The sequence below is a fragment of the Fistularia commersonii genome, chromosome 4, assembly GCF_037954325.1.
Source record: "Fistularia commersonii isolate RoL2024-O1a breed Wild chromosome 4, RoL_Fcom_v1.0, whole genome shotgun sequence".
NCBI classification, from domain to species: domain Eukaryota; kingdom Metazoa; phylum Chordata; class Actinopteri; order Syngnathiformes; family Fistulariidae; genus Fistularia; species Fistularia commersonii.
In genome coordinates, this window is record NC_141287.1 from 13102086 (window position 1) to 13222688 (window position 120603).

The 120603-nt window shown below is 48.8% G+C and overlaps 4 protein-coding genes and 1 long non-coding RNA gene across 6 annotated transcripts; 3 read left to right on the top strand and 2 right to left on the bottom strand.

The window, feature by feature from the left end:
* Positions 1-13764: 13764 nt before the first annotated feature.
* igfbp5b (insulin-like growth factor binding protein 5b) lies at positions 13765-25877 on the top strand. The gene is made up of 4 exons (XM_086145397.1): positions 13765-14353; positions 22457-22671; positions 22756-22875; positions 23660-25877. Exons 1-4 carry the CDS (start codon positions 14017-14019, stop codon positions 23792-23794), a joined length of 807 nt encoding a protein of 268 aa, XP_086001523.1. The 5' UTR covers positions 13765-14016; the 3' UTR covers positions 23795-25877.
* A 4878-nt stretch (positions 25878-30755) lies between these two features.
* LOC147234749 (insulin-like growth factor-binding protein 2-B) lies at positions 30756-51230 on the bottom strand. Its single transcript, XM_086145400.1, has 4 exons — positions 50753-51230; positions 39959-40110; positions 35118-35258; positions 30756-32639 (listed from the first exon to the last, which is right to left on the bottom strand). Exons 1-4 carry the CDS (start codon positions 51111-51113, stop codon positions 32478-32480), a joined length of 816 nt encoding a protein of 271 aa, XP_086001526.1. The 5' UTR covers positions 51114-51230; the 3' UTR covers positions 30756-32477.
* Positions 51231-51260: 30 nt separating this feature from the next.
* On the top strand, positions 51261-58815 carry LOC147234750 (receptor activity-modifying protein 1). Of its 2 annotated transcripts, none has more exons than XM_086145403.1 (4): positions 51261-51356; positions 55583-55628; positions 56203-56338; positions 58322-58815. In XM_086145403.1, exons 2-4 carry the CDS (start codon positions 55583-55585, stop codon positions 58578-58580), a joined length of 441 nt encoding a protein of 146 aa, XP_086001529.1. In that variant the 5' UTR covers positions 51261-51356; the 3' UTR covers positions 58581-58815. The 2 variants fall into 2 exon arrangements, with proteins under 2 accessions (XP_086001529.1, XP_086001527.1); XM_086145401.1 differs by lacking the exon at positions 51261-51356 and adding an exon at positions 54255-54721.
* Positions 58816-60242: 1427 nt separating this feature from the next.
* Positions 60243-98023, bottom strand: slc4a3 (solute carrier family 4 member 3). The gene is made up of 23 exons (XM_086145399.1): positions 97935-98023; positions 95869-96120; positions 93254-93449; positions 90998-91248; positions 90735-90916; positions 88990-89219; positions 84059-84204; positions 82568-82748; positions 82308-82443; positions 74306-74489; positions 73134-73239; positions 72697-72881; positions 71429-71648; positions 70944-71159; positions 69992-70140; positions 69714-69908; positions 69431-69610; positions 69266-69355; positions 69018-69184; positions 68662-68915; positions 68415-68584; positions 67355-67528; positions 60243-63412 (listed from the first exon to the last, which is right to left on the bottom strand). Exons 2-23 carry the CDS (start codon positions 95920-95922, stop codon positions 63335-63337), a joined length of 3744 nt encoding a protein of 1247 aa, XP_086001525.1. The 5' UTR covers positions 95923-96120; positions 97935-98023; the 3' UTR covers positions 60243-63334.
* LOC147234752 (uncharacterized) lies at positions 77084-80996 on the top strand. The gene is made up of 4 exons (XR_015106044.1): positions 77084-77218; positions 77721-77757; positions 80812-80835; positions 80925-80996. It is a non-coding gene; the product is annotated as an uncharacterized LOC147234752 (long non-coding RNA).
* Positions 98024-120603: the final 22580 nt, after the last annotated feature.

Sequence of the window (120603 nt, forward strand, 5' to 3'; positions counted from 1 at the left end):
ACAGCTCCCCTGTCGTCGAATGCTATGAGGAAAAAGGGATTAAAAAAACAAGTTTCGAGGAGCTGGAGACGGGAGAGCGTTCTCCCGTGGGAACTGGAGTTTATGGGGTTTGGGGTGCTGTTTTCGCAGCTGCCGAGCCGCCTGGAGTGTCACCCAAAGTGTCATGGGTCAAGCCTTCAGGACCACAAACAGCAGCTTCAGGAACTGGGTTTTGCTCGGAATCTGCACCGAAACCCTATTCTTCAAAGAAATTGTCCTGGAAATGTGGACCGAATCGGGGCAACTGGGTCAAAGATGGCGCTAATGATCCACGTAGCTGATGACGCGACCCTGAAACTGTTGTTTCATGGGGATCTGTAGCAACCTGCTAGCCCTGGATTAGCATTCACCCAGTCACCCTGTTGCTTCGTCGGCCACTGGGTGTCTTTAAGTTAAACCTCGACAGAGGTTGTTTTTGCCTCCTCTGGAGGTCAGCGGCAACACAAGCACCAGCCTGAATAATAAATGACTGTGGTGACCCACAGTCGGCCTTAGCTGTTAATAATTACGGGATTACAGTGGATTAAAGTTACACAGACGTGGACTTTGACGGTCCGCGGTGTAGAAAGCAAACGGTTGGATGTCCAGTTGCCCCTGACGACCCCGGGGTTATGGCAAACCCCAAACACTCATCAACCTAGCTTGAGTCCTCGTTCTCCCCGACAGCTGGAGAATATCATGCCGTATTCCGATCGCTGGAAGCGTGCAAGATTTTCAGATCTGGTCCCGAATATAGACGATTCACCCCAAGGTTAAGCTAATGTCCCTCCGGTTTCATTCACATATCCCCCCTTCCAGTTTTCTGTCCTGTTCCCATTGCCAGACAGGTCCGTAAGTCGTTGTCACTCCCCTCGCCACCCGCTACCGATATCACATAGCAACTTATCTTGTCAAATTAAAAAAAAACTGCGAAACAGTCGTGCTTGCGCTGCCACCATGTCATAGTGTCAGAGACACTGACGGTGTGTGTCTGTGTGTGTGTGTGTGTGCGCGTGAGTGTGTTTGCATGTGTCGATTTTTTTTTCATTCACCCCACCAGCTCCCTTCTCTTGCCCTGGACTGCAGAAACAGATGTTCCACAGGTTTTGCGTGGCACTGAATGGGCCCCATTGTTGGGGATTAAGAAGGAGCAAGTGTCCACAGCGGGTCAAAGGTCACGTCAGACCCAGAGTGTGCCTGGCCCCGCCAGGCCTGACCTTTTTGATTGAGAGCGTAGCGATACGTCGTGCTGGTCCTGGGCTTAAACCGGACCCACATGTTGACCGGGAAGCCTCTTAACCCCTGTGACCACTGACCCCCCACCCCCTACCCTTCTGCCCTGACTCGTGGCAACCAAGACCCTCCTCCCTCCTACTGGGTAAACAACCTTCACCACCCTTTCTGAGGGGTTCTGGGTAATTCTGAGGCGAAAGAATCAATTCGCCCGCTAAATTTAACAAAGGACTGTGGATCTTGAAAAGAGGTACGTTGTCGGAGAGGCCATAGTACTTCAAGTTCTTCAGAGTACACTACTTACTTGTTGCAGAGCAAAGGAGAATACAACAAAGTACTCTGGAGGCTTGAAAAGAGGTACCCTTTAGGAGAGGCTACAGTACTTCAAGTTCTTCCAAGTATACCATTTACTTGTTGCAAAGTGAAAAAGAGTACGACAAAGTACTCTGGAGTCTTGAAAAGATGCCCCGTTGGAGAGGTTACAGTACTTTAAGTTCTCCAAAGAACACAACTTACTTGTTGTGTAATCTGTGGCCTGTTTGTAGTGAGATTAGAGGGAGTACCGCACAGTACACTCAGTTTGTAGCACATTGACGTCCCATTAGCATTAGCTTGTATGTTAGCTTTATTTCTTGTAGGACGTCTGATTCCAAGAGAAAAACTGAATGAAACCGTGTTCTTCCTCCTGCTTCCTCCGGGGGGCGGAGGTTCCTCTAACTCCATTCACCTGGTGTGAGCCAGAGGTGTCAGCACTCTCCCCTGGACAACGTTACAACGGAATTTGCCAAATAGTACACGACAGTACGACGTCTTTGTCCGTTGCGAGACGACTCGTGACATCCAAAGACCATGAGTGGTTTTTGGGTCGTGAGAAAGTAGTCCCGCATTACATAGCCGTTCTACTCCTTTAAGTATAATTTCTTCTTACAAAAGCTGGGGTGCAGTCCGTCCTCCGACTCCGCTCCTTCCTGCCCGCGGGACCCGAATTCTTGGCGTGGTCTCGGGAGCCTCGTACTTCCTGTAATCTCGTCCCCGAGATATTTTCCATGCCATTCCTCTTCGTCCGAGAGACAAACACACTCGAAAGGGAGGACGAATCTTAACTCGATTTGCCTTTTGTTTTGGAATCTTCTTCTTCTTCTCATCTCGTCATTTGCCGTCCGATCGCCAATTAATTCAATTTCCCCCAGATTTCGCTAATTTCATTCTCTCGACTTCCCGGTTTCCGGTCAATAAGCCGAAACCGGCGGAATCTTCGAAATATGTAAATAAAACAAATGCCGTGACGACCACCTCGCTGACCGCCAGCTTCCAAATCGGGATTTTCCAAATCGAACCGCCATCTTGGCTCATTCTCCGTCCTGACTTGAGAGCTACGAGCTCTTCTAATTGGAGAAGGACACATCGAGGCCTCCTTTCCATCGGCGTGGACGAGGAGATCCGGGAGATGCTCTGGTCATTTTCTAGAGGGGGTCACGTGAGACGCTAAGTCGCCGCTAAGGTAAAATATTGCAAATTAGCTTATTTAGATAGGCAAAATGATGGAGCCGGAAAGTGGCAACCCTGTACAATTCTTGTGTTTCCACACCGGTTATAGAACATGTGAGGGCCCCTCTGTCTTGGTTCCTCGGTCCCCCCGACCTTAATAATGTCAACGGTGGAACCATCACGAAAACCATACGGAGCCGCTTTAGTTGTTGGACCGATCGCACCTCCATCAAATTTATCTCTGTCCAAAACAGGGGGGCTGGTTGGGGGCGGTATCTTGGCCCGTCAGCCCTCTGAGTTACGACGTGCTCCCAGAACCGCAGCTTGCCAGATTCCCTGCATCGCGACACGTGAACGGTAACGGCATGTCGGAGGCCGGTTCTCCTCCAGGAAGGGCAGTTGCGTGGAAGGGCGACCCCCGGGAGGGGAGTAGCGTATTCCAGGGTGTTCCGGCCGTTCCACTGCATCCCACCGGAGAACTGTGGGAGCATCCAAGATGAATGGACGAAGAGCAAAGTCTGGTTCGGGTGCCAATCAGAAGACGGCGCTCGGGTCGGACGATACCCCAAGGATACGCCCTTTCTGTTTTGTTGTGATTGACAGCTGGGAAGGGGTCTGTCTGTATGGTGTCTTTGCGGGATGTTTATTTTTGACATTAAAATCCCCAGAGGTGCTGAGGATGAATGATTGTATGTCTCAACACAAGGTACGAACGGTCGTCTCCATATGTTGACTCCTGCATTGAGTGAAGATTGAAGGTTAACTCCCCGTCCTCAGGATAGACTCCAGCCCTGTGCGACCATGAACAGAGAATTAATCAGCCTCTAGGAACTTCTTGGGTGCAAGAGACAGAAGCACCGGCTCTCCGCTTGGAAGAACCCGACCTCTGCGTTGGAGCCGTCGAACGTACGAACGAGTCGGCCGGGTTTAATGAGGACAAAACCCGGGTCCGTCAAGACCGGGGTTGACGAGTGAGTGATCGGCGGAGAATGTTCCGCTTGGATCCGAAGGCCGGAGTTGTTGCCGAAGACAATTTGCCTTTGTTTGAAGGGCCGGATCCGCTTACGCGGATCAAACCGAAGGGCCAAAACTCGGCCGGCGCTCGTGCGATCGCAACCCAACCTTCACCGCCTTGTTGACATCCTCCAACCGTAACATAAACGCAGGCGAGGCCTCCCGGAGGCCGCGTTCAGAGGAGATATTAAACCAGGGCTAAAATAGAAATGCTAAAGAATAATAAACCACTTCCAGGTAGAAGGTTCCAGCGTGTGTCCACGGACTCCCCCCCTCCATTTTATTTTTCTAATAGCGGCTAGGGCGCTGCCAGAGGCTTCCTTGTAAGCCGGTTTTGAAAATGAATGCCTTTATGTTTTGGTTTGGCTCCATCGGATAATTCGCCGTGTAATTACATACCCTGCAAAAGCCTTCCGCGTCCTCTCAGGCCCGCTTGGGTTCCTCCGCCGCTCTGCACTCGCGACCAGAGCCTTGAAGAGAATCAAAAACTCCAATCAGAAAACCTGGAGGCGAAGTTTTCATGTCGGCAGTTTTTTTTTTTTTTTCCGCTAAATCCCCTTTGTAACCGGCAACCCGCGGGTAATTTCAGGTTGGCGGGTCAGCCAAGCTTCCCCAACGCCGCTGCAAGCCGACACCCAGCCGGGGCGCTGCTGTCGCCACCGCGCTCTTGCAGAAAACGAGTCCCATCATTATGGCTGGCGGCGGCGGTCGGGGAAGACGTAAGAATCTCCCTGTCAGCCCCGTCATTTGGACACCAGTGCGGCGCACAGGTTCGGTTGCAGTTGGCCGTGTGTCAGTGGGTCAGGTGACCCGGCGGCCTGCAGAATTTTCATCCCCGCGAGTGCCAAGATGTGGATGCTCGAAGCTCCCGCGCTCGGTGCCAGTTGGAATCCCAAAAGGGGGACGCGGGCTGCACTCGGGGAACATTTGACACGCTGACGGCATTCGCACCCCTTCGGCTGCCGGGATCCACGACACCGTAATTTTGGAGAACGCGAATTGCTTCGCCTGGCGAGGACGGCGATTGGCTGCCAGGCGAGCGCGGCGCTGACAAGGCCTGTCTCGGTAGTCTACCGTCTGCTCGGACGTTGTGTTTTATGTCGCGGGGTTTGCCAGAGCTCGAGGGGGGGGGGGCTTGGACTCAGAACCCCCAAAATCTTTGTGGAGGAAATGCCTCTGATCACACAGGGCCAGAGTCCACTATTCTATTCTACCAATTCTCTATTAGCTACTAGCCGGACCACAGCTATTCGGCAACCAATGATTGCGTTTCCACCAGTTGACATGTTGGTTTCCCTATTCGTCCCCTATTTCAAATGTGATTTCGCGGCAGAACTCGGAGGTCGATGTGACAAACTCGGGTGCCACTAGCCTGGCTAATTCTCAGCGAATATGGTTGTGCACGAACCAGACCCCAGGGGATTTAGCTTGGCTCCGGAAAGTGAGCAACAGGTCTCACCTCCCTGGCGTTCGCTGACGTGCCGAGATTGCCTCGGTCACGAAAATATCCGCAAAGCTTACAAGCTGAGAAGAGGCAACTCCGTCTGATGAACGACCATCCAAGTAGGGAACCAAGCGCGTCGTCACAGGTCAAGCTAGGTTTTGCCTTCATGGTTCTTTCACGATGGGACTTTGAACCAAGCCTAATCGCACCATGGCGCTTCCTATCCTGTCGGTATGCTTCGTCCCTTCCCTCCCAAACGGCCACGGCGGCCGTTGCTGTGCGTAAAGTCATACGTTCCCTTTTCAGACCGGCGGCGGCGGCGAGCATAACCTCCCAGAGGACGGTTATATTGCATTCATAAACTTGACGTGCGCCGCGTTTCCACCTCGTCGCTTCACGGCAAGGTTTCTGAGAGGAAGAGTCACCTCGGGTCGCTTTACCTTCCTTTAATCACGTTGATTTAGGAGGAATTCGAAGCGGCCTGTTTATGCGTCCCTCCTCCTGCAGGCGCGCTGCTGTTCCCAGAATTTTTAAAGGACTTCAAAAGGAGGGCGACACTGGCGTGGAAGACGGCGCCAGGAGAGCGCGTTGCCCAACAATACTTCAACAATCCAAATATTTGTAAGCATGATTAGTCACGTTTGACCCGCGCCGTCGCTTTACAAACACGCACACGTCCTTCGCCGTCGAGGGAACGCCGCCTGAAATAAATCATCTTCAGAGGCGGCGAGGGGCATCAACCTCCGCCCCCGCCCTCCGTCCCCCTGGCGCGGAGGACAGACCGCAAATATATCACCTTTTAACAGAGCGCGCCGTTAGCCATTGCGAGCTGAAAAGGCTTGGCCCGGCACCAGGCCGCAGAGCTAAACCATCCCGTGACGCCGGCCCGCCTCCTCCCCTCACAGCTTCGTGCACATGCCCGGCCGGGGCTTTGTTTTGGAAAAACTTTAGGCCGACCATACATTAATAGACTATAAAAAGACTGACACTTGTGTACCTTTTTCTTGCCCCCCCCCCGCCACCCGCCGCCCGCCCCGACCCCCACCCTCAACGCCCGACAGCAGGCTTATCTGCAGAGTTTCCATCGCGGCACTCAGATGCTTCTCGGGTTTCAGACCCATGCAGGTCTCCTCACGGTCACATCCCGGCGGTTTGATGTTAATGGAAACCCGCAGCCTGCTCATCACCTGAGCGGCTCTCTGTTGACTGCGTCGCCGTGGCAACAACAAGGGGAGGGGTCAGGGGTTCTCGCTATTTTGCGGGGAGCGCTCCGATGCTTCGGAGACCCGGGTCTGAAATCGCCCGCAGCCAGCCGGCGCGCGCGTACAGCTAAAATTACCGGTTCCCTTTCCCAGTCATTCGTGCGATGAGCTCCCAAATGCCTCCGGTAGGTTCGCGGATTTCAAACGGTTCAAGGCCGATACTGATATCGGCCCCTCGTTTTATTAGCGCTCGTGTGCTTCGCTCGGGTTTCAACCCCCCCCTCCCCGGTCACGCTCCGAGGGGTCGAGGAGGGGCCCGCCGCCGGCCTCCCTGCGCCGCAATGGGATGTTAAGTGCCTCCAGAAAAATAAATAATTTTCGGCTTTAATGGCTCCGCGCTCGGGAGATTTGCTTTCATGGAAAATGAGGCGGCCGTTGTTGTTGCCCGTTCGGAAACCTCATCCCGGGTAATAGCAGCGTTTGGACCGACTGTTAGGGGATTCCAGTCCAGAACACTAGTGTTACCTGGATCTGTAGTTCTAATAATTGCGGTGGATATGCGTGGGGTCCCACGCATATCCACCGCGGCCATCATTTCCTCGTAAATCCCCGGTGAACATTCGGCGATTAGGACGATCCCGATGCCGACTTCGCTCAAACACATTCCAACCGGGCGTGACCGGGAAACTGAGCCCAAATCCGACGTTCTTCTTCACGGGTACACGTCATCGACGGTGCTACGTCCCCTGGAGCACATGTCAAACTCCAGGCCCGCGGGCCAAAGGTGGCCCGCCACGTCATTTTATGTGACCTGTAAAAACATCTTAAAATAAAAGTCAAACCCATACATTGACTATAAAGGACATTTCCCACAATTCATGCTGATCATGGAAACCCGGCATCCCGCTATTAGATTGCTGTGTATCCTCATCAATGTGCTTTTCAACAAACGGAATTGAGAAATACAAATGATCCCTAAATGTCCAGGAAGAGAAACATTGATGCAGATGGAAGGCTGTTTCAAGAAAGATGGGAAGGACAATACATGTTTGTGCTTCAAGGAGAAAAATCGGTATGTCTTTTGTGTTATGAGGCAGCGTCGGTCGTCAAAGAGTTCAAAGAGCTGAGTTTTGCCAAAGTTAGCCGTCAAGAAAAACAACAAATTGTCCGAGAATTAAAAGCCAAACTACGATGGCAGCAGAATGTGTTCACAAAAGCTGCATCCAACAGTGTAAGCTAGCTTTATTGAAGCTGATTCCACAGGCCCTTTGAGGGCAACCACTATGCTGATGTGGCCCTCGGTGAAAATAATAACTAACACCCCTGCCCTATAGCATAAGCAACTAGCTTCCTTTACTGCTAGCACTAGCTCTGATCACATATATGATTAAAAACATATAATGTATTATTGCTATTATCTCATTGAGTAAACGCCCCAGTGGCTGCTTGGTTTATTTTTGGGATTTTGTCACTTGTGGACCTCAAACAGGAAGTGAATGCATCCCAGCTGTCGATTACAGACAACATGTATAAAGACATACAACTCTACAGACCATCATGTAGACACCCTTTGAGAATCCATCCAGGGATCTTCTTGCTGCAGTTACCACCGCTAACCACCGCTAACTGCATCTAACCACCGCTAACTGCATCTAACCACCGCTAACCACCACTAACCGCTTGTCCCCCCTGCCAGTCCCAGACTCAGCAACACGTCAACACACAATTTGACGGTGATGTAACCTGTATCTAAGAACATCTTTATTTTTCTGACGGCGCTACGCGAGGGCAGGGTCTTCATAAATCGCCGATGTTAGCTTGTTGATATGTTGGACATATACGAGGTCCCGATGGGGGTTCGAGCGGAGGATCCAAACCATGGCGCTGCTCGCTGAGGAGGCGGGGCCTCCCCGGGGCGGGAGACCGCAACCTTATTAGCACTGCATTACACGATGGCTGCGTATAACATGCTAAATGTATGCGCAGGCGCCGCAGAGACGATGTCAATTTAAATAGAATTAGGATCCGTTTTCACGAAGTAGAACCCGCACCCCCCCCCCCCCCCCCCAGCTCCTCAACAGCCGCCGCCACCGGGTTCCTCGAACGTCACACGGGCGGGAGGCGGCGGGGAGATCACGTGCTCTGCCGGGGTTTAATTTCGCCCACAATTATGAGCCAGCTAATGGGAACATAATGAAGTCCGGCGTTCCCAGGGTTCTCATTTTCCCCAGCTAGTTTAATATTCCGGTACCGCATGTTAGCTTCAGCCGGAGGGGGGGGTTCTAGGAGGGGAGGGGGCTTCCCTCGCCGGGGGAACATTAGAATCCTCAACCATGAAGCCACAGCTGTTACTCTGACAAAATCACAATGTCAGCACCAGGAAGCTGTTACCAAGAACCATCACACTTTCCAGAAGCAAAGTCCGGCTAGAGTCCAGATCTGATTTTTTTTTTTCACCCCTCCCCCCGAGTTTGTTTCTCTTACCCCGTTGCCGACGTTAGCGATGTTAGCGACGACCGGATCGGTCGGACCAGACACTGAAAAGAAAGCCCACGTTAGCAACAAGGTAGTGGAGACAACATCTGACTGGGGTGAAAGACGGTGGTTGCAAGTCTACATGACACGTGAACGCTTGAATGGCGAGGCTGTACCGGGTGATCCTCTGCACGTTTTTGCAGGAATTGTTTCCTTGAGATTCTTTTTTTTTTTTCAAACATTCTCCAGGATTTGTTTCCAGGAGGATTCCACTGCCGCCCAGCTGCTGTGACGGAAGAGGATCCTGTTGTTAATGGAGTTAGTTTCTGTATTATTACATGCTTATTACCCCAGCGATTCCCGCAGTCAGTTCGTTTTTTTTCACATGACAGAGGATAACTCAACTTGCTATTGTTTAAATCCCCCCTTTTTTTTTTTTTTTTAAATCGAAAAGCTATGTCGTCAACATGCTAACGGGTTCCAGAATGTTCCTCGGCTCATTTCTTGGCTCGTCCCGACGGTGATGATATCTGTTTTGGGTTGAAAAGAAAAAACAGCTGGAAGGAAAATATGATAATATTTGTTTATCCGGTTATTTATTTAAAGCCCAGGCGCCACGGTGACGCAGCGGCTAGCGCTTCCGCCTCACGGCGCGAAGGTCCCTGGTTAGATTCCCATTGGGGGCCCATTCTGTCTGGCGGCTCCATGTTCTCCCCGTGTCTGTGTGGGGTTCCCCAGGGTTCTCCATGTTCCTCCCGTGGTCCAAACACATGCAGGACATTCACTAGAGACCTTGTATTGCCTGGATGTGTGAATGAGAGGCTGAACAGTTCCCAGTGGAACCAGGAAAACTATCTCGGGCGCCGCTCGCCATTCCCCATCTACGGGAACCGCCAAGTAGCATACTAGGTGCAAACTCAAACACGGTTGCAACGTTAGCGGCTAATCATCAACTAGCATGCCGTAGCGGCTAACATCGGGGCGCCGACCCGCCACCGGTGACCCCTACCCCAACCCTCCGTGTTATCGATCGGGTTCTGCAGTAAAAAAAAAAAAGATAAAATAAAGATAAACAAAAGCCGGGCTGGGGACGTGACAACCAGAGACATCTGCGTCCACTTAGGAGCGAGCGCCCAGACCGCAAGCCACGAAAACAAAAAGCGCCGATCGCACGCTTTTGGAAAAAGATGAGGGCCTTTTAATCAGCGTGTTTGCATCAGCCAATGAATAATGCCCTTATGGGAGGAGGTGGCGCCATTTTGATTTCATTAGCATGGGGCAGAGGAGCCTCTCGACGGTATCAGTCAATGGCACATAAATCAGCCGGGGCGCCGCAAGCAGAGCGGCGACACTAGCGGTGTTGTTAATTAGATGGGAAGTTCAAACGCATCACTGAGGGAATGACAGGCGCCGGAAGACGTGTCCCTGCGGCCATGTTTAAACCCGGCCCGGTTAATGTTTCTCCAAGGCCGCACTTGCGGTTTATGATGTGTCAGATGCTGCTAGCATGCTCGCTAGCTAGTCCACTAATAACACGGACTGGCTGTTTTTGTGTGAGTAAATACTTCTTCCTGTTACAAATACAAGGGGGGAGGGGTGCGGGGGGTGAGGAGGTGTTTTTTTTTGTTTTTTTTTTCCATGGCAACGTTAGCGTTAGCGTAGCACGCTTCGGCCTCCATTGTTTACATCATGGTTTACGCAGGGGGTGGGCGGGTTGAGTACTGCTCCTTCAACCACTGTTTACATATTTGGATTGTACCCCCCCCAGCCCCCGCTGCCTACCCCGCCGTCCAACTGCAAACATCTGGTGAGGAGCGCCGGGTTCTCGCCACGCTTAAAAAACAACAAATTGATGAAGAAGGAGGACTAATTACGCTCTCAGCCCCACCCTGGCCTGGAACACCACGACCACGGCGGCGCAAGACATTCCAGGATTTGTCCACCTGCCACAAATCGGCGTCAGGGCGCTTTGTCCCCTGCCAGTTTGACGAATTGTTTCCCAGGCAACGCTACACTGTTAACACTGTTATTACACCGTAATTACACTGATATTAAATACTTTTTATTGCAAAGACGCCATGTTTCTTGCCAATCATACAAGGCATGCCCTTTCTGCACGAGCTTTGCTTCCTGTATGTTGCAACCTCTTGCAGTGTGTGTGTGTGTGAGTGTGTGTGTGTGAGTGTAGATGCTAGCCACTTAGCAAGCTAGCGGTGAGGATTCCAAACTAGCAGCGGGGGCGGGGTGGGGCAGGGGTGGGGGGGGAGCCTGCAGGCGGTGTCATGGAAACCGAGTGACCTCAGACCCGACACCGGGTGTAACTGTACCTGCTCCCTGCATCCCGTCAGGTATTAGCTCGTCAAGCGAGTTAATTACAATGACGTGCTGAGTCAATCACCCGTTTGACATTTACAACGCTGTTATGACACATTTATAGGGCTTAAGCGTCGAGCATCTCTTGTTTTCTTTGTTCAAATTTTTTCCCTCTTATTCTATTGACTGACAGAGATGTTTAATGAATCGTTATTACAGGTTATTGTTATTCTTCTTATTATCAATAATATTAGGAATAGTAGCCCACTAGTCATATAATTATTATTATTATAAGTATTAGTTGTATGTATAGTATTGTTATGATGATTTGTAGTGGAACTTCATAGTAAACGACTTCACAACACAACACACACACACGAGCGCCAACAAATCTTCATCAACAACATCAGTAAAAATAGTAATAATAATAGTGGGATGCAGATGATAATAAAAACAATTGTAATGATAAAAATGATCATTATAATTAAAGAAACGAATACCATAAAATAATAATAATAATAATGATAATAGTAATCATGATGATGTGATAAATCCCTGAAAGTAGATTTTTATTCTTTTATTATATATTATACATATGAATTCAATCAAATCAGAAGAATTGGAGTGATTCTGGAATGATTCTCTCAAACCAAAAACAGGAAAGAAAATGAAATTAAAACATCAAAAGTGGGTTGTATAAAATAACAATTCTAATTAATCATACAAGGGCGTTTATGGATTTGTTTGAAACGAGAGAGAGAAAAAGAGAGAGAGAGAGCGAGAGATGGGTGGCAACCTATTGCAATCCAGGGATTAGACGCATCCTCTGCTGTGCAACCCATTCGCTCCTTCGCCTCCCGCTGCGAATGGCGCCCCCTAGCGGCGAAGGGCAGTACTGCAGAGGCGTGAGTGGAAGGGAGGAAGAAGAGGGGGAGTAAAAAATAGGGGTGAAGAAGAAGAAGAAGAAGAAGAATGGGAACGAGGAGAGGAAGAAGAAACATGCAGAGATCTTCGGTCGAGATCTTCACATGCGCGTGCACACACGTGCGTGCGTATTCGCAAAATCTCTCCTTCTGGCCACTTGGAAGCAACAGGTGCAGGTGTGTGTGTGTGTGTGTGTGTGTGTGTGTGTGTGTGTGTGTGTGCTCACCAGAGTGCACATGTAGCCCGGAGTGAATTAATCATTAATTATTATTTGTCATTTTACTTTTGCAGAAATGATCCATCTATCTATCGATCCATCTATCTATCTATCTATCCATCTATCTATCTATCTATCTATCTATCTATCTATCTATCCATCTCATTTAATTTGATTGATGATTATTGGTGCATAGACATCCACCGCTCCAAATGTTTAAGATGTTGATTTTCTTTATTTGCAAGATGTGGATGTGGATAAGATGTGGGCAAGATGCAAGATGTGTATAAAATTTAAAAACAAAACCTATCGATTTGAATAAGAACTAGCAAAAATAGCAAATGATAGAATAAATGAGTATGAAAAGTAATATCAAAAATGTAAATCCAACACATTTGACTTCATATTAATAAAAAAAATGAAAAAAAAACGCTTTGAACACAACAATAAATGGAAAAAATATTGAATCATTCAAGCATCAGATTATTTCATACAAAAATTAATAAAAATGCATAAATGAATAAGTAGAACAATTGCTAGAAAAAGCAATGAATAAATGAAAGACACGTTTCATTGAATAAATAAAGAGTAAAACCAAAATTATAGAAAACCTTGAAAATTATAAAACAAGTAGAACAGTAATAGAGAAAATACTAGATAAAATGAGCCGCAAATAAGTGTTTAAGACAATTATAAACCCCTAGATTAATAAGTCGTCCCATACATAGAGCAAATATTAAACAAAATTAGCATAAAATACATAGATCCAAACAAATGCTTAGTTAAATAAGCAAATTAAAAACAAAATAAATTGAGAATAAAATATGTAGACGTAAAAAAGTAGAAGAATAGAAATAGAAAAAAAAAAGGTGGAACACATTTATGCCTAAAATACTGATTAATCATGATTTGTTTATTTCTTTTATTAGTCCCCCCCCCCCTCCGAGAGCGAAAACTTTACCCGGGTCCGAGCGATGATTCCTCCTCCTCATCGCCTCAGCTGGGAGGAAGAGGAGGAGGAAGAAGAAGAGGAGGAGGAAGAAGAAGAGGAGGAGGAGGAGGAGGAGGAAGGGGAGTCTGGTGGCGGCGCGCCAAGCCGTGGAACAAGTGCGCCTCCCTTCCCCTGCCGCTGAGCGCATAGACTGTGCGGGCTTTGGGCTCGGCTCCGGTTAAAAGGGCCCCCGCAGCCCCCGGGGCCGAGCAGTCTGCGCGCCAGCCTCCGGTGGAGAACGTCGTCCGCACTCGACCGAGCAGCAGCAGCAGCAGCAGCAGCAGAAGAAGAAGAAAAAGAAGAAGAAGAAGGAGAAGAAGAGAGGGACCGCAGCGGGACGAGCCCATCCCTCCGGCCCGGGGAGGGGGGTCCCCACCTTTCGCGTCCGTCCGTCCGCCCGTCTATCCGCTCCACGCTCCGCACACACACGGAGAGGGGGGGTGGCTTTTTTTCCTTTTTTTTTTTTTTTTTTTTTTTTTGTGTTGCACCCCCCTTTTTTTCCCTCCTCCTTCTTCCACTTCAATAATTTTAATTTTTAATTTTTTCGATTTTTTTTTTTTTTTTTTTTTTGAACTCCCGGATCGAGACGCTGGAAGCAAACGGATTATCGGGGTGTTCATCTTGAGAGAGTGACCCACCACCACCGCCACCGCCGCCCCCTTCCCTCCCTCCCACGCACGTCACCCCACGCCACGCCATGCTGCTCCTGCCGGTGCTCCTGCTGCTGCTCGTGGCCCCGGGCCCGCACGGTTGCCGGTGCTCGTACGTGCCGTGCGAACCGTGCGACGACAAGGCGCTGTCCATGTGCCCGCCGATCCCCGGCGGCTGCCAGCTGGTCAAGGAGCCCGGATGCGGCTGCTGCTTGACGTGCGCGCTCGCGGAGGGCCACGCGTGCGGCGTGTACACCGGCACGTGCGCGCAGGGCCTGCGGTGCCGGCCGCGCAGCGGCGAGGAGAAGCCGCTGCACGCGCTCCTGCACGGGCGCGGCGTGTGCACCAACGAGAAGGGCTACAAGCCCGCGCACGCGCCGGCAGGTAAGACGCACGGAACCGATTGATTTTTCGAGACGATCGCGCGCATGCACGTTCACCCTCCTCCTCCCCTACATCCGCCGTGCCCGTGCGCCTCGCGCGTTTTGACAGATGGCCGCCGATTAACCTCGGCCACCAGCTTCTCAACAATGCGCGTGTGTGCACGTGCGTGTGTTGGCAAACACACATGGCGCGCGGGTTTGAAAAAGTGCGAGGGAAAGGAGAGAGACTTTCGCGCGCGGGCGGAGAAGGGAGGCCTGGGTCCGCACGTGCGCGCGCGCGCCCTCCTGTCAAAACCCGCACCTCCAAATATTTGGTTTCCCCGCACTTCCGGTTTGCGGTGAAGGGGATGCTGCTCGGCTCGAGATGGGACCGGAAGTGGGTTCCGGTACTGGTTCCGGTTCGGGTCCGGGTGCGGGCGGCGGTAACGGCGTATCGTTACGGTATTAACGGGAACGTGCGAGGCGCTGACGGCTCCGGTTTCGGATACTGGAACGGTAGCTCCGGTTCTCTTTCGGTTCTGCCACCGGAAGTCCCCACCGGTGGACCGGAAGCTCTGGCAGCCTCCTCACTCCCGCGGTAAGGTGTGTCGTTACCCGCTCCTCGTTACTTTAATAACCACGACTGCTGCTAGTGTGTGTGTGTGTGTGTGTGTGTGTGTGTGTGTGTGTGTGTGTGGAGAGGGAGTGCATTTTTGTGCGTGTGCGCGCGCCCCTGTTGATTCGGGTGGGGCCGTGTACGTGCAAATCGTTTTTAATTGTTATTGTGTGTGTGTGTGTGTGTTGACACCTCAGGCGATCTTTTTTTAGTCTACCTGTGCACGCGCACATGCACAGCTGCCGTGCAGAGGCGTCTTGAAGTGGGCGGGGCTAAACTCCATTGTTTTGTTTAGTTTCGGGGGTGTGGGGTATCACAGTGTCCTGATAAAGGGGCGGGTTTTGGGGTTCAGGGCGCCCTGAGCCCCCCCTCACCACCCACCCCCGGCCCCGCCCTGACACCCGGGTTTTGGATTACAGCCAACGCCACGCACCCGATCCAATGGCGCCGTTTAATAAATAAGCACCCCCCGCCGCCGCCGCCGCCATGGATCAATTTCAATCCAACGGTGAGTTGGACTTCACTCGGACCTGACACCACGCTCCGGCGCGCCGACGGCAACGCAGCCCCGGGACATTCATTAAACATTAGGAATCAATCATTCCCGATGTTTAGCGCAAAAGTTGTCGGGATAAGAGTTTTTTGAGAGAAAGGTGTGTGCGAGCGATGGCCGCCGCCACCGCCGCCCTAATCTCGGGGCCATATCACTTTCCTTCTTTATAATCCCACAATGTTATTCACTGGATTTGAACATCTGGGGCTAGCTAACTACTAGCTGGGTTTCTGGATTAAGTCATGTGACTTGTGGTGGTGGGGGGTTTAATCCCAGTTTTGCCTCATCAATTTAAAACGTCTCTATCGAACCGTCCCGTTGACGTGCCGTAATCCCACTTTAGCCTGAGTTTAATCTCAAGTTAAACCTGAACCCGAAGTTAAAAAACAAAGGTAATTACCCAGCCCGTCCAAGTGCCTAACTTTAATCCTGAGACTAATCCTGACCTCAGTTAATCTCTGCTTTCAATCCCACACTGGGCTGAAGCACCGAAGTGCCCAGCCTGAGCCCTTACTTTAATCCCGTCCTGAGCCCATCATCCAATCCCAGCCCCAACCCTCTGTTAACTTGACCCGACTGTCCGTCCCGAATGTGCGAACGCTGACATTTAATCTAATCCGGACGCAAACTGGGAACCCGGAGCAATCGAATCCAAGCGCGCCACCCCAGATCTCGATTTAATCCCGGTTCGAGCCCAGCCACCGACTCTAAAACTGATACTTAACAGTCGTCTGCTCGCCCCTCGGTTTAATCCTCGCCTGAGCATGGGATTAAATCCGGAGTCATGACCGAATTCTCAAGCCTTATCTGACCGCTGAGTCTTTAATTATGGGCTGGATTGAACCTCACCTGTGATCGAACCTGACTCAAATCCCAGTGTCAGCTCTTTTTTTGGGGCCGTAGTCCAGAGATCGCTTGTGTACTTGTATGCTCGTGCTCGCAGGGGCACGACTGCCCCTTTTTTGACCGGAGCATCTCTGCTCGGCTCTGACTTTCGGGGGGGCGAACAAACTGAAAGGGGGGGTTCTCTGACTCTGTTGGCCCCCAAGGAGCTGCTCAGACCCCGGGAACGCCGGCCAAAAGATATGACCTAACGGCGGCAGGCGCGGCGCTCAAAGGGCCCTATGTTCTACAAGGCCGGCCTCTGCCAAGAGACAAAAGGGGCCGGTTCCAGAGCCCCCGGGCGCTCGGCTGGCACGCAAGCGTAACCGCTGTGTGCCGCTTGTTAGCTTAGGAGCGTGAAACCGAATGCCTTTTGAACTCGCTTGGCTCCCGAGTCGTCGCCGCCACATTCGTCGGCGGTGTTACGCAGCTCAGGGAGCGTGCCGGGATCCGCTCCCCATCGAGCCCCTCTGCAGTACCCTCTTGATTTTTTTTCTTTCCTTTTGTTTTCGTGTCCGCCGTGAGCTGCGCGCGGGCGGCCCTCCGTGCCTGCCCCTCTAATGACAACCAGCCGCCATGTCTGCTCGCACGCTCACGCCGACGTGCCGTGGTCAGATGTGGCCCCGGCTCACGTGCGGGCCCCTCGGGGCGCGGCTTCCCCTCCGCCTCACCTTGAACATCCAAGACAGCTTAGCATGCGGCGGCTGATCTGTTGCAGGTGCCGCTGGCGGGGACGGCCGTCTGTTTTCCCGCCGGTGTATTTAGCACGAGGACCCGATGGAAATGAAGTCGTGCAAAACAAAACGCCGCGCCGGGAAACCGGCACATAATCCGCCATCTCTGCTGCGACATGGATACCGTTGATGGTTTGGATCCGCTAATGCCGTGTTTTGAAGCCTGGCCCGATGGCGGGGACCCGAGCCGCCGTTGGCAGGCGTGCGGCCGCTCTGGCGCCCTCCCCTGATTTCTCCCGGCGGTATTTGCACCGCTCGCAACGCCGCCGTCACACGCCCAGCCCTGCCGGTGGAAACAGCTGCGAAAGAAATGAGCGCAAATGGATTTTAAAGCCACTCTCCTCAAGCGCGGCAATGTTTCTTTTTCAGTCGATCGATTCTTTTGGTTTTTTTTTTTTTTGAAAATGGACCCGGAGGCGATCGGGGGCCACGGCGAGACGGGCCGAATTAGCAAATGGCGCGCGAGTAACACGGCAAGGATGAATGTCACTTTATGCGTTTCTTCTTTTCACGACTTCCTTTCTCTCCGCGCTTCTTCATCCAGGAGGAACGCTTTTAGCCCTCATCCACTGTAGTTTCAGTAGCACTGGAGTGTCGCCGCAGAAATACCCGACGAGACTTGGTGTAAACGTAAGAACTCGAGCGATGGAACGAAACACAAAAAGAAGAGACGCTGTGGCTAAAGAAGGGGCGGGGCTATAGCATTAGAATTCATCTGTGATTGGACAGCCCGCTTAGACACAGGTATCCTCAGCCATCGTACTTTTCGATGAGACTCGCTTTGGTCGTCGCAACCCGTCACATGTTTGCTAGCATGTGAACGTCGGCCGGGAAACGAGGGTCGACTCTACCTCTTGCCGCTCCTCCTTCAGATTCAACGCCGGCTGATCCAATCGCTCATCCGACCTCGAGTCCCGGACGGATGGAATTTCTGGAAGTGACGAGTTGGAATCCCCGGCATGAGTTTTAAAACAAGCGCGCATTCCTGGCCGTCACGTGGATCCGCCACTCGGGGACAATAAGCGCCACCTATTAGCTGCGAGCTAACGCCGGGGAAATGCTTTACGAGCGCCGTCAAAAGGCAGGTGTCAGCTGTTGGTCGTGGCGCTAAGGGGTCGTAAAGGATCTCATTCAAGTATAAGTAGCGCCCCCTTACGCTTCCCGCATGACCAGCTAGCCGTTCTCGACCAGAGCGGCGGAGCCTCGGCGCGCCACTTTTCGCCGCGCAGAATCCCCAGCGCCCTCCGGCGGGTCCTGTTTTTCACGTCGCTGCGATCCTCGAATTGTTCTGCCGCCTATTTTTACCCCCCCCCCCCCGGCCCTCCTCCTGCGCACGTTCAGAAAAGCAGGAAACTTTTTGATTGCTGTAAACAGTTTTTGGCGGCGCGCACAATACCGCGCCAAGGGTGACTTCCTGAAAAGCGATGGACTGAGACCTTGTGACGGGGTCCGGGGCAGCAAACAGGATACGAGGGTCGAGAAGTGATTACTGTACGCTGGCGGTCAGATCGGACCTGTCGTCCGAGCCTCTTTTTTCGTGCGGAGGCCGCAGCTTATTGGCTGCCGGGACGGAAACCGGCGCGGAGCGACATGCAAAACCCTTCCTGCCACAGGAGCTTCAGGGGTCACCGGGGCTGGCCTTCAAATATTAAGCAGCCGAGGCGGAGGGATGGTTTACTAGCGTGGCTCTCCAGACCAGGCAGGCCCCCGCCGGCTCATTTACCCCTGTAATTATCTTGTCTCACCCCCCCCCCCCCCCCCCAACACCCCCCCCCCCTCCCCTGCCGAGATTAAACAGCACCTCCCTCCGCTCCCTTCTTACATCTCCCCAAGATGTAATTTCAGACGCCTCGGCCGGCTTTTTTTTTTTTCCTCTTAGACGCCGGCGGTTGCGAACCCCCCGACGATGAGGGGGAACCTTTTTAGCGTCCGCGCTGAGTCGAAGTCGCAGTTTGTTTATTTATTTATTTATTTATTTTCATCTTAAATTTTCACCGATCCGGCTCGTCTTTTCACGCTTCCGCCGTAAGGGACACCGCGGTGTGATTGCCCCCGCGCCGGCGTTAAAATTTTAAAATCGGAGGCGTATCAGGTGCGCCTCCGGCGGCGACATGGCCTCGTCTTCCTCTTCCTCCTCTAATGACATCTTCAGGGAGAGAGGGAGCGAGAGAGAGAGAGATAGCGCCAGAGCTCGGCTGAATGGAAGGGAGTTGCATGACTCGGCCGGCTTGGCCGACGTCCAGCGCCTTGGCCGGGTTTCAGGAGTTAAACACAGACCCTCTAAACCTCCTTTTACAAGCGGGATACCTTGAACATGGAAAATCTGGTTTTCTGCGGCGGCCTCAAAGCGCCCACTTCAGTGCGGGTGAACCCGGGGGAGAGGAGTCAGACGCCGGCGGCCTCGCCAAAGATACACTCCGCATTAGCGCTGTCAGAACTCCTCAGGAGCGATGTCGGGCCGTAAACGCCGTCGTATTCGTCCGCGCGCGTTAGCGCCTCCGCTACATCTTAGCCCCTCAGCCCTCCGATGACGGCGTCTCTGAAAGGAAAGCCACCGGTGGCCCCCCTTCAGCGAACCCCGGGTCCGGCAAGCTCTCGGGCGTTATTGTCAGAATGCTAAGCTAGCTCCCAGCTGATGCAACTAGCGCTCGGCTGCGTCCGGAGGCGCCTCGATTTTTCCGACCAAAAACACAAAACAAAAAAGGAAAATTCCTGAGTCATTCCCTGCGGGGTTTATTAAACTCGGAATAGTTGATAGGCAGTACTTACAACGTTACACCGGTGACTCGGTATCCAATGGCTCCAGAGGAGTTGATACGACCCGTTTCAATTGTCTTTTTTCATATCGTTCAGCCGCCGGCTTGAAGTCCAAGGCGCCGAGCGTCTCTCCAGAAGCTCCGTCGCGCACCCCCCCGGAGCGTCTCCCCGCCAAATCTCGGAGAACTTATCGGGTTCCTGAGAAATTCCGCTCGGCGGGAATTATTCTGACCAGACATTGCGACTGGGGAGACTTAGATTTGTCAGATTCGCTCTCCGCCGATCGCCAGATGGTGGAAACCCGGTTGACGATGCCGTCCTTCGCGGTAATCTGTTTATGTACCTTCATCTGCGCTCAAGGAAAACGGAGACGTTCCCGTTGGGGCCTTGGCCGGGGCATTTTTCCGAAGTTGTGCACGCCAGTGTCTTTTGCGCTTCGTTAGCAAACCGTTTGAACGAATTTCCCCCCGAAAACCCGCAGGCTATTAATATATATTCACGTACGTTCGACGGTCTCCACGTGCACAACATTACAGGAGCGCTTGTTTGGAGTACTTTTATTTAAATTCAAGCGCCCGTTCGGCCAGGGGGGGGCGTATCCTGGTCACGAGTCGTGAGATTCATTTCGGCGGAGACGGCGCCCCAAAACACGCCGGCGTCGGCGGACACACGCTCACGGCGGTTCCTCCTCGCCCTACGACCTGCACGCTAAGCTAACCCTAACCCTAACCCAGCTGGGGGAACGAACAGGTCGCTAACATTCTTCTCTCGCTTCAGGGCGCCGAGGGCGGCTTCCCTCGGCGGGTAAATATAGCCGGGGTCGTCCGCTGGCACCGCCGCCCCGACCTGGCAGGGTCCCCACAATAACTCCACACTTATGGTACAGCTAAGCCTAACTGGAGCGGGAGCGGGGGGGCTAAAGGGGGCGCAGGGGGGCTTTTTGTGGCCTCAAAGCACCTCTGGTTGGGGGTCCTGGCTTAAGAGGCTGAGCTTTAAAGATAGAAGGGGGAGGGGAAGGATAAAGAACCTCAACCTGCAAAGGGGTACCTTCAGAGCTCGGGGGGGGGGTTATGCCCCACCACCCCTCAGAGTGTGTGTGTGTGTGTGTGTGTGTGTGTGCGGTGATTTAAAGTCGGCGTACCGACAGGATTTTTCCCCCGTTTGACATTTGAATCAATTTAATACCCCGAAGGTTTAGCCATCCAGATAATGTGTTTGCAGATTTTCCAGGCACGGAGTCGAGCACGAGGCCCTGCCAAAAGCGCGGAGGCCTCACATGCTGCCTGGCGTCCGTAAACACTCGCCACTTAGCGACGCCTGGCAACGCTAACGCTAACGGGCCATATGGGTTTTTAAACATCCCCTGTTCTTCTTCACGGGCGGCGATCGGCTGGATGTGGGTAAATTCTGGAGCATCTCTGACTGTGTGTGTGTGTGTGTGTGTGTGTGTGTGTGTGTGTGAGAACTGATGATGACTGAGGCCGTTCATCAGCTGTCGACCTGGCTTCGACCTCCTTACCTCCTCCTCCTCCTCCTCAAGGGAGATGCCGTTTGCCGGCCTCAGAAAAGTACCTGGCGCCTCGTCGGTGTTGGAACAGCGAGCGCAAACGCCCCTGGACGTCATTCCAGAGATTAGAAAATACGAACCCGCAACGTGCGAGACCGTCTGCACACCTCGCAAGCTGATGAGGACATTTGATCAAAAAAAAAAAAAAAAAAAAAAAAAACACAATGTGTTGTAGATATAAGAATACCGCACAGGTAATGTGTTGAATTGAATGTAAGCAGTTGCTCAATATTAGCATTTAAGCTAGTCATACTTTAGCAAACCAGTTTTCGTTGTGACTCTTTTGAGCCCTTCCCCGAAAATGTTGCGTATTTGCATACTTAGTGACCCCTCTAAGCCCGCCATGCATGACTGGCCCGCCCGCTCACGCCGCACAGGGCGATGTTAGCTAAGCGGCGCTTGGTAGCATGTTTCTCCGGAGCTGTAGGAAGGAGCCGCCCTGTTGTTCGTCAAACAACATGCAAAGTGGACCGCTCGCCTAAAGAGACGTGACGCGGAGATAAAGCGTAAACCTCGTGCGCGCTCCTCTTCACCGTCTCGTAATTAGCATCACGCGTCCGTATATTTCCTTTGAGGTTTTTTTCCACTTCCCGAAAACTTTGACGGGCAAATTGTTTTTTCCACGGAGCGGCGAAGCGTCAAGAGAAATAATCCGACGTCGGCCGCCCCTCACGTCCACGTAAAGCGATGCCTCGCTCAAAAGTCTGGATTGTTAGCGAAGCAGCGGGACTTTCCCCCGTTTGACATTTGAGTCAATTTCATGTCCCGAAGTTTAGAAAGACAGATAATCTGTTCGCAATGTTTCCAGGCCCGGGGAAACGTGATGCGGTTTCCCCATGGGTTGCCGAGGCCTCCGAAGCAGGGGCGCACCGGGTGCCCGACTCCCATTTATAGCATTCTACGGCGCTAACGCTAACAGACGGGCGTCGGAATATCATCCGTCTGCTCTTCCGCCCGTCGGTCCAGATAAACGACGACCTCCCGACCGACCCGATTTGCGCTTGTTTCCCCCCCAGATCGTGAGTCCAGGGAGCACGAGGACGCCCTGACCCCGGAGATCACGGAGGAGCTGCAGCCGGCGAAGGTCCCGCTCCTCACCAAAGACATTGTGAACAGCAAGAAAGTCCACGCCGTGCACAAGGAGCTGAAGAGGAAGCTGGGGAAGCAGCGCTCCATGAGCTCCACCATGGACTACTCCCCGCTGCCCATCGACAAGCACGAGCCGGAATTTGTGAGTATCCGGCGGGAAGACCGCCACGCCATCCGAAGAGAACGATTGGTTGCTAAGGCCGTGCTGGGGTTTGTTTTCCTGTAGGGTCCCTGCCGGAGGAAACTGGACGGAATAATCCAGGGCATGAAGGACACCTCTCGAGTCATGGCCCTGTCCTTGTACCTTCCCAACTGCGACAGGAAGGGCTTCTTCAAACGCAAGCAGGTGCGTGCGCTTCGTCCGGCAGCTTTGTGCAGGGAAGCCGGACGACAGCTGGAAAAAGCTGCCGCTTGAATTCTGCTTGACTTCCGCTGCACCGCATCGCCTACCGCTGATGTACAACATCGTAGCGCAGTTAGCACTCGGAAGATTTGAAAGTTAGCATAGTCCTCTTGCTCGGCTCACGTTACCTAGCTAAGGCCAAGTGGTCGCTTTGGCCACTGATCAACCTTTTTTCTTTAATAAGATTCGAGAATCAAAATGGGTAGTGGTTAGCATAGATTAGCCGTGGCTACCAGCAAGACGGTTGTTGGATTTCAGGACGCCCTTTCGTGTGGAGTCTCCATGTTCTCCACGTGTCTGCGTGGGGTTCTTCAGGGTTCTCCAGGTTCCTCCCGCAGTCCAAACACATGCAGAAGGTTCACTGGAGACCCCGAAGTGTCCAAACGCATGAATGAAGGGGTAAATAGCTGCATGTCTCCATATGTAGCCCGTATGGGTAAACCATGGCTCTCGGCCTATAACATCTTGGCTCCAGCATGGATGCCATCCCGAGTGCAGGATAAGCGGTATAGATAATGAATGAATGAATGAATGAATGAATGAAAGAAAATCGGCTAAAACAGCAAATTAGCGGTGCATTCATGCTAGGGACAGGGCGTGTGGCACACTATGGACTCTGTCTTTTGTAAGTCACTTTGGATAAAAGCGTCTGCCGAATGACTGCACCGTATTGTCTGTCCCACGACAACTCTGACCGAAAACCCGTTTCCTGTTTCCCGTCCCGCAGTGCAAGCCGTCCCGCGGCCGCAAGCGGGGCATCTGCTGGTGCGTGGACAAATACGGCGTCCAGCTGCCGGGGACGGACTACAGCGGCGGGGACATTCAGTGCAAAGACCTGGAGAGCAGCAACAACAACGAGTAACCGACGGAGCAGGAGGGAGGACCGCCGTCGAACCCCGACCCAAACCCCCCCGACACCACCACCACCACCACCCCCGACGACCACCTGACCCCCCCGGCCCCCCGACACTTCCCTCTCCAAACCCGCGCCTGTACGCTCGGCTCTCACGTCAAAGATCCTCGAATAGGAAATCGAGAAACGGATGGAAAAGAAGACGCCCGTGTCATTATTTGAATTATTGCGATTCTTATTATTCCTACGATCAGTTAGTATCACGTTTATTTTTCTCTTGTTGACCAAGCACTCATCTACGACTGAGGGGGAAGGAAAGACTCCACTCCACCCCTTGACTCTTTGCTCGCCAAACCTTACGACCCTTGACCGACTTATATACATCTATACATATATATATATATATATATGTATATATATATATATATAGACATATATTTTTATATAACTGGGGATTTTAGGTGCAACATTTTGTTTGGTATCGTCGACGTAACATGGAATCAGCAGGACCGAGAACGGGAACGCGGTCGGCATGTGTAACCAAGCGAGCCCTAGTACTAGTACTACTACTACTACTACTACCACAAAGAGTACTCCCAATGAGCTTTTCCCTTTGCGCGGGCCGACCCTCTTTGTTTTTCCGCCGACAGCGAGAGCGAGCGGACGGTCCGGGGTGACATAGCAAGCCGGATTGCGCCGACTGTGCCTGTTTAGAAACCGACGCCGCCACCGTTGCGCGCAGGGCGCCGCAGAGCTAAGATGGCACGGGACTCATGGCCGCGGCTAGCCGTTATTTGTTTTTTTTCCCTTCGGGTAGCGGGGGAGGCGATGGTGGGACTTTTGATTTTTTTTTTTTTTGATTTCGCGGGGGGGAATCGGACCGGCCGAGTCGCCTGGGATTCGGCTGCGTGACGTGTCGTTTTTTTTCGTTTTGTTTGTTTTTAAATTTGCCTTCAGTGAAGTACAGACCGCCCACTTTTGAGCCATGTTCCTTTACCGAGTGGTTTCCCCTCAGTACTGCTACTTCAAGTGTAACCGCGGTGTATTACTTTGAAATATAGTCGTTGAATGTTTTTGTTTTATTGCGGAGACAAAGATTGACAAGTTGAGGGTGCCGGGAGGGGGCGGAGTCGCACCTCGGCTCCGGTTTCATCCGGTCAACGAGTCGTTGGTTTAAGTTTTCCCGTTTTCGGAACCGTGCGCTAATCTTGAGACGTTCGGGGTGAACCCCTTCCCGATATCACTGCCGGTCGCCATCTTCGTAGTCCCTTCTGGGGGGGTGTCACTCGGGAATGGGCCGACGTGGCGGCCGTTCCTTAGGCGAAAGAAGCGAAGCGCTACTTTCCTCAAAGGGCCGGCGCAAAGATTTCTCCGAACCGGCAACCCCTGGATGGGGACGTGACCCCTATCCGCGGGGTCTTGGCAGAAACCGCCCTTCCGGCTGATGGTCTCTCTCGCTGATTTGAGGTGTTAGCCGTTAGCCTGCGGGCTAAAGGCACCGCGACGCCCTCCGCAGTCCTAACGGAGGTTGAAGACTCACACCTGGTTCCACTCACGTTGACGGGGGCGCCAGATGAAAACTCGCACCCCAGATCTCCAACACGCTCCGGGCAAGTTCTCGCCGAGATCGTTTATGCAAAGCTCTTCTTCGTCTTCTTCTCTGTGCGAGTCACAGTGCCTTCATACGCAAAACACTCGCCACGGTGACATGGACACCGAGGGGGGGGGAGGGGCGTGCCGGAAACCGTCGCCTGAAGACCTCCCTCCTCTCGCTCCCTTGACGACTAATAAGCTACAACCGTTCCCTTTTTGTTTTGAGTCTTTGTGATGCCAATGTTTGCCGGAGAGGGGGAGTCCAAAGGATGACAGGAGGTTGGAACGGAAAGAAAAGACTAGAAAAGAAGCGCACAACCCCCCCACCCCCACCCCCACCCCCTGCCCCCCGCCCCCGACACCACCACCCTCCGCCCCCCAGGGCTTCCTGTCGGGGAATCCATCTTCAAGGCTCCTCGGCCCGACCACGACCACTTCCAAATGGGGGAAAAAAAAAAGAAAAAAAAAAAAAAAAAAAGCAGCTTGCACTTATTTCCAATACTCACCTATCGATTACGGATCAGCCACGGCTTCCCTGGACGTGGTGTCGATGGAGTCTGGGACGTAAACAAACAAACAAACGGACGGATTTCGAAAGAAAAAAAAAACGATCGGAAGCTAAACGTCGGCTTCTCTCTCGCTGGCCTTTTTTCCGGAAAGGGCGGCGCTTCGAGGTCCCGCGTGGATGGGGGGGGGGGGGTTCACCGATTGCATGATGTTATTTACATGTAGACAGTTTTCGGGGGGCTCGGGCGGGGGCGAGGAGCACGGCGGGGAGGAGGCGCAGAACTCTGTATCTGGGCGAAGTTGGGCGGGGCTGGCGAAAAAGAAAAAAAAAATCCAAATTTGTCAAGAAATTCAGCATTTGCATTTTTTTTTTGTGAATTTTTAAACCTATTTTTTTGGCATTTGAACCCCCTCCAAAAAAAATGTAATATACTGTTTAACAACTCAAAAATAATTTTTTTTAACTAGATTTGTTACTACAAATTCTTGCATAAAAATTTGATTAATTTTTAGTTTATTTTTTTGTTCATTTTTCTGTTTGGGGCTGAGCTACGCCCCTCCAGGCTTCGCCCTTCAGACATCGGTTCTAACTGATCAATAAGCCAATAAATAACGGCAGCGCGGATGGGATGTTTTTCTGCATTGCCATGGTTTCTCCTGCTCCGTCTCCCCCCTCGGACTCCTTTTGTATTTTGGTTTAATGTCAGATTCGCACCTTGGTAGTCCAGCCGGTAGCAGCAGCTCCTCCTTCTCCTCCTCCACCTCACACCAGACTGTCCTGGAGAGGTTGGGGGAGATCAGAATACACAATAAATAAAAAGGGTCAGTATTTGGGATGACGTTAAGACAGCAAAAATTAAAAAAAAAAATTAAAAATCTCAAATTATCAAAGTGAATATCACTGTGTAATATTTATTCTACCTGTAATTTATGTACTCTTTTAACCTTTGTCCTTTTTTGTTATGACAAAGCATTTATTTAAATAAAGTTATGTATTCATTTATGCCCTCCGTCTGCCATCCATCTCTGACATCATCAAATTTAATTTAATTTTGTTTTTTTCTGTTTTAACCCTGTTTTTTTTATTCAAATTCTATTTAGAGGTATTTTATTTCATTTTGTTTTGTTGCGTTTATCTTAATTTTACTTCTATTTATTTCAACTTCAATTGAAATTTAATAGATATTTTATTTATATTATATTTTCCTTAGGTTTTTTTAATTCTAGTTATTATTTTAATTTAATTTCAATATCTTTTTTGATTTCATATAATTTCAGTTGAATTGTATTTGTTCAATTTTTTTACCCTTTATTTCAAATTATTCTAATCAAATTTAATATTTATTTTATTATTTTTTTGGTCATTTTTTGGAAATCCATTTTATTATTTATAGGTGATTCCTTTGAACATTATGACGTAATCATTTGTCACATTTTTTAAACACTCCCTCTACTTCCTCCTCGTGCCGGTTTAGAGCGGCCGAATTAGATCGTGATTAAAACTCAACTTCCCAAAACAAAATCACCCATGCAACCCCTCCCCAATGTGGGTCTTAGGAGCAGCCCCACCCTTCCCTCCACACACACACACACACACACACACACACACACACACACACACACTCGGGGTGTAAGCGCCCCACTTAATCTCCGGGGGCCCAGAGCTGATAAACCTCTTAGGCCCGAGTCTGAGACGCCGGGGCGAAGCAGCGGGCTCTCGGGCCGAGGGGAGGACGGCGGGGGGGTCGAGGTCAGGTCACAGGGGTGTGTGTGTGTGTGTGTGTGTGTGTGTGTGTGACCAATGTTCTTTTTGTGTGATGGTGGGGGGTAGGAGAGGTTGTTGCCCGGGAGACACTCATGACGTTTCAGAAAACCAACCTTTATTACCTTTTTAAATCCCCATGAATCCTCATGTAGACACACTGAATTCTAATAACGTGTATGTGCATGTGTACGTGTGTGTGTGTGTGTGTGTGTGTGTGTGTATGTGCATGCAAGATGGCAATTCATAGCTTCAAAAAAGAACCGGAAAGTAAAAGAAAATCCATAAGCCAATCTGAAAAATGATCAGTGACTGTGATCAGCTGCTGATCAATCGATTATCAGCGATCGATAAGAGAAAACCATCAGGGAATCGGAAAAAGGTGAACGAAAAATCAGGGAAAAAAATGAAGCTACATCTGTAAATGGATCCTCTGGGAATTACTGGAAATAAAAATTTAATTGGGAATAAATTGATAACATTTGCCCCAGAGTCTCTCCCACAGGGGGGTAACTGGTGAGGGAATGAATGAATGAATGAGTGAATGAATGAAGGAAGGAAGGAAGGAAGGAAGGAAAAAAAGAAGTAAATCCTTTTTTTTTTATTCATCATTTTAACTCAGGGTTCAGCTGAAAGTGAGGACGACTTGTCCAAAACATCACACCAAAGGATTAAAAACGATTTGATTAAAAAATAGAAAAATTAAGGTTGAAATAAAGTTTAGAAAAAGAGTAGATTTTTTTTTTAATATTAATGATAGGAGAAATCCCTAAACCAAAAAACAAACAAACAATAAATCTATTATTATTTTATTTATTGATGTATTTTTTCACTCCAAGGCCTTTTTCTTTTGGATCTCGTTTCATTTTTATAGTTGGACTCAAGAATGGATGGACAGATGAATAGATCGACGGATGGATGGATGGATGAATATACCAACCTCCATAGCGACTGAACGGTCTTGTTTCATCCATTCATCCGTGTCTTTCCTGGTGGGCGGGACTTACAGCCCTTATTTGGGGGCGGGGCTTACAGCCCTTATTTGGGGGCGGGGCTTACCAGCCCTTACTCAGGGCCAGGACAGAGTTTCCTTGTTTCCTTTTCCTGGAGAGCGAACAGATCCAGGTTCTTCCCACGACGCGTGTATATGTGTGTGTTTGTGCATGTGTGTGTGTGTGTGTATATGTGTGTGTAGGCGGGGGGGGGTCGGCTGGAGGAAACATGTGTAGCGGATTTGATTTGCGATTACTACTCGCCTTCAAAGACACTGACAACTGCACTCAGTGCTTCAAAGCATTTATAACCCTTTTATTACATAATTACAGCAACCACGTAGGCCGGCCCTGTCCCTCACGCTCACGCAACTCGCCACCTCAGTCGACCGCCCCGACCCGCCATCCCGGCAGACACCTTTACATTCCCCGCATTTCGATGTCTGCGGGTCAAATGATTTGGCGAACGTGCGAGCCTGACTCCGCCCCTTTTTTTTTTTTTTTTTTTTGCAAAAATGGCACGCAGATGGCGTAATTTAGGGCCATCTTTCGCAAATGGCCACCCTGTGAACGCTATTCCCCCCGGAGGCTTTTTCCTCCCTGGAGATGAAAGGCCATGCGAGGAAATCACATGACTAACTCCCTGACCTGACCCGCCTCCCGCCGCTCCTTCCCCCCACAGGGGGCGGAGCTTATCAGGCTCTTCCTGTAATTGGCCGGTGTTTAAAGGGAGGAAATATGCTTTACTGTTTGTATCATACTAGAATATGTTGTTAAAAAAGGGAAAATAAAATAATCTTTTTAAATGATGCAATTTAGAACAAGTAGGGGCACTGCCATTGTTTTACTAGCACGCTAGGTTGATGCGTATGCAGGTTGCTCGTGTTAGCTTTGGCTTTCCACAAGCGTGAACTAGCTCGGAGCGGTATATGTGCTAATAATGCCACAATTTGCTGCTTTTGGCTGCGATATCCAGTTCAAGGGAAACAAAGGAACTCGTGCTAGGCTACACAGCTTTCCATGGGACAGGAAGAGAAAGAAGAAGTTGGAAATTGCTTGTGTACACGCACAACTTCTGTAACAGTGTCCTCCGCGCTTCTCTCCAGACACATTTGACGCATTTAGCCGAGCTAAGCCAGGAATTAACAGTGCTGCTAGTTTTAAACTTGAGCATACAAAAGGTCCTCAAGAAAGAGGACATCAACATCATGAGAGGCTACTGCAGAAGTAGCATCTGGTGACCAAAGACAAGCACTGGCACCATCACGGAGGAATCTGACGGTCGGTCAGCACAGGAGGAGGTCTACGGTGAACACCCATGGGCAAAAAGTGGAGCTCCTTTCAATAGATGCTCTCTCTGTTAGCTTAGCAACACACCAGCGACTCTGGTCAACTCTAGCCTCTCGGTGTCTTCGTTGTTCTTCCTTTTGAGGCTCATCTGGACTTCTATCTTCAGCATTCCCCTCCTAGAACAAAAGGGACCGAGCCGAGGGCCAACCCTGTGACATCACGACTCAGGCAGGGTTGCAACGTAAACAAAGAGAGACCTATGAGTGAAAAGTTTTTTTCTCAATATTATACAAACAAAGGTATGTTGAGATATTTTCCTATGGCCTTTATGCAGCTGCAACAAATGTTGATCACAGAGGACCATAGCCTTTGGTAGCCAGGGATCTCTTTAAAGGACAGATAAAATATAATTTTCCTGACTATAAGCCACTACTTTTTTTCACACAGTTTGAACGCAGTGATTCAGCTAATTAATGGATTTTTGGAGCTAACGAGCTTCAAAACGTTTAGCCTCGTCACACTGGACCAATGAAATGATTGTAAAACTCTGAGGCCGTTCAATTCTGACACTGCTGGAAAAGCAGGAATTGAAAATGCATGGATGAATATGTAAAGTTAATCAAAGTTAAAAAAGTTAAAGTGAAAAAAATGGTTCTGTGTAATTATGTCATGTACAGCATGGACACCTGCAGCTTATAGACAAGAACAGCGTATATATGTACTCATATCTGTTTATTTTTAGCCGGCACGGCTCATATTCAGGTGCGCTCAATAGTCCGGAAATTACGGTATTTAAAAAAGAATACATAAACAAATCAGCAGGAAACACACTTCATAATTATCTTTATTGATCTTCATCAGGTTTCTAATAATATATATGTCAATCAAGGCAAAACATGCGCCAATATCACAAGTCGTCACAGCTGATATTTATCTATATCTACAGTACACATGTATATAAGTACTAACAATGATACAATTACCAATAAATAAGGCGGTGGTACTCTTATTAATCGATTCCAAATCGTGTCGCCACTACGGGTGATTGAGTATTCTCCTGTGTGTTCCGATGCCTTACAAGTACTTTTGCCATGTACTCTTAGTAGGATTCCTCAGGTAATAAGTACAAACGTCCACAAACATGGTATTTTTTGATTTCAAAAAGTATTGAATGTGATCAACTTTCATGTCCTCCAAAAATTATATAATGGAAAGTTATTTTGTTGTCTTTTTCACGAGCTGAAGCTAATCATTGGTTGAATTTTCCAAGGCTAACAAGTAGCTTTGCTGTTTAAATGTCATTAGGAACAAAGTAACTGTCTGTTTCTGCATCCTAAGCTACCATGTACTCTTGCGACATGAAGCTAATGAGCTATTTGGAATTACAAGGCTAATTTCGTTGTTGGAAGCTAACAGGAAGTGTTGTTTTACAAACTAGAAATGTTATGTGATGCTAGAAGCTTGTCTTGTCAGTCCTAGCAATTGATTTGTTTTGTTGTCTAAAGCAACCAGCAGTTTTTTTGCCAGAAGCGAACAAGTTTAATTGTCCAAAGCTAATGAGCTAGCTTTGTCGCTGAAAAAAATGCAGTCTTTTTGTCTTGGTCCATCAGTTTGTTGTGATGTAGTTTCATCCCGTCAAGCTAACAAGTAGCTTTATTATGCGACACCGAAATGAAGATTTTCATTCAACGCTAACCTGTAGTTTCCCTTTAGAAACTACATGTTTGCACATTAGAAGTTTTACGGATACCAACTCCCTTTGTTTTGCAAAGCTAAAAAGAGCTTTTGGGTTGTTTTGTTTGTTTTTGTCAAGTAAAGCTAACAAGAAGTTGTTTTATTGATAAGCTAACAAATAGTTGTTTGCAAAGCTTTAGCACCTCATCATCTGCAGACCAAACAGGTGGCGGTGGACCAGGAGAGAAACCAGAGATCTGTCCCAGTCACCATCCAGGCTGCTTTTTAGTCTTTTTGTCAGTTGTCCTCATGCCGTTCGCAGCTGTGGCATCCAAATTTGACCAAATGAGGGTCGATAAAGTATTACCTTATCTTAGCTCATCCCCGTGCTCTTAGCACTGAGGGTTGCAACTAGCGTAGTTTAGCTTAGCCGAGGCTTTTTTTTACATTGTGTTTGTTCACGATTAGCAGTAACTCCACTTTTACATTTGAAGAGCGGATCCAATCCTGTGTTTGCTATGTTTGCAAACAAACCCTGAATCCTTAGCGTGAAAAGATTACCAGATCTGCACGACCGCGCACTGGAATGTTTTTATTTTGCCGTTAGCTTAGACGGGAAGGGCGGTGCAACCGATGGGCCCGAAAAAAAAAAAAACCTCCACCGGGAAGGCCTCTTTTTCAGAGCCGCGCTCGAACGCACCGCCGTGAGGCCGAGAAGGACCCAAACAGAATCCGTTAGAGTTTAATCCAATTAAAAACAGACGCATGAATTAGCGAAAAACTCCAAGTGGACGGGGAGGAAGCCCCTTTTCGGCGACCCTCCCGCCCAAAACCCCGCCCCCCAAAACACTGCCCGAACCCCCCCTCCCTGGTGTTAGTAGTACGCCGCCGCCGCTGTGGGTATCGCCCGAAGCTCTTCCTGGAACTGGTTGCAGTTTGGGTCGCCGCGCACTTTGGGCGTGGCCGGGATCTGGACGCCGGTCAGCGGGTCGACACACCAGCACTCCCCCCGCTGGCCGTGGGTGGACATGTTGCACTGGACAACACACACACACACACACACACACACACACACACACACACACACACACAAAAGGGCGGCGTTAATCAAACATGCCGTACGCCGCGTTCCGTGTGTGTCCCCGCCAGAGGCAGCCGATTGGACGAGAGATGTGGGCCCTGGTTTTTGGGCGGGGCGGCTCTCGTCCAATGACGTACCATCCTCGGGTCATGCCCCCCTTACACACAGGCACGCACGTGCACGCTTTTCATGTGACACGCACACACACACACACACACACACGCCCTCCTGACGCTCCAGAAATGAGGTCGTGACTGAAGTGGACGCAGTTTACGCCGCGCGATGAGCGGAGGGGAGGGGTTTGTACGGCGGGGGGGGACTTTCCATTTTCTTCCTTCGATGAGAAAGAACAAAACAAGTGACAGTTACAGTAATTACCCCGCGACGAGGAGGGACAACAAGAAAAAGAAAGAAAAAAAGAGAGTGAGGGGAGCAGGGAGCGCTGAGGAGGTACAGTGTTCCTCCTCCTGGGAAAAGCCGCGGAGAGACAATGCTGTTGTTTGTGACCAGCGATGAAAATTTGGCCGCTTCGGGGAAAAACGGTGGCATCTGTTCAAACCCCGTCCCTCGCTCGCTCTCGTCCCACCGTCCCCCTCGCAAGGAAAACCCGGCCCTGTGGATGGTGTGACCTTGTTTGTGTTGTGATTTTCTGTGGGAGGGGGAGGCAGGAAGTGTGTTTTGTCCAACGGTGGTGGTGGTGGTGGTGGGGAGGAGAAGAAGAATTAGAAGAAGAAGAAGGGGAAGAAGGAGGAAAGACGTCTTCCCATGAAGTGCGCCAAACTCTTTTTCATTTCCTTGTAACCTTGAGCTCAGAAGCTGTTGTCTCATGCAGGATGACGTGTGTGTGTGTGTGTGTGTGTGTGTGTGAGTGTGTGAGACAGCAATGAGGGAGTGGGTGGAGGACGGCAGGTGGGGGCGGTTGTGTTTTGTCGGATGTTCCCTCGGTTTGGGATCAGACTACTTCCTGGAAAAAAACAGTTTCTTCTGCTCTTCGGTGCTGCTCCCTTCAGGATCTCCTCAGCAAATCCACCTCCTCCATCCAACCCTGTTTTCTGTATCCTCCTCCCTCACACCAGCTAACTTCATGTCCTTCCCCACTCCATCCATAAATCTTTGGTCTTCCTTTGGACCTCCTGCCCTGCAGCTCCAACCTCAACCTCAACATCCTTCTAACAATATTGACTTTTTAGACCTTCTCTCCAAAACATCTAACATGTGCCGTTCCTCTGATAGACTCATTCCCGATCCTATGCATCCTCATCACTCCTAAAGAGAACCTTAGCATCTTCATCTCTCCTTCCTGTCTTCTCCTCAATACCACTGTCTCACCACTGTCTTCTCCACCTTTCCTTTCCATCTTGCTGATACTCTTTTCTCCACCAATTTCAACCAGTTCATTGCTCCAGACTGTTGACCCCAAGTACCTGAAATCCTCCAACTTCTTGATCTCCACTCCCTGTCGCCTCAACGTTCCACCCGAGTTCCTCTCATTCACACACATATACTCTGTCTTGCTGCAACTAACCTTCATTCCTCTCCTTTCCAAGGCATACCTCCATCTTTCTAGATGTTCCTCCTCCTGTTCTCTGCTCTCACTAGAGATCCCAATGTCATCTGCAAACGTCATGGTCCATGGAGATTCCTGCCTAGCCTTATGTCTCAGCCTGTCCATCACCAGCGCAAACAGGAAAAGGCTCAGAGGTGACCCCAGATGTAGTCCCAACTCCACCTTGAGCTTCTCTGTGGCACACATCACCACGGTCTCACATCTTGCATACATGTCCTGCACCAAAATTGGAACTGTCAAGGTTGCTCCACAAGGTCAACCCAGCTACTTTCAAAACTTCCTCAGCTAGCTCCTAACTGCTCACTGAGCTACGACGGTAGCAGTATACATTATTCTGATGTTCCCATGTTTTTTTTCTCAAATCCATTCAACACTTGAGCCAAATACAAACACCTATCAGTAGTGCTCTCAGCTCTCCGCAACAAAATCCCACTAATCGTCATTATTCTGATAAAAATAATTGATTTGATTAGATTGTTATGAATCATATTGGCAATCCAATAACCTTGAATTGATCATCCACCTTGCACCTTCAACAGCCTGCGCTCAGAGGGTTAAATTCATATTTAAATTCTTAACACAATTGCAAAGTGTAATAAAATATATTTAAAATATAAATTCATATTTGATATATTTAAATAATGTTTAGTGTAAAATGGGTATGAATCTAAAATTATATATTTTAAAATTCAAAAAATGAAATAAGAATTACCTTTTTATCTATTTTAACAATATTAAATATTAAAAAAATCACTCAAATATGAAGTATAAGATAATATGAGATACAAAGAAAATACATATATAAATTATAATGATCTGAAGTGTATACGTGTGTGTGTGTGTGTGGTGCGCCCCCCCCGTCTCACCTGCTTCAGGTTGTACAGTCCGTGTCTGTCACAGTTGGGGAACTTGAGAACGTACAGGTTCTCCAGGGGCCCCCTGTTGTCGTCGGAGGTCATCCTGGAGATCTCCTCGAGGACCTTGTCCAGCTCCCGCTGGCAGGCGCCCTGAAATCAGAGACGGGGACGGACGCTGGGAAACATGCAGCTTGTTTGTCAACGAACAGGGCCGCAACCCCACCTCCGGCCTCTAGGGGGCGCTGTGGCTCCCCAGGGAGTCGCTGATGGCCTGCACCTGCCGGGGTCCAGGAAGCAGGCGGAGATGCTCACCGTTCAGTTCGGCTTCCTGGACCCCTGGTGGTGGATCACAAACGCGGCAGGACCGCTTCGGTTCGTGGATGTTCTTGCATCCACCCGAGAAGATCCGAGCGAGCTTCACGACCCGCGGCCGTGACGGCCGATCGATCTGTTATTGATTTTTCCGATAGCGATGCTCTTATAGTCAAGGCAGAAGGTACGGGAACGTCGCCGAGGGTGAAACTCCAGGCTTCTGGGGAACGTGAGAAGAACCAGCTGGAGAACCTGAGGGAGTGAACACTTCGGGGTGCCTTCAAGGGAGTGCACTCTAGAGATGCACTCCAGGACAAACTCTGGAGATGCGTTCAATGACAAACATTGGAGGTGTATTTAAAGACAATTCTGGAGATAAGTTCAAGGAGGACCACTGGAGATTTGTTGAAGGAGAAACTCTGGAGATGCCATCAAGGACAAACTCTGGAGGTAAGTTTGAGGGAGAACACTGGAGATGCGTTCAAGGATTTTATTTTTGTGCATGAAAACAGCTTCGAACCAAAGATCAGATTGACCGATTGACTCGGAAATCAACCAATCAATCAATCAATCAAACTTTTGCTATCAAACGTGATTCATTTGAGCTCAAACGGTTCCTCGCCGCTCCACCTTGCAGGAGGATCTAGCAGGAGAACATCTCATGGTTCTCCATGAAACAGCATCGATCCACTGTGTGTGTGTGTGTGTGTGTGTGTTACATAATCCCGCTGAATAAATACTCGGTGTGTATTTGCGTAGCACAGGGGCTGCAGACACCTGCAAACCTTCACACACACACACATGTGTGCTCAGGGAGGTCCAGCCTGGAGATAGTCTGGACAAGGAGGAGAAACATCTTATCGGACGTCTCCATCTCCTCCTTCATCTCCTCCTCCTCCCTTGTTTCCCCTCCCGGACCCCAGAGACTTTGGGTAGAACGCCGAGTTCAGTCCTTTTTGCTTGTTCCATGAAAACAACGCTTACACACACACACACACACACACACACACACACCCCGGCTGGCAGCCGCAGAGGAACTGATGTTCTATGTTCTGGCTATCCTCGAAGCACTCAGGAGAACATTCAGGTTCTACAGCGGCAGCCATGTTTGGACTTCTTCTCCTCTGTTCATGATGGTAGATCTAACTAGATGGTAGTTAGCTACTGGTTACCAGTCACGAAAGTTAACTAAAGGTCCCGTGTCCTAATTTGGGCAAGTCTGCTGGAAGTCTAGGTGCGGCCATTTTGATTTACAGTCTGGAAGATCGTCACCAATGAATTTGTCATCAACTTTTCTGATGGCCCCGCCCCCGCTGCCAAGAAGACCCCCTATGGCTGGCTAGCAGTTACCATAGCCCACCATATATTGTGCTAAGCTATCCATCAGGAGATCTTCTTGAGACACCTGCCATATTCACAGTGTTTTCCATTCAACTACCTTTTTTTTTTTTTTTGGCTCCGATAACTCTTGATTGAGATAGCTAGCAGTTACCAACGCCCACCATTCATGGTGCTAAGCTAACCATCTGGAGCTGTTCTCGAGAGACTTGCCATATTTACAGTATCTTCTACTCACCTTCCATAACTGTCGCTTCTAACTTTTGACTGGAATTACCAGAGACCACTATTCACAATGCTAAGCTAACTGTCTGGATGCCTTCTGGAACCACCTGCCACATTTACAGTATTTTCTATTCACCCACCATATTTTTTTGTCTCTGATAACTCTTGATTGGAGATGGCTAGCAGTTACCATAGCCCACCATTCATAATGCTAATAGAACAGTCAAGCTAACTGATCTGCTGCATTCACAGTGCTTGTATCTACCCTGTCAATCAACATCGCCGGTCCTGTCGTCCAATCCCTTCGAGGAATCAAAACCAGATACAGCCCCAAAAGCGCAAATTGCTGCATATTGATGAACGGACAGGCGGCTCGTCCAATCAGCTTACAGTTAGCGCTAATCTCATCTGATGACACATGAAAAAATAAATCTCTAATAACCAAATATGACACTTTTATTTCATAATTTCAAGTCAACAAAAGATGTTTTCAAAATAAACTACCCCCCGAGCGCCGGTAGCTCCGCCCCACGGGCGCCGCCGCCAAATGCTGCGCTTGTTTTCCCATCAAAAGGACGCCGGACGGAACCAATCAGGTGCAAATGGCTTTTCCAGCAGCGCCTGGAGGGTCGGTTTGCCTTTCACCGTTGCTATGACGAGGGGGAACAATCGCCTACACACGGGTCCGACGTTGCACCTAGCGCGGTCTCCTGGCGCGTGCCGTCGTCGTGGGAACGGCGCAAACAGAAGGGACCTGACCAAGTGGGATCGGCGCGCTTTGGCGGAGAGGAAGTGACCTCACAATCATTGCGGTTCCATTCCAGTCCAATTTGAGAGGAAAAAAAATGACGGCCACTGATGTTTTTCACAGGCGAAGCGAGCAGAATCCCTCCGCCAGGAAAGTTGTCCCGTTGAACAAGCAGATTTTCACCATTGAAGAACATCTACGATAACTTGATTGGAGTCGCTTATCAGCTACCATAGAATGGCTTCGTCATGCTAAGCTATTGTCAGGAGGAGGCTGTTGTCGAGCTTCATCATTCACTGTGTCTTCCATTCACCTGCTGCATTTCTTGAGTCTGATAACTCTTGACTGGATACGGCTAGCTGTTACCATAGCCTGCATTCATCTTGCTAAGCTAGCCATTAGGTAGCGTTTCTTAATATGCAACATGCTATGTATGCAGCGTATTCTATTCACCTACCATACCTGTGGTCTCAGATAACTGTTGACTGGAGTTAGTGAATGGCTAGGAGATACCATAGCTCACCATTCATGGTGCTAAGCTAACCCTCTGGCGCTGTTCTTGAGACAACTGCCATATTTACAGTATCCTCTACTCAGCTTCTGTAACTGTTGCTCTTAACTTTTGACTGAAGATGGCTAGGAATTACCAGAGAACACTATTCACAATGCTAAGCTAACTCTCTGGATGCCTTCTGGAACCACCTGCCACATTTACAGTGTTTTCTACTTACCTACCATATTTTTTTTGCCTCTGATAACTCTTGAGATGGCTAGCAGTTACCATAGCTCACCATTCATAATGCTAAGCTAACAGTCAAGCTAATTGACCTGCGACATCCACAGTACCTTGTTTTCACCCTGTTATGCAATGTCACCGTTCATGTTGTCCCGTCCCTTCGAGGGATTAAAACCAAACGCACCCCTGCCAACACAACTTCCTGTTGTCTGTTGATGGATGAGCGGTTGGCCCAATCAGCTCACAGTTAGCGCTAATCTCATGCAACTACACAAAACCAGCTCAGGGGAAAAACTGAATTTCCGTTTGAAAGGATGGCGTTTGAACCCAGTCGTGTTTTCATTTTGTACTTTTGTAATTTCAATCCAACATAGGATGTTTTTAAAATGACCCCCCAACCCTTTTTTTAAAAATTGCACATTAAAACGTGCACTTTTGATCACTTGAACCTGTGTGTTTGCACCCCTCCTCCTCCCCTTGATGCATTCAGAATTATGGCACGACAGTAATCCCATATTTCGACGGGGTCTTTCCCAGATGCTTCGTTACACAGAACCATCTGGCGCGGCGGACGGACCACCTTGTAGAATTTTCCGTCCGTTTGTTTCATTTCTGCCCTTAATCAGGCTCACATTTTTATCAACAAAAACACACACACACTCACACACACACACACGCTCCGCATCTGCGTAACAAAACAACAGGCGTCCGCCCAGCTCATTAGCATAGCGCGCGGTTGTGTAATAAACTGCTTACGATGAAAACGACGTTTCAAAGCGTGCCGAGGTTTGGCGTGCATGCCGCCCACGCCACCGACGGCTAACCGCCCCCCCCCGAATGTTGTGTACGCCGTTTGACCCTAACACGACCACCCACATTGAGGTGCGCGCACACACACACACACACACACACACACACACGCTTCATCGCATGACTCTTCTGACCTCGTTCCCTCCTTTTGTTGCCCATAATGACCTTTAACAATTGTTTTTGAGCCTCTTGCTGACGACCCCCTCCTCCCTCCCCCTCCTTTTGTTGCCTCAATTTTGTTTTTGTTTTTTCCCGAAGGGAAAGCGGACAATTAGCGAGCGCCGCCGCCGCCATGGGGAGGTGGGGGATGAAGGGAGTGGTAGATGGCGTGGGCGAGGGAGTGTTTTGGAGGCGTTTCCAGATGCCCAGGCAGTCGGGGCAAGGGCGGTAACCAAAAGCGACGGACGTTAGCTTATTCTGGGATGTTCCATCCCAGAAGGCGGTGAATAAAAACACGCGTACAAACACACACACAACACATCAAAATATAGGCCTTCAGTTGCTCTGATGAACCTGTGTGTGTGTTTGTGTGCAAACCTGCCGTTTGCAAAAAATACGTCTTGCAATTCTTCATGCTAAGCTAGCCATTCGGAGGCCCTGTTGCGTCAGAGCGACGCGTTCACAGGTTGGATTCCGGACGGAACCCCCTGGTAGGTCACGTGACCGGCGCGGGGAGCTGACCTGGGACACCCTGGACGCCTGGTGGTCCTCCAGCTGGTTGACCTTCATCCTGGTCTTGCGCTCGTTCTCGTGCTGCTTCCTGGCCGACTCCTGCCGCAAGCGGGCGTCGTGGGAGGGCTTCTTGGTGAGGGGGGGCTCGGTGGCGAGGACCTCTGTGGGGGGAGAGGGCATGGATGCAACCTGGGTGTTTTTATACTCAAACATAAATATAAATACAGAAATCAAAGAAAAAAAAACACAATTATAGCAATACAGGGCCGGACATAAGAATTGCAGGGCCCCTCGGGCGCAGCTAACGCAATGGGCCCCCAAAGCTTAGCAAATAACATCTCGCTTTGAATGAGAGGGTGAATAGTTGTGTGATTGTGATCATGAATGGTCATGTCAACGTGCGATGACGTGCGAATGAGAGTGTGAATGCTTGTATGTCTCCAGAAGTGGCAACCTGGGTCACATCTTGGTCGATGGCAGCTGTGACTGGCTCCATGCTGCAGGAAAATTGGTGTGAATGAATGATAGTTAAATGAGTAAACTACAACGGTAAATTCTCATTCTTCATCCTCAATCAGTTTATATCATATCCCTTTTTGATCGGTTTCCCCCGCCGACGCTCCGCCGTCCTGCTACGTCACCTCTGGGTGGCGGAGCGGAGACGTGATGGAGCCTGACGGCCCGTCGTGGACAGCGGCCCAGATCCACCGGGGAGCTCCTCTGATGAAGGGTTTTCATGCTGACGGGTTTTTCTTTTGTGTTTTTTTTTGCTTTTTTTTTTTTTTTTTTTTTTTTTTTTTTCTAGTATCTACAACCTGCCAGAGGCGCGCTCAGTGTGTGGTGGTGGTGGTGTGTGTGTGTGTGTGTGTGTGTGTGTGTGTTTGTAATTAGGGCTTAGAGGAGAAAGAGAAAAAAATTTGGAGCAAAACTCCAAGTTTGTAAATCATGACTGCTGTGTGTGTGTGTGTGTGTGTGTGTGTGTGTGTGTGCATGTGCATGTGTCTTCAGACCTACTTACACAGACGTGCTGCGACAGAGAAATTGTGTGTGTGTGTGTGTGTGTGTGTGTGTGTGTGGATATTAACCAGGCATAAAGCGAAGAACTTTAACCTCCGTTCTTCCAATGAACCTTGATCTTTGGGAGATGATTTCAAGTCCAAACCTCCCAGGCTACCAACACACACACACACATACACACACGCACACACACACACATACACACACACAAACCATTTGCTAGCCTGCAGGATTTTTTCACATATGGGACTCAGGCAATATCGTGGGTCGACCTTTGAGCTGCTGCCCGTCTGGATCCAAACTCTGGGAGAAAAGCGGTGTTCAAAACAAAATGAGCTAAATTCCCCCATTCATCCATTTATTCAATAGTTACACTGCTTAGGCTGGATCCTATCACTGCTGCCATTGGCTGAGGGGCTGGTTCATGCAGGACCGCTCACACACACACACACACACACACACACACACACACACACACACACACACACACACACACACACACACACACACACAGACTTATAATCATTCACCCTCTAATTCGCGTCAGATGCAGACATAACCATTCACTCATTCATGCACATGTCAAATAAAGACATTATTCACCCTCTCATTTACATGTCTAATGGAGACGTGACATTTTATGCACCCGTCACATAAAGATATGCAGAATTCACCCTTTCATCCACACCTCATAGAGACATGCAACCTCTGACTCACTCATTCATGCTCATGTCAAATAAAGACATGCTAGATTCACCCTGTCATTTTCACATCATCTAACATTCACTCACTCATTCATGCACAGCTCAAATAATAACATGCAACAGTTCACCCTCTCATTCATTTGCATGCGAAATAGACATATAATTCACTCTTTCATATAGAACCATGCAACCATTCACTCTGTCATTCACATGTCTAATGGAGACGTGTGTAACCGTTCATACACATGTCGCATAAAGACATATATTATTTACCCTTGCATTTTCACATCATCTAGACATGCAAACATTTAACCTCTCATTTACATGTCATATGTAGAAATGTAATTATTCACTAATTCATGCATACATCGCAAAAAGATACATATAATTCACCCTGTCATTCACATCTCATAGAGACATGCAACCATTCACTCATTTATGCACGTGTCCCGTTAAGACACACATAATTCACTCCCTCATGCTCACATCATTTTTATTTCTTTATTTTTTCCAGCATAGCTTTTGATCTTCCGAGTTTTTCCTTTTTTTTTTTTTTTTTTTTTGTCCCGGCAAGCTAATCGAAGCGGCAGCTAACACTCATAAATCCCGACCCCCAGGCCGAGTCGGGACCTTCTGCCGCGGCGCAAGGAAGACTTCACACATGGAGTACATTGAGGGCATTAAAACCTGGCAATTTTTCTTGAAAACACACACACACACACACACACACACACACACACACACACTTTCCATGTGTTTTCTTTCCCCTTTTCTAACAGGTTGCTAGAAAGCTGTATTTACAGGCTGTTTTAAAAAAAAATAATAAAAAAAAAAAATAAAAAAAAAGAGAAAATCAAAGTGCGGCGCCGTTGACGACGGACGTGAACATGCCGCGCCGACGGACGTTTTTCTCCAAAACACGGCGTGAATCATCCGCGGGGAACTCGGTGGAAATGAGCAAAGGAACGAGCAGTTGGGTGCTTAGTTACAGTGTAATTACCCAGAAGAACCACGCCGGTAAAACGCGGAGCTCTATTTTTCCCCTAGAATAAGGAACAAACGCACTCGAGGGAGCCAGAGGTCGCCCTGAAAATCAAATCAAATTAAATTATATTAGTCGATTTTCCCCACCAACTAACTACAGACTGCAGGCAGCCCCAGCCAAGAGGTGGGGGAGAAAATAAAAATAAATTATATATATCAAAAAGGAATTCTACCATTTAATAAGGACCAAAAACATGATTAAAATTGAAGGAAAAGCACACAAAAAAATTAAAAATCTCAAAATTGATCCATATATGTTCCCTCAAATTGGAAAAAAAATGTGATTTTTACAAAAAAATTGAAAAAAAAAAATCTAGAATCCAAACAGAACATATGAATTTGTCTTGAAGCGGATTGAATGATTGGGATGTTTCTAGAAAGTGAGGAGAAATTGGAGGAATGGAAAATGGAAATGAGCAAAAATGAAAAAAAAACTAATTTTTCAAATTTGACTATGAAAGAGCAAGAAAAATGAAATAAAATTACATTACATTTGTTGAAATTCATCAAATAAACAAATGAATTAAAAATGAATTTGCATATCTTAGCCAAAACATTAGCCAAAAAAATAAACAAGTGCTTTTTCAACTGTCAGCTGTAATTCCATAAAAAGACTGAAAAAAATAAATAAATAATTAAAATAAAATAGCAATATGTTAATTTTCCTTAAAAAAAAATCAGTCCTCGAGGCAACCAATGACATTTGTCTTTTGTTCGTGGGCGGAGCTCCGATCCAGCAGGTCGTGCTTCCCCTCCTCATCCCTGGCACGCTAACGTCGTTTCCACGCTCGCCTCTCATGTGGTTTGGAATTTCGTTTGATATTTATTTTTCTTCCAGAGGAGTTGTAGGAAAGCGTTCTGCTTTCAATAAAAGCGCCGGTGTCACCGTCAACAAAGCCTCCCCGGGAGGCTTTTCGTCGCGGCGGCCATCTTGGAGGCGCCAGCACGGCTCCGGAGGGTCGGCGCAGTGCCTGCAAAATTCCATTGCAGTGCTAACGGCAGCCACAGGGGGGGCTTCCAGAGATCGGGGTCTGATTATTTTGGGGTTCAGTTTGTATTGTAGTCCTCTTTTCGTCCAGGAAGGGCACCACCACTGCCACCCTCACACTAATTAGCAAATCAAACATTAGCTATTTTGTGTTTGCTAGGAGTACATGTCATTTGGCATTAGCATCAACTTAGCATTCCGAAAGAGACCTACAAATTGCTTTAATGTTTTTATTTTTATGTGCCGATATTCTAACCTGCATTTATTGACAACCAGTGTAGACACTACATGTAGTTGCAAGCAGGTTTTGTTGCAAAATCCAAATTATGGGATGCACATGAGTAGAGGAGCTGACAATTAGCTACCAGATGAATATTAGCAAGAAATCCATGTTTGCTTTAAAAAACTCAGTTCCAGTCTCAGTGGACTAAAACAGAAATAAACTTAATATCCCTCAAATTATAAAATAATGCTTTAAACTCCTTAGATTTAAACTAAACTAGGAGTTTGTAATAATTTGCAGAAGTGCTGTGGAGTTGTGTTAAAATGCTATGTCAAAAGTACCGCAGCTATGATTACACAAGTATGACCGAATAGCATTGTTATGACACAATGCAGCACCTCCATGCTAACGGTGCATGCTAATAAATTGACAAATGTGCACAGGGACCGTTGTCCTTGTTGGAATGTTGGGCAAGAATCTCAAAGTGCAACTCACCTGGACGAATGGGAGTATCTCTACCCATTCCAAATGGTCATGATTTTTTTTTTTGTAGCTCAAAGATTTTCAGACACATGGCATACAACTCTCCGCCCCTGTTCCCGTTGTTGAGTACGGGCCAAGTTATATCAAATGTGTTTTGTTTTTCTGGATCCAAGTCTGAATTGGTCGGCGGCACGCTTATCTGCGACCTTTGCGACGCCGGCGTTTGTAAACAAAAGGGCGGACGGCTGCGATTGTGGCCCCCTGTTGACAGCCCAGGGTATCGGCTAATTACTGCAAATATATTTCTAGCAGAGGCTCCACTATCTGGATCTCAAACAGAAACCTGTCAACATATTAATCATTCATAGCTTGAATTAATCATTGCTATTGCCTTGTCTTCGGAGAGTCGCCCCGGTCAGTCATTGCCAAATCTTGTTGTGGCAACTGAACCCCCTGAAGATGTTCCTCCTCTCCACCCCTCCCAGAGTCTCCCACAGCTCTGACCGTGTGGAGCTTCGGTTACGTAACTGCTGAGGTTGGGCAATGGTCCAAGTTGAGAGAGTTCGTCGTGTTAATGAGTATCTCAAAATACGAGGCCGTGGTCCTCAGCCCTAAAAAGGGTGCAGTGCCTTCTCCGGGTCGGGGAAGAGGACATTCCCGAGGGGTGGATGGAGTGACAGGGGGTTAGTAAGGCATCAGCAGTGATATCTCTGCACATGTCATTTTCAAGAAGGAACCGAGCTGAACTGCTTGGCTCTCAATTAACAGGGCGATCTACATTACCGCCCTCAGCTGTAGGTAGTGTCGGAAAGGACCGGTTAACAGATACAAGTGTCGGAGTGTCTGGGGTCTCCCTTGCAGAAAGGGCAAGGAGTTGGGTCATTCAGGGGCTCGGAGGAAAGCCGCTGCTCCGCCACATCCAAGGGAGCCAGATGAGGAGGCTCAGGCATCTGGGTGTCTCCCTGGCGATGCCTTTCAAGCATGTCGCACTAAGAGGAGGACCTGGGGAAGATCCGGGACACCCTAGAAGGACTATGTCTCTTGTTTGGGCCTGGAAACCCCCCAGGAAGACCTGGACAAAATGGCTAGGGAGAGGGAAGTCTTAGCCTCTCTGATCAGGGTACCGCCCCCGAGACCCGACCCCATCATATAACCATCAGAGGATTGGTGGAGTTGCTGTGCTATTGTTTGTCACTACGTGTCCACTGTTCAGAGAACAAATGATGACTTCTACATTTTCACCTGACTTGGAGTCTGAACAGGTTACCGCATAGCTAATTGGTGCAATACGTAAAACAAAAGAAGTCCATTAGGTCACTCAGGCTGAAGCTCTGACGCGTGTTGCCTTGGCCTCGGTTTGAGTTGTCGACCCCCGGTGGGGATGCCAGGTGGACCTGCAGGGGTGTCTTGGGACGGATCTCCTTCGAGCCCTCTTTCAAAGCACATCTGACAGACACTACCTTAAAAGAGTGCTGCTTGTCCATTGAGTATGAGGGGACCTGAAATGGTAGCTGACCTGTGTACTGGCCGTCCACTAGTGGAGGTGGATTTGGCTTCACCAATGGAGGGGTCAACCCGCACTCACATTCTCGTTCTCGGGTCCTGATGTTCTCAAAAATGTCTTTTTCTTTTTGTATTTCGTCTCAAATCGAATCTGCAGCTCTTAAACCCAAAGTGCCACCGAGTCCCATGTTCATTGTTGGCAATTCATGTATCAGTGAGTTTGATTCAAAGACCCTGGAAGAAAAAAAAAGCTGGGATAAAATACCGTGAAGAAACTGATAAGATCGAATTTGAATTCTTGTTTGTGTTCGTTCGCCGTTTAAAGGATTTAGCGACCGCAGAACCCGGGGTTTTCTCTGGTAGGCGAGCATATGAAAACAAATCCCAGTCCCTTTCCCGTAACTCCGGCGAAGCGTGATGGACGTGTCGGCGCTCGCCGGCATGATTTAACCGTCGCCGCCGTTCAAAAACCGCTCGCAGCACACGAAGGAAAAGCCGAAAATGAACATCAGAAGAGACGGCGGTTTGCCCTCCTTTCAATCTCTTTGTTTGCCTTTCCGAGCGACGAGGAGCTGCCGGCTGTCGACATCTGTCTCCACGACAGCCGCCTTTCAAATGCACATTTCTTGGTCTATTTCTTTTTGCGTTTTTTTTTTTTTTTTTTTTTTTGTCAAGCACGAGGCCCGGAGCTCCAACTCCCAATTGTCGCTTCGGAACGGGATGCAGAATTAGGGCGCTATTACCGTCGCCTGATCCAAAGATCTGGCGGGTTCGAATACAAAAGTTGAAAGCGAACCCGCGCCGTCAGCAGTTTTGCACTTAAAGATAAGGAACAGGAAAAGGATAGCATCTATCCACTTTAAGCAAGCTTATTTATTAGTCATGAATTTTAGTTAATTTGGTTCGGAAAGGTTTTTCTACAGTTCAGTATTTCAGTTCCAAATAATAATTTCTATTTATTCATAGTAGTTAGCAGTGGTTAGCAACTCCACGTCACAGAGAGAAGGTCCCTGATTAATGAATAGAAATCAGTCGACATCATTGGGCGAATCTGCCTTGGTGATTTCCACATTTGGTTTCCCCCATGTAAGTTCTCCTACTTCTGATTGGCCAGTTCATGGACATGTGGTTATTGTATAGATGCGCCGTTTCTTTATACACGTGCAGGTCTATGAGTGTTTATGCTACTTCATGAGTCTCTTAATTCCCCGGCGACAAATGAAAGGTTTCTGTCTTAATGTCAATCTCGTCGGTAAACACGAAGTGAAGTTGTTGTTGTGAACCTCCGGAAGCGTGCACGATAATATGAAGTGGCGCTGAAGTAATCCGTCCAGCTCTCCGAACGTCGCACATCGAACCTGCACCGTGCAATCGGCACTTAGCATTGTGACGCTAGGAATCCAAAAAGCCCAACGGCGCGATTGTTGTGATGCGTTTGATTGCGACTCAGCCACCAGAGAGCTCTGCTGCAGGGGCGGAAAAAAAAAAATGATAGTCTCAGAGTAGGAAACGTGTCAACACACCGGCCGGAATACCGTCGCCGCTGCCAACCACTTGTCTGCCGAACCCAGAAATCTATCGCGACCTTTTGTCCAACTCCGGCAGCTGCAGCGTAGCAGGGAGACTCTTGAATATTTCATGAGGACGGCGGACATGAAAAGAGCCGTGCCGCGGGAAGAGAAAGCGCCGGCGCGATCCAGACCTCGCCGTCCGACGGGAAACCCGAGACTGATGGATTTAGCATCGCGCATCGATGACGGGCCGTCAAAGGAAATGAAAATAAAAGGGTGGGGAACAAGCGGTGCCTGCTGGCACGGCGCGGTTCAAGCTTTGCCGTGCAGGTACTCGGCCGGCGACTGAAGTATACGGCGCTTCTTTCGCGATATTCTGATTCGCCGGCGAAGCACTGCGATACGCAGATCGTCCTCCCATGTGGGTTTTTGCCGGAGACGTCAGTGACCCTTTAAAAACTACAATTGCGGTGCGTTTGGGGCCCGAACCGTCCGGGCCGGGTTTTTTTTTTGGGGGGGAATTTCATTCCATGTGACCATATGGAGATGTTTTGTGGTAGTTTGTTGATTTTGGGAGGGAAAACAACTCTTCAGAACCACTTCAGTTAATCGAATGACACTGGAAAGAGTGAAAGCTAATACCCGCAGCGCCGCTCACCCTCACCGTGAATCATTTTCATGATCCAACACACACCCCCCACACACACACACACACACACACACCCCTCCACTCACGCGTACCGGCTTTCGAACGAGCCCGGCATCGGCTTCGTCGGGTGATCAATCAGTGCCAATCGATCGCCTTTGGAAAGCCTGTGTGCAAACAGCTGCAGCAGTGTTTGCCACCGCCGCCACTGACGGAGCCACTTTGACTCCACTCGCCGACTCGGAAATGAAGTTGGATATGTTTGCCTGTGTGTGTGTGTGTGTGTGTGTGAGTGTGCGCGTCCTCTCGGGAACAGTGCACTGAGTTCACTCTGCAGCTGAACAAGGCAAACAACAAAAGACAGATCGAGGGCTCCTCCTGTTTCATCCTGAAACCTGTGAAATTGAGTGTCCACTTCTTGGAAGATATGTTCGAGCTTTGACCAAGGTCAGCTCCCCCTGCAGGCCGCAGGGCGCCACTGCTCCACAGGAGGCGATGGGCCGGAAGGCGGCTGACTGATTTTTAGATTGACCAACATGCGTTAAACTGGTGACATCTGAAGACATACCAGGGCGAAAACCGGCCCCGGAGTGGAAAGATTACTCCAGAGTACTACCCGCGGTCCTCACCCTATGGAATAGGAGGTGTCTGAGCATGTGCTGATGGGTAGACCACAACTCGAGCACTCTAAAATCCGACTACCGACGACTAGCTCCACTGTATTTCAGAGTACCGTCTGTGCTCCTTACTCAAATGAACAAGAGGTGTCCACGCATGTGCTGATGGGTAGACCACAACAGCAATGCCTCACTCCAGAGCACTGTTCTCTAGAGTGCCCCAGAGTAGCGCCCGTGCTTCTCACACTATGGAACAGGGAGTGTCTACACCTGTGCTTATAGGTAGACTACAACAGCAATGGCGAGCTCTCGAGTCCTCGAGCAGTGACGTGCAGTCAGAGGAGGCAGGAGATGCCGTGCTTTGCTTGCCCATCTTTGGAAAGGAAAAATGGAAACTGAAAAAAAAAATTAAATGGTAATATTTATCAGGTATTTTTCATTGAACTACACCAGTTTTGGATTGTTTCTGATTCAAAATGGCTGGATTTTCACATTTACTGATCAAATACTGAGAAGAGACATGCAGCGAGGCCGCCGAATGATGAGCCTCAATGTAGATTGCTCAAAGACTGCTGACTCCTGGCATGCTCTGCACTAAGACCGTATTGCTGTCTCTCTGTATGTTAAAATGTATTTATGCTATTAAAATGTTTAAACGCTTTTGCTATATGAACTACATTTCTAATGTACAGTGTTTTTTTTGTCAACAACTGTGTGTTACTAGTTTCTTGTGCTGAGAGATCCTGAAACAACTGCAAAGAGCCACTAAGTGAGGCACGCAGTTCTCCTGCCTCATGGAAGGGGGTGCAGGGATTCTACGAGCGACTCCTGGGCTTATTCGATGAATAAGCTACTCTGAAGGGTTCATATGTTTGGGAATGTGATCGTGAGGAAGTCAGTGCCTCATCACACGCCACTGCTCGAGTACTTAGAGTACTCGAAAATCACACCACCAACTACTAGCGCTCGAGTACTTCAGAGTACCGCTCTTGCTCGTCACTCAGTGGAACAGGAAGTGTCTACGCATGTGCGGGTGGGTCAACCGCAACAGCCATAGCACGAGGCAGGACGTATCTCTTTTCTACAAGTGCTTTTTGTTTGTTTTTTGTCGCCGACTTGAAGACCGGATGGAAAATTGCCGTGTAAACAATGCCTGAGAGGATGTCGTAGGCAGCGATTTCGAGGAAGTCGAAGCGTTGTCTGTGAAAATCGATAAAAAACTCGTCGCACTTGAGTTTTACCCGAGTGGAGTTGCAGTAGCATCTCGCAGTACTGGCGAGTGCTGCAGTAATATTTGCTAGCGAGACAGATTTGGCTGCAAGAGCCCCTTCAGGAGGTGTCGAACAAGAAGGCTCGGTGTTTCGTTTCCATTTTTTTCCAAAATGAATCCGGCCCCGCGGCCGCAGCGGTGTCTGTGTGGGCTCGTCTGGGTTAATCGTGAACTCGATCATCATGCGTGGCGGCAAGTCTGGCTCCTCCATCAGTCTTCTGTGGGAGCGGCCTCGGAAATAACCTCCGGGCGACCGGATTCCGCGCTTTCTCTCCACGGTTCCCCCCTTAAGGGAGTTTGGTCTCGGATCTCGGCATGCCTGGGGTTTCGGTCTTGTCCCGGTCTGGATTCCGCCTGGCGTTGGTCACAGCTCGGTCTGGGTTTAAGGGTGGTCCTCTTTAGTACATCGGGATCTGTGTGTACTTGTACGTCATATTCTTCCCCTTAAAAATGGGTGTTTGATCTCTCTCTTGTTTTGTTTTCGCGTTCTTCGATTCACTTGACTCTTAAGCTCTGTTGTGGTCTCCGCCCAACTCCCAGGGGGGAAATATCTGCGTCTCCAGCCCCGGAACGTCCCGCTCTGTTCGACTGGGCAGGAAACTGCTAGTAACACTAGAAAAAGGCGGCCAATGACAACGGCGAGAACCCCCAAAAAAATGGGTCTCGAAGCCAAAACAACAGCATCAAAGTGTTTTAATGGTAAGGGGGAAGCACGTGGTCGGTCGAAACTTTTGTGGTTATAAAGTCACGTGACTCCTTTCACTAGAAAGCGCTCATTTAATCCACCAAGTACTCACCGTTCGCAGCTTGGTGGTCCTGAGTCCCTGCGACGTCCGGGTCCATCTTTAATCCGCATCGTCCCAAGCCCCGGATGAGTTGCTGCAAGGGCAGGTCAGCGCCGGTGCCCGGGTAGCACCGCAGCCCGCTGGAGCAGCGAGGCGTGTAGACCCCGCAGAACTCGCCCTCCTGCCGGGCGCACACCGGGCAACAGCCGCAACCCGGCTCCCTCACGATCTCCGTGCACATCGACGTCACTTTTGGACACGCCGCCAAATGCTCGGCCGTGCAGCTGGGGCATCGGAACACCAGCTCCCCGAGGGAGATCCCCGGCAAAGCTAAGTAGGCCAGCAGCAACCCGCGGACGAAGTGTATTCCCATTTTTCGACGTCTCCCGGAGGACGGCTGAGAGTCGGAATGACCCCTGGAACGACCGTGAGAACATCGGTGACTCGGCGGACGGCGCGTGGGTAAACACTGTGACGCGGGCAGGCTCCCCTCTGCTCCCAGGCTGAGCAAACAAGAGCGGCCTCTGCTCTTGTTATCTGTCATAAGTTCAAACTCTGGCTCGCCACTTTTGGGTTCACGAGAAGCTCCAGCAGCCCGGGTGCGGTTTTTGCTAAGGTAAAGCATCTTGTTATGATTCGAAACGCCACTTTTTAGATCCAAGGCGTCGGCCGCCCCGGACAACATACGGACACGACAACACGCGAAATAGTAAACACTACGGCTACCGTTCATCCGCTCTGATTGCAACCGTGACATAGTTACCATGTAATTAATGTTGTGTGCACGTGCCGGTGCTTTCTGCTAAGTGATGCTCACTCTGAAATAAGGCTCAGCACTGGAATCTTTGGCTAGCGTTGCTAGCAAAAGGCTTAGTACTGGCTTACAGGAGCGGGTGAAGTTAAGCTAGTCCTTGTACGAGGCCCGCTACCAAAGCTGGTAGGGCATGCTATGGTGATGCTAATCATAAAAAGACACTAATCCGCAGGGACAATTGCATTGCGGACATACCGCCACCTGCGCTAGTAGCCTAGTCATAGGATTCCCCAGCTGTGGGAGGTAAGCGACCTGCCTGAGTGCCGAAGATAACTGGATTTCAAAGCGGACAAAGGCAGCCGGTTATCATGTTTTGAAATGAAAGAAAGATAAATGAAGGCGGCAGAGACAAAAGAGCAAAATACAGCTGGTCCTCTTGGGTAATCCGCAAGAGTTCCAATCGGCGTCTGGTTCCCGGGGATCCCGTGTGGACGGCCGGCTTGTCGTCATCGGAGGGCCAACGCAAAATCGATGTCGACCGCGCGACGATGGAGGAGACGACCCCGTCCACGGACACCATGTCTGGGGACGGGATAGAAAAAAAGGAAAATCCAGCCAGAGGGGAATATTTGGGAAACCACCATTTTTTTCCCCCCCTGACACTTTCAGGGTTTCTGCCGCCTCTTAGTTTCTGAGAAGCCTCAATCCCTGTTCCATGTCTAAACACCCTCTAGGCTATAATTAAAAATGCCCACAAACTGATGTAACTGAATTACATTAGATGTGCCTTTCGTCGCCCTACGGCCATTTTAAGGATGGAATTCATCTATCCGTGAAGAAGACCGCGCCCTCACCCCAGCCGGCGGCACCGCAGATTTCGGCATCGTCTTCATCATCTCGGGTCACACCGATGCGCCTGCAGGGAAACACGAGACGGCTATTAGCGCTCTTTAATATCTTGCACCGTCGAACTGGGGCAGGAGTCTGACAATTATGGGATTTCGACGTTGCGCTCGATGACGGGGCGGGAGAGCGGTGGTAGTGGCGGCAGCGGCGACCGGCCACGTGTCTCACCTCCTAGGCTAGGCGGGGAAAAACGCAAGGCGCTTTTTGCAAAAAAAAAAAAGAACACCCAGAGCCATGAGGTCATGTCTGTCAGGGCCGTCCGTCCTCACTTCGCCCACTCATGACGCTTGCATCAGGTGTGTGTGTGTGTGTGTGTGTGTGGGGGGGCTATAGGATCAAGAGTGTGAAAAAGGAAAAAGTGCCACGTCAGTGTTTTTGGAGTAAATTACATATGCCATGTACGTACTAGCTAAACACAACAGGCCGCTATTGAAAATGGCTAAATGTGTGCTATCATAAGAGCAAAATACTTTTGTGATTTTTTGAGACTACGACGGAAATCGCGTATTCCCCAGAGGCGCCGACGCAAGCTAGCCGCCGAACCCGAGATTCTGGCCCTGCTCTTTGACCCGCTAGAGAAAGAAGCGCAGCACACAGTGTATGCTAGCGTAAATGTATGAAACAAAAGCTACTTCCCGCTAGGATAAAAAATATTAAATATGCCTCTGTCCGAACCCCATCGCCCCCAACACAGGGGTTTGAATTCATGTTATGTTTTATCTCCCCCAACATGGGTGGTCCGAGCGGAGCGGCGGCGGTTGACGCGCCGGAGCTCGGGAAACAGAGGTTTCGGATTAGCGATCACGCTAACGCTAACTGCCGGCTGAATCCCGGAGGTGCGCTGTTGGCGGTGAAGGAGAGGCTTCCTTACCAATCAATATTCTGGAAATATCAAGGCCGTTCCGTGTCGGAGCCTGATTCGAAACAGCTTCAGGGGTCCTGTAAATCCGCTTGACTCTTTCGAAGCGCAAAGGATTCGAACCGGATCCGAGTCCTCCGCCCGTTTCCCAGGAGAGGAGTGGAGCGACCGGATCCCGGTTGAAGTTTCACGAATGACACGAACACGTCTTCACGGAGTCGTCGCTCACGTTTTTTTACCCTCGCTCACGCACCGTGTAGCACACTTGTGGTCCCAGTGATGGACACCTTGTAATTCGGAAACAGGGCGAGTTGCAAGACGACTTGTACACTTGTGAAATATCTGGCTCGCACCCCCGCCCCGTTTCTTGTTCTTACCTGAGAAAATATTTTCCATTACTGTAAAGCACAGACATTGTCCAAACAGCATGGACCCCCCCCTTCACCCCCCCGCGCCCCCCCACCATTACGCCTCCAATTTCAGGAGGTGGCAATGTTTCCTTATGACCACTCCTTACCGTGATTATATTATGGCTGCTTGTTGCCCGGCAACGCAGAATGAATGGGCCGTACCAGGACAGCATCGGGATCTTTGATTGTGCACGCCGGGTGAAACGACCGCATAAAGCGGCGTTGAGAGACACTTTAATGGCCGCCGCCCCTCCCCCGACGATGTTCAGCCAGGACAAAAGAAATGCCATTGAAGCTGGATCATATTTTCCAAACGGGGAACTGGGGGGGGGGTTAAGGAAGGATTGTTTGGGGCCGATCGCGCCGCAAAACACCAATTAGCCGCTATGCTACGAGGGGGAGTGACGGTTAAGCCCCTCCCCCCCGATTCTTCTGCATTCTTCAGAAAAATCTCAGCGATATGCTAATACGCTAGCAGACGGCAGTGTTACTAGCATGAATCACCGCGTGACATCAAGCTGAACTTTCAATGCGTCACTCAGTCCCGCTTTAAAACTGAAATTTTGGGAAATAATCTCATACTGCTGAAGATAAAGATCCCCTAAGGGTCGTTAGAATCCAGCTTGCTTTGCTTTTTTGTTGTTTTTTTGGTCCCCGAACAAACCCGGGTTAGTGTTTTCTTGCTTTCGCTCAGTTTATTTTTACCCCGGGGCTCCTCTTTGGCCCTTAGAAAAGCAAGCGACGTCAGCTGACGGCCCATCAGCGAGCACTCTTGTTGACACGTAAGCCTCCTCCCCAGTTCTTCCCCGAGCGAGTGTTCCTGGGGGGGTCGCGGACGGAGGATGGGAACCGGCGGCCGGGAGGCTCCGCTATGGGAACGGAAGCAGCCTGCGCTCCGCGGTTGCGCAATTCAATTACGAGCTAGCGCTGATAGTGGACAAGATTAGCGAGGGCGGGCGGAGCGAGCGGGGGCATCCGTCCCTCCGATCGGCCGACCGGCAGTACGAAAGAAAATACCACAGCTGGAGCACGGAGGAAGGCCCGTTCCTGAGGTAAGCGCTGCGGTTCCTTCCGCGCCCATCGGTCCTGTAACTCGAACCCCCACCGGGGAGATATTTCAGCATTTGTGTGCGTCTTCCCTGCACAGTTAGCGAGCGCTTCCACGTTCAGCCACGGGAATCCATCACCTTCACCGGGTCGCCGATGGTCGATATTCCTTGTCGGGAGAACAGGAAGTTGTTTTAGCTAGCGGCTCATCGAGAGCCGGCGGGTTAGCGTTTCATGGATGCGTTTGTTTTCTTATTTTGTATCTTTACTGAAAGGTAAAGCAAACTCTTGTGCGATTAGCTCTTCCGCGTCAAGGAAACTTTCCAGTTATGACACAGATTGAAATTAAGAAGAAGATTAAATGAAAAAAAATCTTGATTTTAATGGGTCTAAGTGACAGAGTATGGAAGACATCCATGTGCTGGATGAGAGAAATAAAGATGTCGATGCGAGTGGAAAATGTTTTCACTTTCTATATTTTAGATATTTATTGTAACATTCCGTTTGACTCGGCTTATATAAAATCCTCTGCGTACAGCTGAGGATTAAAATGAATAAATTGAATCTATTGAATCTGAACGCGACTTACTTTTAAAAATCATTACATTTTATATACCACAATTTCTGTATTTATATTTATTGTCATATTCATTGACACTATAACTGTTACCCTGCTGTGACAAAAGAATTTCCCCTATGGGGATCATTTTATCTTATCGTTTATCTCAAGAGACGCTGAATAATTTGTTTGTTGCAGTTAAATGGTAATAAACATGTAGTTACCGTGTTATTACTGATGTTTTTTTTTTGAGTAACGTGGCTTACACTTACACCCCTTATTTGACCGAATTGGTTTGTCTCGGCAGATGGGGTGGACCGTGATTTTGCTGACGCTCGTCTTCATCAGCGCAGGTAAGACGGCAGCAGGTGGCGTGATTTCCACAGCGGCCGCTATTGTAGCACGCAACGCCTTCTTATTTTTTAAACTGAGCAGCTATGACGGGAGTGGGTTTGTCAAATATTTCTCCCCGCAAGTATTTACCGCAATTTCCGGACTGTAAGCCGCAACTTTTTCCATACGCTATGAAGACCGCGGCTTAAACAATGATGTGGCAAATTGACGGATTTTCTGCGGTTTAAGAGCTGCATGCCGCCAAAATATTTCACATACATCTGTGATCACTGTTCAGAAAAAAAGCATTTCCAGTACTTATTTGTGGATGTTCAATATATTAGATACAAATGTATTTAATATATTGAACATCTGAGCATATGAAAATTAAAAAAAAAGTTTTTGTGGAAATATCTCATGTTACTATGTGGACAACCGCGGCTTATAGATAAGTGCGGTCTATTTGTTTATTTGTAGCCGGTGCAGCTTATATTCAGGTGCGCTCAATAGTCAGGAAATTACAGCCTGTTTGTTTTCATAGCATTTCTTAGGTGGGTGTCAGTCTCGAGTGTTTCACGTGTCTGCTTTCTCCAGGGGTGACTCAGAATCTCGCCCCGCCGTGTGACCGACCCGCCTTCGACAGCAGCGTCGATGGTTGCCTGACGCTTTTCCGCGGCAGGATGAATGCGAGCGGCCACGGCGGCGGCTGCCCGTGGCCTGGCGTGAAAGGGTAAATCGCTTTCTTCTGGTTCCTGATAAACTATGCTCTGATAAGGGAGCGGGAAAAAACCCTACCGAACCGCTTGGAGCATTCCAACCCTTCTTTGTAAGGGTTCGGTATGCTCCAATCGCCCGAGGAGTCCCACAGGGCTCCATTCTGGGGCCTTTAGGATTTGATTTTTTTCACGTCCCCTTTGGTTTCAGCTTCTAAACATCGTAATGTTACGACAGGATGCCGGCGGGAAGGCGAAGTAGATGACGCTTTCCTTATTGAATTCTATATTTATCCCATCTGTTGCAAAACGTTAGCATATTCAAGCACAGAAATAAACTCAGGCCCTCCCACTCCTCCCGTAGCGTCCTTTCGATTCTTACGAATGCCTTAATTTCCCGTCGACGGGCTCGCGGCGGTGCCCCCCTGCCTGGGAGTGGGCCAGTCCACTCCGTCTCACTGGCAGCTGTGGATGGGTTCAGCTGCCAGGCCAATAACTAGGTACCCCCGGTCCCCCCCCTCCGCCCCCGGGGGCTAACGCCAGAACTCGCCGGACCAGCTGCGTCTACGACGGGGCTAAAGGTTAGCGACGACCGCGCATTAGCGGCATCTGGCCTGAAGGCTTTGGAGCTGTTACGTGTTCCTTCTCTGTAAACACTTTCAGCTAAACTTAAAACCCGCATGTTTTCTTAGGCCTTTGAGCGCCCTCGAGGTTTTATGCGCTATTTTTCCTTTTAAGTCTCCCGTGCCTTATATTTTCCACTTTTTTTCCCTTCCCGGCCTTCTGGTGTCCACGCACGTTAATGTTTTATATCAATCATGTTCTTGTTTTTGAATTATTATTATTATTGCAGCACTTTCGTCAACCCGGGTCGGCCGTTCAAAAGGCCCCCGCCGCGAGCCTTGGAAGCGCTAGATCGCAATTTCATTAGCACGCGATGCCGTCCGTGAGTCAGCGCTGCTAGCGCCTCGCGTGCGTGCCCGCGCGCCGCCCCCGCGCTCGGCACAGGAAGCCTGGATGAGGCGGTGCATTACGCCCTTTTTATGGCTCCTCCGCTAAAGATATACGGCCTTCAGTCATGGGAAAGTTAGATACTTTCCTGTTTACCGCCGGTCTCAGCTAATTAGTCATCCTTCTCATGAAAGAAACGTTGGGCTCCGGCTCCTGGGTTTTTGTTTCCATACAGCAGCCGTGCGCGGAGACCTTAAATCTCCGGGCGGCTGCGATCAGGGCGAGCCACCCGTATTTTCATGGCAAAGCGACGCCAAGCGAAGCGTTCACGGAGGTTCGGGTCGGAGGAGCCGGTGCGAGCTGAGTGGACGCCACAAGGCCACCGTTGCCACCGTTGCCACCGGAACCAGCGTGGCCTCCGATGGCCAGCGAGGGCAGAAAAGTATCCAATGATGAATCCGGGGTTCGCTTTAGGGCAGGGCTACCTGACAATCTCTGGAATCGTCTCTATCCGCTGGGGCGGACACTCTCTTGAAACTCTTCTTTTTGGGACTTTTTTTGGAGGGTTTAAAAGTAGTGCTAAGCTAGGTCCCAGTCTGCTCCCCTAGGCTCACTGTGCTGAGGGGAAATCCCACAATGCACTTCTCTCATTGTTCCCGTTCTACCCATCCTGTGCTTGATCCTAACCTCGTATCTTCTCCCGAGTCCTTGGGCTACCTCATTTCACAGCTTTCCAAGGGTTGTGGCTTGAAATGTTGGATTTCTGTAGGTCATCTTGAGGAGTGTGGTCCAGACCTGCTCTACTCACTGGATAGTATCCTCAGATTTGGCGCCTAATGAATAAAATCAGACCTGCCTCGACTTGATTGACAGGTCCATCCAGCACCTGGGGACGTCTGGTGTCCAATGGAGTGTCTTTTTCAGTAAAAACTAAATGTTATCCACTGTCCATGTTCAGAAACACGATTCAGAGCAGATGCTAATCCACTTGCCAATGCTAATATGAGACTTTTTGCCCAAGTGACCTCTGAGCTCTTTTTCTCCCGTAGCATCTACAACCAGCTGAAGTACTGCGTGGACGACGTGGCCAAAAAGACCGACTGCCGGGCATACCGCTCGCTGACGGACACCGTCTTTCTCGAGGTCCACCGCGAGTACTTTGCCATCTGCGAGGACATCCAGGACCCGCCGCTCTTCACCCTGGTCACGCTGATCGCGCCGCTCACCGCGGTCGCCTTTGTCCTGCCGCTCCTGTGCGGCAAACTCGCCACCTGGAACCAGGAGATGGGCAGCTCCGTGGGACTCTGAGGAGGCGGCTGCGGTCTGGAGGGCTGCAAGCTCGGGTCCGAACGCCACCACTGCTTTCATTCTGGTGCCGAATTAGACACCTAATCTGGGACCGTTAGCGTCAATTCAGACGCTTACCTTGTGCCTTTTTTTGTTCTGTGAGTTGTGCCTTATTTGGTTTGATTTGCTAATCACCCTTTCCCGCCTGTATGCCTCAATCCCCTGACGTGGCAATCAGTATGAATTTCAGAATAAAAGCCTGAATACTTACAATTTTGCCTTCGCAAATCGGGCTCTCAGGCAGCTTCGCAAGACTCCGCACTGAATAATAACGATTAAGGAACACATTTACTGCAAGGGCTAACTGACAGCCGAGAGCCTCAAACCAGCCCGACGGCTCTTCCTGATTGGCCGGTGTCTCACCATCCCATGCGGGGTTGAGACTCCGGCTTGCGGTAACTGGGGCGTCTCCTCATTCCGCCTAGCATCAGTCCCCCAAGATGGTACCGGACGAGCCGAAGGATCCAAGGAGGCTCCAGAACTATGATGGGGCGCATGTTTAGACACTGCCCTTGCGCAAGATCGGAGTTGCGATTGGCTCTGACGAAGGTGCAGGGAACGGTAAGACCAAGTATGTAAGCATGAGCCTTTGCAAAGCGAAAAGTGCTGACCAGTCGGAACGTGTATTTCGACAAAAGGCTCTCTGGTTTGTTGATTCCCGTCAAAACGCAAAGTCAAAAACCAGTACTTTCCCTCGAAGGAGGTAAACGCCAGGAAACACCAGTTTTGTTTGCGCCTCTCAAGGAAGATGAATGGATTGACATGCAAAACGGGAGGTGGGTATCCCGCTTGCGTCCTGCTCTTAATGAACTTTCATAAATTGTAATCAAGGGCCGCGGCAGCGCCTGCCAAGTCCGGGCCGCACCTGAGAACACATCCAGCCTCGCTGGAGATCTGGATCTAATAATCGCGAATCCCTGCCTCTCCGGCTTTTGGGCGCTCGGCCCCGGAGCGGGTCCCGCGTCGGGTTCCGTGACTCATTAACCCGGAGAGAGGCGGGAACGGGGGCGTTTCTCTCGCGCATCCAGGCACGGCTTCGCCCAAAGAAAACAACGGTTGGGTTCGCAAGATTAATGGCCGGCGCGCGTTCAAAGCCACTTCCTGGGTTCGGCGCGCCTCACTCTTCGCACGACCTCGCCTTTCCACGGGATCTTGCTTTTAGCACGTGCACACGCAGGGACACACTCAAACTTAAGAGCCCAAGAGGGAGTGTTTACAGACCGAAGACTCAAGTGAGATTCACGCGGGACAAGCTGAGGTAAAGCTGCTCCTGATTGGACAATTAGAGGCTGCAAGGATGACCCCGCTGGTGCCAACAAGACAGTAACTCCTAGAAACAAAACTTCACATGTGATACTGATATTCTTCTGCTATGCTAGTATTACTAGCGGGGTACTTACCGTGGATGTACACTGTCCTTCAAAGTGGAAAGGGAGAACTTGAGGATCCCGGTGAGGCGTCATCCAGAAGAGGGAAATACGGGACTTGGAGTCGGTTTCGGTGATTTGCGCCCTCCTCCGTTGTCTTCTTGACATTGCCGCTAGCTTAGCTACTAGTCGACTTCTTGTCTCTGGATCAAACAAGTGATGCAAATCTACCAGGAGGCTTTTGAGAGAACCCACACAGGTTTTTCATTCGGTTTATTCACTACGTCAGGCTCGGTTCCAACACACAGACGTTCTAAGATCGGTGATTCCAGAGCGTCGGGGGACGTCTGGACTAAAAACACATCGGCGAGAACTTTGTACAAATCTAGGAAAAACCTCTGGATGTATGGACGTCAAAACCATCGGTTTCTGTGCGACGGAAGATCCTGAAAGCGCGAAAAAACGGATCAGAATACCACTTACGAACTGGCGGGACGACGGTCCCGGCAAACACGCTGATACTACATCATCATCCGATCTTGCGCTCTTTTTTTCTGCACAGCACATCAGTCACGCGCCGCGCCAGCTCTCAGCTGCTCCCGGGTCCTTTTCCTTTTTCTTTTCTGTCTTTTTCAGTCCCGGAGTGTTTGCTTAGCCTCCGCGCTCCTCTGTTTGACGCGCGTTCTTATATTATTCATGACATCTGTGAAAAAGCGCACCATGCTTTATGGAAATCTTGAAGGGAAGATGAAAGGGTAGATGAATGATGACGTTTTGCTGTTTTGACAGTGTCAAACTACACAACCATGTTTTTTTTTAATCTCGCGCCAGCTTTCTTTTAAGTCTTAAACAGCGACGATTATCATCCCCGGCGCCGAATCCCAAAGGTCGGGTAGATGAGTAGAAAAATAAGGTCGGGACTCGTACGGGTCAGCGCGGAACCGGCGGGTCTGGCATTTACGCCCGGACAAAGTACGGCGACAAACCTCTAGGTTTTTATCTTCTCACACAGCCTCTAGAAAATTTGGCGCCGTATTTACAGAGCAGGCTCCCAAAGCAGGGAGCTCAGCTTGGCAGTGACAAATTCCCTCAGTCAGAGGCGCTCCAACCGCGCAGAGAAGGAAAGGGGACGCCCGGCTTCTTGTTCACGCGCCTTCGCAAATCTATAGGCGGTGGCAGAAGAAGGTCGGCGCGAGGAGGTCAATTCACACAGGTTTGTTTGTTTTTTTTTTTCTACAACCGAAGCCGCTCCACGCTGGGTTCGTCATTAAACGTCTTGCTGGTGTCAATGCAGCGGCGCAGCGCTCACGGCAGAGCAGCTGAGCTCTCATTACCCTTGGATGTTAGCGCGTTATGGCGCTATGGGCTTATATCCCATCATGCACTGCTTCCCTTCATCAGTGCATGATAGTTATCTCCTGCCTGGGCTCTCTCATCTCACAGGTTCCAAGCGAGCGTGGCTTGATCTCCTGCAGCGCCTCACCAGGCGTCCACCATTGTTTCATTTCTTATCATTAAAGCTATCGTTGTGTCATTTGGGTTATTAGCATGTAACTGTCAGCACTACTGGGATTAGCACTAACAGAACATTTGTTCCAGTCATACCTCCTCTTTATGGATCTGGCAAAGGTTTGCGCCTGGTAAACGGCAGACGCCTTGCATCCTCGTTGGGTAGTTGGGTTTCTGCAGATCATCTTAAAGCATACGGCCCAGACCTGCTCTTGTTGGGATTGACTTGGCTAGCAAGGATTTAAGCTAAGCTATGATTAGTGGTTTTTAGCCTAATTGTCTCAGTGAACGTTGCCTCAACACAACCCAGATTACAACGTCCCTTCGGCCGAGGTTGAACGCCGACTACCGACCAAAACGCGAGCAGCCGATGCAGTAAAACCAGCGGCTAACAATGCTTTGCGAGAAATTAGCAAGCAGGGATTAGCTACATTAACGTGAGCATTGACGTGGCGTCCCGGTTGCCGGGGGCGTCTCGGGCTACCCTTTGTTTGCCCCGGGTAGGTGAGAAAGATCCTCCCCCGGGAGGGAACCTGCAGGAATGGGAGTACCTCGGAGTAAAGTTAGCGCCTGGCTGGCACTAAACGGCTTTTCACAAGCGGCAATAGACAACTTTTCTTTCTTGTCTCCGTTCTTTCCAAGTGCCATGACAGTTGTTGGAAGGGGCTGGATTGCGTTTCATTTTCCTCCGGGGGCCGAGCAGCTATCAAAACACTGGAAACAGAACCATCACCACTTTACACCACTTTTTATTTTAAGTGTTTCCACCCAGGTTTTTTTTTTTTTCAAGTATAAATTAATAAATGCGCATAAACGATGGCGGATGGAAACTCAAAGAGGGATGGTTTTAAAGCTCGCCGTGTGAAAGTCGAACCGGCAGAAAACGTGTTGTGGAGACGACAACCGCGGATCACCTCCGCAGAACTTCACGCCGACTCGCGGGCTGAGAACCGAGCGGTCAGATGAACATCCATTCGGGTACTGTTACTTACTAACCCAGTAAAATAAGCAGTACTTGACTTTTAAACAATTAGACAACTATTAGTGTTAAGTAAAGTGGGCTTGGGCCAACTGCTACGGGGGAGGGGGAACTCTCTGGAACATCACCAGAACCTCAACGCTGGATTAAACTAAATGAGGTGCCGCTGTACTCTCTAGTAATAACGGTATTATACCATGATTAGTGACGTATCTAGTGGCCTGTTCTGTTCGCAGGGTTGGAAGGGGGGGCCGGAGGCCATCCCAGAGGTGGGGTGCAACAAGGATGGGTCAGCTGTCCGTCAAAGGTTCACCTGTCAATCACCATCTCATTCGGCCTTATTCGCACCTTCGAACGATTCAAGAGTCTTCGTTGCTGGAGGACAATCGGGGATCCGGAGAAAACCCAAATGTGGAGACGCAAGGAGTGGACTAGAACTTGGAACTCCCTTGTTTCGAGGTGCTTCCTTTTACGATTAGCCAAAAGAAAACGTTGTCTATTGCCACTTGACGTGTGGAAACCGACCCTCTTTTCCAGAACCCTACAGACACCAGCAAGCGTGCCGACGACTCCGAGTCGCCGTCCCCATCGCACGTGTGCCCCGAACCTGAGGGGTCATTTAAAGGTATCGGCAGGAAAGATATTCAAGGGGGTTCGGATTGGACCGGCTTACATCATCGCTTGTTCCCCTGTACCCCGTGAGTGAATCGAGACCTGCCGAGGCGCCGCCGAGTATCGAGGGAAGGCGAGGAAGAAGAGATTATCCTGCTCTAGATATTTTACAAACGTCTTTTCCTGGCTTGGGAGCGCCAGCGGTAGCACGCCCCGCTGAGGGAGTTCTCCGAAGAGGCTCCTGCTTCTCACACCAGCATGTGGATCTCGTTGTACTCGTCGCGCCCGTCCTCGTCGAAGTTCGGGGAGTCTTCGTCGCAGTCCAGCTGTGGGGAGAGGAAAGGGACGTCAGGTCTTTGCACGACACCACGGACCCTGCAAAAGTGTAGCATGGAGATGGCTCTAACATATCCAAGGCTGTACAGGTCCTACGTTTCTCAGGACAGCATGATTCTACGGTCAGAGTTCTATCGCTTGGGGGTAAAGAACCCGCCCGGCTCCCAGTAGTTGCCTTTAAATCCCAGGTAGAGAAGATGGGACCCCTTTGTTGGGGTCAAACCGACAAGGGAACATGACCAGTGGACCCCAACCTTTTTCCTGCCTGGTACCAGTTTTATGCATGACAATGCATTTAATCTGAATACAACAGTTACACTTCTTATCAGGCAATTACAATAATCTTGCACTATAATATCAATTGTTTTTTTTTTCTTTCAAAAAACTGCAAGGGCTTTTCTTTTAGCGCAGGGTGTTTTGTCAGAATTCAGTTTCACAGCTTCATTAGCAAGCCCTTCATCGCAAATAACGCATTGCGGGGGCAGATTTTGGGTATCACATGTTGCGACGAACCTGTAACTTAGGTAGGAATCTTCTTTTAAATGCAGCTTTGTTTTTGCTGGCAGTCTACGACACATCTGCAGTCTCACTGTTTGCTCGTTTCCTCCCGAGAAAGCTCTCCGGCAACTTCTGTTTCTGGCTCATTTTTTTTTTCAAGGGCTAGCTTGTGGTAACTGATGTGTGAAACGGTGCGGCAGAGTTAAGTGCGGTGGATACAGTCGTTTTTCAAAATAAGATCCATGAAAAACTATCATTTGTACCAAGAAAGATTTTCTTTGCGGATCTGTACCGAATGATCCGTGGGGACCGGGGGGGGAGGTTGGGGGGCGAAACCGAGCCCTGTGTTCCGCACCAGCTGTGACAACCATCCCGAGTCACCTGATCCCATCCGAGCGAATCCTTGGCCCCGGGCAGAGTGCACATCTGCTCCCAGTTCCACTATGAAACAGGCCCAAAAACCGAACCCCAGGAGTCCCCCGGCGGTCCGGTTCGGACATTGCGGACCCTTGTATAGTGGTTTATCGGGGAACCGATTACAAATCTGAGCGCTAAACTCACCTGCTGATGTGCCGCGCCAATGCTAATTACGTTAGCAGTTCCCCGCTCGTAATGACATCACATTTTCCGTCTGACCCGATTGCTGAGTTGGCGATTCCAGATCAGATCGGGGGGGGGGGGATAATAAGAAAATAAATCTTGCGCTTGTATCCTGGTGCCTCCAGTGGAGAGCAGAAGAAGAAGAGATGAAAGGACTGGCAAAGTCCTCAAAAGAAAACTAAAATAATATTGATGTAAGGGATGTATGACACATGAGACCAGACGGTCCACGCCGATGGGTTAAAAATAGAAATGTCCCGCTGGGCTACATATTTTCAGATGACGGATATGCAGCGGCGCCGGGATGCCAGTAAGAATGACTCCCCGCCACGGAGGGTGAATGTCAACCATGCATTTACCGCCCCTTTTGCCGCGTTTCCCGTTCCATGTTTCTTTGGCTTAACACGCCCCTCATTGCGTAGCGGCCGCTGTCGTCTTCCCGTCCAGTCGCCTAACTCGTAGTGTCCCGATTCTTTTCGCGGTAACCGGTATGCTCAACCTGGGCTGTTTCCCGATTCCTTTCGCAGTAACCGGTATGCTCAACTTGCGCTATCGAAGACATAGTGCTGCATTTCCCGTTCTATGTTTCTTTGCCCCGTTTCTTCGGCTTCGCACGCACCTCATTGCGTAGCGGCCGCTGTCGTCTTCCCGTCCAGTCGCCTAACTCGTAGTGTCCCGATTCTTTTCGCAGTAACCGGTATGCTCAACCTGGGCTGTTTCCCGATTCCTTTCGCAGTAACCGGTATGCTCAACTTGCGCTATCGAAGACATAGTGCTGCATTTCCCGTTCTATGTTTCTTTGCCCCGTTTCTTCGGCTTCGCACGCACCTCATTGCGTAGCGGCCGCTGTCGTCTTCCCGTCCAGTCGCCTTCCTCGTAGCGTCCCGATTCTTTTCGCAGTAACCGGTATGCTCAACCTGCGCCATCGAAGACATGGCGCTGCACTGCGAGGCGTTAAGCCGGCCGTTCAAGAGCTACTCCGGATTGCCCGAGGACTCGAACCGCCAACCTTGCGTGGGTCAAAAGGTTCAAATTCATCCACCACCGGCGACCTGGCGGTGCTGGGAGTCGTCCCGCAAGTGCATGTCTGCATTCTTACACAACGGCGATTGCACAACGCAGCGGTCCCCGGGCCCCCGGGGATACATGTTACGTGTAGGTTCAGAAATCCAGGGTATTTGCCGTGCCTGGAACCAGAGCTGGTCCGTATTGTTCTGATTTCCCTCCGGCCCCCTCGCCTTTTTAATTTCCGACCGAGGAGCAGGCCCAGGAGACGGGAGCGGCGTAGCACCGGGGGGTTTTCTCCTGGGTCGGCGCGGACTCCCTCGAAAGACAGGCTGGCCCGGATACTAAATCGAAACAACATCGTGTTGTGATCGGACGTGTTGAACCGTCGTAGCGAGAACCCGGACGGGATGGAACCAGGAACCTTTGAGGGCCGACTGGCGTGAACGGCTTGATCCATCCCATCTGAAGGTCGAACCTGGACCAGGTGAGCTGTAAGTCACCGTCTCATTCACACCCACCAAGACTGATTTCTGACAGCGGGAAGAAGATGGAGGACCTGGCGAGAACCCAGGCAGGGGAACCATCCCAGAAGGATTAGAACCTACAACCGTCTTACTGTTAGGTGAGAGGTCGAAACATGGTTCCCATGGAGAACATGGGGAGAACCAAGCAGGAGAACCTGGAGAAGTTACACTCAAAGAGTCCGGTGGAACCATGGATTTGGTGCCTGAGAGTTCAAACCACTGTTTTTGGAACTACGGAAAGAAGATGGAGAACATGAGGAGAACCCAGGAAGGAGAGCATACCGGGCATCAGAAAGGTCACCGTGACGCTGACATCCCATAACCTCCCCTCTCCGGCATCATACAGTAGCAACACACACACACACACACACACACACACCGTCACCTTCTGTGATTCAGCCGCCTCCGTGACTAATAAGGCCCGAGAATTTACTTCTCCGCAGCAACGGATTGACAACCCTGCGTTCGCTCAAGAAGAGAAGAAGGAGAGGAAGAAGAAGGAAGAAGAGGAGGAGGAGGCAACAGTGAATCACCCTCTTTCCTCTCTTTTCCAGGCCGGAGGAGGTGACAGGTGCTGAGGATGGTTTCCCATGAGCCTGTCGCCGTGATAGAGGGGGATTGGAAAGAACACGTCTGAGGGTGAAGGAGGAGGAAGGACAGGTTTTTTTAATATCAAAAAAGATTAACTTGTGTGATTAACTTCCGATTAATCCGTCTCTATTCGATCAACAATTGATCGGATTCAATCCTGCGCTCTTTTTTTTTTTTTTGTGAACCATTTAAATTTGATTTGTTGATTTTTTCTTCCCCTCCTGTTTAGGGAATGCGCTCAGCTAGCCAAAACCGGATTATTTCAGTTTATTCATCCGCGTCTTTCGTCTTATTTTTAACCTCCATTCCTGGTGCTGTTGACGCCGTCTTTTTTCGAGGAATTTTTAAATGATGTTATTTATTTAATAATAATTTTTCTTGAGCCCCCGCCACGCTGCTTGGGGGTCGACGGGTCCTTCTGGAGCCGAGGGCCAGCGCTGTTTACGTCCCGCTTCAGAGAAAGTTGACGAATGGAAGGCCCTCTGATGTGTATTTTTATTTATTTTTTTGGTGATGAATTGGACTGGAAACGCGAGGTCCAGCTCCTCCAGGATGGAGCCCTGGATCCCGTTTCCCGGCAGCAGTGGCGGACTTTCTGTTTCACCACCGCCGCCGCCACCCCCCCCGAAACGTTCACATGATGAAACAAATAATGTAAAATCAGTGGGAATTTAACTGTGCGGGTGGAGGCACGGAGGGAAGGAAGCCTACCGCCTGAAGCTCGCGTTCCTCGAAGATCCTGGAGAGGACGAGGCGGCGCAGCGGCACCGTCATGATGAGGACGAAGGGAAAGGCCAGGGAGGCCTCGGTGGATTTAACCACCCACAAGGCCACGATACAGGCCAGCTGGAAGGCCGTGAACATGTTCATGCGCCACGTCTTCACCTGGAGGGAACGACGGGGGCAGGTGGTCGGCAGTGGGCAGAGGATTACACACACACACACACACACACACACACACACTTCGGCCCTTCACCTGTCCCTATGCTAAGGAGGCTATCTGACATGTTTTTGGCTCCATCTAGTGGACAATTCTGTATTGCATCACTTTTTTTTTCAAGGAAATTGTAATGACTGATTTTAATATTATTATTATTGTAATAAAATATACTGCTCAAAAAAAAAATAAGGGAACACTTGAACAACACAATGTAACTCCAAGTCAATCACACTTCTGTGAAATCATAGTGTCCACTCAGGAAGCAACACAGATTCATTTTGCCTTGTTTCAAGGACATTACATCAAAGTTGGATCAGCCTGGAGTTTGTTTTTACACTTTAATTTTGAGTGTGATTCCTAATCCAGACCTCCATGGGTTGATACAATTGATTTCCATTGATCATTTTTGTGTGATTTTGTTGTCAGCACATTCAACTGTGTAAAGAGCAAAGTATTTCATTCATTTAGATCTGGGATGTGTTTTTTAAGTGTTCCCTTTATTTTTTTGAGCAGTGTATATTATTAAGCTAAATAGTATAAAAAAAAGGTTGTGTCAAGAGTCTTATTGGGATCTGGTGGGTGGAGAAATTATAACAAATAAAAAAGTGTCCAAATCTGTCATTCCATCAAGTCATATTAATTTTCATTTTAATAGCATTTGGACATATTTATATTTCTAACCAACAATATATGGGCCAGAAAATTTCCCTATTATTATCATCAATTTTTATTATTACTATCATTTTTTTTTTTGGATTCACCCAATCACAGAGGCACACAACCACCAACACACTGATGAGACACAGAGAGAACATGGAAGCAGGGCGTCACCTTAGTGACGTAAATGTGGTCCGGGTGGTGCTTGGCGGGCGTGACCATGAGCGTGATGCGCTCGTAGAGCTGGATCCCCGTCAGAGAGGTCACACCCATGTAGAGGAAGATGCCGAAGAGCACGGCCAGGGGGATGAGACGCAGCACGTCCGTCATCACGATGGACATACCTGGCGAGGGGGGCGGGGCAAATATCAGAGCTGAAAGCGATCCGAACCGGCGAGCTAACGGAGACGCCCTCGCTCACCGACGAGCACGGCCACGAGCAGTCCGGTCACCCGCTGCTCCTTCACCTCCTGGATCATGGGCTTCTCGCCGGGCGCCGTGGCTTTGCTCATGACGGTGAGGGCGTTGACGTGGGTGACGGAGCGCACGGTGGCCGCCGTCAGCCACGGCAGGCCGAAGAGCGGGCAGATGGCGCCGAGGACGACGATGAGCAGCAGGTCCAGGTGGAAGCCGGAGCCTTTCACCAGCCGTCGCTCCTTCTTGCTGACGATCAGCCTGGGGGTCGTGTTAGCGAGACGCGGAGTAGAAAATCAGCGGGCCGCTAAAACTGACGTTAGCGACGCAGTTGGTTTTTCGCATTTTTTGGGCGATACGTACGAGGTGATCTGTGTCTCCATGAAGATGAGAATGAAGACCAGCAGGGCGGGTACAATGGACGCCCCCATCATCCAGGCGGGGAACGGCTGCTTGTCGCCGAACGGGCTGATGAACCAACCTCTCTTTTCGGGCGCCGTCACCGAGAAGCCCGACGGCACGTTGAGCTTCTGGAAGCCGGAGAAGAGGAGGCGTCAGCGTCTTCCTTGATGGGGGGGGGGGAGGAGCTGCGGAAGGGACGGCGCTCTCACCTGGGTGTAGGTGTCTGTGATGGAGTAGTCCACCAACACCGACACCAGGATGGAGATGGGGATGCCGAAGTCCCCGATGATCCGCCTGGCCTAGCGGAGTACGACAAAAACCGACAATGAATCCCGACATTTCCTCCGATACGTCGACGACTACGACAAAAGTACCTTGCCGCCCAAAAACCGACTGTTTCTGAATTTCCTGAGGAAGAATGCCACAAAGAAGGTGCCCATCATGAGGACCAGGGACAGGAGGGCGGTGTTGGGTTGGTTAAAGACGTCGTGGGCATCGGGGGCCGGGGTGGAGTCGGTGGGGTACAGAGCCATCAGGGGGTGCTCCCTGAACACCTGGGAGGGGCAACACCGACTTTGTTGGAAGCAGAAAGCACCTAGATGATACAACTGAAGCGCGCCGATGGGGAGCAGGAAGGCGGCGTCGGCGTCCCGTTACCTTGATGAGCTTGGAGAAAGTCTCATAGATGAAGATGAGGGAGATGAGGAAGGCAAATATCTCCTGGGTGAAAGGCGAGATGTAACGGACCAGGAAGCTGCCCTCTGCAGCCACGATCACCAGGACGATGAAGATGAGCCAGAAGCCGATCCACACCCGGCCGGTCAGGTACTCGAAATTGTGGGCCTGGCAGAACTAAACGGCGGAGAGCGCTTGATTTCGAGCGGCGTTCCGAGCAACGGTATCATTGCGCAACGACGAGTCTTCAGCTTGGCTACCTTGTAAAAGGCTTCTTCAAAGACGAGCAAGGGTCCGGAGAATCCTATGATGAGCAGGGGCTGGCCGGCGAACAGGGAGAAGATCACCCCCAGAGTCGCCGTGGAAACAATCAGCTCGGTGACTCCCATCATGCCCTCTGTTTTCTCCCCTGCACACAACGCACACACGATTGACTTCTACACTCTGTTGGGAAGAAGAGAACGACCCCGGCAACCTTGGAGCCGTAAACCGGTACAGGTACCCGGCACCCACGTGGGCCTCGAGTGGAGAACGCGGTTTGGTAACTGGACAGCCGTTGCCTAATGGTGCAACTCGTCAATGTCGCTGTTGTTGTCACGGGCCAGGGCGGACTCGGGCAGGGAACCGCACCACCGGGGCTGGAATCCCATCGGATCTCTTTATTTCACCGGCGAGACGAGGGGGAGATGGTGGGCCGAGCAACAGGGTTGGGTCAGGGGTCTCAAGGTGGAGGGTCCCAACAGACACACAGGCAGCGTCCCATGCAGAGTCGCGGGCAGGGTCCCACAGAGCGACGACTCTCCGGCAATTTATGGAGGTGGTAATTAGCGGCAGCTGGCCGCTGCTGAAGCTGGCGCTGATTCTCAATTGGACCCAGCCGTGTCTCCTCTCGGCTGCCGAGAGGAGATCCTGACAGTTGTCTGCGGTTCAAAACAACCCTTTTGAAATGGCAGGGGTCTCCTTCGATTTGAGCGTGTGCCGTTGGTATTCTTCGCTTTTGTCACGGAAGAATTGCGTAACGACCCCAAATCCTTTGCTAGGTTCCTGTTTTTATCGGTTTGGTCCGTTTATCGGGGAATTCCCGTCCCGTAGAACGTAGACGGGACACACAACCGACGATGGATTAGATGTTTCGGATGAAGGCCGATTTCACGGAAGGTGTTAACCAGGTAACCTTGACATTTAGCCCCCCCGCCTGCCATGTGGACTCACCCAGCAGACCTCCGAAGGTTATGGTTGGCGAGAGCGCGGCGAAGTAGATGAAGATAACTGCAGCAATGCACTGCATGTCCAGGGCGTCCTTCAGGTCGCTGACATAGCAGGGGTAACGCCGCCGGATGTCGTGGATCAGGCCTCCAAACGGGATCCCCGAACGCTTAAGAGGGTCCACCTCCTGGTCCCCTTCCTCCTCTTCCTCGGGAATCACATCTGCGGAGTGGGCTCAGTTGGTTAAAGGGAACCGCGAGCATCGGTGTCGTTCAAAACCGGGAGACGACCGAATCGGCAACCGTTCCCTGCGAGTCGAGGCCTTCGAGAGGCGTGGATGGAAGGCAGCTCAAGGAAACTCGGTGCAAGTCCTGACTTATCAAAAAGGGAAAGTATGAGCATCTGCCTCCAAGACCAAAATTGGAATTTTGCGTCAGAAAAGTCGACTGGAAATTTGGCCCGTCGAGGCTTTTTTGGACGCGCCGGCATACCTTTGTTGTCCTGCTCCATTCCAGATGCAGAGTGGTGCTTCTTAAGTTCCCTCTCCTTCCTCTTACGCAGCATCTGCTTCTGGAAGTCGGCCACCGTCTTCAGGAGGTCTTTGCCCTCCACGTCTGAGGGTGGAATGACGATGCTGCAGTCCAAGAATTCATTGATACCGTTCAGGAGGTCCTGTCTGTCGTCAGCAAAGTAAGCCACCTCGTGGAAGTTCTACGGGGGAAAATCAGAAGCCGCGGCGCCAACAAAAGCATTTAGCATTCGACGATTTAAAGGAAAGCGGTGTGTATATTTTAATGTCTGCGTAATTAGCAGCCCGAAGACGACTTCAAACAGACGTCGGGCTTCCCTGCGAAAGCCTCGGCGCTCTACGGGATTAACTTCGCTTCGAAGACACATCTGGGCGAAAAGTGGAAAACGCTAAGCGATGGCGTGAGCGAAACCGCGTGTTATGGTATACCTTTTTTTTTTTTTAACGCTTCTTTGAAAAACTTAAACGGTCGGGAAATACGCTTTATTAGGTAAGCCTTGCTAGCTCCGGGTTGGACTTCCCCCAGAACTCTCTTGGTTTCTTGGGTCTTTTTTCTGGGCGCATACGTCTTCGACCAGTGAGCAGTTCGCCCACAGCTGTCTCAACTCCCCCCTCGTCCCAAATGAGGCATCTATCTGGGCACTGGTCATGCTGCCACCCGGAGATCCTGCAGTGGACCTTCTGAGGTTTTTAGGGAACCATCCGCGACACCATGTCAAGCGGAGCCACTCGAAGAGTTAGGGTCGCGGGACAAGTGGAGACATTGAGGCGCGAGCGTCCCTGGTACTGTGAGATTCAAATATGTACTGGGAAAGTAGCCAAACATAAAGGTTTGATACGGCACAGGACAGATTGACCTTGCTGAAATAAAATAGTGAAACCTTCCACAGGGCATCATCTGGCAGATTGATGAACAATAATATAGACCAAAACAGATGTTCCCTGTCTGGATCACCCAGGTTTACCGTCGCCTCAGGGTTCTGTTAACGGGAAACAACGCAAATGAAACTCTTGTCAGTATTTTTAAACGATTCGCCCTCCATCTCCCGCTGGCTGTGGTTGCTTGAGTCACTTCCTGCTTTTTCGAACGGCCGGACCTGTCGCGGTCCTTCTTAGTCACCTTCTCCCTATCCCGATGCCGAGTTTGGACTCCAACACGAGACCACATCGTCCTGAAGGAATCCAAAAGTTTTGACCGGCAGAGAAAAGGCGCCGGTTTTTCACGCCTACCTTGTCGGACATGAGGGTGGAGAAGGAACGTCCGATCTCGTGGTAGTCCATGTTGGACTGGCTGGGGCCGAGGAGGACGAAAAGGAAGCGTACGGGGACGGGGACCTCCAGCACGGACTCCAGGAGCACCGCCTCGTTCAGCCGCACGAAAGCCATGGCCGGCTGCTCCAGGAACTCGACGCAACCTGAGAGGAAGGAGACCGCCTCACGTCAGCTAGCCCATCCGCATCTTCGCGCTAGAACGAAGAGTTCAGCAAAGAACCGCATCGAATGGTGGCTGTTTGCCTTCTGAAGGCAGTTTGAAGTCCTCCGGCTGCTCCGGGGTTAACTCTGAGGAGCAGGGTAAAGCCCGAAGCTGAGGATCTGGATCCACCTGAAGCACCCCGGCGTTTGCGAAGGATTAGCTTTGGGATTAGCCGAAACGCCCACCGGCTCACCGGCTAAAACAATGACAGCCTCGGCGTCCCGGGGAATCTTGGCCAGGAGTTTCATCGATCTGGCGGCGGCCGGGTGGCTCTCAGGAGGCAGAGGGTGGAGGGATTTCTGGCAGGAAAGACAGGAGAACGCAGATTACTCACACAATTGTTTCGACCAACATGGAGCATGACAAACGTAATTTACCAGGGGACCAATGACAGAAGAGGATTCGTGTCCAATGTAAGCCATTAGACTGAACGTTGGCAAACTACTTTGAATCCCGATCATTAACCCTTCATCCGCTAGTAGCCATCTAATCCTTTAACAGTAACTTCTTCCGCCTTCAACATTTAGCTAATTTTTGTTTTTGCTCATTTTTGTTTTTGTTAAGCTAGCAACCATACCGACGGCTAGCCACGCAGTAAAGTGGCTGCTGCACTCAGCATCCTCATGTTTCCTCAGCTGCGGTGCAACCTTATTGATACGACCGACGCAATTCCTGCCATGTGTTTGTCATACCATAATAAACCTGATAGCGCATAAACAGCCCCGTAGCTATCAGCAGGCGGCTTGAATGTTAGCAGTAAACAAAGACCGAACCTTACTGAAATCATTCGAACCCCGCCCCCGGCACCCCGACAACACAAAACACCGTGAAACTATTTTCAGAGTGAGCCATTTGCCTGCTGTGAGGTGGCATTTATTAGCCAACGTTTAACGCCACACGCGGAGCATTTATCTTTGGCAGTTAACGCATCAAAAACTTAACCGAAAGTGCCCGTATGCTGAGTAAGCGCTTAATTCGACACATGTGGCCTATGGAGGGGAGCGGGCGGGTTGCTTTCCCGGGCTCTGTGAATTACCTTCGCGACTCCTGACCTCGCGGAGGAGCGTTTTCAAAGAGTTCGAAAGCCAAGGGCCCCGCATTTAGCCTAATCGTGCTTCGATCTCCACCGAGCCGTGATTGAACTTAATGAATTCCATAAAGCAGAGCTGGACGGTTTAGCGTAGCTTTTATCCGCGCTCTGTGAGATAGCCAGAGCCAATTATCCACCACGCCTTCTTGTCAAATGTGTTTAATCACAAACTCCGGCTCGAGGGATTTATTGATTTGGCCTATTTACCTCTAGGAATGCTGAAAAAAAAAAAAGGCTCGCAAAAGAAAAAAAAAAAGGACAAGGAAGACGCTCACAAATAGACTGACGAACACGTCTTGCTTGGGGTCGTAGACCGGGCCCTTGCCGTCCAGGTGCTCTTCGAGCTCCTCGGCCACCAGCGGGAGATTGGTGTCCTGGACGTGGTTGTGGTTGAAGCTGCCATGGAGGCTGCTGGAGGAGTGGTGGCGGTGGAAGCGGTGCTTCAGGTCACTCGGGTGGCTGGGAAGAAAGTGCGGGAATGAAAATACAGCGCGGCTGAAATGTGTGAGGTGGATGATACAGGTCGGGAACAATAGATGGACGACGACAAAGTCAACTTCCTGTGTGGGGAACGTGCGATTGTCGGGAGTTGCTGCTACAAATTATCCAGTAGGCCAGGGGTCGGCAACCCCTAGCATCCAAAGAGCCATTTGGACCCGGCTTTCTCGGAAAAGAAAACACTGGGAGCCGCAATTACTTTTTGACGTCGAAAATAAAGGTACCACTGTATATATTACTTTTTATTACCTTTACACTTTGTATAAACAAGTGTGTAGTGTGTTGCTTCTGAAATTCACAAAGTATTACGGAGAAAATCAAATTTTATTCATGTAATGAACTCATTTTGAGCTTTGGGCTTCAGTGCGTGTAGCGGAGCCTTGACCTGAATTTTGAAAATAAATCGGGAAAAAATGACTGTGTCAGTAAACAACAGAAAATAAATATTTGCAAAATATCTTCATAAATATTTATTCTACCTGGTTTAATGGGACTTCTGCTCCTGAACTTCTGCGCACAGCATCTGCAAATCCGGACTTTACCGGCTGGCGGGTATACCGGCTTCCGCGAGTGTGACGTTATTTTGAGCGGCGAAAAATAATAAATATAATTTTATTTAATATTTCAAGATCACAATAATCTTCCAACTTAGAACTTAAAGTTAAAAAAAGGAATTAACACAAATAAAATACACTTCAATTAGATATTTATAATTTATTTTCCCAAGCCTCTCAGAGCCACAGTGTAAAGATGAAAGAGCTAACATCGCTAACATCAGGCTAACATCGTCCCTCTGAATGCGAAAGGTCGGCAACTGAAACTGGATGGCCTTCAGAGGTGGAGGCGAAGGCGGTGAGAAGGGGAGTGTCTGCTGATGATGCTACCGCCCACTGGCTTGCACTTTCAAATAGCAGCTAATGCTGACGCGCAGGCTACGCCCTCAACACCCAGACCGGGAGGCCTCCCCTTCAACCCAAACCCAAATCACCTCCGCCGGTACGGTTTCTGCACCGGTATAACCGAAAGGTTCTGATGTGTAATCTGTCGCTCACGGCGGCGAGTTAGCACGTCGCAAACCCCCGGTTCAGTCGCTGCCGCCGCTAACGCTAACACCAACACTACTGCCGCTGCTCCCCTCAGTGTCACTTCCAGTTAAGCTCTAAAAACAACAGCGGTTAAAATATATTACTGGCTAATTGGTGACCAAGTAGAGAACTTAGAAGCAGGAGAAGAAAAGACGGCAGGGAGCATAATGGAGCGAAACCGAGATCGACCGCCGGACTGGTTCTTTCTGCGGCCCAATAGCCAAACCCCAGCGGAACCACAATGTTGTTCTTGGGCTGCCGGATCTTAATGGAGACCGACTGCTAATTTTCAAAACGGTCAAGTTTATTGGCCGCTGGGTTTCCACTGCGGTGCTGCCGCACAGCCGCCGACGCCTCCTCCTTTTGTAGTGGGAACATTTCCCCTCAGCCGTGACCGGTTATATTTTCCAACCGTGCTTCGCTCTGATTGGGTCAAACTCGGAAGCGTTTAAGTCGGGCGAAAGAGCTTCATAAAATGGCGCCCATGGTGCCTCAACTCCCGATGGTCCAAAAACATGCAGGAGGTTCTGTGGAGACCCTGAATTGTCCGGATGTGTAAATAAAAGGGTGAACGGTTGCATGTTTCTATTTGATAAACCCCGCCTCCCAACCAATGACGGCTGGGATAGGCTCCAGGATAAACAGCATAGATAGCGAATGAATTATTATTTCATTTAGTGATTGGAGGGTTCATTGATTGATTGATTGATTGATTTTGAATCTTCTATTCGTCCTCTGTCTGGTTTTCCCCCTGCAATGCCAATTCCTGTCTTCCTGTTTTGAATTCTCTTTCAGTATTTATGCACACAGTCTTTGTTTGGGTTGCGTGCGTGTCTGAGGAGTGTATGTGCATGTGTGTGTATGCGTGTGTGTGTGTGTGTGTGTCTGTGTGTGTGGAGGGTCATTGTTTTATTGCACGGAGCAGTTTCTGACACGTTTCATTTGCGTGAAAAAGCCGGCAGGAAAAAAAATCACGGTTCATTAGTCTTGAACTTTTACAGGCTTCCTGCGGCAGGATGTTAGAAAAACCTGTTCTGTGTCGACGGGGATTACACGCCAGGACGCGCGCACACACACACACACACACACACACACACACAGAAACCCAACCGACAGTCAAGATGCACTCATCTTCTGTTCTCTGGCTTCAGATGTCAATTAGCATTAGCCACTTTTTTGAGTCAAAGGTTGCCGGGGAAAATACGCAACCAGTCGGAAGAAGCACGGCAGGCAAGTCCGAGCCCGATGTTAATGCGAAGAGCGCGCCTCCTCTTTAGCTTTGGGATAGCGGGAAATCATGACGATAACGCAAAGCCAAGATTAATCATGACAGTTTTCAAAAATGAGCCCGGAGCGAGTCGCCCTTCCCGTCCAGACTCGGCTCGCTTAGCGGCCGGTAAATCTCGAGTGTCAGCGGAGTCCCTTCCAAGTCACTCGCTGGGAGCGAATTGGAAATCCATCTGGGCCGGAGGCTAATCTGCACGGCCTTATCGTGCGCGCTTTTTTGGGCGCGTGGAAGTATGAGCGTATTCCACTCTCTCATCGGGGTCCAATAAGATGACCCCACAGCACCCCGAGGCAAGAGGAGGGAGGCGTGGAACCGGAGTGAGTCGAGAAAATACCCTGTGGATCTTTAAAAGCGGTCTGACTAAGCACTGAGCTAAACTCCAACGGGCGTCCCAATGTGTTTCTTTCCACGCCGTAAATCTGATACGTCGCTGCCGTAATGACGGTAATGACAGAGGGCTTCTTTCCCCATGGAAGCAGCCAGTGACACGCTGGGAATTCATGTGGAAAGGCTAAGAAATTCCGAATGACCGCATGATGGCCCAGTTAGAAGAATTTTAGCCGACTCCCCCCCCGTTTTTTTTTTTTTTTTTTTGCATATGCATTGACTGTTTGGCTAGGCGCATACCATCCCGCGGGTACATGGCGCATTCCTGCTCGAGGCAGGGCGCATCAGTAAGGTGAAGATACAGTTCGCAATCCAGCTATGACTTCAAAATTGACACCAGGGAGTTCCCCAGGGGAGCATTTTAGAGCCTCCAAAGTTAATTTATTCATTCATTAATTTATTAATTCATCATCAATCTCGCTTCTCCAGCAGGGGGCTGTAGCCTATCCCAGCTGTCTCTGGGCAAGAGGTAAGGGGCATGAGTTGCTAGCAGTCCATTGCAGGGCCACATATAGAGACATACAACTATTCACTCCCTTGTTCATACTTCTTGGCAACTTTTTTAGGGTCTCCAATGAACCTCCCGAATTTATTTAGACTGTGGGTGGAACCCGGACAACCCTGAGGGACCGACAGGAGGAAAGCCTGCAAAAAATTCCACAGGTCCTTCTTGCTGTGGGGCTGAAGCGCCAACCACTGCGCCAGCATACCGGCCGCCCCCGAAGCTTCGCCCCGTAGAAGACATGTTTTCTCAATCATTCAATCAACCAAGATGACAGAGAACCTTCACTGACACAGTGTTGGAACACTGGCATCTTGCATGGCGTCTGGCATCTCGCTTGGATCGCGGAACAAGCCTTCATCAATATCCGATCACCACGTTCTCTGCAGATTCTCTCGATTGTTATGAAGTAATGGACAAAAATCCCATGACTGATCTGGAAAATTGGTGGGAAAATGGCCTGAGTGAGTGAGAAATTGCCCGATAATTGCCAGAAATGACCTCAACATGGGTTAGCAATTACCCAAAGATGATGGCAAGAAATTACCTGGAAATCAGGAGCAAAACTTCTTGTTTTTAGAAGCAATGGATATGGCTATTTACTGAAATTACATACTTCTGAATGTCACATGAATGAGGCTGCATCGGAGGCTGGCAACTCAGACCTGTTTTTTCTTTTATTTTCACCACGCATATCCATCAGGATGCCTCCCACTCGTCCACCGCTCCCAGCAAAGTAACGGGCCGGCCGTCGCCAGGCGTCTCTGACGGGAACAACTTTGTAATGAGATCCAGCCGAAAGCCGTAGAGGAGCAGGAGGGCTGAAGGCGCCGTCACAGGCGGTTTGTTTCGCTTAGGAGGCAAACAAGAGTGCACCTCGATCTTTCATCGAAGAGTAAACATCTGCTCCATGCACTTCTGGCCGCATTTGGTAGCAGCGTATCGTCCGTTTACATGTTTCCCTTCACCGCAAAGACTCTCCTCGGATTGGTGGCTGCTCCAGCAAAGCAATCCCAGAATCTTTATTCGGGATGTTAAACCCAGTGGAGACCTCCAGAATGTTCACTGAGGCAACTTGGGCTGAGAAAACACTACAGAACGTAGTTGTTGCTAGTTGGTGGAACGGGCCTTGATGGTTTAGGGACAGTGGGTATGGCTAGTTTGGGATATTGGGCATGGCTAGTTGGGGACAGTGGGTATGGCTAGTTTGGGATAGTGGGCATGGCTAGTTGGGGACAGTGGGTATGGCTAGTTTGGGATAGTGGGCATGGCTAGTTGGGGACAGTGGGTATGGCTAGTTGGGGATAGTAGGTAAGGATAGTTGGGGATAGTCGGTAAGGCTAGTTGGGGACAGTAGGTAAGGCTAGCTGGGGACAGTGGACATGGCTGGTTGGGGATAGTGGGCATGGCTAGTTGGAGATAGTGGGAGTGGCTAGTTGGAAACACTAGTTATGGCTGGTCAGGGACAGGTTTGATTGACAGCCAACTGTAGTCCAGTTTGACTGAAAGCCAGACTGAACTACAGTAATGGAGGACAGAGGAGTTAGCTGCATAAATAGCAAGGGCTAATAATTTGCCCTCCATATTTGTTTACCCTCCAAACCATTGTCCTTATCGTCCCACTGACCAGAGTGATAGGTTTTCAACATTCTTTGCTCTTTTGTGACAAAACCACCGACAACAGAAATAGTGGAGGTTCCAGGGAAATAAAGTACATACCGAATGAATCGAAGCTGGCTAACACTGTAGCTTGAGACCATTTCAGATGGTCAATAAGTCCGCCTACTTCTACGTCTCAGCCTGAGGCGCAGAAGCGCCGCCTTCAGGATTTTTCCCTCAAGAGGAAACATTGGATTTTTTTTTCATCCAGACAGTGACGTGCCCTAACAGACCAGGGGGCAACATGTAACTCCAGTTACTGAATGAGCACAGAAAACATCTACATGGTGGCGGATGTTACACACTGTGTGCTACTAATGACACTCCAAGTGTGTTTTTGACTGGAGTGTCTCGTCCCGTCAAGCTAATGTGTTTCGACAACCGCCGTGCAGCCAGCTTACTTTTTCCGTTATGTAACACCCCCACCCCTAAAAAAAATCTATAGCACTCTATGTATAGGCGCGTTGTTCCATTGGCCTTGTGTTCATATGTGTATGTAGGGTCATTGTAGCTGCCATGTCAATATGGACCGATCAGCTCCTAAAAAAAACACTCCTAGCATGTAGCCCTGCGGTACGTCACCCTCATGGCTTGTTGTTGATGCCATTGGTTAGAGAAGCAGGTTGGATGCCCCCCCCCTCGGGTAGGGGTGAAGGGTACTTCTTGCTTCATTGTCCTTTTTTGGAGTTTCATGAGCATTTGTGTGGAAATGGAGACTCCATTAAACCATGTTTTCCCATCACCCCAATCACCTGACACCCCAGACACGGACAACGAAGGACATCTTTTCAACCTCTGTCGCAGAATGGTGGATTATTTTTGTGGTCCAGGAGCGAAATCCAGAATTTTTGCCTCATCCGAAGCACAATGGTGCCGCTGTTTGGAGGACGGTGTAGAGTTCTATGTAGATGCTCAGCACTGCCACTCCCACCGTCATCTGGATCACCCCCCGAAAATACATGGACTCATCATGCCGAAATGCATGAGTTGACTACAAGAACAAAACCAGTTGGGTTTTCATCCAAATGAATCGCCGGTTTTCAACCGAATCACCGTGAGCAAATTGGTCACGAGGCCTTCAGCAGCGCTCCTCGTCAGTCAGTGACCACAACAACACTGAAGAGACAGGAAGAGAACTTTTGTCTTCTAACCCTCAGCATGTTTTGACTTTGGGTACAATCATAGAAAGACGATGACCCCATTGTTCTGAGCTTCTAAACAGTAAAAAAAAAAATCACAGTTCAGCCACAATGGAGATTTCCTAAATCTTTGTCTCCTTTGTTTTGCCAGCTTTCCCAATGATCAGTTTCGTAAACCATTCTCTTTGTCTCTCCCACCCACCTGTTCGGTTCCCCGGCGCAGACCAACCAGGACCTCCTCAGACAGGTGAGCAGAACAAAAACCAGGGAAGGGGTCAGGGAGGTCGGCAAATCCAGATGATGACGGAACTTAATCCTGTATTTGAATTGTTCCAGGTCAAAACATCATCATCATCATCATCAAGTTTACTCTTGAGCAGAGTCTTGTTGGGAGGACTTGAGAGAAGCACGGGGTAAGTTTACAAACTCATCAACCATCTTGGACCACAGCTAACCATACAAAGGATCTTTTCTTTAAACACACCTCCGCTGACTAAGCAACATCCCACTCAGTACTTCCCGGCGCCAACAACCTTGATATGGACAGTCCATATCTGATGAAGGGAGGGGGTAAGGCGGGGAGAAACCAAATAAATAAAACACTAAGGCTAAAGGGACAGACGATCCGAAATGGCTAAACGCTCCAACAATCAACTCTTGTGACCTCAAAATCAGAAAGACAATCATGGCTGGATCTGTGAGAGCTTTAACGCAAGCTGTGAGGTGAGATGGACATGTTTTGTTTTTCTTAAAGCCACCGCAGCGCATGGGCAACCGACCCCGGGTGCTGCGGCGCCTCCGTGCGCGACGCCGTAGCCGCCCCTTGCACGGCAGAGGCAGGGCGCTGTTTCGCGAAGGGGGCGGCATCGCTCTTCGTACCCAACGGGCTGAAGCTTTGAAACTAGAGGCGACTGAAACGTAGACTTTGAGATCCGCGAGCTTGGTCAACCACCGGGGGGAAGTACGCGGCGCCGTGAGCCAAGCGTTGTTAAATGTCTGGAAATGTACTGGAAATTCCCAGTTCGGTTTCCCTGAGTTTGCCTTTTTGGAACAACCATACCACAGCGGGGGAATGATTAATAAGGAAGAAAGTGGGCCGGGTTCGGGTTCCATCAACCTACAGTTCACGGCAGAGCTGCGTCCTCCTACCCTCGCCCACTCCACCCCGCTAGCTATGACATTTATGTAAACATCAATGTTTCCTCCTGTGTCTTTCATTATGTTCTGCCGGAATTTTTGACATTAGCTGCGGTGTCCACCGCAAAGCTCAGTTCCCGTACATCGGTCAAGACACGGCTAATGTCGACGTGCAGAGCTACAGGTTCACACTTCTGCTTCAGTATCATAGCTTGGCAGGGCACACATTGGTATTAGCCGGTATTAGTCCTGACCTGCTGGCCTTTACGAGAACTCCTTGAACCACGACCTGCAAAATTGGCGTGACAGGTTTACGTTTCCTAATCCCTCCCCTTTTTGGCCATGATGAACATAACTCAACTTTTAGCCCGCTAAGGCTACCACTGCTAATTGAAAATTTCAAAACAAAACACCAAAGTGCCACATGGCAGCCTAATTGATGTGACAGTTGCAAACACATGCTAATTAACCGAACTTGCTTCAAGAGGCTCAGGTTTTGTTGACTTTGCGCTGTAAAGGATTCAATCGGCGTCTCTAAAATTCTAGAGTTCGGCATTAGCTCACATCCATGCTAGCACTGACCTGTGCTTGAGAAGCAGGGCCCGGAGGACGCAGGCCCGGTCCTCTGCTCGAATCTGGTCGGAGATAATCATGGTCTCCACGACCAGGTGGGCGATGCCGGGCAGGGAGTTCTGCTCCAGATCCAGAAGGATGGCACCTAGCAAAGGGACAGGGTGGAGCTGCTGGGACTGGAGCTAGAAAGGGTCTTTTTTTTTTTTTATTTTGGCCCGACTGGATTATTCGCCCCTCAGGGGTGTGTGAAGGTGCGAGGAGCCTCGTACCGTGCGTGATGGTGCGTCGGAGCTCCAGCAGGCTGCGGAAGGAGAGCGAGGCCACATGAGGCTTCCCCCAACGCTCCGTCTCCTCCTCAACGTCCTCCTCAAATTTGATCCAGCGGGCTCGCTCCTTCCAGCGCATCTCATGGTCCTTCTCCACGATCAACTCGTTCAGCTCCACGAACAGCTGGGGGACCAACGTCCCGGAAAATAGAGAAGAAACAGGAAGTTTAACGATGGAGAATGGCCGCCTCCACGCCCAGGACACGAAAAACCCGAATCGAGGTAGCAAACGAGGGTAAGAAATTATGTAAGAAATTATTCCAAGGGCCGAGTGTCCCCCCGGCCAGTTGTTTATTATGGGATGGCTCAATTTCATCGAATAGCTCTGCAGATTTAATGACAACCGCCAGTCCACAGATGACGGCCACAAAGCGCCGCTCTCTGGACTCTCGGGTTGGTTATCGAGGGTCCAGGCTCCAGGTTAAGTCTTTAAACCAAACTAGTCCAACAATTTGGACCTCCCCGGTCTGGTGCGACTCCAAGGCGACGGATTGTCACCATGACGACGCCTCTCATCAACTCTTTGGAAATTTCACGACCGATCCCAAAAACCCGACGGTAACCAGACACTCTAAAAACCCAGCCACCCAAGCCGGGGATTCGGCACCGGATACGGAATAATCCCAGCGGGGTTTCGGCGTCGTTCCAGCGCCCGCGTGTCATTCCAGTCGGAGACGTTGTTTCTTTGAGGTCAGCTGGGAGATTCCCACGCATCTGAGAGGCAACTAAACCTCCGTGCTAAGCTAAACATGTGTCTATTGTTCCTTCTCTGGACAGGAATTTCTCAGGACGACAACCAGCAGGTCAGGTTTCAGCCAAGGACGGTCCTTGGATGGTCCTTAGCCAGGCATGTATGTATCGCGCCGACACCAGAGGTGATTCTCAGTAAATTATCTCAGATAATAAAGGTGAGTGAATCACATTGATTTGCTAATGCTCACGAGCAGCTGCTAGCGTTAGCATGGGATCGGGTATTGCTGTGGCTAGCGTTAGCCTTTCAGCCATTCACTGTCATCGACACTTTGGGAATCACACGTGTCGGCTGCAAACCAGGGTATAGTGGTTAGCAGTTAGCCAAATCATTGCGTGCTAACACCAATGTGCAGCTGGACTGTCATTATGTGTAACCTTTCATGATAATTTCACAAGAAAAACATGACTCCAAACAGTTCATTATAGATTTTAAAATATTGCTAACTGCTTTAAGAGATCGCTGATGACCGCCACGTGGCTACTTTTTGCTGTGCTTAGCACGCAGAGCCCTGCCCTAGTTGACTCCTGGTAGTGGTAAACAAAGGTGGCTTCCCCTCATCAACACGGGATGCTAACATCTGCTGTTCGACTTTACCAAGAATTTCTAGAGCCGGTGGTTACGGACCGCTCCCCTGCGTCTGGCTGGTGGATGTGAAAAACGATTAGCGCAACGCCGCAAACCTCATGAGTCTTCTTGTCGGCCGCCCTCTTCTTCTTCTTCAGGCTGGACAGAGGCGTGGAGCTGTTGCTGGTTCTGCTCAGCTGACAGCGGGACGATTTCTTCACCAGGTGGCGCCGCACGCCGGGGTTGTCCTCGAACCGGTGACCTGGGCGGCGGGAGGAGGACATGTTCAGAGCACATGATGGGACTTCCAAACAGAATATGATGTCTGATAAGGAGTGGCCTCTTTTTTCAAAATAAAAGCTTTGCCAGATTTTTTTTTTCCAAGAATAATGAAATATGCACCCCAGTGGAAAAACCATAAATTGAATTTATTTGTTGGTTTAAGTTTCCAGCTGACAGAAGAACATCCAATAATAGAAGGCCGGCCGTTCATGGGTGTGTGCAAATCTGTGTGTGTGTGTGTGTGTGTGTGTGTGTGTGTGTGTGATGGGAAATTGGGACAGAGAACGCTGGCTCTATCCTCCAGACGCTCATCAGGCCTGAATTCATATCAACCCCAACCAAGCTAACAATGCAACAGCTAGCTTAAAATACAGCAAAAAAACAACCTAGCGTCCTTATATGAGGACGTGTTGACCTCTGAGAGCTAGCAACAGACTGCTCTTTGCACCTGCTAGTGGCAGAAAAGTAAAATAGCGCGGCGGTTAGCACTGCTGCATTGCAGGGAGAAGGTCCCAGGTTGGATTCCACTGGAGGCCTTTTTGTGTGGAGTCTCCATGTTGTCTGCATGGGGGTTCCTCAGGGTTCTCCGGGTTCCTCCCGCAGTCCAAACAAATCCAAGAGGTTCACTCTGAATGCTAACTGTGAATGAGAGGGTAAATGGTTGCACTTTATATGCAACCCTGTGATTGGTCCAGAGTGAACCCCGCTTCTGGGCCAATGACGTCAAGGATGGGCCCCATCATCCCCGCGGCCCTGAGCGCAGGACCCGTTTGAGGCTTGGACTTTCTAGGACAACCCCACCTTTACCCTCGTGGAGAACATGTGGAGATTCAGCAGTGGAGCATAGAAAACCATACCAAGCCATTGTCCCTGTAGGACAACATGTTTTGCACATCTTAAGGCATACATGGCATACAAGAGCTGCTTCCTCCAGGTCACTGAAAATGAGGCCTGGGGGAGGAGAATGTTCAAGTACATTAGCAACGGTTAATGTTCCAGGGGCAGCATTCTCCACCGGTCAAGGTTTTCTACAAGTGGAGGACCCTGAACTTCATCCAGATCCCTGTGGCCCTCAAACCCTGAGATATCTGCCGGCGTTAGCATTGAACCGCTAGCATTGGGCTCTCCATGTTGTCTGTCTTCCTCCCACGGTTCACCGAAGCTTGAATGGTGAGAGGGTGACTGGTGGGCTGTCCTCCTCTGTGATTGACAGGTGGTCCATCCAGGTTAAGCCCCGCCTCCCAGGTGTGGATAACAGCTGAACTGTTGCCTCTGATTTGGAAGATGTTTTCTTTTCAATTTTGTTTACATGTCAGAAGTGGCTGAGACTCCGCCCCCTCCCCCATCAAGGAGCTGAACCACGCCACCCGTATCCCCGTCCTGCTTTATTTTGACCATGTGACAGCTTGAGCCTCTGTCAGCCCGATGTCTTTCCACCCTAACGGAGCCAAAGCCCCGCTGGCACCAACGCCCCGCCGGCGCCACCGGATCGATAAAGCGGGAAACGGCAGCCTCCGGGTGCCACGTCGATCCGCTCGATGCGACTTGCGCCTGGGGAGCCATCGATGGACCAAAGCCATTTCCCCATTGATTATCAGTGTGAAAACAGAGGCTGCTGCCCAGGACCACAGGGGGCGCCGTGGAGCGGAAGGTCAGGACCAAGAACATAACAAGGTCATGATGACAAAATGCTAAAATAAAATAAAAACAAAATTTGCAAGCGCTTTGCTGAAAAAAAAGGGATGTAAATCAGAAAATTCAGAGAAATTTGGCGAGACAACCAAGGGGAAATACCACCGTGAGACACAAAGTGAAATTCTGTGAAAATTGATAATAAAATCCGTTCATTCCCGTGAAAACCCGAAACTGGACGCGGCGCCACTTACGGGCTGGCTCGAGCGGCGACCCCAGCTGGGTGTGGATGGACTCCAGCAGGTCATAATCGTCAAAGTCCAGCACAAACTCCTCGAAGTCCTCCAGCCCTCCCACGTTGGACGAGGAGCCGTGGTGCTCGTGGTGCTTCAGGGCGCCGAGGGCCCGCGGGACACTGCAGCGCCGCTCCGGTCCCGGTTGGTCCGCTCCGAGTTGATCCGGCCCGTGTTTCTTGTCCGAGGTCTCATAGGCCCGGTTCTCCTGCCCCTCCATGTCTGTCATCTCCTCAGCTGCTGCCTCCTCCTGTCCTCCTCTCTCCGCTCGGACCCGCTGCTCATCCAGAGGTCCCCAGAACCGACGTCCGAGGAGGCAGTAGATGTCCGACGGAGGAGAACCCTGGACTCGGAGCGAGAACGCCACGGGCCGGTGGGCTTTGTGACACAGAGGCTCCGCCCCTTTTCCATTCAGGCCCATTGATCAGTCCCTCGGAGCCGCCATGGCTTTCCAAAGTGGGCCGCATTGATCGGCGGCCCCTCGGCGTCTAACCCTGACAGGATCAACCCACACCCCGGTGAGGTCATTTCCCCCCAAAACCACACCGGACGTCTACCGCCTCTGGATACCGAACGAAAACGATTAAATAAGACTGGATAAAATCTGCCAGAAATTCTGCGGCTTGCAAAAAATAAAATAAATGCATAAATTGAAATTTAAAAAAAAAAAAAAAAAGTTTTCCAGAAATGTCCCACCCCGTAAAATAATAAAATAAAAAGATATCTATGTGAATGATCGATATGGAAATGATGGGCAATTAAAATATTTGATTTTGATAAAAGTTAATGTTTATTTTCTTTGCATTTTCAAATTTAATTCAACCTTTATTTTTGATGCAATTTCATTTTATCTTCATTGAATTGAAGCATATGATTAATATTTAATATTGTTTTACTTTGAATATAATTGATTTTTATTTGATTTTATCATATTTTATTCAGTGAATTGTTTTGAACTGATTCTATTTTAACATTATCAACTTTATCTACTAAATTGATGTAATCTTTATTTAATTTGATTTGATTTTACCTTCAATTTAATAGAAATAATTGTAGTTAATTTAACTGCATTTCAATTTCATCTTGTTGTTTTGAATTAACTTGTTTAAATTTATTCTTATATTCAATCCTATTTTTATTTTATTTACTTTTTTTGAAAGCCAAACTGATCATGTCAAGAGGCAGCAGCCCTCCATCATAGCCAGCCGCTAATTATGGGCTGCGCCCTTTCTGTCTCCAGGTTTCCATGGTAACAAAGTGCTCCCTGAGGCGCACCACTCTCCCTGACTCATCTCCAGCACCGAGTGTAACTTCATCCTCGGTCTCCCTTTGCGACCGAGTCTCCTTGTCGCTCTGTTTCCAGGTTATGGCATGAACGTTTTCTTTTCATCATTTATTCATTTACAAACAGCTTCGACTCAACAATTCATAAATTCGTTTCAGATCGAGAAGCTCTGCCATTGTCAGCTGATATTTTTATAATTTTTTTCAAGTTTCCTACAATTCTTCTGTTGTGAAAATTTATTTTTTCTTATGACTGAGGGAATTATTTCACGTTCAAATGGATTTTTATTTATTTATTATTTTCATTATTATTAATTAATTTATTCTCTTAAGTGCTCTTCATTTCAGCAAGTTGCAGACGAGATTAAAAAACGGATCCAGTTTTAACTCACACACACACACACACACACACACACACACACACACACACTCGAGTGCTTCAATGGCACAGCTCAGTCTCCGACCCAAATGGCTGTGTTTGGTTTCTAAACAGTCAATGGTGGCAAAGCAGGAATGGCCGAAGGGCGGAGCGGGTGGGGGGCGGCGGGGGGTGTTGGTTGCCATGGTGAAGGGGAATCGACCGGGGGATGCTAATTAAAGCCAGGGGACATTCCCCCCCGCCCCCGCCCAAATACATGTCATTTCCTGTTTCTCTGCAGCAACACAATGACTTTACTTCCTCCTCTTAAGATCGTTTCAGGGACCCGCCCCTCTTCTACCAGGAGCCAATCAGGCTGGAGGGGGGCAGATAGATGTTTCTGGGAGGTGAAATCGATCAATAAATAAATAAGAGCAGCTTTATCCCTGACTTGACACAAAGTGAAACATTCATTTTCATGTTCATCATGCCAGGATAACAGAGAACTAGCCTTTTAGCTGTTTAGCTTAGCTTTTTGCTTCCATGCTGGTTGCCGTGGTAACTGCGATCGTTCATGTCACGATCCAGTGATCGTCTCCTATCGAGACGGTTGGGAAAAAAAAATAGATTCATTATCAAACAGCATCAACTTTGAGTTGAATCCTGAAAGCCACTAAAACAAACACACGATACCGTCGCGGCTCCATGGTGCTACTGCGCTAACAGTTAGCATTGAGTGTTTAGCCACTTCATTCCGCTCAGGTGTTTGCGGTAATCTGACAGCCCTGCTGGGGGCGCCGAATCGCACACACCATTGAGGGGGGTGCCACTAGAAGAATGCTAACATTTTCAGGCCCAAATCACATGATTGGACCATTAGCATAGCCTAAAGCATAGCATTGCATGAAGTGTCATCAATAAGTCAAGTCTGATTATGAATGATGTTGCAGTAGAAATATTCATACGAATAGCAACTTATTAGCTTTAAAAGCACACCGATTCATATGTGATTACACAGCTGTCATCACACGGACCAGGAAGTGTCAGAACATGCCATCACGTGATTGGTCTGTTGGTAAAACTATAAATATACTCCAACAATTTTGGAATTTCAATTGTTTAATGCTCCTGATGAGGTGAAATCACATCCTGAGAGTGTCTGTGTGTATGTGAACATTGCTGGGGGTTGGGGTCTTACTCTTCATGCCGTCCAGGTCGGCGCCGGCCAGCATCTGCGCCTCGGCCTCGTCGGTGGGCACCTGCTGGTAGACGGCAGTCTCCAGTGCCGTCATGCTGCCGATGCAGATCCGCTCCCGCAGGTCGTAGTTGCTGCGCTGGGCTGACGCCAGGCGGTGGTGGGCGGGTTTCCGCCGGAACCAGCCCCGAGTTGCGCCGCCGCCGCCGCAGGGGTCCGAGCCCGGGGGACCGCTGTGAGGGTCGGGGGGAGAGAGGGAGGAGGATGATGTAAGAATTATTTTTAAGCCGCAGTCGACATGATCCCTGTGGAAACAGCTATTGTCTTCACAGAAAGATTAGGTTTAGTGGCTTGCTAGCTCAGCATCTATGAAAAAAATTATATACACATATACATTATATATATATATATATATATATATATTTATTTATAAAATATTACACACATGTGTGTAATATTATATTAGTATATATGTATGTATATATATATATATATATGATTTTACAGTAATAATACTATTTTATGTATATATTTTTTAAAATTTCAAAATATATTTAAGTATTATATATGTAAACAAACACACACACACATATAGATATACATACATATATACATTTAAGTGCATGCAAATATATATATACTGCACATGTGTGTTTCCATATGTATGCACATACATTTACATACAATTTTTTTTCCCTTATTCCATTTTAAGTTAACAGTAAAGTGAGGATAAATGCTGATTTAGCTGATCTGAAATGTAATAAAAATAAAATGGAATTAAATACAAAAATAACAATATATTGTTAATTTAATATTTATTTTGAAAAAAATTCAGTGTCATCACGTCGAGTAAACTTTTGTTCCTGTTGATGATTGTTGATCCAAGATACATTCAAGGACCTTTGGAAAATTGGAAAGCGGCTGATTTTCGTGGCACCAATGGCACCGCCTGACCGAATTGAATGTATTCCTAAAGAAAGCGGGCCCTGGGGTGGCCGAGAGGACTCTGGAGCCTGCTGCCTCTGCTCGACCTCAGTCCCGCCTTTCCACCAGCAGAGGGCGCCGCTGGGCAGAGGCAGACCGGGGCTCTGAGTCATCCTTGGGCGCGGCGTTGAGTGTCGTCGACAAAACACCTGAATCACCATGGAGGCCCTGAACTCCCCGGCAGCTGCATCCATTATTCACCGCCTCGACAAATTATTCATATTCTGCTTTTTGCATCGCCAAGGCCAGATGGGGCTCCAGATGCAGCCGCCGCCGTGAGGTCATAACCCATCGGGGTGGGCGGTAACGCAAGAAGCGCTGGATTTTAGTGGTTTCCGACCCCAACTCAGGGTTGCTGGGGTGCTGGAGCCCATCCTAGATGTTATTGGGCGACAGCTGATCACCTTGGACCGATCAATCACAGGGCTACATGTAGACACACAATCGTTCATATTCTCATTCACGCGTCCGGACAAAATAGGGTCTCCAATGAATCTCCTGCATGTGTTTGGACTGTGGGAGGAACCCGGAGAACCCTGAGGAACCCCACGAAGACACGTGAAGAACATGGACTCCACACAGAAAGTCCCCCCTGTGGGAATCCAAGCAGGGACCTTTGTGCTGTGAGTGCGAACAGCTAACCTACGCTAACCTAGGCTAACCTAGGCTACCCACTATTTCCAACTTGTTACTCAATTAGAAACATCTAATATGGAGATAATACTCCCTCTTCCAAGTTTCTTGGGTGAATTTGCTTCACAGACCTGTGGCCAGACGCTCCTGCCGTCCCCGACTCCTCGCGGCGCCTGCCGTTCCCTCCGCCATGAATCTCCCCTTGCGCCGGGTTCAGTGCCAACCTCCTCGACGACGGCTGTTCCTCGTCCTCAGTGTGGAAGGTGGCAAGTGGAGGGGGCTCCTCCAAGTCCTCTTGGCTCCCCAAACTAAACTAAGAGCAAGTGGAAGATGGGTGAGTGGCTGAAAAGGTCCGGCGCTGTGTGGACTCTGAGGTTTTCCCGTCTTATTTTACCTGTGACGGTGTCCCTTGCAGCTCCCGGGCTACGGCGGCAGCTTCCTGAGCGTCCTGTTCGGACTCCGCCTCCTCCTCGTCTACCTCGTGGATGGTGGGCGTGACCTCAGACGGCGGGAGGGAAGTCTTTTTTTTCTTGCGCTTCCTCTTATGCCGGCGGTCGGCGCTGTGCACCCTCTTGCGTAGCCGTTGGGGGAGGGGCAGGTGGGCGGACAGTGGGTGGTGGGTGTGGTGAACGGTGTGCCGGTGATCTGGGAACAGTCGATTTGATAAGACGCAGCGTCACATGACGGAGCTGAACCCAAAAAAACAAAGATACTCAAATCCCTGGCCAGGCATTTGGGACAACTCCTTCTATTTCAGGCTGATCCCTTCAGGGGTCACCACAGCCAATCGCGTGCCTTTATCTAACCCTCTCCATCCTCTTCTCTCACACCAACTAACTTCCTGTCCTCTATCCCTCCGTCCACAAACCTCCTCTCTGGTCTACCTCTAAACCTGCGTTGTAGCTCCAACCTCAGCATACCTCTACATAGAGTTTCACCACCCCTCCCGGGTAAGTATCCAAACACTCTCAGTGTCAGATCATCTAACACATGCTGTCTCTGATGAACTCGTTCCTGATCCTCTCCATCCTCCTAACTAACAAAGAGAACCTTCACAACTTCATCTCAGCTGCCTCCAGCTCTGCTCTTCTGTGTTCCAATCTGCTTGAACAAGATTCCTCAGCTCATCTCAACCCGCTCCATTGCTCTAGACTGTTGACCCTAAGTATGTAAAATTGTCTGCCCTCTTCATCTCCACTCCATGTGGCCTCCCTGTTCCCCTTGGGTTCCTCTCATTCTCATGTATTCTGTCTTGCCGCTACGAACCTTCATTCTTCTCCTTTCCAGAGCATACCTCCACGTCTCTAGATTTTCCTCCACCTGTTCCCTGCTCGCACTACAGATCACAATCCACGGAGATCCCCTAACCCCATCCTCCTGTCCATCACTAAAAACAAAGAAGGGGCTCAGAGCTGATCCCTGATATAGTCCCACCTCCACCTTGAACTTCTCCGTCATATACTTCTCTGCCTTCCTCATACTACCATAGTTCCTCTCTCTGCGCCGAGTTGTATGCTTTTTCTCAATCAGAGGTCAACAGCCTTCAACGGCCATTTTGACCCATTTCCTACAGAAAGGGAAACAACAGGAGCCACAAAAGACATCAAAAATGAAGATAAAAATACTCAACATCCATTTGAGTCCTCCTCATATTCAAGAAATAAAAGCCAGAACTTAAATTATCCCCCCTGCAGCAAACCGAATATGCAGCCTGCTTCTGAGTACCATCGCTGTTTAGCACGGGTACTAGAGTGTGCAGTCAGCTGTCTACCCAAATAAAAGAAAGACCATTTCACCCAAAAATGTAAACTATGTATTTGCAAAATAATAGCAAAATTGGAATGATAATTTTACCCGGTTAATGTGATTTTTGCACCTCAACCTCAGTACAATGTCAGCACATCTGGGCTACAAAAGCTCATTATAGCATGTTGGCAGTGGTGATGCATATTTTGATTGACAGAACAATATGTCCCAGCTGGAGATAGGCAAGGTTCACAAAAAGATCTCTTCTACATCATCCTGCTCTTACTACAGATCAAGCAATGCCATCTCCAAAAATCATGGTTCATAGTGATTCCTATCTAACATCATCTGTCAAGGGTCTCAGAGCTGATCCCTGATGCACTTCTCCCTCCGTCCTTGAACTCCTCTGTCATCCCTACGTCACACTACCTCAGCACTGTCTTATAGTTCTCATACAAGTCTTGCTCCACTCTGACATACTTCACTGCCACTCCGGACCTCCGCAGAGAACCACAGGTCCTCTCTCCCCACCCTGTCGTATGCTTTTCCTAGGTCCACAAAGGCACAATGCAGGTCCAACAGACCTTGTCTGACATTCGTAAGGCCAAAACTGCATCCGTAGTACTCTTCCTAGGCAGGAAACCTAGCTTCCAATGCTCTTTCCCATAACTTAATCAGAACAGCATATGACAGTGTCATCTACTTAGAGTATGGAGTACGCAATGCAATCGGGTACAGATGGTACCTAACAGTGGGCCCAGAATGGCGCCTTGGATTCCCTTATCAACTTGCAGAACCTGAAGTCCAACCCACAAAAATCTTCAAACAGATCAGAAATGTCAGGAGCTTGGATGGCGCTCTTAAAATCCAGGGCAAGAGGTGGCATTCCCATGGCAGCACTCACACTCAAAGTCTTTTTCGGTGTAGTGTCGGCCCATCCTGTCCGTGCTGGCCGAGGCGGACTCGCTGATGATATCTCCGAAACGTTCCACCGACAGGGCTTTCTCCCAGTTCTCCTCCTCCTCCTCCTCCTCCCCCCCCCACGCTGGTTCCTGTTCGTCCACTGAGCCTTCATCGTTCTCCTCCTCTTCCTCTCTCACCTGGGAAAAAGCCACAGGGCAACAAGGGCATTTTTTGGGCACTGAAATTTTACAGATATTTGTGAAATAAAGATGACTTTCTAAGAAACACTGTGGCATCCTCTTCAACTGATTTCCTCCAGCATTCAGCACGTTGTGTAATTAAGAATAAGAATAAGAACAACTTTATTAATCCCGAAGGAAATTGCAATTAATTCCAGTATGTACCTTTTATCGCTATTTCATTAGCTTAACTAATGAAAGAAAACAACAACAATGGGATTTAAAATCACTATATGGTCTACGTTGTGTTATGTTATGTCTACAATACAATGGATGCCTGGAAAAGGCTAACAGAGCTGCTAACTACTTGCTAACACCAACATGGTGCAACACTCTGGTGTTAGCATTAGCTTTAGCAGGTATTTCCTGTTTGAGTTTGTATTGCCTGAAGGGACAGAGGCTCCATCCTGCAATACTTTTAAGAGTAAGTTAAGAGTAAGCTAGCTTTGGTCCGTCTAGCCTGTGGTTGGTCAGAAGGTCTGATGTGTGTGTGTGTGTGTGTGTGTGCGTGCGTGTGTGTGTTTGTGTATATATGTGTACATGTGTACGTGTGTGTGCATGTGAATCACACCAAGTGATTTCCAATACAGGATTCACCCCCGGGTAGCATGTCCCATCAAGCAACACACCTGGATGCACGTGCATGCTCATGTGCGCACACAATCACACACACACACTCGTATCACCAGCTGGGCGACTGTTGCCTCTGATACCCACGTTTGGATCTTTGCGGGGAGCAGAGATTACAACTTCAGTCCAATCTGAGGGCTTCTATGCCCTCAATTGGCGATATCACCATGACAACGAGGCAGTGACGCAGTTGTGCGGCGTCATCTGCCACAATGTGATGGGGCTTTGCAAAAACATGGTATGCTAGCTTGTTTGCCATCGTAAAATGATGAGCTTAGCTACGTAGCTTAGCCATGTAGAATAGCATAATAGCATAAGAAACAAAATACGTCTTTTTTCTGTGTGTGAGTATCTCACAGGCCTAAATGGGTTTGGGTTTGTCTTAAAACCAGCCAAAGACTAGGACATTTCAGAACGCCCTCCGACACGTCATCAGGGTAATGTAACACTGACTCAGAAAGACAATTTCCCAGAAACATTCATTTGAGACCCTAAACTGTCCATGAATGGAGTGAATGATCTGCTGGGCCTCTTTCCAATGGTAGTCGGGATAGACTTTAGCTAAGCGGTGTAGAGAATGAATGGATGAATGAATGAATGTTTTCGCAGGTTGTCTGACTTGCAGCCATAACTAAGTGGGTTGAGGTGAAAAAAGAAAAAAGTCGGCAAGCTGAAGCGTCATGATTGAATGATGATAATGATAATGCTAATTATATTATATATTATATTATTATTCATGTAATTTATTATTGTTATCACAATTATTAATTGAAATTTATTATCATTATTATTATTATTATTATATTTGTTGATTTGTTATGAGTTTTTGCTTCACTTTAAAATAAGAGTTGAGTGGTGGAGGATCACAGCGGCATGCGTTTATTTTGCTTTTGATTTATTTACTGAAATTATTTTACAGCTAAGTAAAAAAACCAAGAGGCAAGAATTTACCTCAAAATGATTCTTTAAAACAAAAGTGGCCAAAAAGATAAAGAGCAGAACCTGTTTTCTAATAAATTTTAAAATTATCCTTGATGTTTCAGCAGAAAGCCCTCTGAAAAACACATATGGATGAAAAACGAATAATAAAACTGTCAGATAAATAATAAAAACAAAGAAAGAAATAATAAAAACAAATCAATAGATGAAAAAATAAATGACTTCATTCATAAAACAAAGAAACAAAATAAGTTAAAAACTAAATGGTAAAAATCTACAAATATATGAATAAATAAATGAATAGATTAATGTAAAATTACTCCGGATCAGAAAATAATGTATTTTCATTTTATATTTTATATATTTTAATCATCTAGTTTTACTATAATTAATATATAGTAAAAAATAAAAAGGGAAGAAATACACTGAATAAAACAACAACAACTACAACAATAATAGTAATAATAACAATAATAAAAATTATATTGTTTATTGTTTATTAATAAAGGGCAGAGCGAGGCCAAAGCTACATGATGGGAGTCAAAGGTCAAAGATGAGAGACCCCTGGGTCTGTGTGTGTGTGTGTGCGTGTGTGTGTGTGTGTCCTGCCACTTTGATTGACGAGACCTGGTCGGTGTCCCAGACCCCGCCAATCGCTACCAACACCAGCATCAGCGGCTTATTGCCCACCAACGACATTTATCTGGCTCCACTCATCTCCGGGGAGGGGGACAGCATCCAAATAACAGTACTAAATTACCATTAATTATTTTTCAGCAAGCGCTATCATCTATTAGCATTAGCTTACCTGCTGCAGGTTGGCCAACACATCTGTCCCAGGGGCGTGGCCTCCTGTAGCCATGGGGTCTGGCCTGTAGCCGGCTGGGAATAATGGTGGCGGTGGAGGGGGGTGGGGAGGGAGGTGTTAGCAGCTAGCGCCGCTACAATCAGCCCTGGGGGAGGGGCGGTTGGGAAGGGTGAGAGGCTCAGGAGGGCGGGGGGGGGCTCAACCCTTCTCTTTGACAGCCGGAGATCCAGGAAACCCGCGGGACGACATAACCTGCAGAAGATGGAGAAGAGGAATGAGCCAAGATGAGCCACCCCAACCTCCCTGCTGGCGGGGAGAGGTACTGCGAGCCTCCCCGCTGAAGAATACCTGCAGCGATCACAGCGAGGGGGAAGTGTGTCACACGTGCATGCCTCACGTGCACAGAGGACAAGCTGATGGGTCTTTTTTTCTTTTTTAACATGGCAGTGTTTCCATGTCATTGTTTCCTCTGACAGGAAACGCCTGGCCGCGTTAGCTCCTCCCGCCGGAGCGGCACATCTGCCTTCAAACCAGGTGTGAAATCAGGACTCAGAGTTCCACAGTGTGTGTGTGTGTGTGTGTGAGTGTGTGATGAAGTTGTGTTATGCACGCGCACACACACAGGGACGGCGGATGTTAAGATGTAAAGTCAGGATTTTTCAGCAGGTCAGAATTACTGGGTCCCATTTTTTATCTCAAAGACCAGGATATGTTTGTTTGTTTTTTTTAAATTTGCTTTATTCTTTTTAAATTGCATATTAAAAATATGTATGAAATGAAAATAAAAGCTAGAATAAAATCCATAAAAATGAGCCAGGGAAGAAAATATTACATTAATATTAGAATCATAGGCAATAATTTGATATAAAATATGTAAATATCAGTTAAGATTTCACCCAAAATGTACCAAAAAAGTAGCAGATAGAAATAAATCAAAATAAATTAGATTAAATAATAACAATAACAAACTCTTAAATGATACAAAAAAAGGAAGAAATAATCTAATAATAAATAAATATGTGAGAAAACTATTAAACCCCACGTGACCCTGTCAAATCCTGAATTTGACTCAAAGCGTGACATAAATACAATATTTTTACACATGAAACTCAAGTGTGTGTGTGTGTGTGAGTGAGTGAGTGAGTGTGTGTTTGAGTGTGTGTGTGTGTGTGTGTGTGTGTGTGTGTGTGCACTTGCGTTTGCTAATGCTTGTATTTATATCTCACACGCCTCATTGCGTTCAGCTCCTCATGCTCACTCACTACAGCCTGCCACAACAATCAATATTGACACAGTCACACACACAAACACACAACCACACACACACCCACACACACACACAAACACACACGCCCCGCTTTGAGGGCTCTCACTTAACCAATTAGCCGACGGACCAATCAGGACCCCCCAAACAACTACTTCCAATGCACGTCTGCCCGGTATTAATATTTATAATTAATCATTATTTATAATTTGCTGGTTTTGTGTGTATTTCATTGTTTCATTTTTTATGCTTTATTTATAGATTATTTTCTGATCAAAACATTGTGATCATTATTATTATCATTATTAGCTGGCTAAGCTATTTGTAGAAAGATAATAATAATAATTCTATAGGTTATCAAAAACTATATATTATTCATTGATGATAATTAATACAATTTTAATACTTATTACGATTACTATTTTCATTATTATTGACGATTTTTTTTATTATTTATTGATATTATAAAACTGCTACTACCAAAACTACTACATCACATCAAATGAATGACGCAATGAAACCGATAAGAGGTATCGATCGTAAACGGATGTCGATACATATATTGATACCGGTTCCATCCGAAGTCACGTGACTGACAGTCCACGCGGGTGGGGGTTTGACGGCTGCTGAGTCATGACTGCGTGACCTTACACACCCTTTAGCCGTGGAGGGTCTCACACACATCACGGAAGACCGAGACAGACCATAACAGCGCTAGGCGTCTTCTGACAGCAGAACACACACACATGCATGCACATTCACGGGGCACATGCACGCTCCGTGCACGAAGCCTCCCCGGTACCTGCAAGGGCGTGCTCATCTCTGCTGACGCGCGCACGTCTCATTCCGTTGAAGAATAGAGAGAAAGGAAGGAAAGGAAAGGAAAGGAAGAGAGGAAGGAGGGACGGGAAAGGAACGATGCGCGCCTGTGCACGCCTTTGTTGCAACGCACCTCACGCACGCCACAGTGCACGCACGCACGCACGCATCCATCCTCGTGCATGCGGCGCCGTTTTTTTTTTCCCTCGACTTACTTGATTACCTGCGACGTCGGAGCGCGAGATCCGGCGGGGGGAGGAGGGGTGGGGGGGTTACGTCAGCTGCGCGCGTGCATGTGGGCGCGTCCAGTCCAGATCCGGGTCCGCGTCCAGGTACCGGGTCCCCCGCGCGACACGCGCCTCTCGGGGAGGATGCGATGCGCGCGCGGATCACGTGACTCGGAGGACACGCTGCTGGCAGCCGGTGTGTGTGTGTGTGTGTGTGTGTGTGTGTGTGTGTGTGTGTGTGTGTGTGTGTGTGTGTGTGTGTGTGTGTGAGTGTGTGTGTGTGTGTGTCCGGGAAGGGCGGAGGGAGTGGGGCTCACACTGGACCCCCCTCATACACACACACACACACACACACACACACACACACACACACACACACACACACACACACACACACACCGATACAATATAAGGTATAAGGCACCCAAAGTGTTTGATTTTGTATAATTGTGCAACGACATCCCGTGCATTATCCATCAATCTGTCACACAATCAATAAATCTATCCATCTATCTAGTCAATTTTGCAATTAATGTCCATCTTTAACCAAGTGTTTATGTGTTTTTTGTGTGTTTGCTCTAGAAGTTGTACTATTACAAGTAATAGTAGTTGTACTTTAAGAAGTATTATTATTATAATTGTAACAATTATTATTTTGATTTGAGCTGGATACAATTTGATTATCATAAGTAAATATAATCAGGTGCGTGCTGATATAACTGTGCCAGTTAGTTTTGTTTGAATTCATTTGATTTTCATATTTAAAATAAAGTAAACATTTTCCAGACTGCTGAGATTCAGGTCTTCAGCTCGCCATGCGCCCCCTAGTGGACATAAAGGTGTACTGCACTTTGCCCCGATGCCGGATATGGACAGCAGATCGTCAGGTCTGCTTCTCCTCCAATCAGGTTTGGTTATTTCTAACTGAGCAAACATTCGAGACTCTCCAAGCATCTCATCAAATGTTAATTTCTCTCCCTCCATCTACTTGAGACCTCCTGCAAGGCAGTTCCAGCTTCAGCACCCTTCTTCCCAGATCTTCACCATCCCTCCTCTGTCCATGTCCAAACCATATCAGTCTGACTTTATCTCCAGGACATCTAAAATGTGCTGTCTGCAGCTGGCTAACATACTCCTCTGCCATTCCAGACTTCCTACAGTACCATAGTTCTGTTGTATGCTTCTTCTGGGTCCACAGGGGAATGCTACAGCTCCCTCTGACCTTCTCTGCACTTCTCTGTCAACACTCTCAAATCAAACACTGCATCTGCAGTACTATATCCAAGCAAATACTGCATTTGAGATACTCTGTCCAGGCAAATACTGCATCTGGAGTAGTCTTTGCTGGCATGAAACCATACACTTCTGCATACGGTACCATAGTTCTTCTTTCTGCACGCTGTTGTATGCTTCTTCTGGATCCACAAGGGAACTCTGCAGCTCCCTCTGACCCCCTCTGCACATCTCTGTAAAACATTCTCAAAACAAGTACTATATCTAAGCAAATACTGCACCTGTGATACTCTGTCTAGGCAAATACTCCATCTGTAGTACTCTTTGTTAGCATGGAACCATACTGCTACTCACAAATGCTCACCTGTTCTCTCAGTCTACCTTCCACTGCTTTTTCCTTTACCGTGACCCTCATATGGCGCCTACACGTGATTCCGCTTTCGTTTCCATGATAATACTGTATTTTTTCTGCAATACTGCAAATATTCATTAATTATCCATGCCACTTACCCTGCACTCGGTGTTGTGGGGCTGCTATAGCCTTTCCCAGGTGACATCAGATGAGACGCAAGGTTGATCCTGGGCCGGTCGAGAGACGATCACAGGGTCACATTTATAGATACCCAACCATTCACATGTGCGGACAAATCAGGGTTTCCAATGAACCTCCTGCGGGCTGTTGGGCGGTGGGAGGAACTTAAAGGAGCCCCATGCAGATAAAGGGAGAACATGGAGACGTCACACAGACAGATCCCCTGTTGGAAGCTAACCGCTGCCCCATTTTTTCTAAAAAAAGAGAGGTCATGTACCATTCTTAAAATAGCATTTGACAAACTGTAAGGGGTAAAGTAGTTGTATATTAGCAGCCTGGCAAAGCATCTCCTCCGAGCACATCTCAGCGCTGCAGAACACTGAATAGGTAAAACTATATATATATTTTGCAGATGACGCTGTGATCTGTGGTTAGAGAACAGGTGGAACAGGTTAAGGAAAACCTAGAAAGGTGAAGGTATGCCCTGGAAAGGAGAGGAATGAAGGTTAGTCGCAGCAAGACAGAATATATGTGTGTGAATGAGAGGGAGGGGGATCAAAAAAATTGGAGGAAGTCAAGTTCTTAGGGTCAACAGTCCAGAGCAACGGAGAGTGTGGAAAAGAGGTTGGAATGGGTGGAGAAAAGTATCAGGGGTACTACGCGATAAAGACTATCAGCCAGAATGAAAGGAAAGATGGACAAGACTGTGAGGAGACCAGCGATGCTGTATGGACTAGAAACTGTGACAATGACGAAAAGACAGGTGGCAGAGCTAGAGGTTGCAGAGATGAAGATGCTAAGGTTCTCTTTGGGAGTGACCAGGATGGATCAGGAATCAGTCTCTCAGAGGGACAACATATTAGATGTTTTGGAGAGACGGTCAGCGAAGCCAGATAGAGATGGTTGGGTCATGTACAGAGGAGGGATAGTCAATATATTGGTAGACGGATGCTGGAATTGGAGCTGCCTGGCAGGAGGTCTAGCCCAGCTCCCTTGCCGTGAACCGGTACCGGTCAATCGGTGGCTTGGTACCAGGCCGCAAAAAAAGAATAAATAACTTACATTACTTCCGTATTTGTTACCCCAATCTGAACAATGTTTTATTTTGAAAAATAACATCTGTCTATGGCTCACTCTTGACCCATGTCGAGATGCTTGTCTTGGTCATGTAATACATTGGCGCTAATTATAAACCCACACCCTAGCAAAATAAGTGAAAAACAGACATCTTTGGAAAGTTTCTTTACAAAGGGGAATAGTCCAAGTGAGGAGAAAGAAGAAGAGCCTATGGCCACTAAGAAAGAAAGCTGCATTTAACAGACAATACCAGGAGACCGATTTAAAATATAGATTTACCGCGACAGGTGTTTCCCACACACCAAGCCTGCTCTACATAATATGTGGTGGCCAGCTCTCCACTGAGGGAATGAAGCCTTCATAATGGCTTTGCCAATTAGAGACCAAGCACCTCGCCTTCAAAAACAAGCCTTTGCAGTATTTTGAAGGAATAAATCGGGAATATACATATTAATATGAACTTATCTGCCACGCCTTAAAGGCCAGTCCAAGAAAATATTGTTTGACATTAAACCGGTCTGTGGCTTACTTACCGTGTTTATTCTATAAATTTATTTTTATACTGGAAGCCTTCAGAGGAAATGACTTCTAGCCAATTGAATGAAATTTGGGCTGGATTTAAAGGTATTTTTTATCGTTATTTTTAATTTATTTTTTAGCAATCCGTCATTGCGGGGCAGCTCAATTACGCTAACCAAACCGGAAGTGCTGTTCATCAGGTTCATCAGGCAGTTAGCATGTATGGCTAGTTGCCGTGTCGCCGTTCAGAGGAAACACCATCTACATTTACGTTCCTCGGTAAAAAGAATCGCCGTCTTTCGGACGCTACGGATCGATAACGCCTAAGAACAGGCGAACCACATCGACGCTAGTTATTCTTGCATCCATAACCAACCGGGAAAGCGTAAGTCTTTACCGAACGTTGCCGGAAAGAGTCGCTATTGTCCGGGGCAACTGGTTGTCACGTGATCCCAAGCCAGCGTCCGTCGGCAGTGGTCAGCTTCCGTTGTGTCCCGGGTCGGTTGTTCTGTGTTTATCCGACATCTCTGATTTTCCATCTTGTTTCAAGTTGAAATGAAATTTTGGTGGATAAAAGATTTCCGCCGGTGGGCTATGCGGCACCGTTTTACCCTCAGAAAATGCGATTTGAAGTTTAGGACTACAAGTGGACTACAAAGGGGCGGGGCGAAGAGACGCTCCAACTTCCGGGACGTGTGTATTTAAAGTGACGGACACAACCCTTCCCGCTTGTCCCACGGAGGGGAGAAATCCACGGGTTTCAAAAACTTTATCAAAAATGCATAATTGATGGACCCTACAGTAAAGTACCATAGAAAAAAATCGAAAATTATATTTTTACATCAAATCACACCAAAATTGAGTCACGTCGGTGAGGTTTTAGTGTCATGACGTGATGGTTCCACTAGACGGCGAGCCTGTTTCATATATCTCAGGGGTGTCAAACTTAAAGACACAAAACGGTATAAACCAACAAATCGTTTAAATTATTGCTTATTAAAATAAACATTAAAAAATTAAATGAATTAAAAGTCAGTCGCAACAATTTCTTGTGGCTCCCTCTGCAGCATTTCCATGGTAATTTCTAATGAAAATATTTTTCTGCAGCCAAATATTAATTTCCTTTAAAGAACAATCAAACATACCTTGTGGTAGCAAGAAAAAGGGACACAAGGAAACATATTATAGCACAGTTATCTGCTCTTTGATGCTGTTAAGTCTAAGCCAGAACTTTGAACTGACAAAGCTGATACTTTCTTGCCTATAAGCAACAACATTAGACAGCTGACACCAACAGACTCAAAAGACTCATCAGGAGAGCTGGGTCTGTCCTGGGAGTGGAGCTGGAGTCTGTTGTGCAGGTGTCAGAGAAGAGGATGCTGAGGAAGCTCCTCAGCATCATGGACAACGTCCATCACCCCCTGCATGCCACACTGACATCCTGTCAGAGCTCTTTCAGTCGTAGATTGATACCACCAAGGAGCTCCACTGAACGCCACAGGAGGTCTTTCCTACCCGAGGCTATCATACTTTTTAATTCCTCTTCCTTCAGCCGAAGGGAATATTCAAATGTTTATGCTCTTTTAGACCTTAACACACTTGATAGCCTTAACCTTGACACTTTATATTTTGTCATATTTCTTATTCTCCCTCCTTCCTACTATTATCTATTATTGTTATGTTTTGCTTGAAACTCTGGCACAACAATTTCCTTCGGGATAAATAAAGTTGTTCTTATCTTATCTTATCTTATCTTATTAAATGCAAGAAAATCTGTTGCATTTATTTCTCGCCTGATGAATGGCTAAGCGTCCCTCGGCATCAGAAAACGATGCATTCGGGGCCCCTATTTTGTCATTTTACATCAAACCCAGAGAAGTGTCTATGCATTATATACTGGCGCGTCAGATATCACTTCAGTGGAGGAACACGATTTCTCCTTTAGGACACAAATGTGCAAAATACTAACTCCTTTCGTTTTAATTAGGTTTAGAAAGAAATACCCGTGTTGATGTAGACATGACGCTCCAGGTACGTGGAAAAATGACGAGAAAGGGGTTCCTAATGCGTCGGTATGTGTTGCAAAAGGAAGCCTACGACATTCGTCAGGCGGTTGACACATTGGGATGAAGATGGGCTGTGAAACGCAGCTTTTCCCGAGTAATTCCTTGCACATTTTCTCCTCGAGCCTCCCCACCAGTCCACTCTTTTGACCGCACATCGTGGGTGCTCCATCTGTTGCCGGTGCCACAAGTTTACCCCAAGGCAGGCTCATTTCATTCACGCATACCACTTCAAAGATATCCTTTCCCGTGGTTGTGCCATGCCTTGATCGTAACCCCAAAAGATCCTCTGTTACACACAGATCTGGGTCCACTCCACGGGTAAAAATCGGCAGCTGCGCAGTATCAGAAGCGTCGCTGCTCTCTTCGCGAACGTATACTCTGCCTCCCGACAGCTTGCAACATCGGCAGGCCATCTCTAATAGTAATTAAATATTATCCTGCGGGGCAGAGAGACTCTCACTCCGCGCCAGATTTGGTCTTGACTTTGAAATACGTGATATTATTCTGTACAATTACCCCTTCATTTAGTTTTTATCGCATTCACTGTAAAAAGTACTTTGTTTCTGTTTTGGGGTTCAAACGAATCATGTGGTGTTTAACACAATAAAACATTACAATGTATGAAATAAATGTACACATCTTTATTGTTTAACATTTGTTCCCTTTCCATTCATTATATATAGCTAGGGATGCTGTCATTACTTTCTCATTAGAGTTATTTTTGCCCCTATTTTCTTTTTTTTTGTCCCACAATCTGCAGTGAAGCCAGATAGCATGACAAGGTCTTAGTAATATATAAGTGACATTGGCAGCTTAGGATAGACATAATGGAATTAAATACAAAAAAAACACATAAAGGGCTGTGAGTGGAAACGTAAACTTTGCAAGTTAGCATGTGCCAATTAAACATGCACATAGAGAGAGTATGAGTTGAAAGGTAAACGGTGAATTGAATACTGAGGTAGTTCAAGGCTATTTGACAACCATTGTGCGATCGTTCGAATGTCACGCCATGGCAACGACTGTAGTGCAATGAGAATGACTATCGTGCCTCGGCAACGAGGTTCGACGACCACCATACGATGGCAGCAACTCTTGTGCAACGGCAACAAGTTTGATGATCATTGTGCATTGGCAATGAGTTTGACGACTCTTGAGCAATGGCGGCAACGAATGTGCGAATTATAGCCAGGCAAATTGAAATGTAAATAAATGCAACTGATTGTGCTCCAGTCTGGAGGTCTTACTTTTCACACTTTGGTACCTCCAGCCTGAGGGTACAAGGTGGGTGTGGCTCCTTGAGGTTGGAGGTAGGTCTCCTGTGGGCTCAACATTTGTGGATGTGTGGTGCTGCTGGTCAAGATGCCCTCAATGATGCAGCTGTTGAAGTTGAGGATCTCAGGAAAGATGCCAAATTCAGCCTCTGGTGAACCATCTGTGTGGTGTTGAGGGACCAGCTATGATCCTTACAGATGCAAACACTCAGTCCTTCAAAGTAGTTCTACTTCAAGCTCCTTGGTGAACAACAGCAGATCACCGGAGCTGCAACACCAAGCTGTAGATGATTGAAACCTTGTCAAACAGACAAATAAACATTAAAACGCGATATGTTGGTTGAAAATCAAGACATGAAGGCGTGAAGGCCCACGTCACTCCACCGCGTGTCCACCAGGGGGTGGGATTTCTTTAAACATGACACAAATACCATGGAGATGATGTCAAGAGCCTCCGTGTTGTTTCTGACAGAAGTCATCTGTTTTTATAAGGAAAGAAAACATAAGCGCCATATGGGTGAGGATGAAGAGCACGGCGTCTTCATTGCTTCCCCGACATTGAGACACGGAGAGACCTGGCTTATCGCTCGAGATGTTCGAAATCCACGGGGGAGATGTTCCACAGGCTGCAGGACAGAGCCTCGCTCCTCTTTCCCTTTTTGCAAGAGACAAAGAGGTTGGAGGTTCCACTGCAACTTGTCTTTATGAAGTGTATTCAAGTACATTTTTTTCTGCCCCAGCTTGTGAAACGTCTTTTACTTTGAGATGAATGCCCTGTACTGTGATGCATTTCTCTACCCTGACGCCTGATTGTGGTAAAGCTACTCTGGTGTTGGTAGAAGTAGGAGTATTATAAAACAACCACCAACTGCATCTTATGAAGTGTTATGGGAGTGGTTTATTTGATAAAAAACACTGAGAAAAATCAAAACAAGAGAAGTATTTGAGCCTCCATACTTTTAGATGACTCAGAATACTGGAGTTGATGTCTCTGAGTACTTTGTGTACACTTCTTTATATTCAAACCGGAGTCTTTAAACACGTCAGGCTGCAGGCATGTTATTGAAGAGTAAGCGTCGGCCATCTTTTGTTGACACTCAAAAGTTCAATGACCAGTAACTCAGACACAAACTTGAAAAATTGAAGGAATTCACCAGGAATTTGAGTCAAATGTTTAATCTAAGTAGAACTCCACTTTGTGGACGATAGGTTTGCATGACGTTAAACAGTTTGACTCCGCCCCCAGGGTCTGAGGCTCCGCCCCCAGGGTCTGAGACTCCGCCCTCATCTTCTCTGAACACCCGAAGGACGCCCTTACGTTGCCTCCAGGTTCTCTGACCCTGAGCCCAAGATCCCTGACTCCACCCCAAAGGGGGGCCCTGATTCCGCCCCTGGCATTTGTGGATCCAAAAGATCTGTGACTCCGCCCCCAGGGTCTTTGACTCCGCCCCCAGAGTCACCGGAGGAAGCCACCAGACATTCTTTTTGCAACATTCTTCTGACGAGTGTGTGGTGAGTCATTACATCAGGGCCATCTTGAACATCTTCCCCCTCCACACACACTCACAAATTCCCTATACTCTGTCAAATATTCTGTTCCATCCATTCCTTTCTTGCTTTTCCATCATTTGGTGGACATCTTGGAAACGTCATGTCAACATGGAGACTTCCTGTTTGAGTCACAGTCGCTTTCCCGTCACCTGCGGGCAGTGAATCAGCTGAAATAATCAGACAAGGTCCAGGAATGCGTCCCAAGCACTTGAATACGAGCATATACATGTATATTTAAAGAAATTGAGGAAACAGATTTAGTATGACATCACTTCCTGCCAGTTCAGCGTCTCGGCCGGAGAGGTTTGGCTAATGAGAAGCAGACCGTGGCCGTTTCCCTTCCCGGGTGAGATAGTGTAAATATGAAATATAAACACTGGGAGCACTTGACAGCTTTGTTTAAAAATGCAAACATCAACACATTTTGTTAGCATGGAGCTACAAAACATTAGCTCGAATTGCTAAACATGATGTAAATTCATTCATTCATTGTCTGAGCCACTTATTCTGGCCTCTGTAGAGTTTCAGCCAATCACAGCTGGCGGTGGAGTGAGAGGTGGGGTTTAACCTTGGAGGGGTCACCTGTCAACTTATGGATAATTTATTGTGTGTGTGCGTGCGTGCGTGCGTGCGTGCGTGCGTGCGTGCGTGCGTGTGTGTGTGTGTGTGAGAGACAGAGAGAGAGAGAGAGAATTGATAAAAAACACACTTTTTAAAAATGTTTTTTTATTTAACAGAAGTGTTCCTGACCTTATAGAGGGGCCATAAACTGCAGCCACACCTTGTAGGGGATAGAAGACCACACACACACACACAGACAGACACACACACACACACAGACAGACACACACACACAGCCCAATCAGTCCCCCAACAGCAGAATAATAGGTCACTTCCAAGCCAGAACTTTTCTTCTCTATTTATTTGTAAAAATTTCCATCTATTCTATTTTAATTCTTTCTTCATTTATTTCATTTGCAACATCAAAAAGCTTCTAAACAATTTTTGATTTTTTTTTTTTTTTTGCCTTCTTTTTTGGTTTAGACAAACCAACACAGGATTTACACTCAGGCTGATTTTGACGACAGAACGAAGACAAATTGTATAAATTGTTTAAAGAGAAGATGGTGTGTGTGTGTGTGTGTGTTTCGGGAGGGTTAGGAATGCACGAGCCCCCCCTTCCCCTCCCTTACAGGCTCCATAATTAGCTGATAAAAATCTTTTTTTTTCCTCCAAGATAACCTCTGCAGACTGCTTTCAGAAGAGCTCGACGAGAAGCAAAAAAAAATCATTCATTCAGGAAATTCGTTTCAAAGTAAAGTCCAAATGAGTGACATTGGGACTCACATTACAATGTCAGGAAGTGCAGGAGGAGAAAGAACGAAGGAACACTGGGAGAACTCCCATCGCCGGGAGGATCAGCAGAAACACTTACCTGCCCAGATGAGTGAGTACTTGCATAGATATGAGGGTGAATGAAAGGGTGAATGGTTGTAGACAGCTGAACTGGTGTATGAACGCCCCTCACCACCAAATTAGCTTTCGCACCGAGTTCCTGATCAAGTAAGCTCACCCTCATTATGGCCCCCAAGGAGGTCAAAAGCGCTAGTGCTAGTTGTGTGAAGAAGCTAAGAATGTCAGTGGATATGAAGAAGGAAATAATAGCTAAACGTGAGAGCCGCATTCACGTTACGACAACACAGCTAAGTCAACCATCAGTACGACCCTGGAGATGCGCTGAAGACGGCAAATGTGGCCAAAGGGCCGGCTAGGTTGACAAACCAAAGATCTTAAGTCTTAGAAGAGGTAGAAAAGTGATTATTAGCTTGGATGAATGAAAGGCAGCTTGTTGGAGATAGCGTTAGCATTAGCAGTGGTCTCATGTGCAGGAAGGCTTAAGTTTTGCCGATTTAGTGAAGAAAACACCGAGTACAAGTGCCGACAAGAAGAAAAAGAACACCAGAAACGGAAATAATTCCGATTATCTAGAATTCTTTTCTGTCTTTTTGCTCCAAATAAATCCATTGACGTTTCCAGAGAGTGCAGCCTGTTTCCTCGTCTACACACAACATTTCAGAGTACCGCCACCACAGGACAGTTTTTCTGGAAGTAGCGGTTTGATCCCCAAAATCCAAAGAAACACCTGCTTCGATGTACAGGCGGGGAGCTCCACCAGGAACTTCTGGAGGTTCTCCTTGGACTTGTGGAGGCTCTGAATGGACCTTGTAAAGATTTTGCCTTGGCTAGTAGATATTCTAGATGTTTGTCGAAAGGGAGGTTGTCCCTGGACTTGTAGAGGTTCTGTTTTGACTTTTGGAGACTCTACCTTGACTAGTGGACATTCTAGATTGACTTCTCCATGCTCTACCTGGACTTGTGGAGGCTCACCTTGAACTTCTGAATGGACTTCCCGGACTTGAGGAGGTTCTCCCGGGACTGTTGGAGGATTTTCCTGGACTTTTTGGTGTGCTTCCTGGACTTGTGGAGGTTCTGCTTTGCTTTGTGGTGTTTCTCCCTGGACTTCTGGATGTTCTCCTAGGATTTCTGAATGTACTTTCTAGACCTGTGGAGATTACCCCTTGGACTTCTGAGCGTATTCCCTGGACTGGTTGATGTTCTGCGTCAGCCTCTGCATGTCCTCCCTGGCCTTGTGGAGGCTAAGTACCACCAAGTCAAACTGTTTTGAACACAAAATCAGGATAAATCAGAATCAGCGCTGTGTCTGGTCGCTGAGGAACCAGGACAGTAACAAATCATCTCCACAGCGTTGAAGACCACGTCTGAGGTTCGACCCAAGAGCCTGCAGCCAGGGAATGACGCGTTTTCACCGCTGAACAGAAGAACAGACTTTTCCACAGACGAGTCCTCTGCACGTGATCCAAAGCCGTCCCGTCCTGCGGCGGCGCAGGGTTAACTGATTCGACCCTCGGCAGACGGGGGGATTGGAGTTGGGCGCTGGGGGTTCCATCTGCAGGAAACAAGGCTAATTAGCTTAGCCTTCCCACTCCAGAGCGCTGAGATCATCGCCCCCATGCCGGGAGGGGGTCGGGGTGGGCGGCGTCCCCGCAGCTGCACGACACATGCACGCCTGGTTGGACTGTGGGAGCGAATCAAGCATTAGCCACCTCCCCTGGAGGAAAAATGGCCGGGCAGAAACACAGAAACATGCCCGCCAGCCTTTGATGTCTGACATTAAAATAAAAAAATTCAAAAAAACTCCAACAGCTCCTCTGCGGGGTTGCGTGTCGGCACACGATGAGGAGGGCGCGCCTTCGTCGGGCGGAGGAAGGAGGAGGTGAAAGAAAAGGAAAAGCACAACAAACTAACACTCCCTCCTGCAGGGGCCCCGACACGGTTGGACGGATAACCCCCGCAGGAGCTGTCATTACTCAGCGATCAGCTATTTGGAACGCTACCTGCCCGGGGTCAGGTTCTTCTCCTCTTGCTCCCGCTTCATCACTCAGTGCTCGTGCACGCTCACCGCATAGGCATGCCGTAAGCATCCCGCCGAAAATGCATACCCGCGGGTGGCAGGAGTCAAGGGAGGCTGAGGAGGCGCTTTCCAGATGCTTTTTTCACACACACACACACACATACACATACACACCGCTTGCAATTTCCTGCAACACTCCTGGGACGAATGGCGGCGTAAACAAATGCTACCCAAGACCAGAGAAGTGGACTAGCATGGATAAGATTTATTTCTGCAGACTTCGACTGCAGTTATTATTTACCCATAATGCCCTTTAGCTGCTCGCTAATATGCATATAATTTATTTATTCATTCTTAGCTATACAGTCGTCGTCTTCACCTGCTAACTAGCAAATTTTCGGTTGGGTGAATTTGGAACTTGACGTGTGAGGACGACACCCGTATTCATATGTGCTAAAACACCCAAACAGAGCCGCTGTAAGCAAACCATTAGCGGCCCAGCAATTACACCCCACCCTTTCCGATCCATCTGGTTGATACTTATAGCACCCTCTGGCATTGGACCATTCTAGAATCCTACTTCGAGGCAGGGTGTTTTAACATTTCCGTGGGAACTTGTATGACCAAGCTGCTTGCTGATTGGCGGAGCTCATTAGCCACGCCCATTCCCAATTTTAAAACCTCTAGCCGTCGCTGGTCAGCTGTTTTAGCAAGAAATGGAGTGACGAAGAGGTCCAAGCTCTTCTGGCCTCAAGGGGTGAATGCTTTACTGCCCAAGGAAGCTTCCCCTGGAGGAGGTTGAACGGTTCTTATAACCTTTTTTGTTTGAAAGAGTCTTGTAATAGCCTTGAAGTCGATCGGAAACAGGAAATGTCTTTGTGCATACAAACTGCACAGCGGCTAACGTAGCAGTTGTGCACTTGTCGTGCGGCACAGAACGGGCTAGCTTCAGGAGCACTGATGTTGCTGTGCAATCCTTACTTTTACTTCTACTCCTTGCGGCCCGTGTGGCGATGTGGTGGGAGGCTAGCGTCCCTTTTTCCGGTCGCAATGTAGCTAACTAGCTGTAGCTAACTCCTGAACGATGGTATCGTTCTTGCCGTGGTTTCACCCGCTGAACCGAGGGTGAAGTCCTCTCGTTCGAGGGCATTTTTTTTGTTTTTTTTCAAGCTCACCCTCACTGTGAAACGCTCAGCCCGAACCCTTGGGGAATTATTCATCTTCTTTCCCTTTGACTCACAAACCTCAAGGTGATAAATAACCGGAGCACATTCCATCCAGCATGGGTTGGAGAAGACCACCCCCCATAGGGGTGGTTACCCATCTGTAGAAACAACTGGAATATAATGGCCGTCACCCCCCTCCTCCTCCATTTCCTAGCTCGGCTATGGAAAGAAAGGCCTCACACACACCACCCTAATAAAAGTGTGACATCACCGGAGCGCAGGCATTTAATACCTGGTGATTATCACCCCCCCGCCGCCCCCACTGCCGCCGACTGCAACCCCGTCCGTCGCGAAAATCCCAGAACGGGTGGAAAAGAAAAGATTCGCCGCTCACGCGACCGGGCGTCCGCCGGCGGCCATGTAGTTTTTATTCCAGCGAGCTCCAGTTCTTTTCCCCCAGCAACAGGACGCTGTGACCCCCTCCCCCGTAAGGCGAGATGCCGGGTATTTTTCTGCCTCCGTCGGCAGAAATGCCCCCGCCCCCGGCTCGCGGTCGCCAGGGCTTGGACGGCGTTCCACTATTTGGCGGCTACGCTGAATACCCCCTAATTAGAGCAGCGTTTTCTGCATAATACGGTTAAGGATGGAGGCGGGGGGGATCGATAATACGCGAAGTGTTGGTTGCGTGGCGTCTCCAGAAACCCTGGGCGGAGCCGAAGGAGCTCAGAGAGGAGACCTTCGCTCTAATTCTTCACTTTCATCTGTGCCCTTTGGGGTCCTCTGTCGGCTCCCGGCGACCTCCCGACCAATCGGCTGATCCGTTCTTCAATCTGTTCGCCATCCATCCTCATTTAGATAAACTGGTGGACATATTACTTCGTTTATTCTCAAAACCCCTTTTCCTGCAGCCTTCTTTATGCCAGAGGTGGGGTTCACCCACCATTCACCCTCTCATTCACACATCAGGACATGTCGGGGTCTCCAGTTAACATCCTGCATGTGTTTGGACAGTTGGAGGAACCTGGAGAACCCTGAGGAACCCAACGCAGACAAGGGGAGAACGTGGAGACTCCACACAGGAAGTCCTCCTGTGGGATGAAGCGCTAACTGCTGCTAACCACTGCTAACCGCTATGCTACCATCACATTTTTCACCTTAAGTGAAAGTTAAGCAGTTGAATGTAATTTTTGAGGAAGCCGCCAACTTCTCCTCATGGAACGTTTCTCATTTTGTGGCGTGCACGTTCCCTGGAAGCTGGCCTTTTTTTTTTTTTTTTTGCGTTTCTCTTATTTCCACGCTGAAACCGATGCAGGAGTGAATCATAAAAGTGTCCAACGGGGTATCGAATAAAGTTTTCTTTGTTCGGGGGGAGAACAGAGGCAGAGAGCCCAATCCACAGGCTCTGTTTACCAGCCCGAGAAAATATCCACTGGTTTGCTCAGCGGAAAGCAAGAGGACTCCATTTCTACCCAGATCTCCTAGATTAATGGACCAAAAAACTAGAAAACTTTATTTGTTTTGTTCAATCAATCATTGTCAGTGTGTCAGCCTCCATGAGAGCTTTGAACTTGATGAATCTCTTCACCTTCATCAAGTCAGCTCACACACACACACACACACACACACACACACACACACACACACACACACACAACACACACACACATGAAGATACCTCATTAAAAACAGTTTGACAGGCAGAGCGAGCGCTTTGAGGGCCGTGAGGAGCCTTGCTCCTTTCAGCATTCAAGTTCAGTCCTGCTGTGTGTGTGTGTGTGTGTGTGTGTGAGTGTGCGTGCACGTGCGTGGGCTGGCGACGCGAAGGAGGAAACAATGACAGGAGATAAGTCTTTCCGACGGCGAGCAGTTATTGTTTTCCCAGTTCATCATCTTGTCAGGATGTCAATTTGAGCTAATATTAATAAAATTTACTTCAGGTGGAGGGGGAAGGCTTAGCTCGGGGGGAAGGGGAGAGGGGTCACCAGCTATTTCATAAAAAAAACTCAGATGCTAATTGTCAAAAATAAGGTATCAGTTGCCTCTTTGCGTTAGAACTGGTGGATGCAGGCCTGCCCACCTCCCTCCGTCCAGTTGGACAGATACAATTGGTCCTCACTTAAAGGAGTACCCAAAAACTTCAGTCTTGCTAATGTTAACAGGGTTACCTTCCAAGGGGTCTGTCGTTAAGCGAGATCTTCATCAAGCGAAACTCCGTTTCTACCGTACTACCGTACAGTATTTGTGCATACAATACACACTCTCTCACAACTCAGCTGCCAGCACATTCCGCATGTATTTTAATATTATCGCAAAGCCCATCGTCAACCGAGTCCGTTGTAAAGTAAGGACCTCCTGTACAATTATTGACCCGTTAATCTCCATGTCCTACAGAGGCATACAATTATTGACCCTCTCATTCACATGTTATATGGAGATGTACTACTTCTTCTTTTCCTTTGGGGTTTTTCCCTTCAGGGGTCACTACAGCGAAACGACCTTCTCCATCTTACCTTATTCTCTGCATCCTCTCTCACACCAACTAACTTCGAATCCTCTCTCACTACGTCCATAGATCTTGTACGTCAGCAAGCTCTATATCGAGTTGATGTATGTCTCCATATATTTATTGACCCATTTAGTCACGTGATATCAAGGCATACAACTATTGACCCCCTCATTCACCTGTCATATTGAGGCATACAACTATTGACCCTCTCATTCACAAGTTATAGAGAGACATACAACTCTTCGGCTTCTCGTTCACATGTCACAAAGGGACACACCTCCACTGTCTTGAACCAGTGTGGAGGCTGCGGTGACACCCAGAAGGAAAGTTGGATATTTGAAACCTTTACCTTCCTTCCTTGTTTTCTGCCGATGTAGGAAAAGCTACACTGCTCTGAGAGCCGAAAGTCGACGTTCCTGCCATACACATGGTGCAAACGTGAAATGGAGTTCAGCGTTCAAAGAGTTGGATTGCTCCCGTCAGACCACATGGAATCGGGTGTTGTTTCTGTTGGAAAAAAAATGGCAATGAGTGACTTCAGTAGCTCGTGAGGAAACCAGAACAGTGTTCTCCTTGAGTGGAAAATCAGCCGAGCTCTTTGACCCACCACTCAGCTCTTCCTAAAGGAACACGTTTCTGCTGTGTGGCCGCGGCTGGGAGCCAAAGACGCAGCCATCAGCCGCTCAGCAGATGATAACCAAGCAGGTCGGCGGCCGTCGGCTACCACACAGCACACTGTCCATCCAGCCATCTTCTGCTGCTTATCTGTGGTCCGTTCATGGGGGCAGCAGCTGAGGCAGTGAGACCCAGACTACCTGCTCCATGACCACTTGCTCCAGGTCATGGAGCATGTCCGCCTCTGGGTAGGACCTCCCAAGGAGGTATCCTGACCAGATAGAGCCACCTCATCTGGCTCCTCTGGATGCTGGAGAAGCAGCCGGTCTACTCTGCGCCCCCCTCCTAAACCACAGAGCTCCTCACAATCTAAGGGGGTCTGTAAGGGGTCATGTATCTGTGATCTGGTTCCTCAAGTCACCACCCATGGCTCATGAGCATAGGTGAGGGTGGAAACGTGGGCCCACCGGTAAATTGTCAACATGTTGTGACGTCTTCACTAAATATATATATATATATATATATATATATATATATATACCAATGACACTGAATGTGGTTGAAATTTTGAGCCAATCACGTGGTCGGAACTATTTTCCGAATTGAATTGTGGCGTGAGGTGATCACATGGCAAGAAAATTAGCCCAAAGAGTCCTGCTCCTTTAATTAGTCCATGTTTAGGCATAAAGGGCTCATTCTAAGCTAACGTAAACCCTCAGGAGCTGATTGTTCCTCCATGTCTGAAAATTACCCCTTCCCCGGCAACGGAGATTTCTTACCAGTGCCAGTCAAACCTCAACATCCTCTACGGTTCTCCGGCGGGTTCTTCACAATCGGCCCCTGCGTTCTCCTGGATGAGCCGCTGTGGTCGAGTCATACTTTCCCACCTCCGCTGCATCTCGTCTCCCTCTTCTATTCCCCCGACTAGCCATGATCTCATGGAGGGCCCAGACGCAAAACACTGTTTGGAAAAAAAAAGGGAGAAGAAGAAGCCAAAGACCTTCTGAGCTCTGCCCTACATCTTAGTCAGGACTGGAAAAAAAGTATGCGAAGGTTTTTGTATACCCTAATTTCTGTGGTTCATTCTTTTAGGAGAACAGATGCCTTTTCAAAGGATGCTTTGGTTCAAGCTTCTACTTCCCGACTTCATGTCTCGGAAGGGCGTCGGTGGCTCACCGATGACCCAGAGGTGGTTTAGCAACCGCCGTCGCTAACATCTCAGGTGCCTCATACTGGGAGAACTTCAGAGGAGTTTCACGTCGACATCGAGGCTGAGCTTCAGGATGTCTCATCCATGATTGTCCTAGGTCAAGGTGACCTTGACAAACTCTAATGGCTCCATCCACAGAGACCCAGTGGAGGTCCTCCAGAGAACAGAGAAAATATGTATGCACGTGTTTATGTGACAATTACATGAATGTTGTTAGCATGCTAACGGTGAATAGATTGGTGTCGACTGGCAAAGATCCCATTAAAGAGTCTGTCCGTGTTGTCCCCGAGGCACTGGGTGTTTGTTCCAGAAGTAGAGTGAAGTTTGCTGCGTTATGTTTCTGCCCATCACTTCCCCCCTCCCCTTTCTTGTGCCTCTCAACTCCTCTGTCTGGAAAGTAAACAAAAAGTCTGAGTCCGGTTCTCCAAGCAGGGCGCCCATCCCCCCGCCAAGATAGCTGGCCAATGACTCATGCTCCGCGGCCCCAGTACTCCTCACATTTTCCACAAGGTGCAAATCATTTCCCCCGCGGCCGCTTAGGAGCCAGCAAGTGATCGGGGCGCCGGGGCCATGCTGAGAACCGCCATGTTTGCTCTGGTGGTTCCAACTCTCCAGATCCTCTACTCCTCCTTCAAGAGTTGCCCCTCTTCCAGCCGGCAAGGAGAGAAGTCGGCCTGGGACTTGGCAAGGCATAAGTTATCCAGCTTTGGGTCATGGGGGCAGAAGCCTAAACAGAGAGGCAGAGACTTCCTTGAGTAACTTGGTCTTCTGGGGGAATCCCGAGGCATTCTCAGGCCAGCCCAGAGACATAGACCCTCCAGTGTGTCCTAGGACTTCCCCAGGGCCTCTTCTGCTTATTTGGACACGCCCGGAACCCTTACGAGAGAAGCATCGACGAGGCATCCTGACCAGTTGCCCGAGCCACTTCATCTGGTCTCTGGCATGTTTGACATATAACATCTACCTCTCGCTGGAGAGGCTGGGAAGAGGAGCAGGACTCCCACATCTGAGGCAAAGGTCCTCAAAAGGAATGCGTTGGAGTGTCCTCTCTGGGGTCAGGGGTGCCATCCTACTCCAAGTGGAGAAGTTCAGGCATCTCCAGGTCTTGCTTGCTAGTGGGGGATCTGATTGGTGCAGCATCACCTGTGATGAAGACTCATTCCATGGTGAAAGAGCTGAGCCCAAAAGGTGAAGCTCTAGATTTAGCAGTGGATCTACCTTCCTACCCTCACATCTGGAGATGTGGGAGTGGCTGAAAGAACGACCTCATGCGTAGGAGGAGGAGCTTGCTGGTCCAGGAGGGGTTCAGATTTGAGCCACAGCTTCTTTAGTATCCTGATCAAGTGGCATCTGGTCAGGATGCCGCCTGGGCAATTCCTTTGTGACGCGTCCTGAGCATTTTTCATCAGAAGGAGTCCAGGGGAAGACCCAGGACACCCTGGAGGGACCATGTCCCCATGACACCACCCAAGATAAGAGGCAGAAAATGGGTGGATGCATGGGTATGAAAAAAAAAAACACAGTAAAACATGATCGGCTATAATCTATTTCTTATTCATGATCTATTTTCCAACCCTAAGTCATCCACTTCTCCGGCGGGAGGCGGTGTGTTCGCTCAGCAGTGTCATCTGTAATCTACGTCTTCTGGCATGAAGTTCCTCCAGCCGCCGGGCTCTTCATGTTCTTTCCACACTTTCACATAAAAAATCACATCCCTCGCTTCCTTTCCTCCCACATGGCTGAGGAACCCCCCCCCAACCCCCCATCTGACTCCAACTTACCGCTTATTCTACATCTTCTTCTTGTCTCCAGACTTTTCCTATTGGCTCGCTCTCTTTTCTACGTTAGACTTTCTCTGCGGCGGGCGGCTGGTATCTGTTCGGGAGATGAAGCTAATAAAAGTATATAGCTCTGAGACACCAGGAAGTGACGTTGGACGGCAAAGCATACCGATAAAAATTTTTGTAGACAAACCAAAAAATTTGCAGCCGCTTCTGTTTGATATTTATAAGAATACCTGTGGAATCCCCGATGCAAGACATACTAGCAAGGGGGCTACGTGAGCTACCTGTTTGGCACCCTGGGGCATTTCAGGCAAGATCATCCCTGCTGTGTTTTGAATGGGTCACCAGAAGTTCCGCTTCTGGAAAGACAAAGAGGAATAAGGTACGTAACTAGACATGGGGTGAATACAGATAAATAAAGATTTATGGATGGTATCTTCTGTTTTCTTGTTGTGTGGGGAAGGAAAGGGAGGGGGCCATTGGGAAAAATGACTCCTCCAGATGAGGCAACACTGAAACTCCATGTTTCGGAAGCAGAGGGGAGGAGGAGGAGTGAGAGGAGGATGTCATCAGCGACCTTGTAAGTTGGGCAGGGGAAGCGCAAGGAGGTAGATGGTTGGGAGATCTGGCAAGGGCACTCCACCCGTCCAATTGCTTCCTTGGGTTTTTAATACTATTCTCTGATTGGCGGTGGGGCTGGCATCACACGGATTAAACACCGCACGACTTGAAAGTCAAGGCAGTGACAGAAGATAAATATTTATTGTCCTCTCCAAACTCAGGTTGAAGGGAAAAAAAAGGGCAAATCCATGTTTTTGTCTGGTCTATTCCTATTCCGTCTCTGTTTACCTTGCAATGAGCTGAAGCAGCTCGCCAACTGTTTACAAATGTTTACTGTTACTGGTGCCAGATGCCACGTCCCCCCGCCGGGTCAGGGCAACTTTGCTTTGGTCCAAACGACTTGGTGCTTTGTTGCCCTTTGGTTCGGTATGTTTGTCACATAGTCCAAGTTTCCTCTCCAAGCCTTGGCAACCCCTAATCGAGCAGGCCAGTAGAGCTTGGACATCTTTGTCAGTCCAAGAAAACAGCTAACCACAATAAATTATAAAAATGGCACACGGTAAGAAGTGTCTGGTAATGGCCTATGAGTTCCACCAATTACAAGGCACCAACCCATATGAACTCCTATGACATTGTACAAAGACCCCAAGTAGGAGCTAATTCTAGTTTTTTTTTTCCCAATTCCTCTAAAGCAGGGGTGGGCAAACTATTGCCACATCCGTCCCGCTGGTCCTTTTAATCCGGCCCGCCAAAGATCGGTACAGAATTCATACTTGATGTGAATGATTGGATCAATGAATGTGGGAGCTCAACCAGGAGATTATTTCATTTTGGGAGCTACTTGAGGACACTTGAGAATTTTCCAGAGCTGAATCACACAGATTGGCTTTGTGATTCAGCCTTTACTGTGGACATACTGACACACATTAATGAGCTGGACGAGAAGCTACAAGGGAAAAACTGGTTTGCCCATGAAAGGCAAGCTAACGTCAGAGACTTCAAAACCAAGCTGGTTGTATGTTCAAAACAAAGGTCGGACGAGTCTGATGTGTACGGTTTACGAATGCGTTTTTTATATTTTTTTAATATGTGTCGTATCTTGTACTGACCCGGCCCGTCTGTCAAATTTTAAAAGTCAATGCGGCCCCTGAGCCAAAACGTTTGCCCACCCCGGCTCTAAAGGTTCCAGGAACTGCAAAACATTCCTAGAGTGGTTTTGAAACTCGAATGACTCAATTTTAGCTGGTCAACAGCTGCAGCTTCTGTTCCTTGAATCGTTTCTCCGTATTGTTGCTTTTGTAAACCCGTACATCTTTTCTAGCTTCCTTTGCAAACGTCTTACAGAAACGCTGTTGACCTGACACGGCTTCTGAGACCTACCTTTTGCGGAAGACACGCAGGTTTTACAAATACGTGACCAAGCAAAAGTGTGTCTCTCCGCTGGGAAACATCAGCCCCAGGTGTTCTAGATCCAGCCCACATCTGTGCTTTTATTTTTAACTTTAACCCTTGAACAACCTCACTGTCAGTTAGAATATTAGCTGCCTGGAGCGAGGCGGATATTTCCAAAAGTGCAGCAAATCAAACATGTGGCCAAGTCATTGAAGAACAGCAGTAACTGTCGGCCCCGTGCTCTCCGGATGAGCATTTGAAGACATCGTATTCTGCACTATGATATCAGCATCCTCTAATGAGTTCCAGGTGCGCTCCATCTGCTCTGGCATGTCTCATGCGGTTCTCAGTAATTCAGCTTCATCGAGAATTCCCCGCTGTGGATTTAGTACAATGATGGGGTTCTTTTTACGTCTAAATCTCGGTACTAGCATTGCCGCTATCGTATCAGCCTGTTGCCTTCTTGAGCTCTGCCTGCAGAAATCGTGTTTACCGCGTTGTTTGCGCAGGCGTAACCGCGGAGATGCCGCTGATTAATTCCACCCCTCTTGTTTTGGGACCAAAGCTATGGTCATCTGGATTCGACCCCCGCCTCGTATCTTCCAGCGCTAGCCGTCCAATATCCAGAATCTGCCACGTCCCTTTAAATCGAGGAACAGCTGCACTTCGACATTTGAAAGCGTCACAACATCGTGATGGCGGCTGGTGTCCGACGTCCCCTCTGCGCTCGGCAACTCCGGCATCGGGGACATTTAATCGTCACATTTGCGAGAGGCATAGGAAATGCGTCCTGGATGCAAGTTAAGCATGACAAACGTTTTGGTGTGCAGCCATGGGAAACCATCCGGCCCCTCTAGCAGACCGTCCTATTGAGCGGGTGCGAAACAAAAGCCACTTTTTCTTCAATTATGCTGCAGCACCGTAAAACTAGCTCTCCGTTATGGCTCTTTGCTTTCCACGTCTGTGCCTTTGCAGCGCAAAACAAGTCCGTCCCTGCAACGCATTCCAAACAAGTTGGCAGGCCGGCCGCCCTGGCCTCTGATGATGTGAGGTAATCTAATAATGATGTGATCCTGAGTGCGTCGACGTGAACAGGTGATTCCAATCAGAGCTCTGGCTCCGGAGCGGGATCCAGGAAGGGATCCGAGTCGTCCCGCGGCAGAGCAGGGCCGAGACAGCGCCAGGAAATGTGTGAGAAAACAGTGTTCGACAGAGGGAGGAATTTGGATGTTTCGCTCCTCTATAAATGTAATGTTAGTCTCTACAGGTCGAGGGTTCAAGACGGTTAGCAGATCTTCCTCATGTCTGAGGAGGTTCCTCATCCAGAGCTGTCATTTCTCCGTGGCCGACGGAACTTTGTGGGCTTAGGGTGACTTCCAGGACCGTCTTTGGGGACGTCGTCTGATCTCGACAAGAGTTTTTTTGTGTTTGGGTGAAGGTTGGACCGCAGCCTCGGGAGAAGGACACGTCTCCTCTCAGAGTGCGGTTGCATGTTTGAGGTGGTTC

What these genes read in the sequence shown, in the direction of transcription:
- igfbp5b (XM_086145397.1), top strand. Translation starts at nt 14,017, where the DNA reads ATGCTGCTCCTGCCGGTGCTCCTGCTGCTGCTCGTGGCCCCGGGCCCG. An exon ending in GCCCGCGCACGCGCCGGCAG is followed by an intron (nt 14,354 to 22,456) that starts GTAAGACGCACG and finishes TTTCCCCCCCAG; the next exon opens with ATCGTGAGTCCAGGGAGCAC. An exon ending in GCTTCTTCAAACGCAAGCAG is followed by an intron (nt 22,876 to 23,659) that starts GTGCGTGCGCTT and finishes CCCGTCCCGCAG; the next exon opens with TGCAAGCCGTCCCGCGGCCG.
- LOC147234749 (XM_086145400.1), bottom strand. Translation starts at nt 51,113, where the DNA reads ATGGGAATACACTTCGTCCGCGGGTTGCTGCTGGCCTACTTAGCTTTG. An exon ending in AGGCGTCCAGGGTGTCCCAG is followed by an intron (nt 35,259 to 39,958) that starts GTCAGCTCCCCG and finishes CTCTGATTTCAG; the next exon opens with GGCGCCTGCCAGCGGGAGCT. An exon ending in GACTGTACAACCTGAAGCAG is followed by an intron (nt 32,640 to 35,117) that starts GTGAGACGGGGG and finishes TGTGTTGTCCAG; the next exon opens with TGCAACATGTCCACCCACGG.
- LOC147234750 (XM_086145403.1), top strand. Translation starts at nt 55,583, where the DNA reads ATGGGGTGGACCGTGATTTTGCTGACGCTCGTCTTCATCAGCGCAG. An exon ending in GCTCGTCTTCATCAGCGCAG is followed by an intron (nt 55,629 to 56,202) that starts GTAAGACGGCAG and finishes TGCTTTCTCCAG; the next exon opens with GGGTGACTCAGAATCTCGCC. An exon ending in CCGTGGCCTGGCGTGAAAGG is followed by an intron (nt 56,339 to 58,321) that starts GTAAATCGCTTT and finishes TTTCTCCCGTAG; the next exon opens with CATCTACAACCAGCTGAAGT.
- slc4a3 (XM_086145399.1), bottom strand. Translation starts at nt 95,922, where the DNA reads ATGGCTACAGGAGGCCACGCCCCTGGGACAGATGTGTTGGCCAACCTG. An exon ending in AATGGAGCAGGACAACAAAG is followed by an intron (nt 71,160 to 71,428) that starts GTATGCCGGCGC and finishes CCCACTCCGCAG; the next exon opens with ATGTGATTCCCGAGGAAGAG. An exon ending in CTTTCTCCAAGCTCATCAAG is followed by an intron (nt 69,611 to 69,713) that starts GTAACGGGACGC and finishes TGCCCCTCCCAG; the next exon opens with GTGTTCAGGGAGCACCCCCT.